Source organism: Papilio polytes, unplaced genomic scaffold, assembly GCF_000836215.1.
Source record: "Papilio polytes unplaced genomic scaffold, Ppol_1.0 DF823980.1, whole genome shotgun sequence".
NCBI classification, from domain to species: Eukaryota; Metazoa; Arthropoda; class Insecta; order Lepidoptera; family Papilionidae; genus Papilio; species Papilio polytes.
This window is the reverse complement of record NW_013525224.1, coordinates 3,186,929-3,324,408: the sequence shown is the minus strand read 5'-3', so window position 1 is coordinate 3,324,408 and position 137,480 is coordinate 3,186,929. Positions and strand designations below refer to the sequence as shown.

Genomic DNA, 137,480 nt, shown 5'->3' with positions numbered 1-137,480 from the left:
GAACACCTATCTCGTGGGCGTAAAAAGTCTGCTGACCTTGAACTTTACCGCGGCGTACAAAGTCTGCCCGTGCGAACGCACGCTAAGTGTGTCAATTCCATGTCATATTGAAGTTATATTATTTATACAACATGAAAACATTGGCTTCATTGAAATTGTGTTGTTTTAATTGGGAGATCAAAACAAATGAACAGCTACATAAACTTTCTCACAGCGAATGAAGCATTCGAAAGGAAAATATTGTGACAACAGCGACATAACTTTAACATTCAATGTAAACATTGAATTCTTAGAATCAAAGCCATCAAGCGAGTAATAGAGTTTGCTCAGTAAAGAGCAAATAAAACAACAAGCGAGCTATTGTAGACGCTACGTCCCCAGTGATCCTACATCGAGCCGCGCTTGTTCTACTGCCTAACCGTTTTATTCCTTGTTTCTTTCCTAGCACTCTACTTACGCCTGCATTGTGTTTACGATAGCTCGTATCGAATTTTATGCTGCTACTAATAAAATTAACTGTCTCACTATAAACCAAGATCGCATAAAACTCCAATCTAAAAACATGTGTTAAAAGTTATTCGATTAACTTCGTTAACATTTTTAGTATTAACGATTAAACACAAGTTCAGTCAACGAATATAAAAACTAAGTTAATAAACCTATTTTTAGTTTACTTTTAATATGTTTTTTTTATGTATTATTAGCTGTTGACCGCGATTTCGTTCATGCAATATTAAAATATTTTTATTTTAATATTGCATGAACGAAATCTAGTCGTAGTCTATAATATGCCCGTCTATGCCAGCTATCCTTCAGTGAAAGTCCGGTCGAAATCGGCCCAGCCGTTTCGAAATTGACAAAGGCAGCTTGCGGACAGACAGACAGACAAACAATTGTTAAATGCGATTTCGTTATCAGCAACACAAATACATCATCTTCCCGAAATCTGGAATTTTCCTTTTGATTATACAAACAGAAACTCCAATTTTTTGTATGTATAGATAGATGACAGAGTTCGCAGTAAAGTAAACAAGAGTCAAATGAAGAACTTTATCTCAATGGTATCACACTTCCTCGTAATTTTTTCAATTGTATAAAAGAAATAATCATACGTATGCGAAAATAAGCGTTGAAATAGATATATTTTTAAGCAAAGCGCTTAAACTCTACATTTACGACTCATTAGTGCTTGATTTAGCCGAGTATCTGTTCTGAATAATGTTATTACCGAGGGTCATGTTCAATGAAACGGAAAATGCTTATGGACGACAATACTTGGAAAGAGCTCGGAAATCGAAAACAAATATGGCGGAGATGGTTGATCGTACAGTAAAGCCGTGATTACACGATATCGACTTCTGCTAACTCCAAGTGAAAGAACTTGTAATTGTATTATACTGCCAGAGGCGACGCGTCTCACTTTGCTACTATTTATATGAACTACTAACTTTCGCCGCGACTCCGTCCGCGTGGGATTTAAAAAATACAAAAGTAAGTAGCTTATATGCACATTATGCTCTACATCTATGCCCAATTTCATTGAGTTTCGTTCAGTATTTAGGTTACAAACTCTAACAAACATCCAAACTCTTTATTACCGCTTTTTATCTAAACTTCCGTATTAACGAGAATTAAGTAAGAATATTAGAAAGCATGTTATGATTACAGTATTTCAGTTATTCTAACTAAGATATTAAATGTACTAAAAGGTTTACTTTGTAGACTATTTTTATTACGGCTGTTGCACCACAACCCTACTAAAGCTTAATTTCCAGTCATTAATCCATCAAATTTGTAACAATCGGGCAAATACGCATGTTTTGACACTCACGCATAGGGCAGTGAGTCATGTGTTGGTTGCATGATGTTTCCCCGTGCAGTGAACAGGACAAGCTTGTCACGACGTCACCCTGTCATCGAGCGTGCAATGCTGTCACGCGAAATTTGAATACAATTTATAGGCGTTACGCTTTGTTACATTTAAGACATGACAAAAACCATCGTACAATGGGACTTGTTACTATCTGTTGATATTTCATCATATACAACACCTACAATTTAAAATATTGTGGTGATGAAATATCGATTTTTTAAGTGTTACATTTTGCACAAGTGCTGAAGGTTCAGATACTTTTGTTTCATTTTTGGTGTACTCTTTTTTCTGGTTTTAAATAAATTTAAAATAGGTACAAACTTACGACTTTTCTTTTCCTAAATCATTAATTGCCACGCAATAAAACGTTGGACTATTTAAATAATGAAGCGTGGCAATAAAGACACCGTAACCCGAATTAAATCGGGCTTCGGAAAAACAATAAATGTACAGTCGGGGAAATTAGCGACGTTTGACTTTCATCATTTTAACATTTTAAAACGAGACCCGGAACAAAAACCAATACAAAGCAGCTTATAAATGTATCTGTAGGAAAAAAAGTTAGTAATGACACCTGGCTAGTTTCGTTTTATTATTATCCCTTCGTTTGCACTACTCACTGCTGGCTAATTAGCTATTTGGCAATTTTTCATGAAATAACCCACCGCAAATTTCCGCAACTGTACCAGATAGATGAGTCAATGCTTACGTAATCTGGTACGTTAATGATAATTTTATGCATGGCCAAATATTATCGGATCCATTTTAATTGCAAATTGCTTGCTTTCTTAATATCATGTATATTTGAATATTCACTAAAGACACCTGTATAAAATGGACACGAGCAACAATTTATATGATTTACGAGGCCGTATTTTTTAATAAACAATTAATCAAACGCCGTCTCAACAGAGTCATAGCTGTAATTTTCATAACAACAACAATTACTTCAGCGGTTAGACTAAATTAATATGCTTACATAATCACAGGTTATGACGATACCAATTTCTCATCACTCGTCTTAGATGGAAATTAAAAAAAAAGATATTTCTACTAGAATTTATGAGTTTTCTGCAAACTATAAAGGAATGAAAAATAAAAAAGCCTTTTATTCCATGCAAATTAAAGAGATTTTCAAAACTGGATATAAATTGTATGATAATTAGTATTCCTAGTAGAAAACGTAAGTTAAAATATCAAAATAAAGTCAATTCGGCCATAAAGTTAAAACGATTTTAATTAATAATCGATTATGTACTAAATACTATGTTTTATTATTTACTAGCTTCCGCCCGAGACTCCGTTCGCATGGAATAAAAAAAAATACAAAAGTGAGTAGCAGATGTGTTCTTCCAGACTATCCCTATATCTGTACCAAATTTCATCTAAATATCAGCCGTTTAGGCTACAAACATCCATCCAAACTTTTACATGTATAATATTAGTAAGAAGGAAGATGAATTATCAATATTAATTAAATTCAATTTGTTATTTAAATGTTTTTTTTTTAAAGTCGTATTTATTAAACGTTACATGACTAATATCTAGAGATATTTTACCTACACTTTTGAATTAAAAAATTTAACTTTACCTATACATATCAACAAGTTCTCCAAAACATTTCTTTTCTTTTTAAAAGTAAAATCAAACACGTCAACGCTTTTTGAACCAAATAATTCCCTAAGATTTAAGACATCATAAAATCACATCTAACGCTAGTTGAAAGCGTTATAAACGTTACAACTTAAATTTTATTGACGTTCTAATCAACAACCTAATAAAAAGTTGTGGTTACGCATAGTTGAAGGTAAATAAATAAAGTTTGATGTTTGAGGCGAGGTAGTTTTTTTTACGACAGTATAATTACATATGGGTGACAACGTACATGACAGTATAAATACGATTTCAAAAGTAATTGTTAAAATTTAATATTTCTAATTTAAACTTTGGCTAAAAGAAAACAGTCACTACGTTCGGTCGGGAAGAATGATAGGTCAGTCTACTGACCTAATAATAAATGAAAAATGACATGGAAAATGTTCTAATAAAGGGAGATGCTTCAGAACTGCGAGAAAATTCATAATCTCTGCCTACAGCCTTTTCCTACAGCCTTCTTTTAATTATATGTGTATTTTTAACGTTGTTTTATTTTCGTCTGTACATAGCTCGGAGCTATAGAATTAAAAATAAAATCATAGAAGCGTAACAAAGGTAGAGATAACAATAATTATATCTATTAGGTAGCGCACAAGTAGCCGAAGGGCTTTCGCTTCGATCGCTGTCTTACGTCCCTCCGAGGTACCGCGCTGATTTAATTATGTAAACGTTATTAAACTATTATACATCTTTATACCTAAAATATATAACTCGAATTTAATGATAACGAAGTAAAATATAATATAATTTACTCTCTTGATCATCATATTTTATCAATTTAAAACGTTTTTTCGTAGTGGAAACTTTTTAGTGTAAATCTGTAATTGATTATTATAAGACTAAGAAGTTTTACGTGTAATATATTCACAAAATGTTAATACAGTTATGCTTAGTTGTTGAAGTCATTTGTCTTATCATTATTTTGTGAGTCATTAGTGTTCTTTCTTGTTTTGGTGCTTGTCTTGGTCTACTAACGTAGGTTGGCAATCATTACAGCAACTTGAAGCGTGGACACAGCAGCTCTAAATGCAGAATGCGTACTTTTGTTGTGCCACTGGCGAAGATTTTAAAACCACGACGTTCTTCTCCTTCCTGGACTTCTTTCTCCTAGAATCTTAGAATAGTGTTAGGTTGACCTAAATTTTAAAGTACAACTCAAGTTACGTAGCTCGGAATCGCATCGCATAAACTTATTGAAAAATACTAAGGAATGGTTTAATGTAACTGTTAATCGGCCATTAGTCCGTTATTTTGTAATCAATGAAAATAAAACTTCTTGTTATTACGAGTAGAAGTAATTTCTAACATAAAAAATGTTAACCTTACTCCAGTCTCAGACAGGCGCAATATCGATTTAACGGATTAAATTTAAGTCTACGAGTGGTGTTTACTGCACCAGGTGGTTTAGTCGGGCCCGACCCGCGTCCACAGTTCTACGCCACCATTACTATGGATTATGACATAAATATTTATTAGTGCAATAAATAGACGAGAAATTCTCTCTAGTTTTGGTATTATCCCTTACTTTATACTACTGGGCTGTAAGGTTATGGCCTCAGTATGTTAATGATTCAGTTATTTTGTATAACAGTCTACATGTTTGCAAATATTTTCCCAACTTAATCGTTTTCTATGTCGATGAAATCCAAATATGGTTATACGATTTGCGGTTTTATCGAATCTCTGAGCCGGGAACTTTCGATGCTATTTAGTTTCGCAGCCATGCAGAATATTGCCAAAGTAGAGGGAGTTAGATTGGAATACGTGGAAATTCAAATTAAATTTTGTACAATTCATATCTAATTTTGCTACATAATGTTACATAGGATTAATAAAGTTTTAAAAAGAAGCAAAAGTTGAACGTAATATATAATGTAAATTACCTTAATTCAATAGATTAGTGTATTAACTGGTCTACCTTCTTTGATTACTTTAGCGTCCACTTTTAAATACTGGGTACTCTTCTGCAATGCTTAAACCATTTATAAACACTTACAGATATTAATATCAGTGTTACATGACAGTTTGAACTGAACAAATCGAATGTAACAGACTCGCTACAAACAGAGCTTGAATTATTAGTATTATTACACTAAGGCGACATTTTACCCGCAACTAAACTTTCACATTAATATTTCATCAGTATTAAAAGCTAAATACCTCAAAACGGCCGTAATATAAGGTTCAAAGAATAAATTTCTAACGCATAACAAACAGCCATTAATCCAGTTTAGACACTAATAACGTACCAGCCGAAGATTAATCGTGCAGGCGCAAGTAATAGAATATTCTGTCACACACGCAACCTGCAAGTTATTATAAAATTGAAGCACGCTTTGATAAATTAGCCTTATCCATCACGATTGGTCACGGAAGTGCGCTGCTGCGGTGTGAGCCTCACCTGTAATACCCATTTACAACGGGATCCTCAATAGCGGGGCGTAGTTACCCATTACCGGCATAACAAATGAGCTGGATTTTTTGTTTTGGAATTATTACTCCAGCCCTACGACAACTGGAATAGGCAGAGGGAATATATTTGTTTTATAACGTAGACAACATTACAAGGAACAAGACCATTTTCAAATAGGCTTCTGGTTAATCCCAAGATGCCCTAAGTTACTTATTTAAAATCTATATCTCATATTATTATATCAATTTAAAAATTTGAAGGATTGTTACTATGTATCCAAATTGGCTCAACATACCTGAAACTTGAATGAAAAAGATGAATGGATTGCATGAAAGGAGACATAATCAAAAGGGAGTGATGACTGAGATGACGTATGATAGAGTTATTTGGAGGACAAAAAACCCGTTTCGCCTACCTTACGGGAGTAGGATAAGGAGGACGATGATGATGAGACGCGAAACTTGGATTTGAAAATAGATAGAACATAGTTTAGAAGAAAACATAGTCTACGTATTATTTTTTACTTTCGCTCCGACAGTCTCTAAAGCTCATTCCATTATGATTACTTAATACCCTTTACTATTGTATAATATACCTTGATAAATAACAAAAACACTGATTCTAAAAGCATCATAAACTACATAAAGAGTAAAAAAATACTACAATAGTATCGTATCTCTGTCACAATACAACTTCTCGTTTATGCAGTACGAAAAAAATATCACGACAGATACAAAGAGTTTTACAAATGATGTGTGCTATCGCCGAAACTCGACTGACGCCCGCGTGTAGCGCTATAATGGTTTCCTGCTTCCTTAAACCTCGGCACAATAGCACGAGACGAAAATTATAAATACTTCATACAAAACGTGCTTTCCCCGAAAAAATATAACGAGACAGTCGCTGAGCTGCGATTTGCATCACTTTTTTGCTCTTTTTCAACTTAAGCTGTTCAGAACTTACAGTATTTACCTTGTTGAGTTATTAAACCATGACAATATGCATATAACTATTTTATAAGGTAATCGGCAACATTTTAGAACCTAGCATCCAAATAAAAAAAGATACCTCCTTAAAAAGTAGATAGATTTATCTTATTCAGTCTAATCATACGAATATTATAAATGACAGTTTGAAAAAACAGAAAAATGGGCTGTTTTTTTTATTTAGCGTGGACGAAGTAGTGGGGATAAGCTAGTTAATACATATGTAGTACTAAACAGTGATTACCTAACTAATCACTGTAAAGGATGACTATGACGTCAATGGTTTTTAATTTTATGAATCAAGGAAACACATTTTTATGTATTAATCTTTTTAAAAATTAACTGTGAAGAATTAACTCATGATTTCAAATTTAAATAAGCGATCACAAATAACGAATGACCGCCATCCGTCCCACGCGGCGGGTATTTGTTTCTCGCAGGGGGTCAGTATAGGAGCACGTTCCCGACATTCTTTCCCAAATAACACCCCTTCATGTGTTCCGAGTAACATCCTCGATTAATCTTCACACTTTCGACATCTAACGAAATTTTTAACTGAAGTGAGTTATTTTTTGTGACACCTCACTTAAAAGTTGCTCATTTACATCAAACATGTTACCCTTATCTTTTTAATCATAACATTATAATTGACAAAGTTTGGATGGGATGTATGGGTGTTTGTACGTATCTACTACTCGTAAATGGCTCAACGGACCTCGATGGAATTTGGCACAGAATATAATAGAGCAGTAGAACTTAGACTTTTTTAGTTCCGTGGTTCCGAAATCAATAGTCAAAAGCTAATAAATAAAATCATTGGGTTGTATATAAATCGTTTGTTAAGATCAGAGATTTTGACACAAATATAAATTGCCTATATTGGTTTAACTTATTTATTTTAATTACTTCTGTACATTTAATCAAAACAATATTATTAAGGACAATCTTATATTCTTATTTATATTAATATCATACTGATCATACTTCATACTGTTATAAATGCGAAAGATTAGATGGATGGATGGATGTTTGTTAGAGTTTGTAGCCTAAACGGCTGAAGGGATATCGATGAAATTTGTCATAGACGTAGTCTGGAAGAACATATAGGCTGCTCGGTTTTGTTTAATTCCACGCGGACGGAGTCGCGGGCGAAAGCTATAAAATAAAAGACGCCTACGACCCACGTATAACAGTTCTATAATCTTTAAATCTGCCGGGAGTCTAATGTATTCTTATTTTTTAATCCCCCAACCTGTTACGTTACCGGTCACGTCTGGAACAGCTGGCTTAGTCGCGACCAAATTGAGCATTGTTCGCTTTACTTTCCACAATGTTACTAGTTGGTACTCGCCTTTTATTTCGACGTCAATCCATTTCTTTCACTACAACGTAACGAACGTGACTAAACTCCGCGTCACTAATTTCAAATGTATTTTAGCAGAAATGTTGCGACTTTTACGTTAAAAAACGTCGACTGAAAGCGGAATGTAGTACATAATGATTTCATTTCGAAATCTCTTTGTTAAAATAAGAAATTACTTACCGATACTGCAGAATATATGTATATTTACTATGTCATAAAGAGGAAAGATTTGTATTTTTGTATGTATTGAAATAACTCAAAACTACTCATCCGATTTCAAAAATACATTTACCGTTAAAAAGCTACGTTATCAATAAGTAACATAGGCTGTTTTTTTTTTAACTCACGGAGTGAAATCGCGAGCAATAGCTATTACATAATAATTTGCTTACTTTGTATAGCATCTACTAAATATGCCATCAGTGAATTCATCAAAATCGAAATTAGCCACAAAATTATATCTTTCTAATGCGGATATCAAAAAACTATATGATGATAGCAACTTTATTAAATTAAAATAATAATATAGCAACTGCGGAAGTGACGCAGAGAGATTGTAATCAAAAACAAAAAAGCATGAACATTCGTATCATCGCAAATAATGAAGGTATAGAAATGATCTCGTAACCGAAATTCTTGAGCTTAGCTATTATGAACTAATCCACAAATAGAATATAATTGACCCATAGCTATGAAAGCCAAAAATAGCTTCATCTAAATTCTTGATTGAATTATCGATTTTATCGAATTCTTCTCAACTAGTAAATTTTTTATTGTAGAACTTATTTCGGCTAACATTTTAATGAACAACACTTTTTTTTTAATAAATAGGTACTATTGCATTATATAAATCTTATATGTGTTGAATAAATAAGAAAGGATACAGAAACGTTTCAAAAATAATACGAGCTTCATTTGTTTCGTAACCCAATCCTTACTTTAGCAGTAAACTTAATAGTACAGCCAAAATGATTTTATATAGTAGCATTTTATTATAAGCCAGTAGTAAATGAACACAGCGAATCCATTGCTACTATACAGATAACAATAATTAGTGGTAATGAGTTCATCGTCGGCCGAGTCGCGGCGTTCGTTTTTTCTTCGGAGTGGTGTGGGCGGCTCGGCGGCTCGCCGATCAGAAGATAGTGCGTCCATCAAATCATATGATAATCGGGCGCGGTTAATTCCATTACCAATAATAAATGCACGCATTAAATTAGACCTGTCGGATGAGTCGACGGAACGCAGTCGCGATCGCTCCCATCACTCGGATTATGATATGAATAATTTATCACAAAAAAATGTAGACCTCGCCTTATTATTGTTTCGAATTTGGAACGTCGAGGTGACGTGTCGAGCGTTTCTGATCGTAGATACGATTACGTCTGCTTGGAGAATTAAATTAATTACGATTAGAAAGACACGGGGCTATTACGAAGCTTTACGTGGGAATATTGTAGTCTAGATATATTAAATTAAGCTGATGAAAGTTTTAATTTTATTTATTTAACATCTATAAAGAGCCGTAGAGCTGGACCTGCGCGAGCTAGAGTCGTTGGACTGGCAGGCGACAACGCACGACAGACGACGCTGGCGCTCTCTCGTATCGGAGGCCAAGACCCACTTTGGGTCGCTGCGGCCAACGCAGTAAGTAACATCTATAAAACTTAGCAGTACTCAACTACAGTTTTGTAACACTTATTCGCAAACATACTTCATATTTAAGTATTATCTTCTGTTTTCAAACCATTCCAAAATGAATTATATAGGTACATATTCTTACTGTTTGAAAGGTTTCATAAACCTTGTAAAATATTTACATGAGAATTGAATTATTGTAGTAAACAATGGAGAGTTTGAAACAATCCCAAGATACGATTACAATTTACGATTATATGAGGTCGTAAAACATAGGAGCTTCTTGAGGGTGTTTATTATCCCGTTTGTCTTAGTCTAGACGCCTACGTGCGGGGACAAAGAGCAATCTACTGTTTGTATAACTATCTTTTTGATAACAATATATGTAATTTATTTTGGAAATGTTGTCATTTTACACTTGCCTTTTCATTCTGGTAATAGATTGTAGTGGAAAATAATCCAAAAAAAAATTGCAACCAAAAATTTAATATCTCTGCTAACTTCTTTTTGGTAAAATTAAAATCTTTTAGATACGAAAAAAGAAACTTTGGTGCGATTTAAAAACACAGTATTATAACATAATGGTACAGTTAAGAAACCAAAGTCAATGTGTGAATATACTGTTTGTTTAAGGTGTTAATAAAAAAAATATCTGGTTTTTGCCAGTTCAATCCAAATTGTGACCCCTTTAAGGGAGATCTTGAAACTGCTTGTTCCAGTAATGGTATACGTAATATTTTATGTATTTATGTGGACCTTAAGAAAAACAAGGACAAGCTTTTAATATCGAAGCAATGTATCAAAGCAATGTAAACGTATCATCCCAAATATTTATAATTTAATACTTTTAATGTGTGAAGGGTTCTGTATTTAAAATTGCAAGTGTGTAGTGCAATTTGTGGTTAACTATACTTTCAGTTTTTTTTAACAATTTTTTATGTATTTTTCTCAAACCACCACAAAGTTTTTTAACTACTGGAAACTACAATAATTTTGATGGCCGCTTGCTTGTTTACTAAATTATTACTTAAAAATAACTCTCCTTGTTTTATTGTTTGAAACTAAAAATTAAACGTTATATGTTTCGATATTAATTTCCGAATCCCCTTCAAGGGAACTCTGAAAGTGATCCATCACACAATAAATAATTTATATTTCGACTGTTATCTCAAGATGTGGAAACGTATACGGTAATGTAAACACTTGAAAAATCAATACTTTCCGGTTTTCTTTTTTGCAATATCGGTCAATACATGTATTGGCAATTTCTTCAACTAATTACATATTCTTTAATTAATTCGATAAATTAATGGAATAAATTAAAAACAAACTAATTGAATTACCATTTCGCGTAGAATTTGTATTATAAAAACAAAATAAACTCGTGAAATCTCATGGATGCTGCATTTAATTTAACTTCGAGTGATAAAATGAACTAAAAATAGAAAACAAATTGAATAGACCACTCATAACTAGCGCTAAACGTTATGGAACATTAAAGCAACGTCATCGTGATGGGCATTTGAATATTTGAACTTGTTTGCAGACTAATTAAATGGTTAACAAGTGGCGTTGAGTTAATAAGATAATTAATATTGATAAAAGTGCCTTTTAAGGGTTGTCTACACTAAAATATATAGGAGAGCATTTAAAGGAGGTAAAATGAGCTAGATTTTATCCTTCCTTCATTTAAGCATTTAATACAACACTTTTGCTAGCTTTATTATAAAATTGAGACATCAAATTTTCCTAATTACACAAAAAACATAATAATTTTTGAGCTCAAATTAAATAATTTTACAATAATACCTGAGTTTTTTTTTCAGGTCATTAATAGCATATTATTAGAGATGTTTTGTTATTGCGTAAAACAATTTGTAAAGAAATGAATGAACACTAAGTCGGTAATTAAACACGAAGACAAACTGCAAACAAAGTGTCGAGCAGTTGCAACTCGACAGGTGCGCCCCTTAGATAACAGCAGAGAAGTATGACGTAGCAAGAAAACCCTATATTCATTGGCATTAACTACCGGCTTAAGGACGTATTTTACTCATACTTTCTTTAGAAATTACCTCATTTCTTTTCTGATGTTAATTAAAGGTTTTTAAAGCAATACTTTTTGTGATCAAATTAGTTAGAATGAATGTTGAGTCGGTTATCGTTTTCTTAAAACATTGAGTCATGTAAATTAAAGTTAAAGGGGCAATTTTGCGTGTCGCCGGACATTGCGCACTACATTGAGACCAGGTAATACGCTTGTTTTGATCGACATTTCAAGATATCGATTGTATTTACGAGTAAATGTAAATGAAAGACAGTTTTATGCAACGAAATATTTACATTAATTTAAACTAACTATAAAATAATCGAGCCTTTTCTAAGTAACAGATAGGTTTTTATCTTCGATTATAATTGGAAATACAATTTGTTTCAATACGATATTTTGAGCGGTAAAAGCTTCATTTATGCCAATAGGATATATTTTTGCAACATTCGAAATTCATGTTGTTTATAATAGTGTGTAAATTAAATTATAATCATTATCATAAAAGTAGATTAAGACATATTTTTTTTCGGTCAAATTAAACACAAGTTTTGAAATGTATAAAGAAAAATCTTGATAACTAAACGAACAGGACCTCGAAAAAAAAACTCGAAACAGGGACGTAATTAGAGCGCAAAGTGTTGTTCTTTAAATTAACTTCGCGTACCTAAATGTAAACGAACGAACAAGGTAGGTTGGCGAGCCTTTAAGTCAGCACTTAATTTATTGCCAATTAACTTGGTGTTAAGTTAAATAAAGTAACACCGAGATATCTACGCCGCGGACTGCTTTGATAATTCTAAGGTCAGCTTCAAGTTGAACATTAAATAACAAACTAAGGAAGACTTCGTAAACATAACATCGTGTTTGTGAAGTCTTTGTGAAGTTCAGAAATTAAATTTCTACTAGCTGTTGCTCGCGACTCCGTCCGCATGGAATTAAAAGAAGTAGCCTATGTGTTCTTCCAGACTATCCTTCACAGTTATGCCAAATTTCATTGAGATACGTTCAATTATTTAGGCTACAAACTCTAACAAACATCCATCCATTTAAACATTCACATTTATAATATTAGTAATATTACGTCTGTGAAACAAATTATTTTCAAAGATGGAAACTTGTTAAATTTTTAGTGCTATAAGACATAACATAATATGCGCTATTATTTCAGAGTCTTCTATTATTTAAGATGGACTCCGAACAAAAAGTAATAAAACATAGTATTTTTTTAATCATATACCTAGATACAAAATTTAATAAGTGAACTGTATTTAACTTGTTTGAGACACCAACTATTAAACACGTCATATACTTGTTTCACAATATTAATAATATCGGTATCAGATCTAAGCAACGTTAGATTGAAGTGCGGATAGCGTTTATCGATGTTTCGGATCACTTGGGAATTAATTAACGCAGCTTCAAGAAACTGTAACACGTTAAGAGACCCTTTGAAGTTCCTTCAAGTTTACTATAACGGTAACTTTAACCATCACCGAGCCTCTATAATATTCTCACCTTCAATATCACATGTGTAGTATTAATTATATAATATGTAAATTAATTTTTATACTTTAGTAGTTATAACTAGTAATATTACCCTAAAGCACAGTAATATATACCACGGGCGTGTCCAACCCACGATTTGGCGAAGTCTAGTAGGCAACTGCAGCCCCCTATTCCCTTCAGGTGACATACATGACCTATGCGATTTTTAGTGTTGTCAAATAATTTAATAAGCGTTCGATGTATTCTTATGATTACAGAATAACTAGTTTTCGCCCGCGAGTCCGTTTTCCAGACTATCCTCTACATCCATGCCAAATTTCACCGAAATCGGTTCAGCCATTTTGGCTACAACCTCTTACAAACATCTATCCATCTAAACTTTCGCATTTATAATATTAGTATAAGTATATGATAGTATGATTACTAAAAATGACTTATTAACATCATCCAAATCTCATCTTTGTATGATACTAAAATTGTATCTGAATGAAGATAAATCGTGTAAAAGTTAGTTTTTTTATATAATTAAGCATACTAATTAAAGAATTAAAATATGGGCCATTTGACAAGAAACATGTACCATTAGGCGCAATCAAGCAACCAAATAGCCTCAAGGTCTAAATAATAATGTAGTTTATTTGTATTAAACACTATTAATAATGAACGCAATACTATTTACATAACCGGTAAAACCATTCCAATGATCGCTACGAATCGAAATCGGTCCGGTCTGTATGCGTATACGCATTCTAGCTTTAATCATAAAGAACCTCTCAGCCTGATTACAACGACCTCGGGCGAGCGAAATACAATTATATCTATTTTGATTTATTATGTTTGCTTTTAATATCTACCTAAGACATTCGTTTGTTTAGTTAAATAGTAGATTTCGTGTTCATTAAACTATGTAAATAAATTTCTTTAATATTGAACCGAGTAACCCTTCGTTTGTACTCAAGATGTTAAATATGAGGGTCTTTCAACAATAAGCTGTACAATGCGAAGGGCAAAATGCGCTTGGGGCTGTAAGGCGGACCAGATACGGATTAGCCTTAAATTAGAGTGAATGGGATAAAAGAGAGCTACCACTAATTAAAAAAGCAATTTGCCCGGAACATCGGGACCTTTTTAAAACATTTTTAATGAATTATATCTGGAATATCTTTGATTAAAGAGGTACGATAGTCGAGTGGCCGGGCGGTCCACGTCCTAATTCCGATCCGAAACATTTTTATATGGTAACCCGAACAATACTCATAAACGATATTGTATTCAATGAAAGTTAATCTAAAAATTTTCGATAAGTTTCTAAATAAACTTAAAATTCAGTGAAATTTATATTCGTAAAGGATTTTGTGTAATTCCTTGGTCTTTTCTAAGAAAAGCATCTACTTTGGATCAAAGAAATAGTATTTAACTAGACGTAAAGAAATGTTAACATTTTATGATAATGAAAGTTTTTGTTCATTGAACTACAAAGATCAAAGCAACGAAGGAAAAGATGCTAAGACTTTTATGTAGAAGCTTTGTGAAAATGTTATCAGTTTTAATACTTTATTACGGTACGCCACGTTTTGTATGATCTTAAAAGAATTTTATAAATAGTTAAGCATTGTTGGCACAATAAATTAATTCACGACTAAATTTCATAATCATAAGGATGTGAGTTGTTTGAACGTATTTGTTGATAATATTTAATAGAAAGCCACATAATTTTATCGATTTAACAAAAGATAGGCCTAATTTAAGTCCCTTTCTCTTTAGCACCCTTTTCTTATAAAGAGAGGAAGGGAACGGGAAGTGGATTTGACGGTAGAGGAGATGCATAGAAAGGCGAAATATCCTCTTTATGTGCGTCTCCTCCTCTGTCAGATAAGGGTAGGCAACGCATCTGCAATTGCGGATGTCTATGGGCAGCGGTCGCTTCGCCATTTTGGCTGATTCAGGTGGTCGCTTGCTCGTTTGCCACCTTATGTTGTAAAAAAAAGATAAGTTAATCGTTTCATCCGTCGAAAGAGAATGATTTCAACAACATATTAATAGAAAACTTGTTTTAAACTTAATGTAGATTTGTTTTACTCCATACAAACAGTAAGCATCGTGTGCCGACAGAACCAAACTGAATGTCGTATAAAGCCATGTCATGTTTCCCTTGTGTTTCACTTCGGTTCTGGTTTAGCAGGATTGTACAAGCGTTAATTAAAGCTAAAAAGTACCCGTCAATTGACTATTAGACACGAGATAGAATCGGTGATGTAGAGACAATAACTATCCGCGGGGCGTCTTGTTATTGTTTGTCCTGTCTCTCGCACAGCTGGTCGCCGTTCGCCGCCGCTTGCCGCCATTCGCCGACAAGATATGACAAATTGACGAAAATATTACCATTTACCGTTCACTTTAGGTTCATTTATACAAACAATGTGTTGTATCATTTGTCTGTTAATATTGCTACAAAGTATAAAGTTTCAAATTTAATAATTGTATACTTTGAAATCAATATTTTAATATCTCTGTTACAGATAGCTCGTCAAATGTTATTGTTAGAAATTGGTTTAATTCTTACCAAGTCAATGTATACTTTGCGTTGAGCAAACTAAATCGAATTGAATACAAACCTCTCACCTGTAAACTGACCTCAAATTGTCCGCCTCTAAATACCATTAGCTTTTAGCAAATCATTCAAACATTTGTGTTAAATAAAACAAGACATTAATAAAGAAGTCATTTTTAATCTTATAGATATTTTCTACAGACACCACAATAAAAGTGAAGTTTATTTTGAATCACATCTTATTTGTTCAGAAATTGTGCTGTTTTAAGCATCGAGTTTCAAATCATACTAATACGTGTGAACATAATAGGCAAAACAACATCTAACGCATGGTATAGCTTGCCCCAAATAACTCATTGTGGGCTATAATTAGTTTTCGTCACTTCACATTGACAAATCCCATTCAGGACTTGGTAGGATTGCGTGGACCCCATCACTTACGAGCACCAAACCGGCTCTTATCAAAGAGAATATTATTTCAAACGCCCCTGTCAACCCCGATGGGCTTTTCGAACCCCAAATCCAGTTTGTTATGAATGAAATTACAGAAATCGAATAAGGTAAACACAACTGAGAGCCAACAAAAGCTTGCTCGAAAAAAAAACCTAAATTGAATTCAAATTGGTTTCGTCGGGTATTAGGGACAGCCGGGGGAGGTTTTCAAGACGTGTATAGGAACGTGTAGCCCGGCAATAATTTAAAGTAGCTTTTTTGTTGCAAGGCGACAGTCCGTTGAACCGGATAAACCTGAAGGTGATTCCAAAAGGATGTAAGCTCTACAATTGAGTTTGAAAGCAAAAAGCAGTTATCGAACATGTTAAGCAAAAGGGTGCAGAAATATTATTATATGAGTTATGAGATTCAATTGTTTTCTTATAATTTGCGCTCTTAACAGTTATTTAGTTGAAACGAGTTTTTTTTTCATAATCAATTGTTAAATTGTTATAACTAAAATGTAATTGTCATCTTATCAAATGAAGTGTATTTAGCTCAGTCCCAGAGAATTTACATAAAATATTGTGTAATGTAGTAAAATTAATTTACAAGACTGATTTCAATTTTAGTGTAATATAGTGAAGTTTGTTCAAAAACAGTTTTGTTTCCAAATGTATTTTAAATAGAGCTATAGTTCGCTCAACAGGTTTTGACATGGTGTGTCTAAATGTTCACTGGCGTTGCATTATTGGAAATATTGAAGGATTGCAAGCAACAACTCGGAGCGTAAACTTTCAAATGCACGGTTTAGCTGACAGACAGCGAGCGTTGCGGCTAACCGCGCAAAACGATTTCACTTTGTTGCCTCCAGCTTATTTTATAACGGTTTGTTGAATTGAATTTTGCGGTTATTTATTTAACTTGATGTAAGGATGAGATGACGCGATCCAATTCTGTCGATTCCATTGAGAACGTTTTTCAACCACTAGAAATAACTTGAGTTATTTTATAAATTGTGTTTGTAAATTCTAAATAAAATGTAGCAATGTAATAAATGTTATTATCTCTTATAGACCGGAGCTACCTACGTTGATTTTCATATTCTAAGTAAAAACTCTTTCTATCCGAAAACAGTTTATTTTTTCTACGCAATATATGGCGATGAATTTTATACGGCCTACTACTATAAAATGTTTTCCTTTTCTCTTTGAGTAAAACTAAACAATCGCACAAATGTTGTGTGATTGTCGATTGTTTCGCAGCCAATTCAACTGATTAGTTGGATAATAAAAATCGAGCAGTGTGCGCCCCTCCATATAAGCTCATAGGAATCAAAGCGAGACCAAACAGTTATGCGTTAGTTTTCAGGTGTGAAAACGCTCTTATTCTTTCTCTAAAAAAATAAAAAATCTTATAAATTGCATTAAAAAGATTACGCTTTTAAAATAAATTACATTGAAAGTAATAAATAAAACATTACATTAAGACCATAATGAGTAAATGAGCGGTTAAATTTCAAAGACGCATTCAATTCGCATGGGATCCTCGGCGGAGTAACCGAGTGAGGGCCACGTCTTAATGGTCATAAATTAAATCGTATCTCTTTTATAGTCGATTCCGAAAGCTGAAATAACGTTAAAATGTTGGTTCCATTAACGTAATCATTCGGGAGCCATAACGTCATACAAACATGCAAGCGAAGTGACCCCACCAACTACCAACAATTTATGGCCGTATTACGTTGAAAAAGAATTACTTTACACCAACGCTTCTAACTTTAGCACCAAACGCATGGTAGGTCCTTATTTTGTCGGGTACGTGGTATACGATTCTTCTCAAATGGAATGCAGTGTTGATTTTGAAAAAAGAATTGATTGTCGATTGTGGATTGTTTTACAGCCAATTCAACTGTCAAATTGTGCGCTCCCTCCTATTAAACTATTATAACTTGCTTCTTTATCTATCATTGCTTTTATTTGTTCCTCATAATCGATATTGTTATTATGTATCGATTTTGTAATAAGTATAGTTTGTGATAGTAAATAGTTCTTATTGGTTTACATTAGCGATTTACCGAATGGCAGCTGCAGTGTAGTGTACGTGACGTCACGTCGGCGGCGCATCGCTCGTCCGCAACTGACATGCGTCCGATACAAACCATTTTCATTTAAACGGTCTTCAATACAATTACACTAGCTTTCGCCCGCGACTCCGACTGTGTGGATTTATAAAAACAAGAGTAAGTCGCCCATTTGTATGTAGACTATCCACTACATCTATGCCAAATTTCATAAAGATCCGTCCAGCCGTTTAGGCTACAAACTTTAACAAACATCCAGCCAAACTTTCGCATTTATAATATTCGAAAATTCATACTACATCTAGCTAAATTATTTAACACGTCGAACAGTTTACAAAACCTTATTACATTTCCAATTAATTTATCTTTGCAACATTATATTACGGCCCTTTCAGGACTAGATCTCAAAATACTAAGAAGCATTGATTACTTGTGTAAGCGATATTCCGTTATTTATAAAGTTAATATTGCCTAAGGAATTTTAATAATAAATTTTTGTTTCCAAATAATGGAATTTAAAACAAAGTTAAAAGGCAATTTCGTATAAAAATGATTTTAAATGGAATAACTTTCAATCTTCTTATGCTCCAAATAAAGGTCGAAAGTCCAACGGAGATTAATTCTGTGTTCTTGATAAACAATTCTCATTTGCTCTCAGTAAGCAGAGTTGAATTAAATTTTGGAAAAGTATTATGTTAATAAATTTTAATCGCCAGCACTTTAGAGGCTCAGGCCATTAAAGTAGCTCGCTTAAGCTTTAAGTCTTAAGTTTCATTGAATCATAAAATTTTCTATTTACTTTGAAATAACTTTGTCATTAAGCTATAATTGCCCTGACTTTAACGAGGCAATGTGAGCTTTCTTAATGAAGAAATTGGATACATAAATTTTGTGAAAACAGTTATTAATGTTCAACACAAGGCGCAATAAATTGGCCGTTATATATTTTCAAACTTTCAAACATTAATTAACTTTAAATTGCTTCCAAATTTATAATAAAAGGCATAGAAATCTACACCGTCAATCAAATAAAGAAGTAAACTTACATATTCAATTAAAATGATTGTAAAGAATAGCATATTATTGTAATGGACATAATAAGGACGTTCATTTTATTGTTTCTAAACTAAGAGCCTGTCCCACCAAATTATACATTGTCGGAAAAAAATCCAACATGTAAAATATGTGATGAAAATATGGGATTTTGTTCCCTTATCTGACAGTGACGTCATTTTTAATCTGAGCCTCTATCTGGCAACGATGGGACAGGCCCTAACTATTTTTTTAATTACTGCGATATTAAAGGAACTTCTGAAACTTGGACCAGTGATAGATGAGAGGAGCATTATATGGACAAGTTATCATTTACATCAAAATAATAATGGGAATTGATGTTGAAAGTACAAAGTTGTAATATAATAATTTAACAATGTTAAAAATATTAAAATTATTGTCTACTACTAAATTAATAAGAGGATATCTCAAAATTCACAATTAAATTAAGGTTTTTGGAAAAAAAAATCAATATACACATAAAGTATGTGAAAAAATTCAACACGTGAACGTACATTTGTAAATTCAGTTAGAAAGCAAATTGTAATCGTTTCCTCGACTATTTCGCTACATTTGTAAATGCGAGTTCCAGAAATACGTGAGCGAAATCGAGCTGATATCTTCATAAATAACATCCGATTGATTCCATTCCAAGAAAATGTACATCTATTTTCCTTTGTCGGGTTTCCACCTAATTTACAGCAATTAGTACATTTAACATTTCAGCTCAAGATAAACGTTTTCCACACAAATTGTACGAATTTAAATCAATTTTCCTACATTTTGTCGAAATCAGTTTACAAAACACAATATGTTTCCACTTTGAAAAAAGTTTAAAAACTGTTCTAAAATGTTTATCCTAACAAAAACATATTTTTAAGTTTATACGATAAATTAAGAATAATTGATACCTAAGTAATAAGAATTCTATGTTTATTAGTAAATCCATAGATTAGCTTACTAATGGTCAAAGAATTATTTTTTACTAGCTGTTGCTCGCGACTTTGCCCGTGTGAAATTAAAAAAATAATACAAAACATAACCTACGTAACTCACTGAAAACGTAGCTTTTATGGTGAAATTTTTTTGAAATCGGCACAGTTTCCTCTTTATAACATTAGTACAGATAACAAATAACATAGATGGCTTTAAAAAAATCACGATACTAACATTGGCGGTGACATTGTTTTAAATATCAATTGTTACAATGGATTTCCAAATGGATAATAGCATTGGTTTGTCATTTTCACATGTGCGGTTATCAAATACAACGTGGCGAATGTTGAATTTAAATGTTTCGTTATTATTATTTTTATTAACGGTTATATAAGGTATAGACAATATTTCAAATACAATATCGTTTAAAAATGCATCAAGTATCGCACAAATGCTTAATCGCGCTTTGATTCCTTTAAGCTTATTTGGAGGTGCACACTTTACTCGTTTTTCAGTTGTACAACTAAATAGTTGAATTGGCTGCGAAACAATCGACAATCACTAACAGTTGTTTTATAGTCAAAGGTGTTGGCCAGCTCTTATTTTGCATATTTGCTTGATCAATAAACATTATTGCACTAAAATATAATCACATTTATGTGCATAACATCAATCAGCAGTCGTCAAAGAATTAAAACGCCTGTTTAACTAAACAGTGTCTAGTGCTGAGTTGCAGTTTCCATTTATTTTATCATTACCTACTGACTCATTAATTTTAGATTGACCTAAGTTCCAATAGTGAACACTAGTTACGTAGTTCAGAAACGAATTTCATGAAGTCATCGAACCAAAAACACTAACTAATGGTTGAATATAGCCAAGAAACCGGTCATTGGTATCTTTTTGGTGTAATGAGGTTTATCGTTAAATATTATTATGAAACAGTTAATAAATGCCAGTGTATTACGCTTTGCAGACGGAGAAGATATTAAAAATAAATATTTAATGGAGTGTAATATCGCGATGACACATTTATTTACAAATAGATGTGATTGCGTTGGAATGTACTCGCGATATATTAAAATATTTTCTTTCAAGATACCTGGCGAGGTCATCACGTTGGCAAACGGCCAGTATTTCCAGTAATGCAGTTCTTGGTTGCAAGGTAACTATGATAGGAATGAACGTCAGAATGTGGATGTTATGTCATATATACCATTACGTTACGTAATACCAAAATTGATACGTAACAGTTGATTTACACTGCTTTGACACTTGCATTGATAGCAGCTTTAGCCCGCGACTCCGTCCGCGCGGAAATAAAAAAAAAAACAACAGTTAGTAGCCTATGTTTTCTTTCTGACTATCATCTACATTTCTGGCAAATTTCATTGATATCCGTTCAGCAGCTTAGGCTACAAACTCTGTCAAACATCCATCCATCTAAACTTTTGCATTTATTATAATAAATGTTAGGATAAAATGTTGTATGTGATTTTTTTAAAATTAAGACGTTTACCAAATTGGATTGAAATTCGATACCCACAGTAGCTCTGGACACTATTAAAAAACAAATTATTTATTTATCATTCTATGAAGCAATTCTTATAAAGCGTTATTACAAATGTACTAACATTATAGCTTCAGATATAAAAGTCATTTAATAGCGATTAACTAAGTGCATTACAACTCTGCGTGGGATTCATTATAAAAGAATTAAAGCTAGCACTTATCTTTAAATGTATAAAATACACGATAGTTTTAAATATTCTGTATAATAAAATTTAAATACATTTGATTAGACAATCTGCATCTACGAGTATATTTCATCCAATGCAACATAAAATAGTTCCAAGATATCAATATTTCTAATATTTCAATATCCTTCATAATGTCCTTTTTATTTATCACTAGCTTTCGCCCCCGACTCCGTCCGCGTGGAATTAAAGAAAATAGCCTATGTGTTCTTCTAGACTATACTAAAAATCTGTCCTAAATTTCATCCACCCATAAACGGAATAAATTCACCAATTTTCAGCCATATCAGTAAAGCCGTTCTTTAGTTATAAATAGTGTAACTAACACGATTTTCTTTTATATATGTAGATTCTGTTGTAATCTATTGGCGTTTTCCTATCGATTTTCTAATGAAACATTTTACGCCACAGCAGAACTTCAATATTATTTCATGAAAATAAATCAACAAATTTAATTTAATTTAATGCATTCTTATTAGATCTTTAAGGTCCCATCAAGATATTCACACGAAGTGTTTGTAAATGCATAGTTTGTTCTCATTGTTATCACATGTATACTTTGTTCAGATGTACGTAACATCTGAACAAAGCATTCCATTCATCCCGCATCGGTTAACCGCAGTGATGAGGTCGACATGCATATAAATGTGTATGCTAAGAATTTAGCAATATTATGATGGGCTGAGGCGATCTGCATAAACTGCTTGCCATCTATCGTAAACGTAATCTTAAAGATTCTATGTGCATTTTATATAGTGGGAACTGATATTTGTATCAGAACAATGTATGTTCCATAAAATAGAATGAGTAATATACGAATATATTCTTAATATAATAAAGCGTAAACCTTTGTGGCATAGGATGTCAGGAATCACAGCATATTTTTAAATATTTCTTTCTGTTACTAAAAGCCTTAGGCTTTAGGCTGCATATTATCACTTTCATGTGGGAAAGGCACCATAAATCTTAAGCTATTCAAGAAGCAAAGCAAGCAAAATTTTGAAATTTACAGTTGAAAATTTGACAAATGTAAACAACGAAATAAAGTTTTTTGTAATTTCATATGGATAAAGCCGCACGGAAACAGCTAATACCTACTTTGTAATTCTCGCATAACTTTTTGATTTTTCACTTAACATAAGCGTAAAGTTATACAGAAAACGCTAAATAACTTTTATTAACCACGTTCTATAGTTTTGTGTTCGTAATTATCGGACGATTTTTGTTCAACTAACAGAGAAATAATGTTGAGACTAAATGAACGTATTAACGAAGTTCTTTCTTCCAAATTTGATTCAGATCGGCTAACAAGGCCTTCCCAGCTACGTGACCGTGATCAGCGGACGAGTAATGAGATTTTCTCCAAATTCCAGAGTTGAATTTTTACAGTAAATAACATTTCCAAGAATTCTAACGGAATAGCAAAAAAATAACTTAAGGATCTTCTCCGAAGTTAATCGAATGCCCTAAAATCGTTATTTGTATTTTTATTTACGAAACTCAACATTTTCCAATAAACGTATAAGGTTTTTCTTGTTTGATAAAACAAAATGATTCTTAGAACACGTTCCCATGGTTTGATATTATACGAGTACATAATGTACCTTCTTTTCCGTAGCCTATATTAAGTAGATTGAACAACAAAACTAATTTTCTAACTCCATTTGTAAATAGTGAAATTATTTAGCTTCTCCCAATTTTAAAGAGACTAGAGACGAAATAATTAATTCAAATTATGTCGTAACAATTAAGTCAATAGGAATATCGTGTTATTCTGTTAATTGTGTTCTTTATTAAAATTATTATAAAGACGGCGACACTAAAGAGAATTAACAATAAATGCGAATACAAAGCAGTCCGTAGCCTTCGCTCAGGCGAATAGAGTACAGACTTAGAGCCAATAATAATATAAATAAATTACCTCGTTTTCTGTAATTGAAGGTCTTTGCGGAGGACAGAAGGTTTAGAGCTGTCCATATCTGTGTTTATTTTGTAATTTACATAGCAAATTGTATGAACAAATGGCCCCTTATCTTAAATAACGTTCGTTATGGCCCCTCTCTGTAAAGAGCTATCGCCTCTGGAAGTTCCTCAAATAACATACTTTAGAAATTTACATTCAGTTTAATTTTTATAAATTATACGTAAAATAATTTATGCTCTATTTTTTTACTTCTTTTCTATGTCTAATAATTACGCGTGAAAAAGAGAATATAGAAAAAATGTTGAAGTTAAAAAACACTTATTTCGTGACTAAAAGTTTATAAGCTTTTAGGGTTTTTAAAGGCAATTCATTGACAGGTATAGTTATGTCTAATGTTTCCCATATTGATTATCAGGTTTTATTTCATTTTATTCTTATAATTTTAATGCTGTTTGAAATAAAGTTATCTAAGAATATGTCTGCCACATCTATAAATGTCGACTCCGTGTTGCACAACAAAGCGCGACATGGCGTCCACACATTACCATTATCATTTGCTTCACAATGAAAAGCTCGTCCTGATCCGATTCACAAGAGACATTTCGACATTTCGTCCCAATAAAGTTAGACATAAAGAAACAGCGGGGCGTACCACTGTCACCCTTTCATATGAGATCGCTTGTGATCAATGTATCTGATATTAAATCTATCGAGGGCTCGGTGTTTTATAATTTGACGTTGTAGTCACCAAACGAATGTGAACTTCGTTGTTTCAAAATCTTACTAGAAGTGTTATAAATTGTCAAAAAAGTAATAAATCGAACGTAAGCTGACATTGTTTACAATCTTACGGTAACATGAAGCTTTTTTTGAGTTTTTGTACTCGTAAAATTTAATAAACCATGATTATGATTAAATTTCCTCTTCCTCGATACAATCTTTATTTCTTTACGGGTTTTATCTGATTTATGTAATTCAGTGATTATCATTTTTATACTAAATTATACATTTTTGCTGATTTACTTCATCAAGGTATAAAATTCGTTGAAAACAGAATTTATTGTTTTGGATTTCTAAAAGTTTCTTAAGTTTTTTTTAAATTCTTTTCGCTTAAAAGAGAAACAATCTTTAATTATAAAGTCTAAGAAATGTCAGTCGTTATGTTTTATTAATGAAGCGACAAAACGAAATACGAATTAAGTTACATAATAATCACGAATACACAAAATTGTTTAGTTCATTCGTGTTTATTGAATTAGCGAGCTGTTCACAAATACCTAAAATTAGATATGCCCAAAATTATACAATCCAAAGGGACAGTGGACTCGGTTGAAATTCTGAAATTCAAATTAGTTAGAAGCTTACTTGTAAATACCACCGCATATTTACAACGAACAAACTTTGTATACAAAGACGTCGTCTTTAAAAATTTATCACTCAATCTTACTAATATTATAAATGCAAAAGCTTAGATGGATGGATGTTTGTTAGACTTTGTAGCCTAAATGGTTGAACGGATCTCGATGAAATTTGGTATAGATGTAGACATTAGTTTGGAAGAACACATATGATACACGGTTTTTTTTAATCCCATGCGGATAGTCGCGGGCGAAAGCTAGTTGTAAATAAATAATGTAATGTGCATCTATTGAATACATTATTTCAGATGATTTTGAATAAGAATCAACAAGATTCTTTCAGCATATAGCTATATAGCTTTATGGTTATGAAAATAAAGGAGTTGTATTTGTTATTTATTTTAAAATACTTGATTACCAAAATGTGTCAAAGCACTTAAACGGCAAATAGTAATATTAACATTGTCTGTTATATTAACAAGACACCTTTTTCGTAGTTTTTTTTTTTCGATTAAGCATTCAAGTCTTGATGTCCATTTAACATAATTGATACAAAATGCGCAGTATCAATTATATGAGCTCCTGGTACAGGTAAACGTAATAGTGGAACCAGTAACAACATTTTTGAATATAAAATGATGTTACTAAAGGACTTAACAATTATGCAAAAGCTCGAGGCAGTATCGGTCGAAACTTGATCAATAACCACTTATTAAGATATCGAAGTCACATCGACCATTACGCACTGGAAGGGGCCGGCGGTAATTTCTTCGCGCCTTAATGGCCGGCTTCAAATTCACCGTGACAATCGCCATTATAATTTCGCCCCTTTCCTCGACCTTGTACAAGAACATTATAATAACCTTAATTATAATAGAAACTTTAAGCAAGATTTGGGTAATACGAAAATGAAAAATTTTTGTTTTAATAATTTTAAAACATGTTTTAAAATGAGTACAAATTTTGCGCTAGTAATTAATTAGTTGTGTATAAAATTTTATATCTCTCTTATATGTATTGAATTTTAGATTAGTTACGTAATCTACAGTTTGTAAAGCCACTACTGGTTCATAAATATTTTTCATAAAATAAACAATTTACAATTATTTTCATTTTCGCTCTTTTTTTAAAAAAAAACTCCGTGCCATTAATCACGCCAGAATTAAACTATAGTTAGGTAACAATTTCATAGTTGACATGTTGCGTGGCTGCCGTCCGCTTCGGTCAATTTACATCAAATTACATCAAGCATCATTAACGGTCTTCAACAAACTCATATTACGATTGCCCGAATGTATAATGTTCTTTATTCTCTACATAATAAAATCCAAATTAAACCGAACCATGTTCCGAAGCTGACGCGATATCTGGGAATGATGCACACCAAAAACTGCAGCAAAAACCTGATCACACGAAAATGGACATCGCAGATGACACCGAGGTGGCTTTAATGACAATTTAATAGCACAGCCCTCCGCTCGCCGGGGACCGGTAATAAGCGAAATGATAACGCCTTCGTGCACCAACTTCTTAGTTTTTGTTAATATAACAGATTGAAGTTCTTAGAATTTTCATCCGGCTTATAATGGTATAAAATATTATTAACCACCTGTCCTTCATTATTCAATCTATAAGAACTTTAGTTGGAACACTCAAAAATAAATTCAACGTTTCTTTGCAAAGATAAAACCGTTAAGAGGTTTTTTTGGAGTCTTACGTCATTTACGTGCCGCATCATTTTTATGCCTTAAGAGGTCTGATAAAGGATTTTAGAATAGATACCGGACGCTTTATATTCACTGCGAGTCTTACTTACCATGCACAAGATATCTCTTTAGTATGCGGCCCCCGCGACGACACTTATTAGTCTCAAAAATTCCTCGAATCTCCCTACTTTTGGATCTCGAGAGGTTTCAAAGTAAAACGTCCTCGCTCCGGTCGCATTTAAAAGTTAGGTGGGTATCTAATGTTTAATACATAGACGATATTGCTCTTGATAAAGCGATTTAAGCGAATCTAAAATTTAAAGCGCGATCGAATAATGCTTCAATGTTTTGTTTGTACAACGGTCATAAATATTAACTTAAACAGTGGTCCAGGCGAAAATTTATTTAAGTTTATTCAAGGAACACCGATTTAATATTCCAGATAGCAATGAGTGCATTGTTACAACTTACAACTCTTAACCATACCAGATAAAATTCACAATAAAACACGTGAATGTTCGTATCGAATCAGAACAAATTATTCACATCGTACTCATTGTTCTATCATGACTTATCATTTTTAAACACGTCAATAGCCATGTTATTTATACGAGAACGTCCGAAGTTAATCAATCTTGTCACATTGTTGTACTATTTTTGAATCGAATGATAAAACCTTTATTATGTCTGCATTTTTTATTTATTTTCAAACGGAAACCAACAAGTCAAATGGTGCTTGTAAACTTGTTTAAAACGTTTCGTAGTTTGAATTGATTGCAGCGCCTACGAACTCTTGAATCCCTCATCAATTATACTAAGTTTGTCTTAAATGTCGAACGTGCTATTTCTGTAACAATCGTTTCTTGGCAGCCAGGGTTTAGCCAGAAATTACTGGCAGCAACACGTCTGTTCTTTTATAATAATTTTAGCCGATAATGCGAAAAATACGTGCCGTTCGCCGTCTTGATCCTACGTGAGTGGGACTTTATTGCGGCTTATTGCTTTCGAATGATGCGAAATTATAATCTTAACGTCGGATTGTTTCTTTTCATTTCTTTATGCGAAAACGATACCTCAGAAAATAACCGGATTAAACGAAAAATGGAGTCGCAGGAACTACTAAAGTTTAATGCTTTTTTTACTAACTCTTGGAACTATGCACCTGGGTACTAATGAAGTAAATGTTATTTAGTTAACGATAGTAATGTATTTTATAATAAAAATAACCGGATCCGAAACTTAATTTTGTATTAGAAAAATGATTGCTTAATGCACTAGTCTGAATAAAGCCTATAAAAAATTGAATCGATCACTGTCTGTATTTCAGATTAGCTCATACATTATCGTGAATCTGATAGATTTTTTGCATATGTAATTCTTTATAGAGTTTCTATAAGCTACGGTGTAATCAGTTAAAGATTTAAACCGTAGATTCAATCAAGTTTGAAAAGTATGCGTCGTGAGATTGACTTCCCCGACCGACACGCAGAAGCGTCGACCTAGCGATATATCAATGATAAATGATGACTACGATAAGCTACTCACAAAGAACTTACTGCAGAGGCACGGGAAATATCATATTTCAATCATATCTACTGCAACTTTATTCCATATATTGACATGTATGCAACCATTGCTGCTCATAAATAATTTCTTGTCACATGTACAAACAAGTACACCAAGGAATCAGAATAATATTAAATGCTCGTTATAACATGTCTGATAATTTCTAAAAGGAATAGACTACTTCTAAATAAAGCTACACGTGATCTTAAATGTCAACAGGACGGAAGTTCATTTGACAGAGGGTTCATGTATAAAAAGAATTCGTAAAAATTTGTCAACTATCCATCTACTTTGGTTAAAGTTATCGAACTTAAAGTGTTACTATTTTTAGACATTAATACAATTGTAACAGCGTCATTAACGTTGACTCTGAGACCACTAACTCCCGCCAGAATGGCGCGCTATTCTAATGCGTATGAATGACATTGACAGATGTCAGATATGGATGGGTATATGCCAATGCTCTAGTGTTGCGCCGATCCTCTAACGTAGTACTGATACTGATTTTCTTCTTAACACTATATGCGTCAACTGTTGTTGCTAATGCAAGCAATATGCATATTTAATTAAGACACTGCAATCTTAAAAATGTAATTTTATTTAATGATTAACTGATTATAGAATTACCAAATTAAATTGTAATATTAATGTATGTACTAATCTACATTGAAATAACTTTAGCGACATAATACGAGTGCGCATCCAATATTCCTTATGCATAAAATATGAGTCGTATCTCTGAATTTGTCATATCGTATAAAATGATAGCGGTCGATCCTGCATCAGGACGTTACACCTATTTCTATTTTTACAAAGTTGCTCCCTCGTATCTAGTTATTACTTTTCAATGGTTATGACAAGCCAACTCTGTGGAATGCACATCATGTTTTATTATATCTTCAACTTGAACAACTGAATTAATGAAGCTTTGTTCAGCTGTATATATTACATTGATTGGTTGGTGCAATGCTGGTTATGCGTTCAATTAAATATTGAGGATCTTGAAAATTATTGCGAGGCTACGTTTTTAAGTACGCTGCGATGATTCTCATGGCATAAATATATTGCAAATAATGACATCGATCTGTGAGAAGGGAATTAAGAAACTGTTATTATCTAAAGTTATTGCAATTAAACATTAATTCGCGATGACTTGATGCACTTTCCCAAGAACAGTGTGCTGTAAGTAATTTATTTATTAAGTATTAAATGTATCGTTCATCATCATCATCATCATCAGCAGCTTTTATTTGCCCGATGTCGTCCATCACACAATTGTAATTACAGTTATGATTATAAAATCAATTGGAATGTCATAACCCGATTGAACCTATAAGTTTGCTGATTCATTGCACGCGGGAATTGAATATCCGATGGTAATGACCTTCGTTTGTGCATATCGCCACGTCCGAAAGCGGCTGCCGTCTGGCTTCTTATTGCGTAAAATGTGACACACTGCACCAGAGATTGCATAAATATGTGTTAGTAATATCGCTAAAAGTATACTACTAAAGCCTATGAAATTACATATTTTTAAAGTTTTGATAAATCTTTAATTTAAACTATCACAATTAAATAGGCAAGACGAAACAAACGTATTGTGGTTTGTTTCCAAAATGAATCTAATTCAGCTATTGCTTGTCATTATAATAAAACAATAAACAGATTTAGGATACGGAATGTTTATAGTATCTTGTAAAATTTTTATTATTATTAATCCTGTAGCGTATAAGGTCTTATGAAATACAATAATTTTCCAACTTCAGAAACAAAAGTAAAATTTTATATTATTTTTACTATTTCAAATGGAGCTGTTATTTGAACGTTGAAGCAGTGTGTCTCAAGTATAAGTTTAGTGGAGTTTCACGCATCGATTACTATCCAATTTCGAGCTCACCGAATACCTGCCGCCCAATCTTTTGTCGTCCCGTCACGTGCTCTGGAGCGAACCAACTTCTTTACATATACCACTATGTTGTGTGCTTAAACTAAAAGCCAGGGAAATATATTTTTTCTCTACATTTCTCTATGTGTACAGTGTCATGCTTTTATAAAATATAGATTAATTCTAAACACTTTCAAAAACATTCCTAAATAAAAACATCAACTAAAATTTTAATATGCTATTCATAGTTCACGATGGAAGCTTTTAAAGCCTACAATTAAGCTGTTCTGCAATACCCATTCGGCATGCCAGCTCCGGCGAAATCCCCACTAACTTCGCCGGACTGACCCTAATCCGCTAGCTGTATCTAAAATGTTGTGTACAACCAAATAGTTTCCAACTTGGATGAGTTTCCCCTCAACGCTGACAAATTCATGCATTCGTTATAGAATTATTTTAATTTAAGCTTCGTTTGAAATATTATTAGTATTTCTCGTTGCATCTACATTTTTTTATTTTCTAATAGATAACGAAAGAATTAATAGTCTATCTCAGTGTCTAGTAATTTTATCATTTACTTGTCATTTTCAAAACTATAAAGTGTAAGTAAAAACAAAACACAATTACATTTAAGTATAAAATGTTAGTAGAAAACCGGTTGGATATAACAAATTAAAAGCGGCAAGTAATAGTGCGGCCGTCAATCTGAGTGAATCTAGATCAGATCATGTTAGTGATAAAGCCGGTCCAGGAGTCCTCGTCAATGCATAGATAGGCATAGCCATTTAATTCGATTAGAATTTCATGCGGAGGATAAAGTCACACGTCAATCAGCTTAATAAGCAATTCAAATTCTGTTAATCCTATCGAAGCGATGCATAATGAACAGTTTGTAATAGTTAAGCTCACCGATGGATTGCATTTACAGTAAATACATGAGCTATAAACATAATTATTTAACATTTACATTTATATTAAAGCGTAATACCGTAAACGTATGCTTGATTTCTAATCATAGAATTTGCGATATTGAGTTATGCAAGATTGAATACTGTGGAATATTACCGCTCTATAAATTGTGATCAAATATGAATTATATATCTCTAATTTAGTAGATTTAATATTAATTATGATTATTTTTAAATACTTCCATCTACTTCAGTTGTTTTTGGATTAAAATGTGCATTTAAAATAAAAAATATTCTATGTATCAATACTAACATTCTTGTGTAGCCGTAGTGTGTTTTAATTTTTATCTCAAATTTTATCGCTTGAGAATCTAAATGTCTGATATAAAGATATTGATTCGTGTGTTAAGAAATAAAATTCAAGAAGCTAAAAACAAGATAAACATGTACCCGAGACTTAAGACCACAATAAAATACGTTATACACGTAGTTTAAAATCTTGATAATATTATCTGAAGATAAATTTTACGTTCTGTAATTTAATGTGAGATAATAAAGATATTCTCATTTGATTCTTTCGAATCTTTAAAATCAACTTACCTAAAATGATAAACCGTTAACAACACTTTTAACTAACAGATAAATTTACTTTATTGCTCTCTGGATCGATGAATAACTAACTATAGGCAATAAAATTATATTATTAATAACTAGTCGTTATTGTTTTAGTCATATTTCATTCTTGATTTGTAATATCAACAGTAGAATAAGCACGAAAAATGGAAACTAACTTGGTCTTTAAATATGTTTACCATCGCCATAGTTTCATTGTTGCAGATTTTTAACAACGATAAGTAATATTATACCAATTTATATCATGTATCTTCATCTAAACATAAGTTCGTAATCAAAATTCAAGCGATGGTATTATCCAAATTGGAAATCCACAAGGACTCGCATATGCAATATAACTATGCATTTCCGCCTGAACGGTTTCAAATCGATTACAAACCTATTCCAGAACGTCATTCTGACAGAGCAGACGATATTACACAGGACTATACACCCTCGTTGTTTGAAACAAAATTACCTTTATTACCGGTGCGCGAGACAAGGCGGAATGTTAGCCAGGACGATGGCCACGTCCTATAAATCACTGGCGGTCGCAACTGATTCAGATTGCCGCCACACTGAACTGGGAAGCGGGACTTCGGACTATGGTATTTTAATTTTCTATCCCTTTAATAAAAAAAAGTCCGCTCTGAATATGCTTTATCTTATCCTTTGATGGTTTTACTTTGTCACTGAGCCAGTTTATTAAGATTTATAAGTGTAGTTTATTTGGCATCAGTAACTCATGAATACTTATAAAATCCCTGTAGATATGTACAATACAGGGATACTAAGGTTGCATGATGGTGTCATTGGAAAGTTAAAAAATAGTCCATTTTATGTTGTCCAAGACGAGGCCAATCAAGATTGATTGCGCTATACAAGTAAAAGGTATAAAGCGATGGAACGACCAGACTAGCAAGTGCCTGAGGCAAAATCCGATAGAAAATTATTAAGAAAATTAAATGATCTACTACACTTCGGTTCATAGATATGCCAATTATTGATAGCATCTAAACGGCCAGTGCTAGTGAAAAATGTGTGGGTAGCAAGTTGCGTGTTGCGATTTACTTATGCGTTTTATCAGTTTCCCATCAGCTTTACAACTAATGGTAATTGATTTTGTGTTTCAGTTTAAGTAATTTCTGTTTGCAACAAAGAAACTCGATACAAATTGTAGGATTGTGGTTTTAAAGGTACAAGATTCAGATTGTTGACCGGTTTAACTCGTGCTTTGCATTACGAGAGGTTAATTGAGATGTGGGAAAAAGCTTACATAAACGTTTATATTTCAAACATTTAAAGTTTAACTACTTTCTATTCAGAGGAGAACTCCAAACAAATGGTAACACTCGACTCTGCAGTTTTAAATAAAATCAAATAACTCGTCACGTACACTATAAAACTAACAACATCACCACGAAAGGTAGTTAACATAAAAACTTGAGTACGAGAGCCCGCAAGAGAATTAGAATAATACTCTGCCTTTTGTTTGCCGACACACAGAAGATATTATTGCTATTGTTGCTTACGCTTTCAAGTTACTTACGGGTTTAAGACAGGTATGTTTTTGCTGTACATTGAGCGCCCTTTCATCACGTTGTGTTGTTAATTAAACTCGGCTGAAGTTTTCTTTTAGTACCTTTTTACTGTATACAATTTACTTAAGTAATAATGAGAAGCAATTATATTTATCTTAATCCTTGTTTTCATCCATTTATCCCTGCTTGTATAAAAATTATCCCCAAAACCATTGAAATTTACGGGTGGATATTACCAAAGAATGTGTAGGATAACAGTGATATTATCCTTTTAGTAATGGTTAGTAGTTAGGTTTTCTTTACAAAAAGTATTACTCGTAAGCTTGTATCTTACTGGTTTATACAATCAATGAAACCCTACTATAATGCAGAGCCACGTTGGGTAATAAATTACGTATTTTATTTGTATCCGCATTTGAATCAATAGACAATAAATATCAATAATGTTTACTATTAAATAATTACTCTGTTTCCTAAAACGTGTCCGTCAAACATAAAAATGCATGAAAGCGTCTCCAGAGCATGGGCAAGAGTCACGCGCAGCGCTCGCACGAACAGCGCACGCGCACCGCAATCTAAGTGGACTTTTATAAGTTGTTGACCGATTTAAAGTTTTTTTTTTGTTTACTTTTGTACCGCTATTACTGCTATCGAGAGATACATTAGACACGTTATCCGCTACGCGTTGCCAAACTGATGTATCAAGACGATAAGACTATTCAATTAATCGAGCTTACCCAGTAGATGTATGAAGAAATAAGCCCAATTTTTGGGATAATCAAGGTCAAACCATTTTTTTTGTTATTCTTTTCATTGCATACATTTGCTATTAAACGTGTTTCGGAGGCTTTAGTTTAAGTCTGTTTATTAAATTTATTTCTCAAATATCTTTCTTTTGTTTTAGAAATGTTGAATGTGAGTCGATGTGTTTCATCATTCTGAACTCTTAGAGTTGGCACACACCTTTGACTCAACTATCGCACAAATGTTTTCGCAGCCCATTCAACTGTTTAGTTACACAACTAAAATTCGAGTAGTGTGTGCACCTCCATGTAAGCTCATAGGAATCGAAGTGCGACTAAACAGTTGTACGAAAGCTTAGTCAAAAATGTGTACTGTCTTACTTCCCTCTTAATGGTTTTTCATCCTATTAGCTTCTTAAAAATTCGCGTTTATTTCTTTCAGAGTTTTACGTTACTTGATGTAAGCGTTTTATAATTGGAGTCCATATATTCTCGTATAAAGCCTTAATAAAGGAGACCGACTTAAAGCTATTCATGACGATATTCACGCGTTAAATTAAACATGAGTTGGCATCGCCGAAAAGCGACCACGCCTTGTTTCGGGACGACTCGTGTACCGCCCACTACGCCCATTACTAATTATTATAACCGGTTGTTTGTAACCGTTGGTAATTAGTCACCGATTTGCGGCGCCACCTGTTGACTAAACTGAGGTGCTTTGGAATCGCTTTGAAATAGCACTTGAACGTTGAAGACAGCCAGCTGAAAACGTAATTAACAAGGATTTGAATATTAACAGTTGTCCGACATAAATTCCTTGAATACCAGACAATTAATGTTGTAAGTACTTAGTCACTGGGAGTTCGTTTTAAATCCTAGGAATCTAAATTGGTACATTTGTAGAACTAATTGTAGGATTATTATCTGTTTGGTCATAATTGCACGACATAAAATTTCAAACCATGTAATTTTTTACGCAAAAAATTAAACGGTTAGTTGTTTCGACAAAGATCCCAAAATAAGGATAACATATGGATATCGATTACCTTATACATATGTAAACAAAATTAGTACTTTAGTAAATTCTTCGTACTGTTAATTGCAACAAAAAAGAATGTTACAAAATGAAAGATTTATGTCATAAAATCGATACGTATGAGTACACAAAACAGGAATTTCCCGTAACATCGTAATTATTCGGTAGGTGAAGCAACCTCACAAATGTAATTACTTGCCTACACCCATATCTGATCTCTATCGCATATATAATTTCATATCGATTATAAACAACCATGTATTTTAAGATAATGTTTTGCTTCCGAGAATTATTGATTGATTGGTGTTGTCGATCGAGTAAGCCTGCATTCAATAAACCTAAGTGTTTATTCATAAGCTCTATAAATACTGTGTACACTTCAATAAAATTGTAAAGCTTATCGATAAAAAATACATTTTTATAGTGTATACTATTATGTGTACTTATCGATATAAATTCTAATTTTTATCGATAAGTATACATTGACTTTAGATATCAATAAATACATGATTCCATTGTTTTTTGTATTAGCAACATCGGTTGGCAAAATAATAACTTTCCAGTCCATGAATTGTGAGTTAATTCAAGAAAAACATATCCCCGTTCTCTTGATAATAAACGGTTGACCCACATTATGCTTCGATTAAGAAATGGGTCAATTATGCTTAAAATTCCAGTGACGTGAAAATACTTCAAGATACGTTTTCATGTCCACACATAACCAATTAATTTTTTTACCTTTCTTCCTTTTGTATTGTCTTATTGGGTACCACATTTTTTTTTAAATTTTCGCTTGTGTAAAAAACTTATTAACTTTAAGCGTTTATTAAGTTATTAACGACTCAAAATTTTCATTATTAAATCACCTGTAATTTCTAAAAGCTTTTAATCTATTTTATCCTTGCACTAAACTAGTATTAAAATGCATAACGGGTAAAGCAGTACTTCCTCTTAGGACCTAAGTGTACCTTGTCTATTTCTATGCGGGAAACGAGTACGATAATTGTTGCGAAGACAAATATTTGCCGGTATTTACAAGGTAATGTTTAGCGGATCGCCCACGCTGACAGCCGCCTATTAGTGTCTACGAGCGCCGGACTCCCTGAGGTTTAGGCCCTTTCAGACTGGCATTAACCAAGACTGGCTCTTTCATACCGGTACGCTGCCACTCGCTGTAGCTTTGGCCCTCAACACTGCCCCGGGTTATGACAGCCCACTTGATCAAAGCTGACAACTGGCGTTTAATGAAAGTCATTAGATGAAGACGTTGCTCTAATCTTTTGATAATTACGGTCAGGTTGAGTTTTGTCAGTCCAATGAACTGAGTTAACACTTGCTTTCGCCCGCGACTCTGTCGTGTAATGAAAAAAAAAAAACAAAAGCTAGTAACCTACGTGTATTTCCAGACTATTCTGTTATATATTAAGTTTCACTGAGAACTGTAGAGCAGTTTCAGTTACAAACTCTAAGATTCATCTACCTACACTTTCGGACTTGTAATATGTATTAGTAAGACTAGTAAGACATAATCTTCAAGTATGACTTGTTTTTTTTTTTTTTAAGTTATTGTTTTCAAAACAAACCAACAATACTACTACTATTAATATAGTACAGTAAATGTATTTCATTTTAGGTTTATCTTATTTTTGGTTTCTTTGTCTTTATTATAATAGTACCTTGGTCTATTTCTCGCAGTAATGACTTCTTATTATTTCAAAATCGGAATTACCGGTATCTGAATTTATCGCTGCTCTCGATTGCTTACCGCGCAATTTAATATCTAATAAATTCAACATTGAATGCTAACATGCCAGTTCAGGTATTTCGCTCAGTTCGTTGGCTTAATGTTGTTTTTGAAACTTTAGTATGCTGTATTAATCTTAGTGAATTTCTGTAGTTTAGATATTTTTACGCAATAATAATTAGTCATTAAAGCGAATTAAAAAAACAAATACAAACAAAAAGACATCTAAATTTAAGGGAGCGTCGGTAACATAGGCACATAAGGAATAAGTAATGCGCTCAAGTTCTGTAATAAATCTTAAAAGAATGCTCTGGCCGCTCCCAAAAGGATACTCGTAGAAGCGTTCACCTTCTATTTTCCTGTTATTTATGAGCCTATGCTTTATACTAGGACCGCGAGCCAAGAATAAAGTGGGTAACTAAAATAAATGACTGAACGTTACCATAATCATACATTTCTTTGCCCTATCAAACTTTACTCTTAATGAAAATAAATGAGCATAGTAAGTAAAATACTAAATCGAGGTATCGTATACATGAAGCAATAAGATGCTATTAAAATGATTTAAAATAAACAGATCTTTGTTGTATTTATTCTATATTTCTTAACTAGATTTATAAGCAGAAATTAGAATTAAAAACCATCAATTACAGCTCAAAGTTTAGTTTTATCCATCGTTCATCGTAATGAACACATACCCTAAATTTGCAGATAAGAAAGAGCATTTCATAATTATCACATCATTGTCCTCTTGAATTTAATAGGTTAAAAGCGACTTAAAATTAAAATAAAATTTCAATCTGTAACAATTAAGAGAAATAAAAATTAATTGTATTTGTTTTTAGCTTTACCCAAGAAATATTTATGTTTTATTGTTTACAATGGACTTATGTAAAATACGGTGATTAAAAAAAGGTTAAGCTTTTAAGCTGTCGGGATGGGAATAACGGTTAAAATGAAGGGTTCCTTAGGGTTATGTGACGCGCAAATCTTTTTGTTTGATCAGGCGCTTGTTGACAACAAATTCGTTGACGTTAATCCCTAGACAATGGTACCGTTCCATGGGACAAGTCAGATGACTGCTCGACCACCGACGCGTCGCTTTAAGTAATGCTAAATCTCTGTGTTAATATTTATATAAATGCTTTTCCTCGAAATTATTGCTTTGATGAAAGTTATTCATGCACATAATCCTAAAGAGGTCTTCGTATTCTTTTGAGTGTTTTATGAGGCAGTGTTTTTGAATCTTTATACTAACAGTTTTTTTTTAATCAAAATGTATTGTTATTAAATATCTTTAAAACATGTATTATTTTAGTTCTTTTATCGATAAAACATTACTGATTTTGGGTTGAAAATGAGGTTGTAATATTTTATTCTTCTTTTAACATAATTGAGAAATCTAAATTCAATTTCATTAACTTACCAATTAATTTCGATTTCGTAGTCAATTAATTTTAATGAAGTCATTAAAACACGACATAATTTGGCAGACATGTTTATTCATACTTGTTAAAATTCAGCTTTATCAATCAAAGCAAGTAAATTTTATTTACAAATCCGAGTGAAAGACGAAATTATACAAAAAATAAATAATTACAACATAAATGCTTACATTAATTAATGATAAATTTGGTCATTAAAACCAAACGAGAAAAACATCTAGAGTTGGAAAATTTTGGTTTCCACGAACTTTCGTGTAGATTTATAAGGATTTTTAAAGCTAAATTATAAATCAATTTAAATGCACTATATTACAATAATGATGCAATTTTTAAACACATTGATTACATTTTCATTACATTCAAGTATATGAAATTAAGATATTCATCCGCTTATAATTTTTCTTAACATATTAATACCGTTAATCCACCCATAACATTTAGAAATATTAATGTTGATCGAGAAAAATATAATTACTCTGTTTTTTTTTTTACAATAAATGCTTCGAATATTTACACATACGTACATCTTTTTATTGCTGAAGAAATTCAAAGTTACTAAACGTTATAATTTGAATAAAGTATGTCTATTAACTATTAACTAAATGTTAATAAGGACTAGGCTGTAAAAATAGTTCTAATTGTTAGTTTAATTTACCACACTTTTACAGTAGATAATAGAAATTCAATGTGAATAGTTCCAAAACAAAATGATAGTGAAAGGTTCAAATATGAGTCACACTAATGAAAGTATTCATCTTTAAGCATAATGTACACATTGCTTGTTAAATACTTCAAATAACACCTACATATGTAATATTTACAGCATACACGATTTAATTTAAAATTAAAAATATTTTATCTTTAAACGATTCTTAACATATTTACATCGCTAAGTTGTCTGGTGTTTACCTTACTGTGTTTCATAAATATATTTTATAAGTACAATTTACAATTTCCCTAACACTACGTACGAATCGATAATATGTCACGCAATCATAGCGAACGATGAGCAGAAGTGTCTATCAAAAGGAAAATAACTTAAATTAAATCACAAAAGAAACCATCTCACAAAATACAATATTTATTTACCTTTCCGCATACACTCATCAGTATCACATAATAATCAGTTCATCCACTTTAATACGAAGAAACGTTTGTATCTTTTCACGATTTTGTTCTAATGTTTAGGAACTCAAAGCACGTTCATCGACGGACAGCATATCGAAGCTGTGACGTCACACGATGACGTCATTCACGGAATTTTCGTTAGACGCAATAGCCGGTGTTAGCACGGGCTGGAAACAATGCGACGAAGGAGTAAAATCCTCGACCAACTTCCGCTTCAGAACAGATGATGATCCCACATACACGTTGGTCCCAGGGAAGGTGCCCCGCCGTCTCCTTCTCCATACAATAGCAGCAAGCGCGGCCAAACCAAACGCTATCATAGCTGACAGACAGCCAAGAACTAACTCAGAATCTGGGGCCCGTTCGGGTACGCGCTCCCCTCTCATGGAACTTACTAATACTGACATTAAACGGTCCCCTTCACTAACCTCAACATCTTGTACGCTCTCTGTCGAAACACGTTGAGCTCGACTCGTATCAATGGTCATTGTCTCTGACTTTTCGTTATCTACACCCGGCGTCCGAGAGACCAGTTCCACTTGAATGTGATAGATTGTATCTGGCCAAAGCGATAAAGTAACACGTGTGGAATCAGTAAAAAGGTTTCCTTTCAGCCCTCCGCCGTCGACTTCCCACGTTACAAGATAAACGCCACGCGCGATCCTCGGTTCCCAGGCGATTTCACCGATCACAAGGACTTTCTGATGGATGAGAGAAATTTCTTTTAGAATCCATTTGTGTTCGTCATGGCTAGAAGAGTTTGTGTCGCGAGCCAGCCACATTTCATCAGGACTGTAAATGGTGACGAGGCCTTGAGGGTCTACGACAAGCACTCGAAGAAGTGCGCCTTCATTATTCGGCGGTACTCTGGTAGCGAGGGCCTGGGTCTGTATGATTTGTCGCCAAGGTCCTTCTGCTGCTCGGCGCATGACCACGTAGACGAATGGGGCAGGTTTTGTGGAGGCGCGTGGTGCCGGCGGAGGCCAGCGGGCGAGAGCGCCGCTGACTCGCATCACGCCTTCGCCCTTGGTGTGTATGACAGGCTGTGTTTGCGATGCCCTTGCCGCTTCTGTGTGGAACTCACACGCTACCTTACAACCTGGGAACTGTAAACAATATTTGCTCTAATTAACACTTGAGTTATAGAGTAGTTCTTACTTCGGTTTCTGTAGTTATTTGGATTCCCTTTTCATTTGTAGTTATTAGGACAAAAAAAAACAGTGTATTTATATGTAACATGTAAATTAGTGTAGAAGACGTTATAACAAATGAATTATACTTACGCATATATCTTTTTCATCGCAAACTGCACCCCATACTTGATAGTTCGACTGAAGTAGTTCACAATTCTCCCAGCACTGCAACAATAAGAGCGTTGCTTTAATGATGTGTGTAAAATTTAAATGAAAGACGCCAACACTTAATTGGACATCATTGGCACGGATTGTCACGAAGGGACAGTCTTTGATCTCTTGCAATGATAAATGGAAATTGTAACTAGTTAGCTCTAGCGCTATGAATTAGTGGAATGCTATTCACAATACGTGCACAGAAACTTAAGACTGTGTAAGTGCAATGACGACATAACAGCGATCTTATGCTGCTTACTAAAAAATACCTCGTAATAGAATATTTTTTTTATTTTTGAAAATTATATCACCATAACATTAAGAGTCAATTAAGCCCTCCTTATTTTTTTTAAAAACATATTTAAACTTTTTGTCGAAGTTTTAAGATAATACAGATAATTATTTGTTTAAGCTGGCCACGTCTGTTCGGATTTAAGGTTGGCGTTCGATACAAATCCAGCATTTGTCATGGGCCACTCATTAGTCGGAGCTGACGTTAACTTGACGCCGAGTCTCGCTTCGCTAAGGTTTAATAATTTATAAGAAGCAACGCCAACGTCGGTTATTAATTACTGATATTGACAAAACGTCCTGTCGCCTGGATGCCCGAGAACGTTTGAAGTGGAGATGTTATTGATTTTACAGACTAGTCACCATTAATTTGCATTTCTATATCGTGTATCTTATCTTGGAATATCGGTATTTAATTTATCACTAATTAAACGAATTCGTGCCATGCTGTAGCCTAGGTTATAATTATAATACTAAGTAATTTGAAAATGTTATTAAATGGATTCAAAATAAACTAAAAATGTTTTACTTTACACCACTTCGCCTATTTGAAATAGTGAAATTGAAATTAAAGAATTACAAAAAAGAATACGATCATTAATCTTTTCTTAAAACAACATGAAACTAATAAATAACGTTTTATATGAATAATTTTTTTCAGCCAAAGTGTTTCTTTGAATTAAAACGTGGATACTTACCATAAAACAGTCGGGGCCTTGCAAACACGATGACTCCCCGCCGGGTCGAGGCGCCGCGAACTGCGAACAAACACACAAAATGTCAATCATTCACCAATTTATCGAAATACACAACAAAAAAATAATGAAAACAACATAATGATACAGAACGAAATCAATGATTCATTGTCAAATGATTTTACTGGACATTACATGTAACAGGGATATGACCCTTGAATTATTTAATTCATTTACCTTGTAATACTTTATTGATTAGTTTAAAAATTTATAGATTTGGTAATGCAGATACGTACATTGGTACGAAGATTTAAACTCCCTGTGCCATAACATTTTTTTAAACTGATCTTTCAAACTTTTTAAGCCATTGTAACAAAGTTACAAAAAAATAGTTGAATTTATCACATAAAATTTATCACATGTCTTAAAACGGGTCACGTCAAAACATCAAAATCGTTACCACTAACCGGTCCACACAGGACGACCTTATCAGAACGTTTCTCTAACATGATATATCTCAAAATTCTTAATTAGCACTTTAACATTGCGTTCAAATCCTAAAGAGGCTACATAAAAAGGGACATTTAATTATACGAAAGGACACCAATACATTACACGTTATCTGAATTCGAAGTGGGTTTTATATTCGAGAGGATAAAAAGAAGAGAATAAATGTTCGATTCGAGCAGCGAGTTTAATGTATTTGATAAAAGTGACATGCATCTGCTTACCGTCGGCTGGTCGTTTTAATTGCCTGATATGCCAATGGGCGCAGTTGCAGGCCCAGGCCAGTACTTACGGTGGCTCGGATACGTCAATGCTCTCACGACTTACTTGATAAAGTGATTTTTAACTTTCTAAATGGACTCTTTCAAAGGTCACGATTGTGAATTTTATTAAAAACATGACTCAGTTTTATTGCGATGTTACTCTATTGTATTTTATTTTCTACGACATTTATAATATTAAATTTCGTACAAAGGAACTTATCTAAAGCTGTTCTCAATACTATTCATTCTGTTATTTCTTTACTATGAGTATGCACGATAAAGAACTGAAAGTAAATTTAAACGTTGTAGCTCCATGCAATCTATCAACTTGACGCGGTAAGCCATAAAATTGTATTTTTACACCAAAGAAGAATGTCATTTTTCCTTACTTTTTGTGTAAAGTTAAACGTACAACGTTAAAGGTATGACAGCTTTTCAAACGAATAAAATATTGCAATGCAATTTCATTGACTTTTAAATCCCAACATTGGAAACAATTCATCAGAGACAATGTAATATCATATTCGAGTCAACGCGGCGTCATAAAAAGCTTATCCGTTGAAAATAAATGTTAAATCCTAACCTCAATAATACAAAGCAATTCAAATAGGTAATATCAAGCGGTAGCGAAGAAAAAGAAATTACACTATTAGGTCACTATCATTCCCGCTAATGACGCCAATCTCTAGCAAGAGCCATCAGGCCACTCCGGCCGCCCGTTATTAGATGTAATCATCGTAATTTTTCACACAATTTATTTTTTTTTTGGATCACGATACAACGCCACAGAAGTGTTATTTCACGTCGGCTAATGACAACAAAAAATGTGGTCGAGAGCGTTGCACTGGTAGCTGAGAGAGGCGCGTCGAATGTAATACGTCTATATTGGAGTTTTATGCTTTGTTTATCAAGTGTTAGACTCGGTACAAAGTTTACTTATTTATTTAGGTAAATAATAAGTTACGAATAATATTGGTCAATGGTCATTAGTCTGTCCTAAATTAGTCATGCGATTTTATAGCCCTTTGGGTGATTGATGGCAACTTATCCTATTGCTATATTTATGGTTCTCAGTTAAGCTTAGGCTGTTATAATTGGTGCCTTACAAAAATGAGATAAAAATAAACAAACGAGACAATCTTGTAACTTTCTCTGCTTATTGAAGTTGATTACAAACAGCAAATCATTTATCATCACTATTACAATAACTTAAAGCCAGCGCTTGAACAATCAGCTACTAAGATGAATTGGACGTGTTATCAATTAGAATAAATTATATTTCCTTCTAACTGTACCGAATTCTACTTTCGCCATTCCGTATGCGCCACAAAGAACGTTTAACCAATTCAATTACAAAGTATTGTATCGCACGACGCCGTCTCGAAGAGTTTGAAATATGAAAGTTAAACAAAACAAAACGGACGAATGTACTTCGCCGACTGCAAAGGGAAGTGAGTGAATAATGAACGACGGTGATTGAAAACAGCTCTCCGAGTGGGCCCGTGTTTGTGTAAGATGCCGCCACAGATTACTCTTTTGTTAATCAAACAGCGCTTATTGAATATTATTTAATTAATCTTTACTATTTGACTTTATGCTGTTGAAAGCGATGAAGAAACATGAATGAATTTAAAAGTTCAAAAGTCGATTATGAATTCTGATAATCAAGAATAAATTCTTCTGGTGAAATATGTCTCCAATCTATACTTTGACTCCATGAAGTATGTAAATTGTATCAGGATTTAAGTCAGTTTTTTAGTCAGATCATGAATACCTACGTTGAAATTCATCGAAGTTAAATGTTGCTCCACTCGGTACCAATCTTGCATTGTTCATAGGACTTATGGCAACAAAGATTAAAAAAAGACATAAAAAAGATCATCCTATTTTAAACAAGCCTGGATCTCCATACATAGGTAAAAAAGTAACAAAAGCTATTAAATATAATCGTTCATGATCCCAGCCCGAGGCTGCGCAGGCATCGACTAATCGATTGATAGACACACACACGGCCGTTTACAATCAATCCATCAGCGTTTATGTAAGGCGTAACTACCGATGATCTTCATTTATCATTTTGTTTTGTGAGTAGCGGCCGGACCACGCTCGCGGGTCAAATCAAGAGTTCATACAAAACAAATATACTTTTAAACTTACGATGTCCGCCATTATCAATTTAAAGTGTTGTTTTTTATCCGTTTTATCAATTTATCATTTAAACAATGAAACTAAATCAAGACTTACCAATGATCTAAAGTATGTATCATGCTTGAGATCTTTAAGAGTCTTAAGATAACTAATCTGTATGTCCCTTTTCATCTTAACAACAATGTATGTAAGAAAGAGTTCGATGCGATTGTATTAGAGTATATATTCTAGTAAAAGCAGAATTTTGCCAACAAATAATAGCCTTGTCACCAAATATATTACGAAGTGAAAGATGGACAAACATAGCAAAAATATCAAACACCACACAATGTTTTTCATCGAGACAAGCAAAAACAGTATGAATTATGATTTCTCATAAAGATAAAATACAATCTAAGCCAGCGCGCCAAATGGAGAAGAAAAAAATGTAATATTCTGCAGGGAACAGATACCACGACTCGTAACAAGAACTCGGATCGCAGTGTACCTGTATTTGATACGAGATGATATTAAAAAGCACCGAGCTAAGTCCATTTCGACGAGGATTGGCGACATTAAATGATTTACTTGCTCATTATGTTGTCAATTTAAGACTTCTTTTCACTTATCTACTTAAAGTTATCTTTTACTTCGGATTCTTTGACAACGATACAAAAATGGAGCCAACTACGTAGGTTATTTCTAAAATTATTGCCAGTATTATTTGTAACTAAAACACAATGTAATTTAAAGACATCAGGAATCTAGGACGAAAATTTGTATCATCGACAAAAATAATATTAGATTTGTGCAGCATTTATCGGGCGTAAAGTACATAGGCAAATCTAATACAAATTTTGTAGACATTACGTAAACTTTCTCAAAAATTTCCGTGTTAGATCCCAAGGATTCCTCAGTCTAGATTTCTAATACCAAATTCAGATTAAGAAACTAATAGGTCATCAAATAACTCAGAATGTCTCAGAAATAATACTCGATTATTGTGAACGAAGAACAAACTAATAGCTAGTTTTATTAAAAAGATAATAGCAAAAATAAATAAATACATGAAGCGGCAAATGTGTGCGTCCACACTCCTCCGTACGTTAGTTGTTATTTCATTTGATGTAGAGAAGGTAAACTCTATTACCGGTCCGTTTTTACAAGTAGAAATTCAATTTCAGCTTCCGCCCTGTTCTTAGTGAAAAGTAGGTTACTGGATACGGAGAGACATAAATAAAATGAAATGAAGTAGTGCTTACCTTTTAAGAGCGGTGCAGTCTCGAGTTATACCACGCATCGGTAATTTCAAGTTTATTTTGACAATGTTATAACACTAATGTAATACATTGCGACTCTTTGGTATAAATTCGAATTGACTTAACAAATTTTGAATATCTGTTACTAATGCAACTGTTTTTTCTTTTATATTTAAAGGTTGAGAATTAAGAACGTGTCATGATTTAAAATAAAAGATCGCTGAGAGATAATTCCCCGATGGCAATAAAAGATCGGCTCTACATCATTAGGTCTCGGTCACAACATGAATTTTTCATGAAATATGGACTCGTATAGCCCCACCTTTATTTTAAAAGTACAACCTTCAACAGTATCGGCATTATTATCTTCGCCGATACTTCTCCTTTCGGACTTTTTGCGACAAACCACGCTGTTTTATCTCGGCTTTTGAACAAGGCTATAAAATTTCTCTCAATAGTAGGAAGCGTGAGGTAGAATTCATTAGACACCTTTCGAAGTAAAATAGAAAATAAAAGTCAAGTCTGTTGTGAACAAAATTGCAATTCTTTCGATTCGATTTTTATTGAAGTATTGAAGCTAAAAATAAATGTATGGAACCCAGTTGTTTATGTATGCAAGGCAATCGACGCTGCCCCATTTAAGTATTATGGACATCCTGTCAATTTACGTTATTGATGTTATATTATAGCGTCATTAAGTTTTTATAAACTCTACCTTTTCCTTTACACCGCCTATGATTATGAAATTACGTGATAATCCTTAAACTGTCTTTAAATTATACGTCAAAAACTGAAGAAATTTCTCTTATAGTGAAAAAAATAGATTTGGAATAGGTTTTTAATAATGACCACGCTATTTTAAGTTTACCTTCGGTTTTAAACGATTAACTAAATTCAAAAACTTATTGAAATACAGTTACTATATCGACATAATAAAATGTTGAATGTATTTATTCGCATCCATCCTTTAATCATGATAATTGCCGCGCTGGTCGGCTCTCTGCATTCAATTCCAGAGGTGAATTTAAATAAAATAGCGACAGCGTCGACCGTTTCGGTGCGAGAGGAGACATGTAAAGCTGAATTAAATCAGGCCGCTACAATGATATAAATGGTCACAAACACGTACCAAATTTGATCATGCTGCGAATAAATTAAATAGGAACACAATCAAGGATTAAATTACTGCTCGAGGCTGACTCCTGCCTTCTGCCGCCCACGCTGTCGACACACGCGCGACATCTCGCGCGCCCCGCGTTATGTATGTAGGTGCCCTAACATATAATATTGTGGCACATTGTGCTCTGCGACCGCATATAAATGCTCCGAGAGCAAATAAAACGGTGCTATAATTTCAAATCATACGGACAGAGAATGGGTGTGGACGGCGCTCTCATTGTGTGGAAATGATGTAACCGCTATTAAAAGTGTGGGCCGTATCCCTTGAATATTTCTTGCAACGAAGACGTCGTAGGGTCATATCGGTATTTTATATCTCAGAGGAGACAATAGCACACATTTCGAACAAGAAACTGGCTCCGTACGTTAAGTGGTTATGGACCTGTATTTTAATGACGTCCGACATACATTTCCTGAACATTTTAGCGCTTTTCGTACATCTAGTATTTCCATAATAGTATTTTCGATATTCACACAATTATGTACAAAATCTTAAAGTAAAGGCAGTAAAGGAGCTATAATGTAAATAGAGAAATTCAAGGATACACGTTCACAAAATGTTCCTATAATGTACGATTCGTGGGAATTTTCCGTTAAATCTCGCTACAAATATAAATTTCCTTTTACGTCAGCGTTGAATAAAGGATTATCAGAAACTACTTCTAATAGTTTCCGAGAAACTTCCCAATTATAAACTGGGTACTATCTTTATTTATTGATTTGTGTATAAGGAAACTGGTGAAGTTAGAATAATATTTAAACGACATATACCTGTTCCTATATAAAAAATGTCCTTTTATTGTTTTGAAATTATGATCAGTACTATAAAATATGTTAAAACCTTGTCCCTTACTACACCTTTATGAATTGTAAACTTAACAAATTCCTCTGAAATTCATCGAAGTTGAAAGAGAGTCGTGTCTCTGCTAGGGATGAATTTATTTAGCACCATCTCTCTCTCTCAGCATCAATTTTCAATATCTTCGTCTCCCTCTAACACGGCTCGTCGGTTTTTGTAAGTCTCAGAAGTTACGTGGAGCATGCGACAGATGTGCGCATGGATGCGGTTGCTAACGAAGCGTGTTTGAATTGGGATAATCAATCAAATCTATGATTCGTTGACCGTGAGCGGCTCTATGATTTCAAATCTAGTTACTACAAAAAGAAAGCAATTCTTCTTGGATACAAATCCAGCGTAATATTTTTTATAAGTTGACGAAATCAATCAAAATTACTTTATCTTCAACATCAGTCGAATGGTTTCCCTATGAATCACCAGAAAAATTTGTCGCCCAAGTGCGTTTTGTCTTCTAATCTATATAATCTACGAACACAATGTGGTCGAGAATATTGCGAATACCTTTTAAAAAATTCCAGTTTATGAAAACATTTTTATGAATGAACATTTAAATATAAACATAATCTAATGCTCAATTCTGCACAGTGCTGTGAATAGGGACATCAGAATAACAGTCAATTTATCTAAATATTTACTGAATGGACAACTCCATTTAGGGATAAATGCAAATATAGATAACACTAGTTGTATCAGAGTAGATTTAAATTGACGGAGAACTAGTAGAATGCAATTCCGATACACAAAGAGACCGTTACAAAGCGTTATCGACACCGAATACGATAGACGCAATGCGAAAATTATCCGCAACCACTAACATGCAATTGTAGGAACAACGAAGGCGTAAGGAGGACATCCCAATGGTTATGTTTGCCATGTATCTGATTCAAGTTTTGACGTGTCGTTTATTCCGCTTACTATATGCCGCAGATGCGATCATTTTATTTGTGTACGCGCATTGGAATATTGGCTTTAACATTTGATTGTACGTTGTCTAGCACTGCAAGTGGTAAATGCTCGTAATAAATAGTTATCACATTTGAATATTACATTTATTGTTCAAGGTGGATCAAGACAACCAGTTTGAATTCCGGCTTTTGATGTATCATATATTTTTTGTAATTTCAAAGTAGCAAAGACTTATTTTACTGTTAAGATAGCCACAAAATAAAATGAAACTGATTTTAAAATCGCACAGTTTGATCGAAAATTTTCATATCTAAAAGGTCCCGTTCTCAGAAATCAATCAGGAATCTCATCTGAGATACGAAGTACGACTTTTGCTCGGATGTATCGATTCAAAACGTGAACAATGCGGGTATGATTAGTTCAAATGTACAGTTAGTTGGAGCTCAGTGGCTGAGTCTAGAGGCATTTCCTTTGATCTCTATTGACGATGAAGATATTACGATAGAGCCGCAAACCCCGCATCAAATCGAGACGCATAATTCATGTTAAGATGAGGGCTTATCGTTCAACACTAATATCTATTAAACTAATCTGGAACAGAAGAGTTTTTACGACTTTATTTACGACTGCGGCGAGACTAATTTCGACTGAGAAAATTTAGAAGTTATAAAGTACGAAGAGCAATTAAGGGTTCCGAAGGCGTGGAAGTGAATGGACGAATATTTTAACAAATATTTACACAGGCGGGCATACAAACGGTAGCGTTAAAAGCGAAGACATGGGTTTAATCCAAGGCAAACAGGCTGAAAGAATTACAGCAGCGGGACACAAACACCATAAATGCTCGTCGTTCCCTCGGGGCGAGGCTCACAGGAGCATCGCGCGTCAAGTGAGGTAATCCTTCCTAGCGTACGGTTTACACTAGTCTTGTTAAGGCGGCGCACCTCGATTCAAAATGTAAATGACTCGCTTAGAAATTCTCAACTGGATTAAGGTGTAATCTGCATATGTATGATATACTTACGAAGAGATGATACTATATTTTAAGAAAGGAATGTACTCTTATTTTACGTTAAAATGCTATTAAAACAAGTGCTGTATTGTAAACGATAACCGTAAATATCGAACAAAGTTAACGTCGCAATAAGTTCAAATAAAAATACATTGGCTCCATCGATTTCAATTGGACTTGTTTAGATTATGATCTTAGAAACTGGCACGTTTAAGTGTCGTGGAACGGTATTTAGAAGTCGACTGCCGTTACGATGTACGGGAGCTGAATCGTTACTGAGAATAGCGAGTACATAATATTTAATGCCTATTATTTACCTCGCAGTATTTAAACCACACGCAATCATCCACATTTAGTTAGAAGCAATTTGGTTTGAAATTAACTTAGACGCTTATTTTCATATCGTATTAAAATGAGTATTATAATTGGTGTGTAAAATAATCGTTTTATTTAAGTTGTTATTATGGTGTAGATGTTGAAAGATTTAAGAAGACATAAACGAGAGAGAGTTGCTCTTGGTAATAACATTTTTACTACAAATTAAAATGAAAAAAGGAAATGATAAAACTACTATCGAATTAAAAAAAGTTTTCTATAGTATAAAACACGTATTCCCCTTAACTATTTTACCCACCCTAAGAACCGTAAGTGGGCATATATCACGAACTCTTTTTGCTTCATCTCCGCTGCTAATTACCACTCCACCGTGCTGTTGACTAAAGCTTGGAAACATGGAAACGGACAATAAACAAATACAAAAAAAGAATGATTTACATTGTTTTGCTGGAGTACAAAGTCTAGGATGATAAAGTTTTTTTTCCTGTATGTCGAATAATCCTTCATAGATTTTCTATAAAATGTTTCTAGAAAATACTGAAAATATGTTTATTTTTTGCTCAAATAGAAATAACTCAAAGGTAAATCTTGTTGACTTACTTGCTCATTTTATTATTGATTAATGATTACCTACATATCATTAGCTATAATATAATCATCGTCTTCGTTATCCTACTCCTGTAAGGTCGGCGCAACAGGTTTTTGTCCTCCACGTAACTCTATCATACATCATCTCAGTCATCACTCCCTTCTTGATCATGTCACCTTTCACTCACTCCATCCATCTCTTTTTAGGTCTACCTCTACCGGTGTACCTTTCTACACTCAAAACTAACATTCTCCATTAGCTATAATTATAATAAAGCGTAAACACACACTTCTTTGTTGCCTAAGATGTCAGCAATTACAGCATATTTTTGAATAATACTTTTTTGAATAAAAAGCCCTACATCTTCGTCACGCTTTGGGCTATATATTTTCACCTCAATAAACTTAGGGGGTAAATGTTTTGGATACAACCCTAATGTGGGAAAGACACCATGAGCTACGAGCTGCCAACATCAAGGAACTAAGGTAGTCATTTATTATGAATTTGACTTTGACTATTCACAAATGTAAACAATGAAATAAAGTTTATATAATTTCACGCGGATAAAGCCGCATGGGAACAGCTAGTTAGCTATAATATCTAATATTAAATAAAATGTTGCGACGTGAACAGCATGAGATAGGAAGTCAAATAATTATAGAATGATAATTAGTTAGTGTGCTTTATCGCCTTGTCAAACAGATGCGGTGGAGTAACTGTTGATTATCATAATATCATAATTCATTCTTTCGATACAAGCTAGATGAATATCATTGATACTCATAACTGTGCGTTTGATAAATTATTATTAATAAGCTTCCGCTAAAATGTAAAAGAAGTTGTTTTTTTTTTACTTTATGTCGCAACCTAATTGGTTTAACGCACATTTTAAATTTGAAGTGTTGATTTCCGCCGCCAAAATTCATATATAACATTTGTCTGTAAAAATTCATAATTCTTGCTTCAATGTGAAGAGATACTACAGTAATTCGAATTAAAAAATACTCGAATCAGTTCCCCTGTTTACTTTAAGTACCAAAAATGTTGAAAAGTAAAGGGCAATATAAATTCATTAAATAGTAAACATCATTATCCCGGTCGGCGTGTAGCTAACAGATCTACAAGAGGAAGCGTATCGTAAAGGCAAGAACTGGTCGACTTGCCTCAACTGAATTTATGGCCAATTAAGACGGTGTTAGCCAAAGCAACTGACATCAAGCGCAAATTCTAATAAAGCTGCAATCGATTATATGCTTCGGAAATATTTTATACTAACGAACGTACTTTATAGCCTTTTAAAATGTTTTTTTTTATTCAATTTATATTCTGACATTATTACAGATAAATAATATATTTAATATTGCAATTTTAGAAAATATCCTAAAGAATCGGCTTAGAAGACCATGTTTCCTATGAAATTAGAAGAACTTTTAGTAAATTCAAATAAAAATGTATATATAAAGTAATAAAATAAAACTTATAAACAATCTTCCGTATACAAGTTATCGCAAAGACGTTAGCTAACTTTTCTTAAACATAATTTTAGGCGGAAAGTTTAAAATAACAAAGTTGTGGAAAACGGCAAGTAAAAAGTGAACTAAAGAAGCCAGATGCCGCAGACAGTTGGGAACAACTGGCCCCGAGTTGCTTTATAAAAAGTTAGCTTTTAAAATCCCCCCGCTATAAATCAATAGGCAAGAGTTCAGAGGAAGTGGAAGGCGCGAGACGGATATTTACTGTGATGGTGCACCCGCGCTAGCTACGCGATAAATCTCAGAACCACTCTTTGTATTTAATGCTAGTTTCACACGAAGGTACCCCAGTGACGTAGTACAGTAAGGCATTGTAGTACTGCTATTACGCACCCACCAGAACAGCCTTCCTAGATAAAGTCAGAAACGTATGTGTCTAACAGCAACTTTTACTTGTATATCTCGTGTTATTTTTATTTAATTGCACGATTACACTATGTCCAATAAGTGAGGGTCCAAAGAATATTAGCTCTATATTGTCTACTACTACCCTCGTGATAAACTCGCCTTAACACCAGACTTTATGAGAACAGTAATCACTTATATAACATGACAAAACGCTTCCAGGACTTACTTTATAAGAACTAATAGAGCGGAAACTTTGTATTTTACGCTAGGTTTCCTTTAAACTCGACAGTCCGTAAAGAACCGTATTAGTGGAATAACTAGTTTAGTGGACAGCTTTTTATTCTACGAACCCTCGTTATAAACTTGCAGGAAACGTAACACTGTTTTAAAAAGAACGAAAACTAAATTACTAAAAACTTACTTCAAACATTATGTAATAGATAATTATAAAGTAGAAATATAAAAACATTATTTGTGGGTTTAAATAAAAATTATTAACATTGCATTTTTAATTTTTGTTTTTATGATGGTCAAGTGAATGTACACATAAATTTCCTGTGGGTTAATATTGGTACTCATTGCAATGGGTAACAGTAATGTTAAAATTTACGGTTCGCACACTCGCAATAGGCACTTGCAGCATCTCTGTCCTAGTAACCTTAAAGGTAATCTAACCACCAGGCTGTACTGAGGAGTGCCCCGTCTACTTTCTAACATGTATTAGACGCATCTAAATATTGAATTATCTGTAAGATGCTAGAAGATTATACAAAAGACGTATACATTAATATTTTCAAGAAGTTTTTATTGTTTTTTAATTAATTTCGGTGAAATATTCTCGAGTAAAACAAAAATGGAACAAACCAAAGCTTTGTCAAAGAATAACGTTAAATTACTAAAAGGAAGAGAAGGGTTAGAACAATTTTTTGGTGTCAGAAAGTGTCACGGTTCGATCGTCATCCAATTTACTCGGTGAGACCGTTCGGGACTACTCTTTGTTGCTCGGTCACGCCCGCATCTCAAATCCCATCCATAATACTTTGTATTTGTACAATTTCTAATTAAAAGATGCTTCTAAATATCTTAATGAATATATGAGTAAATTATATAGAGAATGGGACCTTTAACTCCAATAGATGTCAAATGAACTGATAGAATGACTAACGGTGCATCCTAGCGAACAAGGACGGGAAATCTAAGTTTGTCAAAAGATGTATAAAAACGTACTGTGAGTTGATTTATATACGTTTACATAAATTTAAAAATTATTGTTAAAATCAGTATTACTATAATACTGATTTTCGGCCGCGACTTTGTCCGCGTGGAATTAAAACAAAACTTATGTGTTTTTCCAGACTATCCTCTACATCTATGCCAAAGTTCATCGAAATCCGTTTGGCAGTTTAGGCTTCAAACTAACAAATGTCCATCCATGTAAACTTTCGCATTTATAATATTAGTAAGATAAAATTTGTGCCTCATATCTTGCGAGACTTCGACTTCCATCTTTATGTGATATGTCTGTAAGTAAACTAGAAAAGGGAGGTCTTAAGACGAGACATCGTAGTTCATCTGCAACTTATCTTTACAGAGTTAAAAAGTACAAATGCAAATACCACAAGAGAATCAACAACAAGAACAAGACTTAAGCCGGAGGTGGTAAGAAACATTATTGTTATCTACTTGCATAGTTTGAGTACCCACTTAGAGCATAAATGCTACTTAATTCAGCAAAAACAAAAGCGGCAAAGTAAACGCTTTCTACCGACGCCAACATTGTACCTACATAATGTACCTACTCGACTACTTATCTAGGTTAATAGCAAATACGTACACTAAGCTAGCTTCCCAGTGAAGTTTGCGCAAATATATTTCTATACGGACTACGCATTGCGACGAAGCTTTGTAAATACATTTATATCTCAAAACTTACTAAGACGTGGGAAGGTCTTTGAACAAATAATCGTAAATAAGATCATGTTTATGAACTAACATTACATGATACATTTTGTTAGCAGTCATAAAAAATAAGCTACGAATTTGCAGAGTTATGAACCATTTACAAAAGTTTGGTTTAGCTTATTTTTTTAGAAATCAACTGCAATTGATAGCATTGTTCAGTGTTCTTATAACGATTAAGCAATTTGTATTTACATATGAATAAAACGATATCAATCTAGGGAAACAAAGTATCCAACGATATAACGTAACGAGAGTTATACATTCAGCCGCGACAGGGTTCGACCCGGTACCATTTATATTACAACCAATAAATCCATAGAGGCACAACGTTGCAGCTCCAAGCCATATCGAGTCGGGTTATTCAGTTTGATACGATACGGGACTAAAGCCAGCTTTCTTAGATAAGGCGGGTTCAATGCAGTGTCGGCTCAGCCTGACAAATGGCCGCATCTCTGACGTCACCTCACAATAAATGCTATGAGCTTATAATATGCAAGGAAGATGTAACGGGAATAACAAATCGGATAATTTACTTGGTTTAAAATCACTGCAACTATAAAAAAATACATAGATTTTTCAGCAATATCAAAGGTAAATATTGTTAAAGATGAAATCATTCATCTAATTCTATCCCCCTGTATTCATTGTTTTTAAAAATATATTTGCATTTCATTTGAATACAAAAACAAAGGTCAACAAATAAGAAAGCACTAACATGGTACAAGTTATTGAAAAGACACGACAGCTAATGGTTCTAGGAAAGTGTTACTTACACTTCCATTGTTCTCGGCGCTAGTCCTGCAACTTACAAAGTACCCACCGTTACATATTCAACAGTGCTCTTGACATTGTTAAAGCTTACGTATTACGTGTTCGGGATACAAATTACAATATTTTTTAATAAAACTCGCAAACCGTAATAAAAACCTAATAAACGGTTTAACGTCTCGCCCACGAAGCGATCTGCAAGACGATGGTAAAAAGTCTACCAATGTAACTTGAACGATCAGCTTCTAGTATTTACTACAGTGGGATTATAAAAGACGGTTCATCTTATAGAAGTTAGTTCGAGTGATCCTGTTTTAGTATCAGATGCAGATAAGAATAAAGATACGTCGATCACATGTTTATTAAATTGCGCAGTAATTAATGGGCTTGATATACGAGTACATATAAGGAATAAATGTTTTTAAATATTAAAAATGTAACAATAATCTTTCACATTTAGAAGTATGACATATTTTTTCGGACCAAAAATATATGTAAAAAGAAATTTACATTACTTAGGCCTAGGTTTCGGTTCACCTAATTATAACAAAGGCATAACTAATAAAATAATGGAGTGTGTTAAAATTGCTTTTCATTTGTAATTAACAGTAATAAAACAATCAGCGGATGTAAGAAAACAAAGTCCAAATTGACAATAGAATTGAATTTTAAAACTTTTTCTACGAAATTTACTAATTGGTAAGAAATGTCCATTATTGGAATATTAAAAAAAAATCCCTTATTTATATTTTTTCAAATACTCTTTTGTATATTGAATGATATGTGATATTGTTTATTAATGTTCCAAACTGTTTCCCTAATTTTTTTTTTTCATTATAAGTCAACAAAGACAGTTATGTTTACTCCGAGGGAAATTAAAATGGGAAATACTAGCTGAGCATTAACAGCGCTAATTTGAAGTGTTCAACTTCCTCCCTTGAAATTTCAGTAGGGCTCTCATCGCGCGAGATTCGACTCGCACTAGACTGCTTTTAATTACTTTTAAAATTGAAACGTCAGTTTTGAGCACTTATCGAAACAAAAATTAAATTATTGCCAAATATCGACAATCGATACAGGAAACACAACTTTTATTTAACGCAGACATTAAAAAATAAAAGTTAAATATCGTAATAAACATCAAAATTCTACAGCAATAAACCAAATTTTTTCTCAATATGGTTAATGAAAAAACTTCATCTACAATTTTATGCTTGAGTTTCTTTACTAGTTCACTTAAGATAATTTTGTACCAGGAAAACAATAACCGCTATATCGTAATCTTCTATCGCATTATCTTACGCGAAATAAAAACGAATGGGTTCCCATTATTCCGGTCGTAATGTTGATATGCAGAAGGTAGCAAATTGAATAACCTAAAAGGGATCTTTGTATGCGCGGCCACTAATCCAGGCGTCAGTATCACGCCATTATAGCCTTGTGGATGCCATCTAATGTCGCTATAATCGTTTAGCTTTAATATTCAATCGTGTAAAAAGTCAATTAAAAAGATACAACAGCTCGCGCCACACAATGGCGTAGCGGGCAGCGGGCATCGGGCACCGGTCTCGTTCCATTCTAACCGTACAATGCACAAATTATAAACAGTCCACTTGCTTCAATACCCCGCTCACACTTCCTGTGCCACCCATTGTCAGTTTTCAATACAATAACTTTTATTGAAATGATCCTAGGACATGCTCGTTGGCAATAGAATAGAAATTGTCCTCCGTTAACATTTTATTTGTGGGTTCGGCTGACATTGTTACATATACGTAGCCAATTTCAATTACGACGATTTCCGCTCCGTATCAATAGAACGGGTACGGATGTTCACGAAATGTTTGCAAAATGGTTTTCGGGATACTTTCGTAACAAAGTCGCTTTCCTTCAATAAGTTGCCGCTAAATTTATGTCACATGGAAATAATGGATACTATTGTATTTGAATTTGACAGTTGTTAAGCCATGAAATGTAACATAACAGATTTTTTTTTAATATTACTTAAATAATATTTTGAATACTACTATTACTAATTAGTTGTAATATTTAAATATAATTATGTAACCTTTTTAAAGGGAAAATAAAGCTATCTTTATCTTCTCATACATTGTAACTTGGAAATAAAACAATCGTATAGGTTTAAGTAATTAGTATGTTAGTAACGTCCCTACTTAGGAAGTCGTTACAGACGGTAACTTAGTCGATCGGGTCGTTCGATTATTACACATATGTAATGAGTATTGCTGCTCATTCACGGCACCGATCGAGCCGACCGGGGTTCATTGACCCCCGCAACCGTTATGTTAGATCGGGGAGACAGACAATGTTATAATCACAGAAGTGGAGTAATTAGAAAGTTTCGAAAGGGCACGGGTGAAGTTAAATGATAGGAGAGGGGTCTGCTGTACGATGCATAAAGAATGTATGTCGAGCTATCTTTCCCTTGTTGGAATGAACAGATTATCTAGAGAATTTACTTCGCTTGTGGATAAAATCTTGTTCGTTGGTTTTAATTGCTTCATAGACTCGATTTATCTATTGAGGTTCTTCTATATTAAAGAGGATAGATGGACAATGATTTAATATCTGTTTATTTGTTATTGTGTTTTTATAAGTTTCCAGATATGAGGAAAGAAAAATTAACTAACTGTAACTGTCCTAGAATAAATCTTATCAAATACTTACAGATAAGTTATCTATAGAAAATGTTTTAAAAACCAATAAATAAAGATAATTCAACAGTCGACCGTATGAATTATCACAGGCGACAACAAGAACTTAATTACAAAGAATTATTACGCTGCGAGAGGTTGATTTGTTAGCGGTGCGCGTTCTGACCGAGCTTCGGACGCGTGACGAAGTTGACTTATGTGCGCCGCTGCCTAACCTGACTTACACATGACTTCCTGTGCATATCTAGTAATGCACAGCTTCTAGTTATGGATTTAGATATATGACGCAATTGATCAAACGTAAAAAAAAATTTAAACTTTTAACACAATAAGGGCGGATTACTGAAACGTAGGCTAAATATCTAACAGCGTCTTAAGTGATGAGGCCAAGTTTAAGCTTCAAATTTCTTCCACACTTTGACGTCTGTCAGATAGTAACGCCTCTTGGGAAGAGAACTATTTAAGATTCGTTTCAGTATTTCACTGTTGATTTAGTAATATTCATTCTACATAATTGGTATCGAATATTGGACTAACATAAACTTGCAATAAACGTACCATAATATAGAATACTTTTTATATACTTTATTCGATTAAAGGATTCATAAATAAAACAAATGCAATTTCATTTTCGTGACAAACGTGGTCACAATCGTTTTAATGTTAAGTGAATCTAAATTGCGGTCGTTGATCATCCTCATTATATAAAAGAACAAAACAACAAGTGACCACGAGTACAATAAAGCCCTCGTGCAAAGTTAATTTATGCGACGTTGCGTAAACGGACCCAGGAACAATAAGGACGCCTCATTCCGAACTTAACGTCACATAAAGTCGTGGGCGAGGAAGACAGCTCGAATAAAAACAGAATCTTTTTTTAATTTAAGGCGAACGGACAATGAGCAAACACAGCTGTCGGAATGCAAAACGAAACCGAGCAAAGATAGGAGCCACCAGCGCATCGCCTCAGTGTCGGTAGTGGAGCGCTCGTGTAATTTATGTTGAAACAAAGTGTCCAAGATGAAAGAATTCTGTACTAATGTATTACAAAGGACCTAGATAAAGAAAAGAATGATTCAGCGTTCTAGATAAAGGTCTATTGTTTTTTTAGCTAATAGATATCTAAAAACAGGACAACGGATGTCTGCCTGTAGCAGATATCAGCGATACTACTTACGACATCAGATAAACCTCGGCAGCCCCGACTCCGAGAAAGGAAACGCGATCGAGATGTATTATTGTTGTGACTCGCTTACCATAAACATTGCTTGGGAAGTATTTAATTAACAGCGGGAAGTTTTTCTGAGAGCTCGTAATCGGATGTGGTTTTAGAAAATGGTGAACGATAACCATTAACGGGAATGTAAACGAGAGAGAAGGAGATCTGTATACCAATAAATACATCCGAATTAGAATCGGAACAGAAATAACGATATTTAAGAGGCGATTAGAAATAAACACGCTGGGACTGGCGGTGTGGCTCGCGTAAAGAACGCATGATGGTCGTTTAGATGGCAACATTAGCAGCAGGACGCCGACCAGAGCACGGCATTCGCTGCAGGCGACTTAGATACCAAACATGTTTATGACGCTCTTGTTTGTTTTGATCTCAATCAAAATGATCAAGGGGTACGGCAAATTAAAGCCACCTTATTTAATACAATTCACACTAACATCGACAAAGGATGACTTATAATTCTGGAACACGAATACGGTAAGGAAGCTAAACTGTTTAAAAGAGTCAAATTAATTTATAAAAAGATCAACAGTTATACCTTTGAATAAATTCTACCAGACTTAAATCTAGCGTAACGTGAAAATCGAAGGTTTATTTTATAGAAAACGTTCCGTATCCGATGAAACAAATGATACTCTCACAATGAAAAATGTCAACAGATTACAGGAACGAAGAAAGTTCAAATAAAAAGATTTCACGGACCATTGTGTTATCTGATATCGTACGACTTACGAAGCCATACAAGCTCGCCGATGCGATGCAGCCGAGTGACATTCCAAAACAACAAACAAAACATTAAATCCAACTTACCCAATTGTTATTACTTTGTTTTTTATATCGATACTTATTCATACCGTAAAAGGTAAAGTGCGAGTGGAATTTCCTTGAATCAGTGTAATAGTGTGGTAAAGTGAAGATGGACAAGCCGCTTGATGCGAGTATTTATGTAGAGTTAAGTCAGAAATTGCAAAACCCAAGAGTGTTCTTCAATTCTTAAAAGTGACTCATAAAAAAATAATTTCAAAAATAGCCACTAAATATTTAAAAAGATGTACAGCACTTGGGTTAGTTATTAAAAAAAAAGAGACTTATTTTATTCAATTGGTTACAAATCAAGTACCTTTACTACTTTGACAATGTTCGGAGTTGTCTAATATACATAAATAAATATCCTCTCGGAGAAATCGTTGTAGCCGCTCAAAAGAAGTGTCAAGTCGTCAAGCGGAGCCTCCCTTCACAGACTTTACTCGAACACGTCAATTTGTTTACGAATTACGCATAAATTCGTCCCCGAAGACAAGACATCTCGTGCGGCGATCGCTGTTGCGACATTTCAATAAAATTTACGATTGTGACTTAAATGGCGTGTCGGATGAACAAAAAATGCTCCGACATGTTCCGCTTTTATTTTAGACGTATCTTGAGTTCGTTAAAATATCTGGTCGAAGATAATAAACCTGTCCGTTCTTTGTGCAACTAAACGGCAATGAAATTGAATAAATTATTATCGATATAACCACGGATAATTAAATGTTTGAATAATGGTTGTAAAGTTTTAATTTATGAAATAATAAAACACTAGTTTCGCCATGGGCTTAGCTTGTTTAAACGCTGTCATAAATAATAATGACCTTATCTTTACTTTATCTGTTCAGTAGAAACTTTTATCAAGATTACAGTAATTAATTCATTTTATCGAGGAGCGGTTTTTTTGCTTTAATATCGAACATTCTTCTCCAGCCTTTAATTGGAATACCGTCTTCTTACTAATAGCTTCTATAACATTTTCAATCTTGGTCACATACATATTTAAATACAAAATAATTTTCTATTTCTTAGACGGTATTATAATTTGAGTTAATATTATGATATTTTTAACATATTCAGATAATTCGCAGTTCACAGATTATTGCAAAATTAAGCGACTTGCGTGACAAGTCAGTAATTTTTTTTTCATTTTTTCACTAGGTTCAAGATACGCCATCATCGTATTGCAGAGTAGACGCGTTTGTTATTTTGGCATACTTCTGCGGGCATTTAAAGAAAACATCACTATTGTTTAGAATGCTGAGCCAAATAGATAATCAACTTTCTAATTAATTGTGAATGTTCTCGGTAGTATTCGACCGGTTACATTTGTCGTTGAAGCAAAGCTGTTCTGTGTTTGATTAATTATTTCAGTCAAAGAACAATGTATCCACAGCTAGTGTTCTAAAATAGTATATTTAGAGTGGCGTGGCCAAATGCACGCTACATTGATATGTGTTATTGGGCATGACATGCGAGCCGTCCGTTGGAGACAGATCGTTCGGCACCCTATTGGTATTTTTGTCAACGTTCCTACCACTGCTTGTTCGCAACGTGTTTACTCACATGACTCGTGGTGACTTTAAAATTAGATTAGAAACCATTATCTTAATAAGAATAGGACATTCCGGAAATAGTTCCTTAGTTTTATTTATTTCGTCGTATCGAGGTTTTCAACCCGGACTTTCTAACGAGACTTTGTTAAATGTTTTAACATACTAATGATTTGACTGTGTAGCGAGTGTCTATACAAAAGCGTGTTACTTTTAATACCTACTAAATGTTGGTTATTATTAATTAAATAACTTGTTTCTTAGTTTCTATTCTATAATCAGTCTCCACCAGGGTGGTGGGTGATAGGGGAATAAGATTAGGCCTCTACCCCGAACACTAATCATAAAAAACGCGGATTTTTTTCATTTCACATCTGTCTTCTGTGTGGTGATAAGGAGAAGTTCATGTCGTTCTTTTCCATTTAGATTTCAGTTTCAAAATGACATAAGTTTGTCTCGCCTAATATTTTGCATTTGTGGATATATTTTGCGGGAGGTCTGTTCATTACTGAGGATTATCATTGTGAATATAATTAGAAGCTTTTTAAATATTTCATATAAATTTCCAACACTGATATTTCAAATCGAGTGATATTCAATTTAAAATAAAAACACGGACGCTACTTCGATCTCAAATTTTATTACACGCCGCGGGTTGTTCGTTATAAATACAACACTTAAAACTCTCAACGTTTTACATAAAAAGCGTTATAAACAGGCATATTTCATTATTTTTTTCCTCTAAAACAACGGGGTGCCTCATGCTTTTTTTGTAAGAGGAATACCAACTGCGCGGCCCACGCGAGGCCCATGATCGGTTCACACTTTAAGTGGTTGTACAGTAGTGATATACGTACTTGAGTTATTATTAGAACTTCCCAGAAGGCATAGATAGAACAAAAAACTGTAAAGGAATCTCTTTGTTCTCAAATCATAAAACTTTTTGTTATTTCACTAAAATTGTACGAAACATATACCTAAATGTTTATTAGACTTAGAAATTAGACTAAATAAAAATTTAGTATCTCTTCATATTAGTAGTACTATTAATATGCAAATAACAGGTAATAAAGTTTTTTTTTCTTTATCGCATTATTAATAAGAAACCATGAAGTTTATTATGAGGCAAAAATAATTCAGATTTTTGATCCGCGTATCGACACCTCAAAGAATTTTGATCGCCGCAAGTAGATTTGAGTCTTAGATAAGTGACGGTCTCTCCATCAATTTCGTACAAAATATTTGGTGAGATCCAAAGATTCGTTTTTATGGGTTTTAAAAGATTAATGCGCAGATAAAGAGATTTGGGCCGGCTGCGACCGAGCGGAATTTTAGGGGCACAATAAATTTTGACACCTTATTTGCTGTTGAATAAAACAAAACTGCATCGTAGGAGAGTGATTTGTGTTTTCTAATTAGGAACTTTGTGAAGGAAATGTTTTAATTAAAAGCAAAATTAATCCTTCCCCACTTTCGTCGATCCCCACTCTTTTTAAATTTCTTCAAAGTCTGTTGCGTTTACGCAGTGCGTGGCATTGGCTCCGCCCATAATGGGGCATCCTACTGTGCTTTGTTTAAGCCGAATAAGCGATGCGTGAAGTGGGCTCACTATACTCCTTTATTGCTTGCTGTAGGAACGTAATATGTAACAATTTTATACACATACAAACACGTTTATAGCACATCCAGTAACTCTATATACTAACACTTTAATAATGCATCATCAATTTAAATTTTTAATGTCAAATTTCCTTTTGAGATATTTTTGTCGTTTAGCAGTCATAGTTTTTTTTTTTTTTATAAAAGTGTATGGATTTATGATTAATATTAGCTTTATCGGAACAGATTATAAAACAGTTTTTTCTTTAATTTGATGTGATTACTCACAAAATATCTGCTTTCTAAACGGAATGTCGATTAAATTTTGTTTAAACTTTGGCTAAATCTATTAAAACCGATTAGTCGATTGAGCGTTAGTTTCGGTACGAAATTTACGAGCATTAAAACTATCTCCATTCCATCGCACAGTGCAGGGCTTAGTGAACGCCTTTACCGAGACCAGCTGGTTCTAATCGAATACCAATCAAGTAGGAATGATGTAGAATGGTTTACAAGTGTATTGAATACGTAATCAAAATGACTGCCTGAACTCACACAAAACGAAAAAGTTACATCATAATCTCTAATCATTCCGATCGTTACCTTGAATATTTTAATTTACTCATAGTTCACATGTATCAGATGTAAAAGCTTTTTGATTTAATTTACCGATGTCAAGTGAGGCTAACGGCCGTTTATCTTTTCGATTCTAAATTTGAAAATTCAAAAATTACGTTAATGGACCAATATAAATTCTTTTCTATTAACATTTTTATGAATATCTTAACGGAACAGTTACTTTTACTTTATGATTTTTGTGACTGTGGCGGTTGAAAAAAGATCCTGGTACGTTATTCTCCGCTGTGAGGTATTTTTTTTTTAATTTCTAGTGTTTATTTCAGAAAAATATCTACATTCGGTTGTTAAAATAATTCAATCTTCACATCGTCACCAAACCTTTGTGTGAAATGAAATAACATTTTAGAAAGAAATAACTTAGAACTGATATCAAATTACCCTAGAACTCTTTTGATAAACACATGGGACTATTTCAGTGAAATTAGTCGTACGTCACTTGGTCGAGGATTGATTTTAAACGGAGATAAAGTTGAGGGCGCCATTAATTTACAAAAAACCAACGTAGGTGTCTGCGGAGGAAACGGTTACTGTCAAATATCAGACGGGACACAATGGTCGTTTGAGGATTAAAAGCGAACCGTTGTAGTAGCGAGCACATCATTTATCAGGAGCGAGGCGTATCTCGCGTTCACTTTAACGTCACAGAATTCAACCCGTAAGGGATATTTAATTGTTCTACTGCCACCAACAATGGCCGGCTCGTATTGTTACATTTAGTGGAACATACTACTTGTAGAATGTTAGCGACGTGTGAAGTTTTTAGTCACTTAAAAGTTGTTACTTAAACTGTTTCTGTTTGGTGAAATTCAACATATTCAACCTCTTTGGTTAGTCAAGGAGTTTCTATAATACTAAATAGTAATGGCCACTATAGAATTGTTGCATGTTGATAAAAAAAAAAGAAAAGTAAGTAAAGAAGAGTAGAACGTCAGAATTGTGCGAGAACGAAAACAATGCAAATTATTTATATTGTAGAGTCGTTGTTGATATCTTTGGCTGATATCCTGTTTCTTCTGTATTTCTTAAAGTGCACCATCATTATCATCAGCCTTTATCTGCCCATTATTAGACACAAACCTAAACCTCTTACATTACACAGTTACTAAGTGAACCTATTAAAACGATAGAAGATTTTACATTTGTAACAATGTCCAACATAGTAAAGTTTGGCCGTCCGAACGCATCGCGTGACTAGAGTCCCTTTATCATCAGCGGGCTAAAGCGACATCATGTAATTTCTACTTACTATGTTTCTATTATTGTCAGAAGGCGTCGAACTATTTCAGCTCGTATATGGGTAATGGCACATTCCTGTGTCGCGTTCGAAATGAATTATGGTTTAATTATGCTTATAATGAAGCATTGTGATATTTGAGCACAGTTTACGCGCGCTAAATTACTTTTTATTACGAAAGTACTCGAATACCTTTATGTTTTTGTTCAACATTTGTAAAGACTTTTAATAAATTTGACTTTGATAAAATTACATTGATTAATGTAAATTATTTATTCCCGCTTTTTTTTTATTGAATTCCGATTGGACCTTACCTTTTTCTAAATATACCTGCCAGTAATTGTTGATCCTGTCTGTAAGGCGCCGATTAGTTCATCGTTTATTTTAGGTTTAATTATATTTTAAAAAATAAATCTGCATTTTTATTGGTTACGTGAAGTAATCATGACGGTGTTCTCGTAAGTTACTTTATTTACACGCTGACCTTGGCTTGGCCACTCGAGTGAATATCTACGAATTATAAACATACAAAAAAGAATCCGAAAGGTAGTATAAAGTCCCATCGACTCAGAAATTCCAGATTCAATCTCGATAGCTTTGTCTTGACTATTAATACAGGTGGTCCATATAAATTTTCGTAGGTTGCTTTTGACAACAAAAGCTATGTTTACTTTATTATTTACAACCAGTGTTTTTACATTTGTCGGTAGGCCACCCATGATTTCTTTTATAGATCATAAATGATTTCTTATAACTGACTCCAAAGATGTTATTATATTCCACCGAGATAACATCAAGCGTTACCGTATAACGTTCAGAAGAAAAAACGAACACTCGAAAATGAAACATATCAATTTATAAAATGTTAAAGCTCCGCTCGATTGTAACATAGGCTTATTACCTCTAAGCAAATAAATACCGTCACCTTTCCTTATCTAGGATCTTTAAGAGAAATCCGAAACCGTAAACATGCGCGTTGAGCATACTATGTTAACTATTCATTCGGTGTCTCCGGAGAATATATTGAACAAAAGACGGGCTCAGCATCCGAGCACACTATTTCTCACTACATCGGCGCGATGTAATCAGAGAAGACGACGTGTCGCGCTTATTTATGTATGAAGAGGGCGCGGGCGCGGGCGAGGGTGGGCCAACGCGCGAGCTACAAACAGAATAATATTGATGACACTGCGCTGCGAAGGGTCATGAATCATTAATCGCCCGCTCTCCTACGGCTCTATTACGACTGCCTTGCTGGATAAGCCACCCTTCACGAGCTGAGCTCCTGCGACCTCTTCCCGCTGTCTCCCGATTCTCGCGTTCGTCTTTTCCCTCACCTCACGGGTAATGCACTCTTAATACAAGAAATAACCATAAGTTAATAAAACATTCAGGCACTTTTATTTAAAATTTAACTGCGCTTTGTGCAAACAATAAAACAATTTCTTTAGATTTCGAAACATAACTTATTCGACTTAAGGAAAAACCCAAATTGCAAATACACGGCAAAATTTTTTTTCATTATTGTGTGTAAATATCGAACTACAATCAACGTAAGTGAGAATCGATGTAACAATACTAAACGCAAAGAAAACAAATAGCTCTTCGTATCGTAATGAATAGGCAAAAGATGCAAATCACAAAAGCAAAATACAAAAAATTTTAAAACAAAGAACAAAAAACACTGGAGGCAATTTAAGTTAATTCAGTAAGCAACGGACATGGCTACTTCCAAATGAACTCAAACGTAACAAAAACGAAAACAAACCATGGACAAAAACGCAGGTCATTTCGGCTGGGTCTTTCTCGTTTATTTTTTCTAAACGCTCCGTGGCCCGAGGACGTGCATCCGAAACCTTGACTTTTTTTTCTCTCTCACTTTTGTTTCCATCAGAATGTCTACCGTACCTCTTATGTAAGGTTAAACTATAAAATAATACAGCTGGATCGAAACCAGACCGATGCGAAAAGGGTCCGTGGCAGGAAGAGGGAACGTTCCTAAATTTCTAATTGAGATTTTATTTCGCGATCAAGCGAATAGTTTATTTTTTGCAATACTCAACCCATTTAAAGCGGCTGTTAGTCTTACTCTACAAACTTACATTATAGTTTTTTGAATTGCTTTACAAACCAAAGTCCAAAGTTGATTTAAATCAATATCGTTCTCCTAAAGATATCGAAATAAGACCTTAATATTTAATCAATACAAAAGCGCATTTCTAACTTTGTTGTTTTTCCGGGATATAGTATGCGTTAAACAAAAGAACCAAAGCCAAAAGTATTGAAAAGTGTTGAAGTATTGTCAAAAGTGATGAAAAAATAAAGTTACGAGCTTACGAACACGTGGTTCACGTTCTTACATAGTCATAAGCATATCTTGGCACTTACTTCAGAGACTTTTTAAAATTCATCACATGTCTCCAAAGTCCGCGTCGACATCGAGGGAGGCACGCTTTTAACAAAAAAAAAAAACTTTAAAAAGTATAAGAAATAGAAAAACATGGGTCGATGTTTGAAAAGGACCATGTTGCAATGAGATACAATAGAAGAAATAGTTTCTGGCGGCAGCGTAAGGCGTTACAATGCGCCCGTCTACTTTTTTTAAATAAAATCTTTTGTATGACTCCTTAAATGAGTTCTTTCAGTCCAGTGCCAGCAGGTCTGTTTGTTTAAAAAGCAACCCGAATTTACATTTCTTTCGACGCGTTAAGCCTACAAAACAAATTGTTTCGTTTAGTTGTTTTTATACTTGGGAACTAATGGTAATATTTTTCAAAAATTTACTTGGTAAACGTAGTTTTGAAACATATTTCTAGATAGTTCAAATTTGTTTTATTAAGTACTAGAAATGAGAAATATGCTGGTTAACCAAATATTTTTTTAGATGTTGGTTAATACTTTAACCATATTTTGTAATTTTATAACAAACACAATATCTATGGTCTTTAATCTTCTTACAACGGAAGCTAACATACATCATAAAGAGTAGTGTACAATGTTTTCTTTGTGTGATCGTAAATTATCTAATGGTATCCTAATAATCCGGACAAAGAATTCAAGGCTGTCTATCCTTCCGTCCTTACAAACGTCACGCACATCCTTCCCTAAGCGAGCGGAGAAAAAAAATGAGCATTGAACAGCGCATTGTCGGAGCCCTTAGTCGCAGGTAGACTGAACAAAAAAAAGATTCCACTAAATGCGAAGGATTGCACAAAAAATTCTCCGACACGTGATTACAGCGAACGGCTCAGATTATCGGCAGATGTCAATTTTTGAAATGTTTAACTAATGCATGATATGGGTACTATAATATTAATAAAAAAATACCCAACAATGAAAAATCCAAAACAATTCAACGGCCGATTAGCTTTGTATAACGATACCTCTACCTGACAGCTTCACTATAGTCACGTACAATTGAGTGGTTGTGTTCTGACTTCTCATCAGAAGCCAAAGGGTCCAATAAAATAAGATAGGAAAAATTGATTTTAAATTAGCATCAGAAAATTTTAAATTATAGGTACCGCAATGGTGTTACATTTCACAATTACACCTCCTACGAATGTTATAAATGCGTAAGTTTGGATGGATGGGTAATTATTAGAGTTTGCCGCTTTAACGGCTGAACGGATATCGATGAAATTTAGCATAGAATAGTCTTGCAGAACACTTAGGCCATTTACTTTTGTTTTACGGAGTCTGGAGCGAAAGCTAGTGTCGCATAAAAAAACAACATAGGTACTGATAAGAATGTGTCAGAAGAAAATGCGGATTTGAATATCTTTAACACGTCTGTAAAACCATTCTTACATTATTGGTTACATAAATAGCAATTTTGATTTCCAATAAAGGGTATAGAAAATTGAAATGCAAATGTTGAAAAAAGCATGAAACGGACAATAAAATTTTATTACATCCTTGCTTAATGGCTGTGCAGAGTTGAAACAAATAGGTTTATTCCGATTTAAAGAGGATAGTCGATACAAATTACGTTTATGGACGCATATTCCCGATAGCGATAACAGCGGCAACCTGTTTCGAATGGTTCAAATAAATAACATAACCTGTTTAGATAAAATTCAATCCGTAAATATTGAACAATTCGTTGTATCGGATTAGCATTGCACGGACCTGTGAAAATACATCAAATGGAATTAACATAGGCTTTCCATGATAACAATGTTCTTGAAAAGTTTAATCTCATCTTATGTATCACCTCGCATTGGTATCCAAACTGATTTATAAGAAGACACTCCTCATTCTCCTCGCTATAAGCTAAAAGGTCTCTAACTATGGTAACTGTTATTATTATTATGCAGTCTTTATTTTTTTACTACTGTTCACGTGCAAGCAAAATAATGGAAGGTTGAAGGAAATCAATTGTTTAAATTTTTCACTTTTATTAATCATTCTTAATGTTACATTATCTTAACTAAATGGTTTAATAGTAGAAAAATGTATGGTACAATAGTAAAAGTAGGCATAAAGGGCTACAAAAAATCAGAACCAATGATCAAGGTACAGTCAACCAAAGAAGAAGTAAAAGAACATTAAATAATTCAATAAAGAGTTGTTAATCATCTGTGTTATTATTTTTTTATTAATTGAGTTTAAATATGAACCACATCAATAAGATGATTCTCTCAAAAACATAGGAAAAGAATCTTACGTCATAACTTAATACTTGAGTCAGGGAAATAACACGAAGGAATTTGTAACTTCTACCTATTCTGTTGTCAGGAGAGCGCTTTTATGTTTGTGGGTAGTGTAAATATTTGATGTAAAGGTCTAACTACTGCACCGCGGTGATTGCGGTTCGTTAGCGTCGCCGACCAATAAATGGCGAGGATAATGAAATAAATTCAAGTTGTAACCTCAATGAGGCTTTTGCAAACATTGACCAAAGCTACTCCACGTGTCTGTGTAGTTTATAATACTGTAATGTTTTTATTCACGTTTGCGCATATTTTGAGAAAAAATTGTATTGTTCTTATTAAAAATTAATCAATATGCATTTCTAAAAATACGTTTTGCAAACTGTATCATAATTTAATTGTTCATTGCTTGCTGTTTCGTTAACATTTCGTTAACTAAGTTCTTTCAATAAACAGTAACGAAAATCTAAAATAATATTAAAGTTGAATTATTTCTTTAACACTGGATACAGTTAATTTTATAATGTGTTAATATTAACTTCTGACAGGGTTACGAGGGAGTTATAAGAAATGTTCCCGTCTTTTATGTTAAGTCATCTTTTAATATTACGGAATACTTCATTAGGTTCGTGACGAATTTAATGTTCAGTCTGTACGTGGAGCGGCCGCTGACGGCCTAACGGGCAGCCTCGGTGTGATTGATTGAGGGACAAATGAATAGAATTAATATAGCACCGACTATACATGAATACGAATATAAATTGAACCAGTAAAATAATTGATTAACGTTACATAAATGAGTAAAATAAATTAAATAATAAGGGATTTATTCACTAAACAAATGGGAAATAAATTAGCACGTGTTAAAGGTAAAAAAAGGTTGAAGTCTACAATGAAATATAATCATACCTTTTGCAAACAGGTCGCTCTACATTGCGCTACCCGCAAAGGAGATGAAACTTCCTCTTCGGCGAACACTCCAATCCATAACATTACAATAGGCAACAGCGAACTATACAACATTTTGGCACACATTTTCTTTGGTATCTCTAATTAAAGTCAAGTCCGGGTCAATGTTTTTGCTCTATCATACCCGGCACACGAATTCCGTGAGAATAGTTATCATAATAACTAAAACAAACTGAAAATTATAACTTCGCTAATCTTACTGAAAAGCTTTCGCCACGAAAAACATTATAAATCGGATATCTGAGTTGTTTCGAAGAAGATAACTTAAATCGTTGACAGAAATATGTTAACAAAATGATATATTAACATAAAGTAACACAAATTGTAAATAATACTACGTCGCACTAGAAAAATGTTTTCACAACTTCAATCGTTCGCTTAGATATTCGACGAGAGCCGACGCGAACTGTAGCGCGGTCGACTGCGGACTAACCACCCCGCTTGAAGAAGCTCTGTTCCTCTCCCCTCTGATGGTTAATTTTGTCAACTTTCTCGCTCGCACAAGAGGGTAACCCTCCTCTCGCTCACTCCGAACACGAAACGTACGAGCGTACTATTACATATAGCGCTCTCTCTGTCGACTCTACTAGTGCATATATTTTATTCTATCTCGTTTCATCTCGGGTGGTTTTACGTTGTTTTTCCTTGATGCAGTTTAACGGATGGGAATGTAGTGGTTATCGTTAGACAAAGACGGTTGTAGTAGAAATTTTAGGGTCGTTCAAAAGGGGTGACAAAGAATCGAGCTAATTCAGGGCTTGCGTTTTTATGAGACCTCGAGTGGTAAAAAGTATCCCGCCTCTCTCGTTTGTTCAACTTTATGGCCCACGCTTCGTGATGCCATATTAATATTATTAATGGCCGCTACATCAAATACAATACAAATTTCCTATTATTAAAAGGGGTTTTATGATTTTTTAATTTTATAGTCACCCTATTTATATTAAAAGCTTGTGTTTAAGAGAAAATTATTTTTGTTCTATTAAAAATTTGATTCTCATACCCGAGGTTGTAATTCACATTTGCTACTTGCGCGTTTATTTCGTATAACATTCATTATTTGTATCTCGGAAACATTATTTTGCAGAAGGCAAAGACTCGTTCACAAAACCCTCGCAGCAAAAAGATTAAATAAGAATACAGTGTACGTGACAGCGCCCAAGCCTTTCTACGTAAAGGCATTTTTCGTTTTCTTTCTTGAGCAACTCTGGGCCCGTTCTATTCATCCTCGCTGTCTTTAATCTCCAGTCTCTCTCCAGACTTTGTCTAGACAAGTCCGCAGCCGTGAGCCGAATGCACACAATTCCGATACAACCGCGGACGTCTGCCCCCAACAGATCTGTAGATATCGATCTCGTAAAACGACCTAAAGCAATTTCTCATCTAATTGTTGGACATGAAAGTATTTTAGCGAGAAGAAAATTTTTCATGGCAAAAACCACACAGAAAACGTAACTTTTGTTGGGAAATGTTATATGTTGACTTACGAATTTGTTAAGCGGATAATTTTGTTCTAAAACATGATAAGAATCATGAAAACCTTAAATGTAATCCTTATCATCAAATCTGATTTCACGCATTTGTTTTCATAAAAATGTCTTAAAGCTAATGCAAGCATGCAATAGAAATGACCCGGTTGTAGAAATGGCTTCAATTCTCTGTAAAAATCCCGTATATGTCTTACAAAAGGAAACAATTCTAGATTTCCATCTATAAATTTTCACATGAAAAGGAGTTACCATAAAGGAGAATAAAGGAATAAACCCTTATTTGTTGGCGTTATTCCTTTTTCAGAAGGCACGGGACTTTATATTGTTGGCAAACGCGATCCGTCTGTCGACAGTTTATGGCCAGCCGATGACAGCCACGCGAACGTAGACAATACTGAAGGGTTCAATGCGGTCTCGTAAAATGAATCTGCTTTCAAAGGTCAAGGTCCGCAAGCGACGATTGAAAATTGTCAAACCTGTAAATGGGATCTACCATTTGTTGAGATAGACAAAGATTCGGTGTATCGAAATATAACTTAGATTTGTTTTGTTTTCTTATCTGCTATGTTATGTACTTTTTTCATAACACTTCTAAGTGATGTAGCTATTTGAAATAAAACGCATACCTAAAAGTAAAATAAAAAAAACCTAACTTAGTTTTTGAAAATAATGTTATAGCAAGAGTTAAGGTCGTGTAATATATAATTACAACGAAACATTATTAGGATATATCTCACAGATAATAATAATATTAAGAAACATGAGTGACAATGTATTTAAAATGTTTCACTAGGACTAGGCATATATTAAAAAAATGACTTAAATTATGCAAATTGTTGCTAAAAGCTATTCGATATAGCATTATTATAGATAATTTATAGTCTTGTACTCGTCTCTTTAATAATTGTTGACAACAAATGCTTGATTTGTTGATTTCAATAAAATTTAAGTTACGATAACCGTATTTCGAAAAGAGCGTTTTAATCATACTAATATTATAAATGCGAAAGTTTAGATGGATGGATGGATGGATGTTTGTTAGTTTGTAGCCTATACGGCTGAACGGATTTCGATGAAATTTGGTATAGATGTAGAGGATAGTCAGGAAGAACACATAGGCTACTCACTTTTGTTTTTTTTAATTCCACGCGGACGGAGTCGCGGGCGAAAGCTAGTTTTATTATAATTTGAATTTTCGTTTAAATTGTTAAATTGTTTTAATTTCTGGTCGTAAATAGCCTTACGATATTCATAACATTTGATTTTTAATAATACTGCATAAAAAACATCTTGTGTGTGTATTTTAATTTATTTTGTGTGGTTTGTAGATGGCAGATGTTATTACCTTTTTATGTTAACAAAATTGTCAATGAATCATTTTATTTGAAAAATATTTAGCTCTACAGTGCTATAGTTCTTTTGCTTATTCCTATGCAGTTGTACAAGTTTACGATATACATTCTGCAATACTAAGCACATAACTCGGAAGTGTTACTCCGGACACTTCTAATTAGGTCTCTTGTTGAAACAAAAAGCTCTGAGATAGCAACTGTGTACGTTGCGCTTTTGTTTCGTATTACTTTTGTATGATAATAGTATAAATTAATGTTTCCTTCTGAATTCATCTTACTTTTTACTATCATATTAATATTATAAAGGCGATTTAGATGGACGGATGGATGTTTGTTATGTAGTCTTAACGGCTGAACGAATTTCGATGACATTTGGTATATACTTAGAGGATAGTCTGGAAGAACACATAGGCTACTCACTTTTGTTTTTTTTAAATTCCACGCGGACGAAGTCTGGGGCGAAAGTTAGTATTATTATAAATGCGAAAGTTGAGATGGATGGATGGATTTAAGAGTTTGTAGCCTAAACAGCTGAACGGATCTCGTTGAAATTTGGTATAGAAATGAACCATAGTCTGTAAACACACAGGCTACTTACTTTTTTTAATACCCCGCGAACGGAGTCGCGGGCGAAAGCTAGTGTTATCATAATCTTGGTTGCTTAAGCTTGGAAACAAAAAGAAAAAAAACCGACTGGATACTAAGTGATTGTGAAATTTTATATTGCGTGTTAGAAGGTGTGTCACATGGTAGATAATTATATTCAATGGTAATTATGGTAAAGATAAAAAATGACAAGTTGTTTAAAAAGTTCTCTCGTACTGGTCGAGTAGAGATATCCTTTGATATAAAAACCATTGTAAAATAAGCCGTTTACACGTGGATTATGCTTATCTTCTCGTTCGAGGGAAGAGCTTGGTTTAAAATTCCATTATTGAAGCGGAATTTTCAAAAGCAATTTATTCTCGTTCACTGATTTTTTTTAAATTATACACTCATAATACTTTAAGTGTTAATCTTAAAATTCGTTGTAATAATAATCAACTTACATGTTTCACATAAACTATTTGCTTTCCACTGGCAGGCAAGAATCGTTTTTTTTTTTTGTTTTAATTTTTTAATGAATTTCAATAGCGGCAATTTACCAAACTTAATACCCAAGAGAAATATCTTGAACAGTCCTATTCGAAATTATAATAATGCATACTTTCGTTTATTTCTTCTTGACTCGGCATTTTTATTTCATTCATTTTGTTCCTCGTACTATTACACAGAGTCATAAACTTCAGAGGCTTATTATCGACAAAAACAATCGCTTTTTCGATTTTATATCTGTTTTGAACTGCGCCATTCGTAATTTAAATTATTTAAAAGCATAAAATAACCATTATTACTTTTGCTAAATTCATTCAGTTTACGTTCACAAAATGATCTTTAGTAATTTCTGAAATGGGCCTAAACACGGTAGTTCTTAAAATTACACAGGAAACATATTAAAGGATATTAAAAATTGATTTAAAATATTGTTTATGACAGTGTTTTATCACTTTTTGTTTGTTAAAATTCCTTAAATATTTAAGAATTGTAATATGCACATAACTAAGTACATATCCTTATTGTGACAACCTAAGGAAATAAAGAATAATAAAAATTGAGTTATACATTTGTTTTAAGTTTTAGGATAATTTTTATTTGAATAAATCTTATTTGATGCATTACTCTGTGCACAGAGCCGTACAGTTAAGAAGATGGAACTATAACACCGCTGTAAGAACAGCCATCTCTCCTTATTTAACATTTTTCATATTATTTTTGCTGAAATGAGTTTTACATTTTTCGCATTCATAGAATATAAACAAAACAGCTAGCATTTTGCATTTTTGATTGTAAAGGGTAAACTTTACGCAAATACTGGCGGGTGAATTTTATATTTCTTTTTTAAGCTTGTTTAATGTTACTGTTGTTGGTAAAATAATTTTGATGTGGTTTTTGAAATAAACATTTGATTTAATTTTAGAATAAATATTAGACTATTTTCTGGGTATTTCATAAACAATTTTAACAGTTAAACAATTAATTTCCAAACGTACTATCGGAACGAAATATGCCTTAAATTATAATTTTACACAAACTTTAGCATCGTATTAAATTTGTAAAATGTCAAGAAATATTGAACAAAGAAAATTACAAAATGTTAATAGTAAGAGACCGTAATAAAATTCAAAGAGAAACGCAATAGAAAGTTCTCGATTAATGTATTTGTACTGAAATAATGGAAGCCGTTACAGAATACGTTGAACTTTGATCTTTTAGAGCATCTACGTTGTATCACAAGTGTTGAGTACGCCGGTAGCTGCCAGGTCCAGTGTTACTTGGTCTCTATCTTGGGCTAACTTTAATGAAGTTTCCTTTTATTACTACGGAGCTGGCCCCAAGGATCTTTGTGTTTATGATCCTGTTATAACTTTAAAGGGATTGCAACGCCGTAATACTTCCTTGTTAATTTTTTACCTTCTCTAGAATGTATTTCTCTTCAGCGTCAAAGTTTAATAAGTTAGTCATGGTTTATTTACTAAACAAGTTTCTCTTACATTTTAAATTGCATTTAGATTTTACTCTGAAGTAAGCATACAATTACAATTTTATATTAGGAATGGTTTTCTACGAACGTAATTAAACGAAAGACTAAATTTATCTTCAAAATGTGCTAAACGAATTGTTGATATTTAACAAAAATGTTATAAAAAGTGCATTGTAACCAATAGTATAAAAGAAAACGTTTTTTCCCAACTTAGAATTCACCCTCTTGTCGGACATAATGTGGAAATGCAATTTCCATAAATTTTACACACTGTGAGCACAGTTCCCATCCGAAAAGATTGGACGTGGCCGCGTCATTATGATGGAGATTACGACGTCCACTTGACAAAATTCATGATATTTTGTACTATCATAATGTTGCTATAATCAGTTACTTCATACATTTCTTTGTAGGAAATGGCTTAAATTCATAATCACGATAAAAACTCGTGTTTTCTTTCAAGCTATCGAAAAATATGACAAGTGTCAGCATAACATTAAAGAAAACCCCATTTAAAAATCCTTCAAAAACAAGATTTTCCATTATTTCTTCATATATACAAAATTGAAATAACTTAGTTACTGTTATATTGACGAAAAAAGAATAGTTTTGTATCTTATTTAGCTAGCTTACCCAAGAATGTATTATTTAATCCAAGGGCTAGCTAGTATTACATTCACGACAACAGAAGGGACGTGCGGCCGTAACAAATCAAATAAATTATAAAAAGAGATCTTGGGAGGACATGGCTTTCCTTGGGACAAGTCGTAAATTTAACGGTCGAGGTAATCCTTATTTTCCTTGGTTATTCACATGGACGCGTTAGCAAAACAATTCTTCTTTATGAGAAGCAATAAAATCTTGTTGCAAACAACACTTTATAGAAGTTTTCTTGCTCTTCTAAAAATTTCAATATAGTTTTACTAGCCTTGTTCTTTTTTACGGCATTACCGTTTAAGACTATTTCGGAATCTACATCCTGTTTTTATTCTTCTTCTAAAGCCAGCTTTTTTCGATGGTAAGTTATCAGTGGACCAACTTGCACTCTTGAACCCGTAGCTTTGATACGCGAACGTCTCCTGACAGGTGATGTTTTTTTTCTGATAGTTTCGTATGTACGTGGTCGTAGGGTTACATTTTGGTCCGTTTCTATTTTTCGACCATAAAAAAATCCCTAATGAAGGCAGCCTATTTCCCATTCGCCTCAGAAATTGCTCCTTTTGTACAAAATTTGTAACGTAGTAAAATTTTTCGACCGAAACAGAATTATAAGTATAATTTAATTAAGACATAACAGCACCTTTAATGCCAATTAGTCACACAATCCGTAGTTTGGGCGTTGTGGGTAATTTGATATCTTAATGGGTTTAGTGTGGCTTTCAATGTACCTCCTACATACAGCTGACCAATCACGGTCTAAAATTCTTTCTATACTTTCATGGCTTCACTGATTCATCGAAATTAAGTCTTTCTATGATTTCGTAATGGCTTAACACCATTTGTTTATAACATAAGCACATATGTTTCACTAAACTTGGAACACCGTTATTTCAAACGTTTAGAATTTTTGTACTTCATGAATTTATTCCTGTTGAATAGTCTAGACCTCACTTTGATTGTTTTAGCGTCAATTCTTGCTCAAAATTTCTTGTTCTCAGTCTCAATTGATTGTTCTTAGGGTGACGTACTTTTAAATTACAAGAACCTGCTGTTTTGTGCCTACCTTCCTCAATATGTTTAAAGAAAAGTTACTAATGAAATACCTATTTTTCTATTTTTTTTGAGTGGAAAGCAAAGTATCGTTTGGACGTCTCGACAGGCGTGCTAATAAGCTTCTTGTGTCAGTTGACTCGAGAGTTGTATTATTTTTCTTAAAGATAGCTTTGCGGAATTTTCAATGTAATTGCCCCGCTTCCTTCAACAGCTTGACAGTTCAAAGGCCAGCCACTGACAAGCTTATTGTCGGCCTCCCAACATTTACCTTATTCAAAGTATTTGATTTCTTTTCATAATAAAAAATCGGTTCGTTAATATTTAGCAAACAATATTATGCGTTTAAAAATAATTAAGCGTAAAAGAAATTAGTTTGAAAAAATTCAATGTGTTGGAATAATTAATTAATCAAATTCAACATTAGAAAACTGTGCAACAAAATAATGTAATTATTAAACTGTTAACAATTAATAATTTAATTAGAAATTTTGGAGATTGTGTTTATTCATTTAATTTATAGTTCGTCTATAAAAGCTATTAGATTGGTGATTAGAAAATTATGCTGTTACAAGTCGACTTAATTTTGGCTATCGTTCTTTATTACTCAGGATTATAGTCCACTATAATCATTACTTTACAATCCGTCGGAGCCGTGTGTTTCAGTTCACCAATAGCAAATGTTCCAATAGCAATAAAACCAAATTGCCGCCGTAAAAGATCATAATTAGTGAAACTAATTCCAGTTATTGACTTCCATATAGAGATCAAAAATCATAAAATGTTTTAGAAAGCAATAATTTTAAAAATCAAATTAATCCGTATTAGAGGCTAATGCTAAATTGATGATTTACGATCACAAAAAAGGTACGCAGAATGCGATGTTATCAATGCCCATAAATATGGGATTGCTTTTGAAATCGAAAGACAAAGATTATAAAAAGAAAACAAGAGTGAGTCCGCTCAGAGGTAACCCGATATTGCTCATTCGGTTGTTTTCTGGTTGTTTGGGTATAAGATTACAAGCAATTTATTTCAATATGCCAATCGAATTTACGGACTGAACATGAATTGTTTAAGCAGACCATTTTATAGTCCATAATATATTTGGCTTACAATAAACTAACGTCGAGCTATAAATTGATATATGAGAGATTTCAAATTGCTTCAAAGTCAATAAACTAAGAGAAAAGGTAAATAAATGTTGTATTGTTTCGTAAACCATATGTCCGAATACCGCTATAACAAAACTATTAGACATTTAATACTTTAGTTGTAAAATAGTTTTAAAGTTAATATGTGTGACTATGATTTTTACCATGTGTTGCCACTAATAATTTTAAATATCATCCTCTGTTTAGGGGGTTGTCCTTTAAAAAATTGCAACAGCTGTACAATTTAGTAAATATCTTTATGCAATGTGTACCCACGGGTACAATTTTTCGACATTGAACGTTTTAAGTAATACAAAACATAGGTTTTTTGTACGTGCCCACATTACCATAGTCGGGATATCAGCACCCCACGTCCACGTTTGACATTGCATTCGAATTTTGCCTCCGATTGTATCGATCTGTCGACCCAACGGATAAAGACCTAACAGTCGAATACTTTTTACCTCGTTTAAGTCCACGATTAGCATATTAAAAATGTGATTAACTTATTTCTATTCTAATATAAGTTATGGAAAAAAATAATGAAACAACATAAGCATTTTTAAATTTTTGAGTAATCTAAAGCAATCTCATCATGACATTACACCAGAAAAAGAAAATGGAATTATTAAAATTGTAATAAAAATTCATTTTATAAACTAACTAGCTTTTACCCGCGTGTGCGCGTAGAATTAGAAAATAAAAACAAAAGTAAGTAGCCTATGTGTTCTTCCAGACTATGTTCTACATCTATGCCAAATTAAACCCAGATACATTCAGCCCTTGAAGCAACAAACTCTAAAAGATTCATTTATTTAATTTCGAATTTATAATATTACTATGAAGTATGATGTATTTACAAAGAAACAACATATTGCACAGAAGCTCGGATACATCTTCGTTATTAATAGTAACATGTTGTAGAGTTTGATAGAAATTTTATTACAGGTTTCTAAGCGTCCTAAATATTTTTCAATCTCGTAGCAAGGATGCGGATATCGGTACAATTATCGATAGCAAGCAGTCGCGGACGCCGAGATTGCAATCTCCCGATAGGTTAGTTTAATCCACAGATTTATGGAGCGAGCTACCATACTTTAATCCGTTCACTTAGAAAAATCAACCTATAAAATAGTGGAAATCGTACTTACTAATATTATAAATGTACACGTTTGGATGGATATTTGTTAGAGTTTGCCGCTTAAACAACTGAACCGATCTTGATAAAATTTGGCTACATATAGAGTATGGTCTGGAATAACACAGGGGCGTATTATTCCACGCCAACGGAGTCGCGAGCAAAAGCTAGTAGAAATATAAATCGAGGTTAATTTTACATGTATACTGTTTTGAGATTAATTACCTTTAATAATGTTTATGCCGTAAGGTGAAACATGAAATTACATTTAAACTTTATACAAACATATTTTACGTCGACATGTCTTATTATTCTCTCCTATATTATCTTTAAATGTCTGGCAACTAAAAGAAAAAGTAATTTTGTCTCAACCAAAGGGTTGTTATTTTATTACTAACAGTTGCTCGCGTCTTCGTCTGCGCGGATAAAAAAAACCTATGTTACTCAGTGATAACGTAGTTATTTATTGGTTAAAGATTTTTTTAAATCTGCCTAGTAGTTTTTAAGTTATATCAATATGTACAAAAATACCAAGCTTCCCTCTTTAATATATTTGTATAGATTAGTATAGAATATTTGCTTTTTATCTACATTACTATTTACTGTTATATTATAAAGAGGTAAGATTTGAATTATTGAATTTTTGTATGTATTCGATTCACGTAAAAACTACTGGGCCGATTTCAAAAATTCTTTCACTAATATAAAGGTAATTTATCTGTAAGTAACATAGGCTATATTTTTTTAATTTTACGCGGGCGAAGTCGCGAGCAACAGCTAGTAATTTAATATTTTATTTTATATGTTTCTTTTGCACATGATGAAAGTTTTGTTTATGTATAATGCCGCGAGGCAACATGACATCTGCTCAGAAACTGATACAGTCTAAACAAAGTTGGAGCGTCTGTCAGCTGCAAAAAACCTCCCCAACTCATTAGATGGATCAGATTACATACAAAATATGACTTGGCCAAGAAAATCACAAACAAAAGTAATTTAGAGACGAACCATTATAGTCTGTTATTATTTAAATTATGTTTAACCAAGTAACTATCGTATTGTAATAAATATTTTATATACGTACAATTAGATGTTTAAGTTATAGAATTTAACCGTTATTTGATATATGAGAAGACTAAGAGCTCTTTACTTAAATCTAACTTAAGTATGCCATTGCCGATTTCGCCAAAATACGATTAAAAATATCAAGCTTTACACAAATCACGTTAAAATAATAAAAAAAAAAACAAAGAATAGTTATTGTTATTCTTACTGAGTTTTTTTTTATACGAAGCAACTATTCAATATTAATAATTAGAATTTAATAACGTAACTGAAATATTTTGAATCATTGTATAAAATAAGAATAATGAAATTTGTTCTTCATAACAAAAGATTACGATGAATTGAAAATAGTATAATAATGAATATTAAATTCTTATTTGATGTAAAATACAATGATTCATCTATTCTTTATATGATTTTGATAAAACTGAATGAAACAAAGCCTTAAGTGTTTGAACTAACACATATTCAATATTTATTATACCATTCTATTCCACATAATAAAAACTCGTATGTGCAATGAAATGGAGAGATATTAAGTATTAAAGAATTCTATTAAATAAAATTCTTTCGTAACCTAACATTTTGTTTATAAATCATTTAATTCAGATATTTGCAGAAAAATTTTTCGACTATAAATAAATAAATAAATAAAAAAAAAATAAAAAAGCCTTTTATTTCCAGCAACTTAATTATATACATTTCAATAGATACATTACAATGTTTCTTTTAAATGGCTACTTAGACATTTCAAATTTTTTTTAAAAACAGGGTGTATATATTTTTTTTTCGACTATAAGGATGATCAATTATTAAAAATCACTTCCGATTTTATTCCTCTCTTGAAGAATGTTCTATTCAAAGTGTAAATTATTTTCTTCCACTTAAATTGTTCTGAACAAAGACGAAATTAATGATTACTACTTCTGATCAGCCTAAAACGTTCCTTCGTAAATTCACAGACATTTAAAATAATAAGACTTTATAGTCTACAATTATCTATTAACGGTCTTAGAACACAATTAGTTCTTAAAATTATGTAAAGTCTGTTTTAAATTATTTGGACAAAAACATTTATTGTAGGGTTTATATTTATGCTAAGAAAGGTTCAAGCTAGGAAAAACGCGAATAGACCTGTAAAATTATGTTTGTCATACCGTATTTTTGTTCGCGCCGTAATTTCTCTAAAAATATTTGCTCTTCTTTTTTCGTACTACTACTACTTACTAAAACTTGAACACGTATAGTAATTTCGGCGTCTTGTTCAAGAGCAGAGTGGCGCAGTGGAAGCGTGCTGGGCCCATAACCCAGAGGTCCGTGGATCGAAACCACGCTCTGCTAGTAATCTTTTTGTGTTATTCATTTCACAAAAAAAGAGAAATTGTCTAAAAAATATTTTTGGAGCATTAAAACATAAACAATGGTAATAAACTTCGACATTTACTACCTATATAATTTTACAATCAAAGAAAGATCTCAAGTATAAAGCATTCAACCCCAAATATGATAGTGGTTCGTCAAAAATATCTCCATAAAACAAACGTAATTTTCCCATAAATATTTTGGTTACCTGATCGCACCGCTTTTAGTGAGGTCGGCGAGTTTATTAGAGCAGGCTAATAATCTTTTACTACTTCGTATTTCTATTGTGTCGGGATTACGTAATGAATTTCACGGAAGTACAGGTCTAAGAATATGATTGTATTTGTCTTTGACTTGTATATATTACACCGAATTCCCGCAATTCATTTTTTTATGTCTGTTTTGTAAAGAGCGGCCACATTACGTCAGAGAGCCCGTCATTATTGAAATGTCTGAGTGGAGACCACCCGCGACATACAGTTTTGTAGTATAAAAAGCCCTGATTTTTTTCCCTTCGGACTCATACTTACATGAAAGTGGATCGACTAACAAGCTGGGCGCTTAACATGTCGAACGATGTCCGTTATGGCGTTGGCGTACTATTATGGCTCATTCTTATAAGCATTGGCGAATTGTTACCATGACGAGCTTGATAAATATGGCTCAATTTAATAGCCGGGTGTTTTACATTGCCGCGTTTTATGCTTCAGTCCACGACGTGAAGACATGTGATTAACTTTTTTCATATGTTTCCATTACACAGTGCATGCTTTTAACTTTATGGTTAACAATTAGTTCACGTGTTTACTTTGTTGTTTAAAGCATTCGTACAAAAAGCTGTTGAAATAATTTAATTGGAAAAGTTTTTCTACTACATTGTTTTGCTAAAAAAAACACAAATTACATAATTAAAAATGTTCTACATAAAATTATGCAGTTGCAGTTACTTGTTTTCTTTAAACGACGAAAACTGTTTTAATTTCGTTAAATAAAACAAGCAAGATACAAATACGATGTCCATCTACATTAAGTTTAACAGAAAAAGATTATTTCTCGAAAGCTCTAAACAGCTTTTAAAGTCCATAAACGATATAATACTCCCTGGGATTGTTCGCTAAAAAAGGTTATTGATTGCGAAACATGTTCGCCGGCCGCGGGGGCCGTGTTTCTTTGGAGATTCGTTGGTGGCCGCCGACTGTTCTATTCCAAATATTTTACAAATTGCAAGATCTTGGAAGCGACGCGACAGCACGACGCGCCGACTAATGTCGAAGCATGGGGAGCCATAGATCGATTTCTTGGTAGGTCTATTATTCGAGAGTGCGACCGCGAATACAAAATAGCGATATTTACATTATGTGCATTAAAATTTAACCAACGTATTTGACAAATCTTGTTGGAAACTGAGAACGGTGAAGTGTAAATTTTGTTTTTTATAAAAAAAAAATTACGCCTATATATTTTTTTTTATTAAAAATCTTACTGCGTTTTATATACAGCTAATAGAATTTATTTCTTTACATTTGCTGATGTGTTTTAGTTTAATTGCCTGTACTAGAGTAAGTATAAACATCCTTGAATTATTAATTGAATACGGTAACTCACACATCAATTTGGACATTGTATTACAGACTCAGACAAGGTCATTGGCCGTTCAGCAATGTCAAACAAAGGTGAGAGGGATTCTGCATTAATTAGTTAAAATAAAAACACTTTGAAGTAAATCTTATTAAGATTGTGTTAAAAAAAATAATTGGTTGTTTTATTGTGTGTTGTATGATGAAGTTCGGTTAATTAAGAAGTTTATAAACACAGAAGTAATATTTTAAAAATGTTTAATTAAAATATTCCATAGTCTTTGCTAATATTATAAAGAGGAAAGATTTGTATTTTTGTATGTATTGAAATAACTCAAAAACTACTGGGCCGAGTTCAAAAATTCTTTCACCATTAGGAAGGTAATTTATCTGTGAGTAACATAGGCTATTTTTTTTAATTTAACGCCATGGAAGTCGCGAGCAACACTTAATATTATTTAAAATACTGTTGTAAAGGTCATAAGCACTACCTCGTTCAGGGTTTATGCCCTAGGTTACATTAGGCCAAATCAATCATGTTTACAAACGTGATCAGACGACCTAGGTCGTACTTGCTTCTAACCACATCATTATGTCGTGCGGTCATAAGGTCTCCGAATTGATGTCTATCGTGTAATCAATACATACTTATAAGTATAGATAACTAAGATATGTTAAGAAAATATTGTTTTGTAAATATAAATATGGAGTCAAATCATAAAGGCAAATTTCGGCATGTATATTATTCAAGACAAATAAATAAAGGTAAATTTACATAAAATGTGTTAAAACAACGACCAGTAAATTGTAATTTAATTTAAAAACAAATTGAATTACTTCAACGAAAACGATTCCACTTTAAAACTTGAGACTACGGTGATTAAAAAAGCAATTAAGTTACTCGTACGCGGCGGCAAGATGATTACTATTAATAAAGGATCCCTGATGCAAGTTTTCAATAGTCTGAGCTCGGAATAAATCAAATAACTCCGCAGGATCCCCTGTCGTTGGCAAATGTGTCTTCATTCATGTTGGCGCATAGAAGAACAGTAGAACTATAGAGTTGTGTGTATTATAAAATAATTATCTATTCATTAAAAAGAAAAAAAAACTTATTAAAAATGTAAAAGTAGTTTTCATATATGTTTAATATCAATGTGAGTTCCATTTCTTTTACAAAACGCGATTCGTTTATTTGGAATTTTGCAACAAATTAAGTTTGATTAATTTTAATTTTAATTTTTTTTTTTTGTTTGAATTCACGAGAACCTGTCCTTATTTTGTGATACATTGCTAAAAGTATGGGTAATTAAACGAACATTTGTAACGCACTGGTTCAGAAGAACAATGGTAGCTATCTGCATGTTGTCTTAAAAATGTAAACGTTTGTAAGAAGAATTTAACGAATAATAATTTTAGCAAGTTATAAAACCAATTGATCATATTTTCATTTTATAGCAATACAATTTTTATTATTAATTCTATGTATAGACATATCTTTTGCAATTCCACAGATTACCACCCTGAGTGTTTTTTAAGTTAATCATTACTTAAGTTTAAAATTTATTTTAAAAAAAAAGATAGATGGGTAACAAAAATCTTTAAGTAACAATAGCGTCTCTTCTACACCCTGTTCTCTGACAGACGCCGACAGGTTTTGAACAAAAATAGTCTTCAGCGTGATCGCTGCGAGCTGACGGACAATGCATTCATTATTGAGATACAGTGGCACCCGACATAGCTGCCATACATATACTGCAAGTGAAGTGACGCAACAATATAAATCTAAATAGTCTTTAAATTGTCAATATCAGCTTTTAGTCCATTTATAGAATACGAGCTGTTGCCCGCGATTTCGTACGCGTGGTGTTAGAAAACATACAAACTATAAAAAATACAAAAAGCTACATATCCCTCGGGAACCGGACATGGGGATGAAGGATGAAGAAGGACATGGAGGAAGGGATGAACCGGGGAGGAAGCTTATCCCATGTGTATTCCAGACTTTGTTTTATATCTGTGCCAAATTTCAATAAGATATGTTGAATCGTTGCAGAATGATCGAGTAAACATTAAAAAACTAAATTAACGAATCCCACGGGAACCGTAACTATTCCAGGGATAAAAAGTAGCCTATGTGTTCTTCCAGACTATGTTTTAAACCTGTGCCAAATTTCATGGAGATCCGTTCAGCCGTTTAAACTACAAACGCTAACAAACATCCATCCATCCATCTAAACTTTCGCATTTATAATATTAGTAAGATGCAATGCAAATGCGCATCTAATTATTGTTGTCCAGAGCCATGGAATTCAGTAAATTCATCGAGTAAACTTGACAAAAACAAAAGAAGAAATTGTAGTAGTTTTTCTTTTAAAATTATGCAAATATTGATTTTACTAGATATAGGTTCTGCATAATTTCTAGGTATTTTGATAGTCAACTTTTTAATATAAAATTTGTAGTATTTGTAACAAACAATATGAAAAGTTTTAAACGAAACATAAATCTTGGCTTCGTTACATTGAAGATATTGAAACAATTCCCTTTATGTCTCCGCGCCTACATTGAACCATTCTATCCGCTAGCGATCTGACAACGAAACAAAACAAAAGCCAAAGATCAGCATTCGAGACCGAAATAGTATTGGACTGTATTCAAAACTCTTTGGAATTACTACACTATTTGTTGCCATCGTCCATTCAGTAACTCAACGCCTCATCGTAATCCGTTGCCGGTGGAATTCGACAGTTATAAAACGACTGCATTCAGCTACACCGTTATAAAAACGCAAACAGCTTTGGTATCAATCAACAAGGCTCTTTTGTGGTAGTTTTTATTTTGAAATCTACGAGGACTTTTATGTTCTTTCAATTTTAACTTTTGCCAGGAAATCTGAACAGGTGTTTTAGTAAAGACAAGCTAAATGTTATTTAAAGATTAAATCATATTCTTAAGGGATCAACAAAAGCATGACGCCTATAACTTTCTAATTCTTCTAGGTTGAGGTTAGTAGCTTGTGCAGTTTCTTCTCTTTTACCTCGTTTAGCGTTCATTTTTGTACATCCGCGGCGTATCTAAAATCTCTTATAGAGAATAATTTAAACAATAAAATTTGTATGATAGTTTGCCCAAATAAATGACTTACCCTTTTGTTCCCACGTGTCTCCAGCTTTAAGTAAACGCGAGGAATGGGATTTGCCATTAACTAACCTTTAGCGTGGCATCGCCCGTGAATCTTGTTCCAATGCCTCCCTCGGGCACATCCCAAACTCGACTGGCTTAGCAGCTTCCGTTGTAAATCCGTACCAATTGTGTTCAAACGATTTTAGACTCTAATTCTATGTAGTAGCTTACAATGCATGGTGACTTTTTGATAAAAATGTAATTTTTTATTGAATAAATTGTAAAGACAGACTTGAAGAAACTCAATTTGTTGAAGTCTGATACGTCTTTATAAAATTGAAAATCGGACGAAAGGTGGTCAATATAAATTGTGATAAAAGCAAACCATAGAAACGATATAAGGATATCGCAATAAATATTGTAACAGTGCGCTTTGAGTCACCGGCCGGCGGTCGGTGAGCTATAGGGTGTGGGTGCGGTACTTACAGCAGACATCAATTACGACCAAGAGTAATGCCGTGAACGTTAAACAAAAGGCAATACACCTTCCACTTAATCTGATTCGTATTATTGGAGTCGTAACACAACATTCCGTAGGATTTATTACAAAAGAGCTGTTAAGAAAGTACTTCGCTGGGGACCGGCATCTTATAGCCTGATCGGGAAAATGAAGCGTTAGAATGTTTTAAACGAATAATGATTTATCGGGTCGGCTTCGAGTTTGAGAGCCGTCTCGAAGCTGCGCTAAGAGTTCGTGCAAAATGGAATTCTAGTTTCACACGCAACAAATGCACTCGTTATCTGATGAACTTACCGAGGCGAAGCCGTAAAGGTACAGACTAATCAACTTTACAGAGCCTCATTACAATCATATCGATACGCCGCCGCACGCCACTTTACCACACAAACAAAGGTATTCAACTAAATATTTAAATATGCTGTAATAATAATTTATCTGAACACCGTGATATGTTTATTAAGAGAGCGCGCACCTTTGACTAAAATATCGCACAACTGATATGGAGGAGCGCAAACTACTAGATTTTTAGTTGAGCAACTAAACAGTTGAATTGGCTGTGAAACAAACGAAAATCGACAAACACACGACAGTTGTGCGATAGTTTAATCAGAGTTGTGAGTGCGCTCTAAAGACATTAGTTATGGATTGGTACATGGTATTTATTCATCAAAATTTTTGTCCAAAAACATTACTTTGATGAAAATCCGAAGTATTGTACACACACAGATACAGAGGAATGCATTTTACATAACAGGTAAAAACTCTGACTGCTTTTCTTCTAGGCAAGAATTAAAAATGGATCCTTTTGAAATATTGAAGCCTCCTTTTTGTTTTATATTTTTCTGCAGTAAGTAATGAGAAAGTCTATGGAGATGCAGCTTGAAAAAAATTTATTCTCTTTTTACATCGCTACGTTTTCATATTCTTACTTGTCGCTAATTTCTCCGAGTGCCTCGATGCTCGTTTGTTTTTGCACATTACCCTTTAACAGATTTATTGTAGAGTGCAGTTAAATCTTTTAATTTATTGGTCGGTATATTTGAGATTATAAGATGAAAAATATTCAATCGCTAAATTGTGAAAAATCGGGTTTAACTCACCAAACTTAAAGCACCTAGGTTTGAGTAAAATTATCAGAACCAAAAATAAGTTAACAAAAAAAGTTTTAACACTCACAAAGACCTTGTAGGAATCTACCTAGAATTGAATAAAAATACTATTGGACGCTAATGGAACGATTTTTAATAAACCACCAAAAGTAATCACATAAAATTACATTATTCAAAGAATAGATAAAAACAACAGTAGAAATAAAATATCCACGAAACAGAATCAAAATAAGCTTAAGTTATTCAAACATAACAATCAATATCTAAAATGTAACGGCTGAAATAGATATCCACATATCTTCCGCACTCCGACCAAACATTTTAGCAGCTCGTTTTGTAATTACCTAACAATAATTCTTGCTACCATTGCTTCCTAATTTAACCACACTGACAAATGTTTCCAACACCTGTCTCAGACTATCACTGGGATACGACGGGCCCATTATGATCTATAACAATTTATTTGTACGTACAAAAGGATCAAATATTATTTTAATTGAGTGTTGCTATTAATATAAAATAAACAAAATTAAAAAAAGAGACTTTTTGTGTTTTATCAGTTTCAAAATACGAAAATATTTAGCACTTAAATTTAAAAAACAAAAATTCACTTCTCAAATTAAATTAAACCAAATACATTGAAATATATGTACAGATTTTAATCTTCTTGAATTGAAATCAATGTAAGGCACTGGAACTTGTAATCTCAATAACCGACTAGTTAACAAGCGGACTTCGGTATGGCTTCAATGCAATCATTTATTGAAGCCGTGAAGAGATAATTTCTTTACGCGCACAATCATGTTAATTAATTGAATCATTCAAGACCAGACCTAATAAGGCATCGCGTATAATAAAATTATCTTACGCCACACACGCTACGTGTTTGACGGACAAGTGTCTTACAAAACTGTAGAACTTGTAAACTTGGAGGTCTTCAATTTTCTTATGTTAAATTATTTGCACGATTATTGTATTTTATACGTTTGTTTTTTTTTTAATGTTAACATCTCTCACAAATGCACTAGATTTATTTTAAATTCTGAGGGAGAAAATCGCAGGCAATAATAAGTTTCTTGTAATTTTAAAGACAAGATTGAAACCAAAGTGAATTAAATAAAGCCCTATAAGTTACTACTTAGGCATAGAACTTCCAAGTTTCACTTATCAGTAACTAAGTAAGGCTCGTTATTTCATTTTTTTTTTCGTTTTTAATTTTGATTGATAAACCTTTTTACTTTTCTTTGTGTAAATTGTAAGGTTGTTTACAATGTGCAGGCTATACACGGTATTAAGCACTTTATGTACAAATATTACACGCTGTATTTAAGATTTTATTTAGAAAGATTTAGATTAAATATAAATAATAATTACAAAAACCGTTACCATGTACAATGCTCGAGGCTAGATGAAATTAGATCGAAGATGAATTTCTGAAAACTCATAATAACGTGAAATCGAGTGGAACATGCTCTTCTTATGGAAATTATGCCGAATTACGTAAATTAGGGCAAATTATCGTGAAACTTGGTTACCGCAAACGCTGCCCATCGTCAGTGAAAGGCCCGGGGCGCGCGCCTTGCGTGACAGACGGAAAACATTATTAGTCCCTGAATTCTAAATTGTTTACTTATTTTTATTTGAACTTAATTGTACAAAAGTACTTAAAGCGCACGTAATATATACACGTTCTCTACTAAAGATAACGAAGAGAGAACTTAGAAAGAAGAAGAGAGACAATGTTTAAAAAATAAACTAACATCAAGTGCATGTCTACATTAAGTTTAAAAAGAAGTTAGTGAACTTAAGCTAATGCAAAAAGTGACTATTTGACTAATATTCAAAGATTGAGCGAAATCGCGTAAATGGGAACTAGTTAACAAATTTAATACAAAAAGCAGTACAACAATAAATATACAATGAAAAGTACGTGTAACATTGTTCAGTAAAGTACCAAAGTAATCCACGAAGTCAAATGGTTTAATCCGCAATGTTTGCCCTTTTTCTGCGAAGTAAACAAAAACCGCAGAACAACCTGACCGAGACTAAAATAAAACCGATGTAATTTGACCCGTGACTCATTCGTGTGTCGCCTAAGTACATTTTATTGTCTGAGTATATTTTTAATTTGTAATTTACGAACAAAATTGTAAACTCTCCTAATATTTCTAAGAAAAGAGCGTCATTAAACGAGTTTTAGAGGATTTTATTGTCCAATCAATTTTCTTGTCTATTATACCTAAACCTTTGTAAACGGCAACACGTTTGTAACTTTTTTTATGATGTCATTGGGTTATTTTTTCGTGGCGAAACTAGTTGCAATTCAAGATTCACAAAATGCTTTTCTATAATAAAAAGATTATATCTATAATAACAAGATTCACAAAATGTTAAAAATAAATTATTAACTAGCAAACTTTCAAAATAAGTTCTTTTTTATTTTCCGTTTGAATTTCATTAGAAATCTGTGATATTTATTAGTATGTTACAATACATTCTTTTAGAACACCCAGAAGCTAAGCAGGAAACAGGAAACCGGAGATATTTTGTAATGTTAAGCTCTTATCCAATGATAATTCTCTACCTGTTGGTTATCTAACGTTTAATACGATACAAAATATTTATACATGTGTGGTCTTGGTTGACGAAGATATAGTCACAAACGCTGGCCGCGACGGGGATTATGAACCCATCTCAGGTTTTAAAAGAGAAAAAGTTTAATGTAAAGATCACTGACAAATTTGTAACAGAACAATGAATCGGATATTAAAGTATCGTCTTTCTTGACACGGGCGAGCGGATGGCAGATAAGGTATCGGACATGGTGGCGGAAATGCGATGGTTCAGATACGAATAATTCATCCTTCAAAGTCAGAATTGCATTTATATTTGAGTTAGCGGAATACAGAAGTTACACATTAATCATTTTAAGTGAAAAATAAACTACTGACATTTAAACTTAACGAAAATTATTATTACCAGTACAAAGTAATATGTGACCCCTGTACGCTTTTCGTTAAGAGATTTTATATCTTAACTAGCTGTTGCCAGCGACTTCGTCAGCTAGCTTTCAGTGAAAATTCGGTCGAAATCGTCCTAGCCGTTTTGGAGATTACCCGGGACAAACGTGATTTGTGGACATACAGACAAAAAAATTTTAAATGCAATTTTCGTTATCAACATCGCAAAAACATCATCTTTCCGAAATCGGGAATGTTTTTTTGGCATTACAAACAGACCCTCCAATTTTTTTATATATAAAAGATATTCAGGTAGATCTCTGTTTCAAATGTAGTATAGTACAGAAATATCTGGTTATAAAAAAGCAGTTTTCATTTGTTGCACAAAACAGTTGCATGGTGAGCATCAGTAACAATTCTATTACAAGACTATAAACTGTGTAGGACGTTGTGGGATCAGGCACGAGCGCAAAGTGCGTGACGTGTAGTAGTCTTAAGTCAGATTAGGACCGCGACAGTATACTTACGTGTGCCGAACGTCCTTCGGGCTCGCCGCATCGCTCATCGCTTCGCTTAATGCTGTATACTCACGCGACATCGACCGCTTGCGAACCTCTCCGCGGTGTTAAATGTATCCGCTTGTATCAGGTTACCGTACCAAAGGCGTGGGCATTGACGTGTCTGACTTGTTTTGTTTTGTTCACTCGACCATCGCAAAGGTTGACTTTCTACGAGCATCGAGGTGACGTTGCCGCCCGGTTGAGTTACATTAAACTCTGTAGAGATGCCTGTCAATGTCGACTGCTCGGTGCATCCAGGCGTGTCGAGAGTGAACTGGTGACAAATAACTAATGTCTATAGGTTTTATAGTATTTCATATTTTTGCAAAAAGAATTTTATTTCATTTCTTAAATTGAATTTATTTCCCCGATGATTGTTTTTTTAGCATCGGAGTATAAGTTTTTAATTATACTACCGAAACAGGTAAACAGAAGTGTGTCGAATCCGATATTTTACAGGTGTTACGGCAGAAAATATCTCCGTAAAACTTATATACTTGTATGCTTGCTTTATAAGAATTACGTACGAATAAAATTTTATTTACGTTAATAATATCAAACCTGTTGTTATTCATTTTATGTTTCATGTAAATATTTGACTGACAATTGTGGTTTTAATTTATTATTTGTATATTAACAATTCCAAGAATCTTATACAACGATTGTACCGTTCTATTCGTTGAATAAAATATTTATTCGCACATTAAGAGACTTGTAATCATTAATTCTGAACAAGCAGGTCCGCACCAACCAGCTCAGTTGTCACGTCGAAAAATAATTACGAAGTGTTGGGAATACGTCATGCTGAGCTGACACGGCCACTCATCGGGGTTATTAAGATGTTAGAGTGTGGCGCAGTTAACGAGTTGTCTCTCATTGTTGTGCGGACCAAGATAATGCCGGCAGATAATCGCAACAACTGAAGTTGGGACGGGCGACTCATTTAACGCTTGTCTCTTTGCATAAGTTCAACAGCGGTACAATCGTGATTATTATTTCGAATACGTTTTATGCTTATTCATGCGACCGCTTTGTGATGTAGGATAGGATGCTTTGAATAATAAATAATCTACGTCTATGATTTTATTGCTCTTGTTCACGTAATTTTCAGAGAGCAATTAATTTGCATGAATATTTTTTCTTCATCTTCGGACTTTAGATGCAAAGAATCCTATTTTAATTTCCCTTCGTTAAAAATAATAGTGCTTTTAGTTTTAACGAAGGGAATATTCTTCTGAATAAGTTTTAATTTCTCATTTATTAATTTTTCCTTTCTATTTCTCCTAATGTTATGAATAAAATGGCTAAAAATTTACAAAATTATCACAATAACAATTCCAATCCTAAGACATTTTTTTAATGCTCCGGAAGTACATATGTAAATTATAAATTTTCAAATCTAAGCGCATATGCTCGTACATGAGAATGCATCGTGATTACAAATCTAGCATTTGTTTCTATTTTCTGCAATATTTATTAGGAATATTAAAATTTCACGAGGCAACACGAAAAGCAATAGCATCGCCGATGTAGTTGTTAAAATCCGCCACCACGCGGCGCCACATTGCGAACGTGAGACTGTTCTAACCATTTCACTAACTAGTGTTTACACTTAAAATAGACTTTACCATAATTGAATAGAGTTTAAATTTGATCGAACACAGACCCTAATACAAATTGTAAACCAAAGTTGAACTAAGCACTGCAGCGGAATACATATTCAGTTATTATGTTGATAAATATGTCGCAACTTGGTTAAAACGCAACGCGTCGAGGAATATAATAATATAAAACACCGTTATTTATTTTATGAATCTATTAGCCATATAGATATTTATATCAATTTCATTTAGCTTACAAATCACTATTTTCTGATGTCACGATGCATACATTAAATGAACTTGAAAAGCTTATTTTATAAAATGCGATTTTATTATAATCAAACTTTAACTTTACCACGAATATTCCTGGTATTGCTTAAATTCTGTATTTAGAAAAAAGTTGCAGGAAATAAAAAAAGCTACATTAATTAATTGGAATATCAGCATCTAAAAATATTTTGAATCACACTCATCACCATCATGACGAAAATTATTTCTCACCCAATTTTAGTGTTTTAACATAAAAATATATCTAATAATAAAGTACTACAATATTTTAGACATGCATACGTATATACTGGTTACTTCACTACAAAACTCTGCTTGTTTATTCAAAAAGCGTTTAGTGTGGGAACGAAATATAACCCACATTGTTCCAAAGCAACCACAGACCTTCACCAGGATGCACTCTGTAACTTTATAGACGACAAGCATTCGCCGCGTAAAATAAAAATATAGCGTATGTTATTCACTGATAACGTTTCTTTTTATTAGTGAAAGAATTTTCGAAATCGGTTCAGTAGTTTTTGAGTCATTTAGTACATAAAAAATACAATTTTTTCCTCAACAAACAGCAGCAGATTTCGGACAAACTGACAGTTCCAAATATTTCCAATATAATTTTACTATTCCATGCGTAAACATGAAAAACAAAAAGAAGTCAACTTTCACTTGTCACATCAACATATTTTTGCTTCAAAAATAAAATAAAGCAAGTCGAAACGTAGAAGTCACTTCCGAAGATAAATACGACGCGGCGCTAAACCACTATAAGCAGGTAAAGGACGTATTACATCTAAATTTTACAATACGACTGGCTTTCACAAACAAATTCTACCTATTCGCGGAACAATTTCACGCTCTATTTTACTCCTACGTATTTTCACAATTGAAAATCGTCCGTAAAAGCGTCAAGGCTTTTGTACGTTGAATTTTTATAACCCACTATTTTAGTTTCCTTGTGATAAATGATACCAATTCTTTATTAAAATTTCTCTTTTGATGTCACGCCCACTGATGTAGTACGGAGAAGTGTATTTTCCGTTTACTTGAAGCGAAATAATAAATATCATTTATGTTATCAAAACTTCCATATTAATCTTCATCATCATAACAACATGTACATAGATAATTAAATCAAGAAAATGAAATCAATTAGAGAAGTAAAAGAATTACCATAAATATAGACAAAGATTTAAACAAAATAATTGCTAGAAAATAATAACATCGTACAATTTGTTCAAGCGAAAGAAAAAAACATAGCTACAGAAAAATGAATTATTTACAACAGAACGAACAAACGAAACTAACTGAAAGGAACAAAACTTCTTTGCTTCGAGTCGGCGAGTTTCACTAACAAGCTTAAGACGTCACTTGCAAATTGTAACTGTCAGCTTTATTATTTTTTTGAATGGAACGAAGTTACAGAAACAAAATGTGTTAATCTCATCTCTAAGACGCAATTCCAACGAACAAGTTCCTTAATAAGTTATTTTAAGTGTTTAAGCACAAGTATCTGTTCCGTCATAATGAACTTTAGATCGAATAAGTCTAGCTTTGTCTTTACATTGTTAGGCAGCTACAGATTTTGTATATTCACAATGGAGGTAATCACTTATCTTGAGTGCTTCTAGGTTAATTTTATTTCTACCGTGTATATGAGCAGTGGATGTTCACCACAGGACGCCACTGTGGAGCTAAGTGATTTTATTTGTGTCCACATTCCAATGTGTATCAAATTACGTGGCCTCGTGACCAGCTGTTTGATCGATAGTCCACGCCGCTGCTAAAAGACCAGCATTCAGTAAAATAATTATCCGCCTTGGAAAGAAAGAACAACGCAGTGCAAGATACCCGTATAAAGGTTAAATAAATTGCGCTCAAATAGCTTTATAATTTATAAGTCGGTTCTGAAGTACAAATGCCGTTAATATTAAATGCATAGCAGCACAAAGGATCAAAGCTTCTATAATATTAAACAAAAAAATAAAAAGTCTTTTGAAATTCTTTAAGAAGGCAAAGAGATGAACTGTTTAACAGAAAATTACAAAATTAAAAAAAAAACAGTTCTAGAAACAAATGTTGGATTTAAAAATAATTAAAAAAATCATATCAACAAGCTATATGTATTCACACTAGATGGAATAATCTAAAACTATACTTGTTTGTCTTGCGTTCCTTTATGCAAATCTGGAAGCGACGCGGCGTGTAAACCTTATCCAGGAGTGTCACTCTCAGCTGCGGAATCGATTTGGAAGTTTATTCAGGCTGACAACGCGTGAAGCAAGCGCGGGCTTCAAGTTTATTCCATTTTATCAATATGTAGATAAGATTGAACGCTCTGTTTGGATTTATTATTGGAATAACATTAATTTTATTTGCACGTATTCGATAATTCAATTATTTGTTAGTGTAGTATTATTTGATATCACCCCTTAAAGCTTATTCGAGACAACCGCGATTTTCCAATTATCGGTTAATAATGATAGAGTGTAAAAGCCTAATCAAGTTTTCGACGTCTGCTAGTATAACGGAAAAACAAATAAAGCAGAACAGAATAAATAATAAAAAGAAAATAAAGCAATGTTTAATATTATGCAGTTGTTCAAAGTTACCGTGTTGTTATGATTGTTTTAAAGCCACAATAAAATTTTATTAAACTGAAAACGTAAAAGGCGAATATTTACAAATGTACTGTAGAGAATAAAATTTAAATAAATTAGTAGAAATGTTCGAGAAGCATCTACACGGATTGTAGGTTATGAGCGGGTGTAACGACGTGGAAAGTAGTAACGTCTCAACTTTCAAACACTTTTCACAGAATTGGAGTGCAAATGCTTGTATCGGAATCGATAAACTTTAAATATGATCAAATTTAACCTTTTAGAATACTGCATAGCTATTATAAACACTTTGGCCCCATTATTTGTCATATACCAAATCTTAAGAATTTCTCTATTATGAAATTTGTATTTTCCTACCTCGCCCCTGTCTTCTAGTTTGCCTAACATTGCCCAATGTCCATTATTAAAGTTTTAATTGACTAAATACAATAAATTAAAGTTATAATTCAATAATGTAAACACTTGTATGGTCTATGATACATTCGAAGTGGCTTCTTACTCCAAAACCTTCTTTTGTCCCATTAGCCATTGGTCTGGATGAACGACTTTCCTAAAATGACCTCTCGATTATTTTGAAACGTTTCTTATAATAATGTGATCCCGTAAGTAGGAGCATTTATATTCTCTAAAATAGTTCAGATTCCAGTTAAGCTTATGTTTGCAAAATTTAAAAAATCCTTTTTCGGAACAAAACTTAAGTGGAATACGACTAGAAAAACTGAATTAGCTGGTTTGTGATACTGTGAAATTGTCTTGCATCTCATTCTTCGTTTTCTAGATAGTTTATTCAATCCACAATGAACTCCGACAAGAACAACGTGTGTTTGAGTCTCGGGTCTCGCATACGCCACGTGCGTCTACAAAGCTTCCCCCATTCCGTATGAGCATTTCACCTCGCCCCTGATTGGCGGAGTTAGCGCGCCGTTCTTTCTGTATAGGGTTTCAGTACGCAATGTTTGAGTCTCAGTGTTATTTGTATAGTAGAGCTCAGATTCTATGTCGATATCACAATAGCAAGCTATAGTGTTAAATTTAAAAATTCTGGATTTCTCTACATTGTTTTTCTTTTATGCCTTGTGTTAAAAAACTTTAAGAATATTAAATGTCAAAATTGTTGTTTTATTATAAAAGCATTAGAAACTCACTAATTTATTGGAGGTTCGAAATATTTTAACGTGATAGCAAGCAATATCTGTTACCGTAAGTGACTGGGTGATCCCAATATTTACTTTAATTATTATTTACTGCAAAATATGAAACTACACGTGAATTATTATGCTTTATGTCTCTTACGTGTTTATCTGGCGTCAGGAACACATTTACAACCTGATCAAAAAACACGAACAATAAAGCTGAGGCCCCGTGGCCCGAAGTCGGTCGTATCTTCGGCAAAGTTCGTAACCTTATAGCCAATTGACATCCAGACACGAATACCGCATTGGGTCGTGATCGAAAGAAAGAAAGATCCTCGTTATTTGCGAGCCGGCGTTGGGCCATAAACGTTATCACTAACTAGCGATCGGGGCGGATCGATCCCTTGATTCGCCTCGCGAAATTAAGGAAATCGCTCATGGGGATATTATTCTCCGCGTAACAGATAACATCTGCTCTCGATATTAGATATTTTCGTTGTACATTTGCGAGTTTTTCTTTCGAGCTTTCTCTTTAATTAAGTAAACGAATACTTTGTGTTAAACAAAGTTTGAGCTTGGCAATATGACGACTATACACATAGTTGACAAGGCAGTCAAAAGTTATTAGAACGTTCTAGAGCGGGTAATTCCTTTTGTAAAATAACCCTTGTATAATTACATAAGTTAAGAATCCTCATTAAGACTTTTGTAGGTAAAAGTTTGAAAGCGAATTCGTAACTTATTTTCGCAAACCATACCGTATTGATACTTTTAGTTTTTATTCTCTGTAGATTTTATTGCTTCATGGACGATCGTTTCGATTTGGCATTTTCGCTAACTCGCCTTCTGTCACCATTAAAACTTTTGCGCAAAAACAAGTACGAAACACACTCTGGTTATCAGTTTGTAAAGTCAAATCGTGAGCATTTGGTCCTTTTTTAAAAAGATAAGATTTGGCCTGTCAGTTTTTTTTAACACCGGTAACAAATTGGTCCAACCTTTAAAAACCAATCTGTCGGCGTCCATAGTTTTGACAGGTTTAGTTGTGGGTGGTCCCTAATTACTCTCTGTCGACCGCTTTCGTTGACAAATCAAGAGCACTTCAGAGAAATAACGCTTTTATCAGTGAACTATTAGATTTTTTCTCCTTTGAGAGTAAAGATTTATCCTAACATAAAGACCTGAAAACTTCAAGGGTTTTTTTAACTTTTCCTATCAGTTCATTTGGGTAATTCAGTTGATTTTGAAGACAATTTTCAAGATTGGATGTACATATTTTTTTGATGTTACTGACGTAAAAATCTTCCAAAAAAGGATCCGATGGTCACAAATCTGTAATTGGTTTGGTTTTAATTTTTTTTTTTACTACTAGCTAAATGATGAAGTAAAAAAATAAAATAAATAGTCCGCGTGTATTCATGCTTGAGAAACTTATTATTAAATGTATCTTACATCATATTCTTCGATTCAAACGTCTATATCGAGATAAAGACAAGATACGTTCAGATAAATGTATAGCAAGCTAATGAATCATAAATTGAAGAGCGTCGCCCCGTCCTACACCGTCGTCTCTGTCCATACGCATCGCCGACAATTATTTCTGTCCGACATTACGACACTAAGGGGTGAACTCTTCGACGAACAGATACTGATCGTGACTTTAATTGTATGTGGCGCTAACGTAACGTTTCATCTACAAGTGTTCTTAAGCTGGGTTTACACGGGCAGTAACATAAATTATTTACTTTAGTGGTGTAATACTGAAAATTGTCAATGTATATTAAAGCATGCTTCGGATGCAGTTTAGCAACAAAGAATAAAGTAAATACAGTATTTTGTTGTGATTCAAACTAATGTAAAATTATGAAAATTAGATGTTTAAGATAATATCATTTTTATGAAAAAATTGGAAAAAAACCCTTAAAAAAGTTGCCATTTACAGCCTATCTTCTCAAACTAGGGACTCTTTATACCAACTTTAAGTACAAAAACAAACAACTACTAAACAAGTAAAAAAACTAAAATTATCACGTCTTAAAAAACGTAATGTGACATATAAATAAAAAAGTATATGTATAAATTTGTTTGTAAGCAAGTCTCAAGAGTGGGATGTTAAAAAAATCCCTTATTTTTTCAACGTTTTTTCATTAAGATTTACTGTTAATGTTTATCAAATTTTTCCCATTCCCCCAACATAATTCAATCCTTTACTCCAATGAAGATAAATGCTGCTAAACGCGTATAAAGTTTTCGTAACAACAGTTTTACTGGCTCCAGTCACGGGTGATTTAACAGAGGAAGTTATTGAAAAGAGGGTGTAGGTCGTTATCAAATCAATTTAGAACATCATTAACGTTGTTTATTGTGTTAAAATTGTTTCTAGGAAATAAGGCCTAATTTATAAATCGAACAGGGAAAGGGTTGTTAAATTTATTGTCCTATCAGAATGCTATTTGGATCACATTTACTTTACAATTTCAAATTAGTCAATTAAATACCTTGTTTAAATATTTTATTTGGATAATACTTTACTGTTTATCTTTTGTTTATTCTTAGTTAACTTATAAATGTATATAACGTAATGTTACGACTACTTAAAGTTTCTGGTGAACTTCGAATTAAGCGATCATCCATGCTATTCATATTATCATACTTCATACTAATATTATAAAAGTTTGGATGGATGGGTAGGGTAGATGGATAGATGGTTTGTAAGAGTTTGTAGCCTAAACGGCTGAAAGTATTTAGATGAAATTTGGTTTAGGTGTAAAGTAAAGTCTGAACACATAGGCTACTCACTTTTGTTTTTTATAATTCACGCAGACGGAGTTGAGAGCGAAAGCTTATATTCAAATAATACAAAACAATTTGTAAAAAGATAGATTAAAATGAAAAAAATAGAAACAAAAGACACTTATAAATTCTAGATCGCGTTGGTCGTACTCATAATATGACATCAAATAAACTACAATACGTTCATAGTAAACAGATATAAAAAAGAAATATCGCCCGTGCTTTCTATAAAATACAATGTTATTTATTCAAAGAACAGCAAAAATATTTTTGTGTACAAAAACTAACGCTACCATATTTGTAGTCATATAAACCTGACGCGACTGCTGCTTCTAATTTGGGCCAAGTTGATTTCGTCGTTTTCTCATTATACAGAATGCCCGGGTGGCCGTCGCTTGACAGGAGGAAATTGTCCTGAGGGATAAATAAAATTTGACTCAGTCGAAATTGGCCCATATTAATATTGTTTATGAGTCGCACTTAATATTATATGGGACGTTCTTTGGAAGTTAACATGGGATATTTGTAGATATCGTTTCATTTAACCTCTTTGTGCAAACCTTTTAATTAACAATATATCACAACCTTCACTTGAAAGAGAATACACTTCAATTTCATATTATATTATTCCAAGAAAAGTCATCTTTAAATTATTATTAGCAATTAAAAGCTGAAAATAGTTATATCGAGTACAAACTATTCATAAGGGTATAACAGTGGTAGAGCCCGCTTTAACATCTTCGCCCGAATGGGCCGGCTCGCCCGGTGTAATACCACGACCACACAGAAAACAGGCGTGAAGTGAAAGCAATTCCGCGTTTCGTTTGATGAGTGTGGTGCCGGAGGCCTAATTTTAGTCCCTTTCCCTTTCCACGATTTTCTTAAGAAGAAAGTGGATTTGACAGAGGAGGAGACGCATAGGAAGGGAAAATGTCCTCTTTATGTGCGTCTCCTCCTCCGTCAATCAAGGGTAGGCAACGCATCTGCAATTGCGGATGTCTATGGGCAGCGGTCGCTTTCCATTTCGGTGGATTCAGGTGGGCGCTTGCTCGTTTGCCACATTGTATTATAAAAAAAAATGAAAAATATTTGCGATTAATTTCCACGACTCATTATCCGTTAATTTTAAATTGACCAACGTGCCGTTTTGTAGAATATCAGTAGATTTTTGTTTATTTACTAATATTTCCTTTAACCATTCCAACTAAGCTCTAGGCTAGGATATGGTTTACGACAATAGTCGAGTAATTGTAGGATTCGAACCCCCGACCGCAAGATCGGTAGTCCGTACCACAAACCATTAGCATATTTGCGATTTTGCTTCATGTTTGTTTGTTACTGTAACTTGAAAAAACGTTCATCTAATAATTTCTTTGTCATACTTCATATTAATACTATAAAATTGATAGTTTGCATGGATGAATGGATGTTTGATAGAGTTTGTAGCCTAAATATCTGAACGGATCTCGATGAAATTTGGCCATAGTCGGGAAAAACAATTGGCTACTAACGTTTTTTTATTTTTTAATGTCATGCGGACGAAGTCGCAGGCGAAAAGTAGTTTATTAATAACATCTATTTCATTACAATGGTTTGGTACGCCTTGAAATTATAAATAGCAAACATTCTGCTTACATTTTTCTGTGGATCATAATTTTTGTACTATTAAATAAAGATATAACTTTCACAGAGTTAATAGAAAAAACAGGGACGTATTCACAATTTTAACAAAAAAAAAAGTTAAACGCGGCGAATGCAGCGAGCGGACGTAGGAGTAATTACCCCGCGCTTCCCCCAACAAATTGGACCACTTATTTATGGTTAATGAAATTCAGATTTTATAATAACGACCCGAGTTTAACGTACTCGTTTACGCGTTTGTCCTACAAGTCCATTAATGCTTAAAAACCTGTTCGGACGTCCTAACAGAATACGTCCTTTTTTAATATTTTATGTTGTGTTATGAACATTTAAAATATGACAATCACTTGTATAGCCACAGGTGGCTAATGAAAATGCGGTTATTAAAAAATAATTTATACGATAATGAAACTTTGCTGGTTTGGTGAATTAAATAAAAGCTTATACAAAACATTAAATTATTTGCTTAAGGGTATTTATTTTTCAGATTTAAAAATTGTTAAAAACCAATTAATTCACGAATAATTAAATTGTAATATTACATTAAGGACGTCGGTGGCTCAGTGGAGAGCGTCGGTGGCTCAGTGGTTTAAGCACTTGACTTGTAATCTACAGGTCTTGGGTTCGAATACCACCAATTTGATTTTCGATTTTTCGAATTTTCATACGTACATAATTTACCCGACGTCCTTATGGTGAAGGAAAACATCGTGATGCAACCTGCACATATCGGCGAGGAAATTCAAAGATATGTGTGAAGTCAACCAACCGGCAGTGGGCCACCGTGGTTGACTATGGCCTAGTCACCCCTGATTAAGGTAGGCTCCGAGCCCCTCGGTGGGCACGTATAGTAAGCTGGTGATGATGATGATGAATATTACACTGTTAATATCTATTTAAATGGTATAATGACTTCTTAACACCATTTTTTTCTTATGATCTATTATCACAATAAACTATCAATCATTCTTAGTTCTTTTTGTCAGAAATTCGACGGAATAAAAGCAATTAAAGACATAATTAAATCGAAGATTTTCATCGAAAGACTAAGTAACTTCACCCTTTTAAATTAGAGGAGGGTGAAGATTTTACCTTCAAAAAGTTTCATCAAAAGGGTAATTAAGATGAATTTTAACGATCACAATGTGCTTTTACAGAGAAACGTGATTTGTGAATGACTTAGAAAGGCTCCTTTACTGTAATTGGCTCCCACAGTACAATTTTTCACATTAAATTATGAAACGCAAGTTCACTCAATGTCTAATTCCTTAGGACAATAGACTAACATTACAAACAAAAGATATTTTTAATTCCATCTTTGTTTCGAGTCGTCGGAGCAGAAAATTATAATTATTTGAAAAAAATCAAGCCGAACCTCGCTAGATAATATCTGAAACAGCTGAACTGTTGCCTACAAATTGATCATTTTGCTTTGTTCTTCTGAATCAGTTATAATCATTACAAGTGATTATATTTTCCTTTCATTGTTATTATTTGTTTAACTAGCTGTTGCTCGCGATTTTGTCTGCACGAAACTACAAAACAGCCTATATTACTTATAACAAGCTTTTTAATGGTAGACGAATTTTTAATATCGCCCTTGTAGTTTTTGAGTCATTCATAATTTCAATTCAATACAAAAAAAAAATACAAATCTTTCATTATAATGTTAGTATAATTGTATCGAATTTGTTTCAAATTAAAAATAATTTGTGTTATTACATATTTTTAACGAACTTGTGTCGTTAGTGAAGTATAATAAGATTCAGTCATAAATTTACTTAGCGCACCTTTTGACACATTTTTTTCGTATCTTTCATTAAAATATATAGACCTGGTTTTCCTTTCGTATAGTGAAAAGCCATGTATCCTTAATTAAAGTAGCACAATGAATGTAACACGTGTGCCGACCCGAGGGTCACGTGCGTGAGAAGATACTTTTGACAAGCACAAGCGACCAACGAAACGTGACCCCTGACAGTTCATAACATTATTTTATTTGGGATCCGACAAAGTTTAATATTATTATGTAAAATACGATATTGTTAATATAAAACTTTGTAATGTTAGAACTATCAAATACAATTAAGGGATGACCCTAATTAACAAGTTACTAAATTGAAAATTAAAATATAATGGTTAATTGTATTGTAAAATCTGTTGAACGTACATAAATACGTGAAATTCATTTGACATATGACTCACAGTCCATAGAAAACGTTTTAGTAGACAACCGCCATTTTATTAAATTATCTTCCATTAATATCTCGTCTACGAACCCTATAATGTCTCGTTAAATTCTAAATCCTACTATATTTTAATTAAACACAAAATTGAATAAAACAGTAATAAAGAAAACAAAACACCAAAGTAAAGACTTCCATTCGAATTGAAATACGAACTAAGCCGTGGGATTTGGTCAAATCAAAAAGAAAGGTGTGCTGAGAGGTCGCAATTCTCTGGTCGACTCTTATCTGCGCCGCCACCGCGCGTCGCTCGTTATTCAATAAAACGTCGCCAGCGCGCCGTTAGGATCCGCCTTTATTTCTGAACATTAGTCCGAAAATCCTCCGCGGCCATCCGAAGAAGAAATACGTTGAATTGGACGCGCTAAAACGACCAACGTCGTATCACCCTAGCGTTCTACCTCCACTTTTATTGCACGGACTGACCATTACTATTTAACAAACCATTAAACTTTACTTATTGTACTTAAAGTACGTGCTCAGTTTATTTTAGTAAAGTTTGAAAGTTCTAACGAGAAATAAAAGCTGTAATAAAAAGGCTTAAGAAAATTAAAACTTAACAAGACTTTGCACAACATTTTCTATCGGACAACGTCGTTGCTAATAATTGAAAGCCAATTACGTATTTATTATTTCGAAGTGTACTTTCTTTATTAACTTCTTGGCGCAATAACATAATTAACCGTATATTATTAATAGAACAAATCTTAAACCGTACTTTCTTGTATTGTCCACATTACATTATGTTAGCTCTGGTGGAATTTTCTACCTTATTATTTTAATTCCTGTTAAGTTCTATGGACTATCATATCTTTCTTCAACATCTCGTTCAATCCAAGATCCTTGAAATTCAATCACAAAATGGGACATAAAAATTTCGAAGGAGCATTAAGAAGGACAATTCGGGACCATTTCGACTTTAGCGATCGTTACATTTGAATCTTTTAATTTATCCGTTCCTATTTCCTTTGATCGTGAGGAATGAATAAAACGAATTATTTTCTACAAGGTTCTTCGGGACCCGAGTAATATCTAATGACGAGACACATAATCCGTCCTCCATCTCCGCTTATTGAGACGGAATTTTCGATTAGTTGTGATTGATTGAAGCGACTTGTCTTCAAGACGTGCATTTTATGATCAGTTCTACTTCTTCAATAATATAGTAAATGCAAAAGTGAGATGCAACATCTGCCGATTCTAGACTAAAATTTTATAAATTGTTAACTGAATATGAATCCCGTCGCGTCTCGAGCAGATGTAAACGACATGAACAGCCGACAAAGAGGAGGAGTAGGAGAGGAGGAAAACGAGGAGAAAGTACTTGTGTTTGTTAAAATGGCAATTTTTTTTAGTAGCATTGCTTACTTAAAACTTTGTATGAACAAAATAATTCATAACATCTTATTGAATCAATATGATTTATTTTACATTAAAAATAAAAAATATAAGCGATTCTATAGAAATTGGATCTAATTTCAAAGGGAATAATGGCATATTCGAGAGTTTACTGTAGGATTTCCACGGTGGGGCTTAATGCAATTTGCGGTAATGCAGCCGCGCGGTCCGGCCCGCGCCACGTTCGCCGTGCCCGTTGCACACGTCACTACAATTTCCTTACTTGTCGATTCCATTGCGTAACTATTACATATCATACACATTTTGCTGGAGATAGCAGTCGTATAGAAATGTTGGTGCATGAAAATCTATCTCAAAAAATAATCATTCGAAAAAAATGACAGGCGTTTTATTCAATTTCATTAGAGTGTAAAAAAGAACCTACGGTAGATATCTATTTTAACGTAAAATAAAAAAAATCTAACTTGTACTTGGATAGAGTTAAGGTTTCTTGTGGAAGTGCAAGCTGGTACTAAATTTGTCGGAGGTGAACCTTCGGTCTTTTTCTCCGGTGCGCTAATATAATTCTCTCACAAGGTGAAAGCAATACCCTATTTCATTTCCTAAGCGCACAAGCCGTTAGTTGAAATCTTTATGACTCCATGCATCGAACAATGTGGAAGTTTTAAAAAAGGTTTTTAAAGCTCTCTCCATACTTTTTTCTATTCCCTAGCGTCGAAGCGAATATACTGTTATATAGGAACGATATGTTTCGCCGGATATAATTAAAGGTACCTATTTACACTTACAATTTACTATAGCTTCAGTTTATTGTAATTGCTTAATGTAAACATTATAACTAAAAATACTCGTAGAGTCAGATGTTATAAATGCGATTGTTGAATAGATGAATGGATGTTTCTTAGAGTTTTTAGCATAAATCGCTGAATGGATCTCATTGAAATTTGGCCCAGATGTAGAACAAAGTGTGGAAGAACACAAAGGCTACTAACTTTTGTTTTTTTTATTCGTCGCGGGTGGAGTCGCGGGCGAAAGCTAGTTTATAAAGGAAAGCCCAGCATCACAATTTCTTAATAAACGAAATTTTTCATCAAAAGTTAATTCTTAATAAAGAAATGAAGTCTTCATAGATCTCAATAAAACGTCTCCAATAAATACACACATAGATTTATCCGACGAGCGCAGTTACTTAATTATTCAATGAGCTAGCTCCAAATATCTTACATCTGTTTCCCTTTGATTCGGTGTCGTCCAGACTTTATTTATGTGGTGGGGGCATTTTTCCACAAAAGCACGCGAGGTCAGCTTAAGAGGGAGGAAACGACTTTGGCCTAATCCGCTGACTTTTATTTATTCAGTGAATTAATCTCGGCATGGCCGTGGGGGAGGGATAAGGGAGGAGGTACACGGGCCCTTATTTCCTGTCGTCTCTGCGATACCAACCGTTCTCGACTGCACACGCCGATAAACCTCTCCAGCCCGCGGTTCCTTGACAAATCAAAATTTATAGCTGTCTAGCTCTTCTGTACCCTTAATAGTATTTTTACTAACTTATAAAGTTATAAGATATACTTACCTATAGATTGTTTTTGTTACAAACACTTGAATAGTTTTTTTTATTACTTTTTACAGGGAGTTTATCGCGACGACACTAACGCCCCAGTCTAAAACTAACAGAAATAAATTATCTAACTTCTTTCTTAAACCAATAGTTGTACCTTTTTAAATAAATGGGAAGTTAAAGGGTGATAATGAATTAAAATTATATGCTTCTTTTTACTTTAAAACGGTCTCCTACTTTACGGACACAAAATAAGTAATAAGTATCATAAAAGCAATCGTCTGGAGTATCCGTAATCAAAGTGCATCGAATTTAATACACTCCCATTAAAACGAACATCATTTAAAATTTATTCATCAATATTTTAAAATGTTGTCGTGAGATAAAAAGCCAATGGTTGTATTGTTCTGACAGCAATCACATTTAGCTAGAGGACGTTAAAAAGCATAACAGAAGCAAAGAGATCGCGTGGGCTTAGCGGATTGAAATTCCATTCTTTATCCACGCCACACTATATTTATGACGTTGCTCACTAACACGTTTGAAATACGAAAAGCTTATTTCTGAAACATAATAATTGGCCGCGCAATCCTTAGGTTTTGTAATAATGTTTTAGAAAGCGAATTAATGTTTTATTCATGGCCCTTGACAAAACAAGATTAGGGTTTTAGAGGGTTTATCACGAATAAAAGTGAGAACGTTTTCGTAACTTTATCGAAAAAATTATATTAGGTTTGTGCAGCGCCTCTACCGGCCGTAAATCAAAAATTAATCTTAGACAAATTTTGTCGATGACGTTACGAATACTTACTCAGAATTGTCACGCAAATATTCGAGATAGGCCTTCACATCGTTATTTTTTCGTATGCAGCGATAATGGAAGGTGTAATATCGCTTTTATAAAGTGGCTTTGACATTTCTGGTTGTGCTTGTATAAATTTTAAATTAACCAGCAAAAACATACGTTAACAACAATTTACATTAAAAGGATTTGATTAATTAAAAAAATTACGGAAATATTAATGCACGGAAAGTGTCCGCTACGTGGTAATAAAAGTAAATCGTTCATTTTAATCGAAAATCCATGGATACGTTCGCAACACAATTGCATATAGATTCGTTGATTTCCGTCGAATTTAATTTCGTAAACTGGGTTAATGTTAAAAATAAAAGTTCGTTGAATTGGGCTGTTAAAACGAACGAATTGTTAACCGTTGATATGTTTATTATCACTACGGTAACACATGATTCGGACGCGGCTTCCCCTGAAAACGGAAATTTTATAGATGCCCATTTATTTTGGGCTGCCTTTGATCGTGTGTGGTCTTGGTATTCCGAACCTTATGCTGTTACACGAGGACAGAGCAATAAGACAGAGCAGTAGGCTAATACGGTATATCCAAATCTTCTTACCGCAGATTGGACGCAACCAAATATTGGCGTGAAAACAGAATGTTACTATACTTTTTTGACCGTGAATAGTGACAATCAGATTAACTGTACCTACTAGTATTGTTTGAACTACAAGACATGTCACTTTCGACATTAAGTGTACGTTAAAATTAATGAAGGACGGTTCTATCCTACTTCTCTGTACTACCCTCGTGTGAAACTACTATTAAACTTCAACAAAATGTATACAGCAGATATGCAAAATGTTTTTTTTTTATGAACCCGATCATTTTATAGGCTTTGAATTTAATTACTTATTTAAACAAAACACAAGCTTTATTTTTTTTTTCAAAATTAGGGTATTTATTTACGTTATCTACACTTTTACGACACTGATTTTGTGTCTCATCGTTTTACTGCTTTATAGTTGGAACAACAGGTTTTGGTCCTTATAATCGTTTTAGAAAAAACATGGTTAAACACATAATTCGTATGAAACATGTTCATTAGCATAATATAATTTTAAATTACTATAAATAACATATTTTGTTTACCTTAAAAAATATTTAAATAAAAATAATTGCAGTTGCTTTGTAAACGTACATCCGTGCTATCATTTCCGTTTTCCTTTGACTTTTGACAGATGTCTTTTGAACTTTTGAGCAGTGTATGCAATCCCATTTCTCCGCAAAAAGCACGATAGTCATTACGAAGTTCTTTTCATCAGTAGTCTAATTACTAAGACGGAGCTCGTATACACAAATTGGGAACTTCGCAAAAGGATGCATTACCCGAAATCGTGATACCAAGTGGAGTTTCTGTCAAAAAAACCGCTAGATGGCAGCTATTATGGTTTGACTATATTGAAAAAGCGGTAGTAAAGACTTATTATAAGACTTAAATTAAGTTTTTATTAATTAATCCAAGTTCGGTCTGTAAAAGTTATAGTAGAAGTCAAATCAATCAATTTGAACAACTAAACCAAAGGAGTTTTAGAGTACCTACGTTTTATTAAAGCTATAGTTAGTTGTAAAGTGCGTAAATACCCTAATAAAAACACTAACCGAGTACCTATTGGCATTCAATTATTATAAAAACAAAGGTGACCGCGCCGCGACGCTAAGTGGAATTATTTGTACGGAACCCGCATACAGGAAGCTCTTAGCTTTGTTTTAATGTCACGCGGAGGTATTAAAGAAAATATAAAAACAAATGACGGTCGGCCCCACAATAGGGGAAAAGTACGTCCCCGCTTTTATCCTTGGGCGTGGGGTGATTATGGTTTCGGTTATTTTCCGTGCAATGTAACGAAATTTATTTGGAGGAAAATTTTCAAATTTCCTCATCTCATTGTTACAACGAAATAACAGAGATGTCTCAAAAGATCCGTTGCGGTACCTGTTCAAGGAAATATTTAACATATTTGTAACGAAATAAGGTGTAAACATAATTAATACCATTTTTTATAACATACTAATCCGACGTCTATGGACATTAAAAAAACAGGGGAACCTTAGATGCTACACCAGCCTTCAAGGGATAAGTAGGTACATTTTTCAAGGTTCATAAGTCGTAACTGCTTGGAAAATAGCTAAGCAGTGTGTGAAATTTTGTGACGTAATAATTGTACAATCGATAAAAGTTTTCTTCCTGTTTGTGCCTATTTTGTCGTTAGATGATTCAGGTAAAACCTTTGTAAAGAGTTATTTTCGTTACAGGCAAAATTGTTGTTTATTGCCAGTTTACAAGAGGGGCGCTAAAATCTATTGTTTCACTTAAGATATACAGATTTGCATATCAAAGGCTCTCAAGGAATGTCTAATAGAAGTTTTTGCATTCGTAACGAACCGCGAGAATCAATAAGTATTAAATGAAGCGAGCCCAAACCCTCGGCTCCACGGCTCGACGGCTCGCCTACCAATTTACCCACTTCAATTTAACCAAGTAAATTAATGTTGTTCTATTTCCATTTCTTTGAATATGTAATTCAACTTTATTTTCATTAGTTTGTTTACCGTTTACAGTATTAGTTGAAATTTAAATTCAGATATTACATCGCTTAATATTTATGTTGGTACAATTCTAAACATAGTATGAAAAAAATTAGTAAGACAGTTGTAGAATAAAATTAGTTAAAAAGTACTTGTGGAGTACTGAACATAGAAAGAGAATACGGATGCAATTTCAAGAGGGAAAGTACTCATGGGTGGAAGGAATAGTTGCTGAGACTGGCATAAAAATTACAAATCGCAAGTAGATCTAGTGCATAATGTAATTACTACAAATGCCTTTAAGTAATTATTATTTAAATATTGAAAATAACTCTTGGTACGATACTTAACGTAAGCTTGCCACGAAGAAAAGGAACGAGGCTAATTTGGTAATAATCATAGGATTTAACCATCAAACAATTAAATTTCAATTACATATAGGTCATTTGGCGGAGATGAATTCCGTTTATGAGTGTACTGTTCCAAAATATGCTATGGTAGCCAACTAAAATTTAATAAACACTGAATAATTTAATTTAATACCACTCGTGCATGGATGATGGCCAATAAAAGCGATTTTATGGCGTTTTTATTATGATGCATAAACGTGAATCACCTATAATGGGCTCGTGGCATAAGAAAAATTACGCTCGACGGCTGTCGATAAACATCATATTTCTAAATACTTTTGTAAAAATAAAAACTGGTCAAGTTAAGGCTCACGCCAGAGGTTTGCTCGCGACTAAAATAAAATAAGATCCCGTCTGCAATTTTATGGTGCAAACAAAGTTCTTGATAAATATCAACACGCTCGGGACGCCTTCTACTATTTATATTTTATATGAATCCTATAAAATCTAGATAGTATTAATTGCTTCCCTACATTTTGTTATTTTATTTGTAGATAGTATAATATATCATGTAAAGTTTATTTTTATAATAAATACAAAATGGTCAAAGAATGTTGTCCCGATCATTTACGGTTTGTTTAATCAACTGTTCTTGTCAAAGCTGAACATTATTTGTACGTTTTAATACTATTGTAATTGGTTACTTGTTAGAACACAAAATGGAGGCAATATCCAAACAAATAAACGAATAACAATACCAAATATAGCCCGGAGCGGGGTCGACTTACCAGAATTCAATTTCTAATACAAGACATACTTTAGGTAGGGAATTGCGTTCAATAGAGCCGAACAACGGAACGCAATGTTCGTAGGAGTTGAATGGTATTCACCTGCATTATTTATCGGTTAACATTATTAACTGCATATCGTTGGTAGATGGCTATCGCCGTTACACGCCGCGCTGCCACGCCGCTCCGCCACGCCACCACCGCGCCGAGCACACGCGCTTTGCACTGCGAAGATACGAATCGTTTTGTTAAGTTCCCTTGTACAACGACACGGTTTCCGATTTGTTATCCTATTGTATCCACGATACGTTAAATAACCCAGAGTTAAATGTTACTCACTTCATCAGTAATTCAATTTTAATTTGCCATTTTTAAAAACTACTAAGGGACGTAAGTATTTAGCAAATTAATAAATCAAGAAGCGAGCCTACAATTTTCTGCACGCATCTGCAGTTCCTCTGATGTTGCGTGATGCTCCGTGAGCGTCGTTGACCACCTCTGCGTTCCTGCCGGTCGTTTGTCCCCTTCTCTTATAAAAAAAATTAAGATAGAAGATTACTCTTATAATTAAATTTCTTGAATTGTGATTGTTATACTTTAATTATTATTTATTTTTTTAAATTAATTGATGATATGTTTTGTTCTAAAAAAATACAATGGATACTTGTATCTGAGAACAAGCACATAATTCTTTTGTCTCAACAATTATACTTAAAAATATTGATTTCATCTTTTCTTGAAAACACTATTTCTTACACTTTATAGTGTAGTGTTTTTTTTTTTTTAAACTTTAGATACTGTACAAGACTTTAACTTTGTTAAACACGATGTTCGATTGTGTACGCATTTAAAGGAATTTAAAATTTATTAAGTGTTTTTTTTTACAATAATGTTTGATCTTCTATCTTCTATGCCTTAATTAAATGAACAATTAAAACATATTGTAAATAAATCTTAAACTTATTTATATTTAAACTATAACAAATACATGAAAACAAAGTGATGCACAAAACAATTTCATACAGATATAAAAACGTATTCAAATATGAAATTCAAATGAGGAGAAACAATTTTTTCAAACATTCACACTTTCGTAAAACTTTGTTTGAAACATATCGAACAAATCAAAGTTTTCTCTTCATCACAACTTTGGCAAAGCGATATGAAACAGAGTACGACGCCTCGGGAGTCGCCCTTCGCAAAAAAGTTAAAAAAAAATAACTCGACAAAGTTATTTTAGCGATATCCCGTAATGTAGTCACGTAATCCTTCTTCAGTCATCTCTTATTGCGATTGAATTTTCAATCGGACTGTGATTGATTGGAACGAGTGCTCCGAGACCGGATTGATTTTTAAGAAGACCCCAAAGATAGAAAGAACCTTAATAAATTGAGCAACATTCGATACAGCCGGATGAAATCCTATTTACTGAGGATTTTGACAGAACGTGGATTAACGATGGCAATGCTTTTATTTCGTTTTTTTTTTTTATATCGGTCCTTTCATTAAAGTGAGACACTTTAACAAACAAAGTAATAGATATATCTTATCTTACATCAGGATACTCAAGCTATTACGACCACTTACGTAATTTTATTTAACAACGACACAGCGGTGCGATATTCTGAACCAATTAATTATTTGTCAATTTACGGAATTAAAAATGTATCATTTCTTTTAACATAAATATTGATATCGTCTATATTAAAATTATAAAGACATAAAATTTGGTTTGTTTGCATTTATTAGTGTATTACAAAGCTACATTATCACTGATATTTTTAATTCCGCGCGGACGAAGTCGCTTGCAACTACTAGTTAAATATAAAGCGATGGATAATTACAAGAAACGTAGAGAAGAATAAGAGGGGAAATAAGTACACGTTTAAAATCAGAACAAGAAGAATTGTTGATAGAATTTAATTTGACTCATTGTTAAAAAGAATTAACCTCTCTTACCTTACAAATAAAAAAGAAAATAAAAAAGTATCGTCGTCTATTATTAGTAATGTATTTTATATTATAGTTTACTTAAGTTTTATCAACATTTACCTCATGCTCTGCGCGGCACGACATACTCCACAGATAAGATCCATTAGCCCAATGATCCTTTCAATGTATATCAGTTTAAGACATTAGATACAACAGACTGCTACTTAAGACTGGTTTTTATAAGATCTCTTACGTCTTTACAACTTTTGTTTTAATGATTGGAGTCTGGTATTTATTATTACTTTATTTTCTGTATATTGTAACTCTAAATTACAACATTCAGAGACTTTAATTAGTTTCTTAGGCTACTTAAAGAATTAAAATTTTAAAATTACTTCCTTTGTTAAAATATTACTTTTAGGAAGGCAGTATTTGATTTTAATATACTTGTTGTGATGTTAAATTTGACGTTATAACTTATTACTTCACATAATAAGTTTTAACGTCAAATTAATACAAAGGTTCAAATTAACAATACCGTAATTTAGGAAAATATAAACTTTGTTGGATCCCAAACAAAATATTATAAACTGTGAAGGGTCATATTACGATGGTCGCTTGTGCTTGTCAAAAGTATCTAACGCACCTGACCCTCAGGTCGGCGCACGTGTTACATTCATTGTACTAGTTTAATTAAAGAGACATGGCTTTTCACTATACGATAGGAATAACACGTCTGTTATTGTAATAAAAGATACGAAATGTTATTTTGGTAAAGAATTTCCTAACAAATATGTTATACCGACGTTTATCACGTAAATGGATTATTGTCCTTGATTGAATAAAGCAGGAATGGGAAAAGAAATTTCTTATAATGAAAAGTAACATTCCTGATTATTTATATTAACACCATCTAGTTTATGAAACGAAAAACATTCTTTAATAATAACTTGTTATTATATAAACTTGGTAATTATATAAAGATTTTTGGTGTTAATAAAATTCACAAACTTCAATAACTAATGTAATTTACAAAATAAACAAAATATCAGAATTGTAAAAGTATTTTGACTGAAATCATACTACATACTAATATTGTAAATGCGAAAGTTTAGATGGATGGATAGATGTTTGTTAGAGTTTGTAGCCTAAACGGCTAAACGGATTTGGATGAAATTTGCCAAAGATGTAGAACATTCTGGAAGAACACATACTCTGTAAACTTTTTTTTTTATTCTCTGCGGACAAAAGTTAGTTAAGTAATGTTTTATGGTGTTAGAAAATTATTAAATTTTAATTATGCAATTTGAAAAAGAAAACAGAGTATTAGAAATGTAAAAAAGTAAATGACTGAAATATCTCATAAGATGACGTTATAACTTTCTACTTCAATCGCGTTGTAGTAAAAAGTTCACCAATTCTCTTAGCTCCGAAGTCAGGTGGTACGTTTTTAAAACTTCAGACTGTATTTAATTAAAAGTTTCATTTTTAATTAAAATATCCTATTGTTTTAATGTATAACTGTGTTACAATTTTCTTTCAGATAAGTTTTATATAGATTTATTATTCGAATAGGATTTAAGATTTTGTTATTAAATTGTATGGAAAAAATTAAAACTCCTTATTTATAAGCAGAGTGATACTCTGAAGGCCGTATACTGAAACGATTCTTCAACATTTCTTCGTAAGCGCTGCTTACAATCTAACAGTGGTCAGAATTCCAATGTAATTTTAAACTGAATTGAATGTTGTTTCACTCTTCGGTCAGAATTATGAAAAGGTTTGTTTAAATTATTAAGTTCTGTATAATCTAAAGTATTTAAAAATTGAGTTTTTTTGTCAATAAATATTATTTCAACAACAAAAACAAAACGGTTCAAAAACATTGGACCATCTAGTTTAAAAAAAGTCTACCACCACAAACGCGGTCGGTATGCATCGGGTCCCAAAGCCGTAATTACGCATACACATTCTCTCGGCCGCAATGTGAACAAAACCGCACACATTCGCATATGTAAATAAAGGGGATCACGCTTGAAACAAAGTTTTTATTTTTTGTAATCAAAATTGAAAGGAATGTTAAAAGAAGTCAAGAATGAAGTCAAGATTGAAATGTGTTTTTAACAATACATTTCAATCCTGACTGGCTGGTTAATTATTTTCCTTATTATTTAAATAGATGGCGCTGTTGTCAATCTTAACAAGGATACAAAGTTTACTTTTTCTCGTTTTTAACAAATGTAAACATTAATAATAACATATTACATGAGCATAAAATATAAGTACATGTCTAACAATAAATAATTGCTTAACTAACCAGTTTTACGTAAGTAATAATTAAGTATTAATAGAAGAATAGGTAAGTTTCTGAAGTAAGGGTTCTTGTACACTTTACCAGTTACCTTAAACAAATCTTTGTGTTTTGAACAGTTCGGGTAAATGCAAACAATCAACTTGATAGTGGTCGAGAAATGTTTACAACGTGAACAAACAAGCATAAGATTTTAACGTTGTGCTAATCAATACACAAGAGCGAATTGAACTGTAATATTGCAATCGAAATAACCATTGGAAAAATTACTCCACCTATCTATCCATTAACAGACAACAACAGACAGCAAAAAGATTCAATAACAACCATTAGTGTGATACAACGAGGTCTTAAATGCAACTAAACTGTCCTTAACCCAGACCAGACTTTACTAAATCAACCTATTTCTTCTAATACAACTATCATACTAATATTATAAATGCGAAAGTTTAGATGGATGGATAGATGTCTATTAGTGTTTGTAGCCTAAACGGCTAAACGGATTTCGATGAAACTTGGTGCAGGTGTAGAAGATAGTCTGGAAGAACACATAGGCTAATCACTTTAGTTTTTTGTTAATTTCACGCGGACGGAGTCGTAGGCGAAAGCTAGTTAATAAATAATTTACAAGTAATTACGAATCAAGATATTTATCAAGGTGCGGCTGTAAGACGTTCTACCATCTAAATATTTAACAAGGGTCTACAAATTATTTATTCACACTATATGTAAGGTAAACAGCCGCAGGAGTTGTAAACTAACCGCCACAATCTAAACAAAACATCCGATATACCAACAATGATTTGCACAACACGCCGTGCGAGGGCGCCTCTTCCCAAAGATTGTGTTTAATTTAAACAAATGATAAATATCAAATATCCCGGAGGTATAACATAATTTATGTAAACAACGTTTAAACCACTAGACGTATCCAAATTTTGAGCAACCCATCTTAGTAAAAAAAAATGTATTTTCATTAGTAGAAGGTTTTAAACGCGTAAATAGCCACCCTATTTCACTAAGTCAATTCTTTACAGATGCCTGGCCTTTATTGGACAAAGGAGGAGACTTGCAGTAAGTGGATATTCTTTTTCCTAAATTCTCCCACAAAATCATAGATAAGGTCATAAAAAATATAAACTGTGGTATATTTAAACCCCAACAAAATACGACCCCATAAATAAAATCATAGCAACGTTTGGACAAGCCCGAACATCAGTCACGTGCGAGTTAAATGATGTGAAACGGGAAGTAATAAACCCATTGCTTACACTATTGCGTTATACTTTATCAATATTTACGATCTCCGATACTATTGTAAACACTGGTGCAGTGGATAGGGTATTTTTCACAGAGGAAACCATTAATATGCAGTATCCTAGATACGATTAATTTAATATAGTTGATCGGAATAAAAAAGACACGATAATTCGTCCTTACTAAAGACTCAAACTTGAATCCTAGTCTGCCCAATACAACTTGAGACTTAATTTGGTCAATCTTCGATGATATTACAAATGACGATGTTTTTTATTTTATAAAATCTAAGATTATAAAATTCTCTTTTTTTTCTTTACTGTGATTATTTTTTTTAATTTAGTCGTTTGGTATTCGTCACCTTTATTAGCATTTAATTTTACATAGTCCTTTAAATATGTTTGTATATAGTCCTTTCATTGTGCAGGCATGTATCTAGTCATATACAAAAAAATATAGAGAGGGCTTAAAATTTTCGATCGGCTTTTCAAGGCTCTCATTGGCCAGCAGCCGAAGAATGGCTTCAACCCCTTTGCTGTGGTGTCGGGTTGCAGACATGGAGCCTGAGTATCAATTAACCAAAATGGCCGCCGATATGAATCATATTCATTAACTAGCTCTCGCCCGCGACTCCGCTCGTGTCGAATTACAAAAAAAAAGTATTTTGAACACATATTCTTTTAGACTATCCTCTATATCCATGATAAATTTCATCGAGATCCTTACAGCCGGCTACAAACTCTAACAAACATCCATCCATCCAAACAATTACTATCCCAATTTTTATACGATAGTTCACATTTGAAGCATGAAGTCTTACTACGAAATCCTTGAATCGGCGCGAAATAAATAACTGCCTACCACAGTAATGTCATATGTATGAACTACAGGTTATCATTTCAACCTTGTACACTCAAAGCAAATAAAAATCCTTCCATTAACAGCGGTGTCTGACATTAGTAGATAAACGTAGGTAAATACCTGAACAATGATATCTCAGTGGGGGAGGCTAGACTCTTGCTAAACAATGCGGTGTGTTTGCGAGGGTCTCTACGGCCAATCAGCGAATGTCAGGGCCCGAGCTGCTCCGTGCTGTAGTTTGTTTTAATAGCACTAGTCTGGATTAGTTTTTAAGTATTGCTCTAACAATGCTGCCGCTTTACAAAGGGGAGGCAACTGGGAAGCCATTTTTACTCGAAGTGCACTTAAAATTAAAACTGCTTTGTCGCGTCTCTATTGCTTCTATGTATCAAATATAACATTTTGGTAAATAATTTTAAAGAAATTCAAAACACTAGAGTATAATCATACTAATATTATAAACTCTAAAGTTTAGATGGATGGATGTTTGTTAGAGTTTGTAGCCTGAACGGTTTAACGGATTCCGAAGAAATTTGCTACAGATGTAGAGGATTGTCTGGAAGAACACATAGGCTATTCACTATATCTTTGTTTAAATAACACTGGGACGGAGTTGCGGGAAAAGCTTATTAATTAATAAAATGCAATTATAATAATGTAACCTGAAAGGGGTAGACAGTAATCTCGAATTTCGTAAGGAGCAGTACATAGCAATTTTGCGCGTCTATTTTTATTTGATATTTCAAATAGAAATAAAAATACTACACTACGTTTGGTTGTTTGAATGCAGATATTTCGATGAACTTTTATATTGATTTATGGAGAGTTTATTTTTAACCAATACTAGACGTTAAATGAAACTTTGTTTTTTTCTCTTTTCTACTATACCTTATTTAATATCTGATGCTTTAACAGTTCATTGTTACAACTATTTAACTTTGTTCATCATCAACATCTCCCCTGCCTTATCCTACTCCCGTCGATGCACCGGGTTTTCGTCCTCCAAACAACTCTATCATCCGTCATCTCAGTAATTTTAGATTGTTGTATTTAGTAAATATTTCTGATTAAAGCATTTCACTAAAAGAGTATCTGTGTATACTTTAAAAAAGTAATATATTTATTATTTATTAATAAACGCAATATAATATTATCTGTAGTAGCGACCGCCATTGAACATCGTAGTACCGTTAAAATATTTGCATCGCTGCGTTATGCGGTATCCATAAATTACTCACAACGGATTAAAATAACTTTTTCAGTATATTTTCGTGATGTTACGCTCGCGTTATACAAGGATTACATTCGTATACAGCGCGGAACGGACGTATCCTCTTGTACCGTCAGAAATTTCAAAGTATTCGTATATTGAAATTAAAACATTTTGATTGTAGGGTAAAACCGGAATTTTATATGTACATTATAACCATTATCGTAACAACAAAAATAAGTTATTTTAAAAAAACATTCATAAAAACGTACGCAACATGAGCGTATTCAAAATTATACGATAACTTTGCTAATTTGAACGAATTTATATAATGTTGTGTAGTTTGTATGAATAATATTGTGTTTTGTTTTGTGAAAAAGGTACATACATACAGCGGTCGCGAGAGTATTTTAAATAACAATGAGTTGGAAGAGAGCCAGATAAAAATGAAACTCACCTGACATAGTAAATGTAGGCAAAGATTTGAACAGTAAACCTGAGTTTATAGCATTCGGATTTTAAATTATGACGGTTTTAAATAATTGTATTAACATACTAGCTGTTCCCATGCGACTTCATCCGCAAAAAATTATAAAAATTTCATTTTATTGTTCACGTTTGTCAAATTATCAACTGCAAATGTCAAAATGACATGACATGATGTCAAACCATGCCAACCTTGCTTCCTCGATGTTGGCAGCAACTTATGGTCTCTTTCCCATATTAGGGTTTTTATCTAAAATATTTACCCTAAATTTAACGGCCTGAAAATGTATAGCCTAAAGCGTGACCTAAGTGTAGGGCTTTTTATAAAAAAAAGAGTTATTCGAAAATATGCTGTGATTGCCGACATCTTAGGCAACAAAGAAGTGTGTGTTTACGCTTTATTATATTAGTATAGATGAAATACAAAAAATACTGGCACAACATACGATTGATCATCCTTTTCACTAACGTATACAGTCAACAGTTTTTGTCGTAGACGTTGTAGACGGTTGTAGACGTTTACAAGTTAATTTACAGTCGTAAAATATGTTGACCGTTTACTTCGTGCTAAGTATCAATGAAATATTGTTACGTACTACAGCGAAATAGGCACCTACTTTGTAAATTCGGGCTGTAATCGTTGTACAAACAGGCAGGTGCTAGATATAAGATTAACAGCTTCTTTCTTTGCTTATTAACACAATCGTTTATTTTGTAGATACAAACCTTACCTTTCACACCTGCTATTTTATATTTTTCTATTGTTATCACACGAACGTATCCAGCTGCGACACATGCTAATTAAAATGTGTTAGAAATGACACACGGGAACGGCGCGCGAGGTTTTTTATTTTCGGTCTTCGACCGCAAAAAATAGCGTTGCCTAAAACAATCGTAGAAAAAGTCACGTCTGCGATTATAATCTTTGTGGACTGGAATGAATTTGTCGTCAACTGTAAGAGTATTTGATCAAAAGATTAAAAAGCTATGGAGAGTCGCGAGTGGTGCATTTTAAACTAAGAAGTTGCAAAGTTTTGCAAGAACATTACGTTGCACTCGCGTACCTGAGCAAAGTGCAAGATTTCAAACATTCTATTATTAAACTGTCTTTTATAATGTAAGCGTGAATAGAATTCAGGTTACGGGACCGAAGTTGGCTAGATTTAAAAGATAAAATTTTATGTACGCGTTTCCTGAATATTTTATGGTAGAATTAACTTTCAATATTCTCTTTAGAAGCTTTAAGAACAGGTAAAATTTCACATTATTTACAAAGTAATTTAGATTTAAGTATATATGTGTCTCTTATATAAATATCGATTGAAATTGAAATTAAATAGATGGACAAAGTTTTGTAAAATACTAGTGATCCAACCCAACTTCGTCTAGATGGCAAAAAATATTTGCCTATGAAATTTTCCGTCGTACCTTTACTATTTTGTTCAGTTATTCGGAGCCTATTCCATACAAACAAACAAATCTTTCCTCTTTACAAAATAAGTATAAACATGAATATAAACAGCTTTCCTTCATCAACATTCTGCGTTTTTAAACCCGTAATTTTAAAGTAAAACAGAATAAAATATCTTATTAAAACATACCTTATTACTTTCCTTTATTCCCAAACTTAATAAGCCGATCGATGCTTATTTTATTGCATTTAATGTTAGTCCAGCAAGAGCCGATACTGTAAGCCACATCAAAGGTTTCAAATTAGCATGAGTGAACACGTTTGAGGGATAATAAAGTAGTGGTAGTTGTCGACTAGTGTACCTTAGGGGCTAATTTTGCTTGGCGAGTAATGATTATGAGTCTGACGCCGGCCGCAGTATGCAAATGACCATAGCCCTCAGCATGCCACAGAGGCGGACCAGCTGCCGCTTCTGTGCAATATTATTTTCGTAAATACTAAGTTTCGAACTTAAAATGCAATACACGAACGCATTAAAAAATTGGGTTCTTTAAACAGTAACTATAATTTGCAATCCATTCTAAATAAATTAAATTAGTATTTATTAGTTAAGAAAGATTAAAATAATATTAATTTATTTTTGCGTTATTGTACTCACATTGTTTTATTGAAGTAAAAGCGAATATATTTAATTTATTAAAAGACTAATTTATGTTGAACGTAAAATATATCTTTCAGAAAGATTAACTAAGAATAGAAAGCTTCTTTCAGACGTTAATCGCCTTTTCTTAATAAGCGCTCCTCTGAGATCCAACAAAGGAATGACAAATAATTCGTTTATTCTAGCTTTTGTAATTGGCTTTTAAGGCAATGTAAATAGGAAATTTTTAATTGAATTTTCGTTTCATTAAGATATAAAATAAGAATTAACGTACAATTTCAGAAATGACATTGTTTGTTGCGTTTCAAATTTAAAAAAAAGTAATTAAAATCCGTCAAGATATTTTAGGCATTCAAATACTCTTTGATGTACTTTGTAATCTGTAGATTTGGACTTAAATTGAACTCAATTACTGGAAAGAGGACTTACAGCCTGATTCTGAAACGTTTTTTTTTAAAACTTGGCTGCGTAAGCGCCACTCACAATCTGTCAGAAGTTAGAATGTTATTGGAATTCGGAGTTCAACGGTGACTTTATCATTTATGAAGTTGTTGCATACGTAATTAAATGTAGTTTCAATGTTTTGCTATTGTTAAGTGAAATAGAAGCGGGTTCCAGGATCTCTAAAGAACACACAAAAACCCTCGGCACTAAAACTTCCCAGAAATAACAATACCAGGGCCCTTCTATAAAACTGTCTTGCCAGAAGCATTCTTTCTGATAGGCAATCAAGGAACTTTATGTAGTTATGAGATAAGATAATGTCTATATAATAGATTTTAATATGTGGGAATGTTCTACAAACTACGTAAGAGCCAAAACAAATAACAAAAAACAATAACACAGACAATTATTTAAATTTGAACATAATGGGATTCGCCGCCTCAAAATTCTTATCTTAATTGAATATGCTCTAATGTAATGAAACGCATTACATACAACATTAAGCAGGTACATGCAAACATAATTTCGGTCAGCACGGGCGTGGCAATCGCCGTGCCAGCCATGATTTAAGTGACCATTTTACATTTACGGCTTTTATCACAATTTTGTTGTATAAATTGAGACATTTCGCTGTATTTTTACCGATTGTACGCTAAGTTTTCGACGACTTCATTACTTTCAGACAGTTTTGAATTAACTGCACTTTAACACGATTGTATAACTTTGAAATGTATAAATTAAAGATTTTTGAAGGCATAAATCCTCTCTACTTGTAGTTGCCTATAGTTACTGACGGTCACAAAAAGCTTAATCACGAAAAGAGATATAATTATTAGAAAGATGGATTTAATTTTGCATCGAAAAATTTTCTTAAATTCTTGACTCCGATCCTTCAATAATACGAAGCAACTATACTAAGAGTTTCTGCAGACTAGATTTTGAATCGGATATTTGTCGAATTGGGCTGTTAAGTCAAAATCATATGAAACCAATTCGTTGTATTGTGCGCACTATATATGCTTACAGCTGATTAAAAGTTTGTAATGTGCCGGGAAACTAAATATACGTTTGCAATAATGTTGCCTTAACAATACTCATAGTCGCAAGCAACGCAAACCGAAATGAAACGTTTCTCAACTAATTAATTGAATTATCCAAATTACTCAAACAATTCCAGGTATACGATGAAACAAAACAAAATCCATTGGGGAATCGCCACAGAGCGTGAAATTGCCAAAAAACTTCGAAATCCATCACGAATCAAATGACACTTTGAAATTGTAAAGCTAACTGAAGAACGAATTGGATGGACTGGGAAAACAATTAACGGGAGCAAGCGATGCGAAAAATTGGAATAATCAACGGATGCCGTGTTGAATAACGTTTCAAATTTAATAAATGTAATTTTTCAAAAGCGCCCCACTTTATGGCACTCCAGCGGAGCTTGCCCGTACTTTCGCTTTAAAAACGGACCTGCCTGTAAACAATTTGTGTTCGCCAAAATAAACGATTGAGTGATCCAATCATTTTACACGGTTTTTTTTACCTTTAAAGCTTCCATTCAAACTGACATTTTCAGAACATAAATAGAATTCCATTTATTTGTGTATCAGTGATTTTGTGTATACATTGAAATAGATACACTTACGGTTGAATACTAAAACGAAACTTAAACAATTTGCGTCCTAAGGGAGGGGTCAAAATTTTAATGGAACTTAGAGTTCGCTTGAGCGTTGTATAATACGCTGTTACAATTTGTAAAAACCCTTTTAGACGATTGAAGTACCAAAAATAAACATTTGTTAATGCCTACCAAGAAAAACATACTCTAGACATTTCCAAAAGTATATTCCATGGCTCAAATTTACAATCAATAAATTTGAATTTCGTATCAAAGCTAAGTATTTAAAACTTACGCAATTAACTTCCATCGAATACTTACACCGAGCGATTAACATTTTAAAGGACAAAGTTACCGATAGCTATTCGCTGAAAGCCCGGAAATTGAGCATAACGCGCCCATTAATATTTCAACAACTTCCTAACGATTAAAATCGTAAAACGTTCCGGACGAATGTATATCTTAATAGGAAACCGTATAGTCTAAATTTCAAAAAGAAGATATCACGCTTTGAAAACCAATGTAACGAATTGCAAACAGGTAAAGCTACGAGTATAACGATTCATACAATAGACCTGTTAGTAAGCCAGTACAGAATATAATTCCGCATTTCTTTGACGATTTCATTCATTATTTTACATTCTCTAACATGCTTGAAATTCGAATGGTGAATGTGTTGGAGTCTGTGACTGGTTTATTTTTAACTAGCTGTTGCTGGCCACTTTGTCTGCATGAAATTAAAAAAATAGCCTTTGTTACTCATAGATAACTTGCCTTTCTAACAGTGTGAGAATTTTTTAAATCGTCCCAGTAGTTTTAGAGTTATTTCAGTACATGCAAAAATAAAAATCTTTACTCTTTGTAACATTAGTTAATAGATAACAGATAATTGTGATGAGAAATGTCTTCCCAAAGTAATGATTATCAAATAGGGCATTTACGGCTGCTTTTAATTAAAACGCTGTAAGCATTTCGATTGTGGAATTTTATGTTTTTATGGGATTTTTAAGAATACAATAACAAAATGGGTGCATCTACAACCCATGATAATATCTACAACACCAATCGGTAAAAAAACGCGAGAAGTCGTAAACAAAGGGATGTTTTACATCCCTATTCTTTGTAGTCGAGGTCTCATTCTAATTGGCTTACAAAAGAAACAATAAAATTAATTACTCACAAGGAATTGTTCACTTCGTTATTTAATCAAATAGATTTATATGTTTATAACATTGCAGCTTCATTAAAATAACATTAAGGAACATTTAAAGATTTAAAAAAACTATGTTAAAATGCATTTTTATATAAGTTGAACACAAAGACATCAATTACAACGCCATCTGTTCTGGAAAGGCGAGCCAGCACTATAAAATATGCGTAAATATTATTTATTTTATTATGTACTGGTAAATAATGAATCCATTAAATCATTATAAAAAAATTAAACATGTGGTTAGATGTTATGTTTGAAATATTAAGCGCTAAATCGATAAAAATATTGCAATAAATATTTTCCTATTAATGCTTATTAGATTTCGTCAATATTCTATCTTGTGTGAAGATATCTATATCAATATTATAAAGAGGAAAGATTTGTATTTTTGTATGAATTCTATTCACCGATTTTAAACATTCTATCACCATTAGGAAGGTAATTTATCTGTGAGTAACATAAGCTATATTTGATTATTACTTATATTTAGGAACCAATGATAAAGAGCGTATTTCTGGCGGATTTCACCACGCGGACGCAGTCGTGGGCAACAGCCAGTTATTAATAAATACGTAAGTGAATTCGTTGACAAAATCTTGTTAGATTAATTTTATCAGTCTTCGTCAAAATTTAATCTTGACATGTAGGATATATACGTAGAAACATACAATTTTCTCTGCAGTGACCGTAACTGGAAAACGAAAAATTTCACCCTCCCAAACGAGACCGTAAAAAGACGCGTCGAGAAAATGTATAAAAAGAGTTGAATTGAAGAAGAATAAGTAAAAGAAATTGATATAGACTGACCCTTAGTAACAAAAGAAAATCGCAACTAATTAGAATCCCAAGTAAGAGAATAAAGCCGCAAACGGAATAGCGTCAATCGCTTCAACATCCACTAATTGAATATTTATTAATTTATCAAGCACTTAGTGAGTAATTAAAGCGGGTGTACACAAACAAAGAAAGTTCCCGGGAGAGACTACATCGAAGTCAACTACGACTTGACCCCAAGTTTAATTATAAACTGAACGATCAAGTTCCGAGGACAATCGCAAACTTGGAATCACGATGCTGGTGTCAGTCTGCATAGTTTTCGAGATACGTCTGTATTTATTGATGTTTTGGGTATTTTAACATGGAAAGTTTAAATATCTTGAGGCTTAAGTCGTAGTATCATTGCTTTTAAATGTCTTAATTTCTCCTTCTTTTATACTTTATTTTAGCAATACTTTACTCGAGCCTTTGTTACATTATTAATAAGTAAAATTACTAAAACTGAACTAATATGAACAAAATACTCTTGACATTGTAGTCAAAAATCTGATCTACAGTGGTTTGTTTAAAATGTGTAAAATATACTAAACTGTTAAATTAGTAAATAATAGTAAACAAATAAACTACTAACCTACCTAAGCTTCCAAAAATAGTAGAAGATATAGAAAATATAGTTATGTGACGCCTGTGGCAATACGATGCTTCGATTTTTTTCTTTCTAGCGAATCTTTTCGTAAATCCAAAAATTGAGGTTTTAGTAGAAGGTAATAGAATATTTATTTTTGGCAACTTTCAGATTTTATACCAACATTTTTGTAATAATATCAAAAACTTAAATTCAGATTAATATTTAATGTAAATCAAGGACGGTGTAAAACTTTTTAACTGCTAATTAGATAGCTGTAGGGAACAGTAAACCGTTGTAATTTTAAGATTTTTTTGTTACAACTCTTAAAATACTACGATATAATTTCAGTGATGTTTAGATAGGGCGGACATTTTAATTTTACTATCAGATAAGGAATTTTAATTAAAACAGCGCTATTGTTAGAGCAGGGACACTATAAAAATCATAACGTAACACGACAGGAAATGTTTTAAATGAAAACTCATTTTCTTACAAATAAAGAGCATGCGCACAACTGTGACTAAGCTATCTTACAACTGTTGTGTGATTGTCGATTGTTTCGCGGCTAATTCAACTGTTTAGTTGTGCAACTAAAAATCGAGTAGTGTTCGCAACTCCATAGAAGCTTACAAGACTCAAAACAAGACTAAACAGTTCTACGATAGTTTAGTTTCAAGTGTGCGCACGCTCTAATATTTTACCTTAAAAACTAAGAAAAATCATTTTGAAATTGCACGTTTTTTAATCTTCGGCATATAGTCTTTGACACAATATTAAAAATACTGTTGCAACAATGGATTTATTCACAAAAGGGGACCTTTGTCCTGCAGTGGCCTATATACAAGCGGCTATCATCGCGTTTTTATTAGAACCGTAGTACTCGATTGTTATTCCCTGCCAACAACGGTCTAAAGCGGAACTCATCTAGGTATTGTGTTGCATGGCCTATAATAAAAATTCCCGGTCTAGCAGTGAACAGGGAACAACGTGTTTAAAGCTTAAAATGCAGACGACCTAAATCCGACACAATGGGCCGATGTTTTCGGGAACACAATGCTCCACCATCGCTCACTCCCGGCGCAGTTTGTTCAGGTGTTCGCGACTTTTGAGCTGCGAAAATTCTAGTTTAAAAATTTCAGTTCGAGACCCTCCGGCTTTTGTGTGATAAGAATAAGTTCATAAACCTAAAGCGCTTTCTTCCATCATTTTATGGCTCGCTACACGAAATTCCATATTTCTTTTTAACTTTAACCCATTGTGAACCGACCCAGCTAAGTCCACACCTATCTCTTTTGTAAAGAACTTTATATTTTTCATATTTCATACTCCTATTCTGTAGTAATTTTATCTCGAAATCTAAAAGTCCCACGTCATTTTAACTTCTTTATCTGAAAAGCAATTTTATAAATACAAATTAAATTAAAAGAGATCTGTAATAGTTCATTACGTCGAAATAGAAAAGCTTATACGTTCTCGTAAGAAACATTTGGAAAAGTGCATAGTGTACGTATCTTTTCAATTTATCTTAAGTATAGAGTTCCGTTCAATTTCTGCCTCTAACAAAGACTTTGTAGACAACAGTAATAGTAAATAGACAGAAATGTGGAGGAGAATGTATCCGCTTTTATTGAAGCTAACCTTAAAATTTGCTTTTAATGTCTTTGTCAATGGTTGTTGTATCTTTTGTTTTGGGTTCGTTTATGTTTATATTTTAATTATAAATTTCCATCACAGTTAATGTATATTACAATTTCGGAAAGTTTTCTGTCGTAATAATTCTAAACAATGTTTTTTTTTTACAATTTTTCTTTAAATTTTGATTTTAAATTCTTTTTGTGATTATAATCGCTTTTAATAAATTAACATTGAATCCGGTAAAACCAGTGGACCGACGTTTACATCACATCGCTCAAATTAAAACACGTAATTTCATGATACGATCTAAAGTTAAAATTTTAGTTTAATGTCTAAATTATGTTTCAGATTGTAATTTACTTACACCTTAAGGGGTCAAGAAATATAGAAAATGTATAATAAAGTTTGTATAAGAATAAGATCGCGCACACACTTAAAATTAAACTATCGCACAACTGTTTAGTCGGTCTTTGATTCCTATGAGCTTATATGGAGGTTAGCACACTACTCGATTTTTAGTTGAGCAACTAAACAGTTGAATTTGCTGCGAAACAATCGACAATCGAACAACAGTTGTGCGATAGTTTACTCAAAGGCTTGTTCTAAATCTCCCGATTTTCCACGTGAAAGATTTCATGTCGGGTACATATTTTCCAGCGTGTAAGATCTTAATTTAGTATATTCACTTACCCCGTAAGGCAACGAGACGACGTGTATTCGCATTATTCAACAAGCTTTTGTCGAGACAGCCGACATATTAATATCTAGATTCGCATAGTAATTCAGTGGTTAAAGCGATTATCTGTCGCTAAGCGCGAATTCCCGACAGAATAGTTCGTGTTAATGAAGTTCTACGTAACAGGTGTTACGTGCTTTGCAATGATAAACTCCCGATGAAGTCCTCTTATTTAGAATCAAATGTGCGAATGGAAATTGAACTGTGAATACAAAATCGTAATCAAAACTTGTGATAGTTGAATATAACTGAAACTATTAATTACGAGCTTTCGCCCGCGACTACGTCCGCGTGGAATTAAATAAAAAAGGGAGTAGCCTATGTGTTCTTCCAGACCATCCTTTACAACCAAATTTTATCGAAATCCGTTCAACCGTTTAGGCTACAAACTCTAACAAACATCCATCCATTCAATATAAGTATAGATATACAAAGATGTATATGTATAAGTGTAGTATATAGGCACATATGTAATATTGAACAGTGGGGTTGTTCGGAGTGCTCTCAAAACTTGAGAGCCGGTCATTTGGTCGTCAAAAGCACCGCCGGACGCAATGGCCTTACGGCATGCGCAAGTGGTTCGTTTGAATATACTATTTTAAGGGAATAAAATACGCTTCCATTTTACGGCACGGTAAAGATTTTTTCTTCCTATAATATTACTGTCTACGTTTAAATTGATATCTGTTCAAGGAACTTCTAGTTTTTGTATATTTTTTTTTTAAACTCTGGATTTTGATTTTTATTGCTATTTGATGGCAGTAGTTCCTAGTATGTCTGTGTAAAGAAACACCGATATAATGTGTATTGTGAGTAACAATTGCATTGTGAGTATTGTAAATAATAAATCGATTATTTCAACGGTATTTAAACGAATGGTCGGTTAATATATGTTCAGTTGTATTGACTTAAGTAGACACCGATATTTCCTCTATAAATCAAGACAAAAGACAATCAAGAGGCCGAGTTCGATACAATTGTGTAAATAAGAGTTATAACAAGGAATGAGGGACTCCCTCTCTGGGGAACTAAAAGGATAGAACAACTTGTAGCAACGCGTGTAAAAGTAACGAAGAAAAATGTAACTATATAAAGCGTTTTAAGTGTTTTTGAAAGTAAATCTTTAGTACTTGAAGAGTGAAAAATAAAACTTTAACGAGGCGAAACGTTTGTAAATTTGTAAACGATTAAAGTTACTGGCAACTAATAATTTTGAGTACTGTCTGAATGTGCATCGTGCGTAATGTCAAGACGACAATAAAATGACTGATGACAGTTGTCTTTGAATGGAGGAATGATGCTTTTTGTTGTTATAAAATCATTTTGTTAATATCTCTGTAAATGCGATTCGATTATAGTGTGTTGTGAATTTATCAATTAGGATGGTGGTCAACTAAGAATAGTGTTTCTGCTGTTACGCAATTGTTATTTCATTGCCTCCGACATACGCCCACAATAGAAGATCGTTGATTGATTAAAATTTGATTAAAAACGTATTAAATTACGGATTTAACACACATTACAAAATAAAAAACACGTTAATATTCTTTATATTAATCATGTTATAAAAAATAAACTAATTAATTTTAATAACCGACGAAATTTTATTTTGTATTTTACGAACAGTAACAGTATTTCCTCCGCCTTTTATAATAAAACAACTTAAAAAGGTTTACATTCTACACGATTGAAAAATTCTACGATTTAACGGGCAGGTCTCCCCTCTATTCTATCACCCTCTTCACAATATGCTAATGGACATAAATTTAGTAATTAGTCTAGCTGAAACAACGTTTGTGTACCTTGACCAGACAAAATCAATGAATGAAGGGAAATTCTTCTGTAAATATGTGCAGCTTTATTTAAAAGAAAACAAAATAAACAAACTTTAGGCACTCCCGACATTTTAAAATGAAATGTTGTAAAAGTGTACACCAAACATTAAAAAACACAATTTTCACAGCATTTTCTATTGGAATATAAAGCTTCGTACATCACGTCAGTAAGCATCGGAACAATATTACGTTGTGTATTAATTTCGTTATCCAGGGCCAGGGGTAGTGACAGAGTCATTTATTGGCTCCTACATCGGGCATCGAGTGTACCCGTGACGTATAAAGCGTCGCTGAAAAATTTCATTAGGCAGCTACAACAGAGAAACAACGACCCTTTGTCCTATATATTGACTGAGATTGATTGTCAGTCGGCATGTGCTAAACGAGTTGCACGACGAAATAAAAGCAAATGTTCGCAACCCCTGTCGCCGTCCGTCACGGACACAAATCGTTTTATTGAACTCCGCTTCGACCATATTAACTCTAAGTGACACGAATTTATTTGGCTCCACGTTAACTCTTTCAACGAAATTTTAAGAGCGGGCGTACACCTTGACTAACTATAGCACAACTGTTGTGCGATTGTCGATTGTTTCGTAGCAAATCCAACTGTTTAATCACACTAAAAATCAAGTAATGTTCGCACCTCCATATAAGCTCAAAGGGATCAAGGCCAAACAGTTGTGCGATAGTTTAGTTTACTGTGCGCACGCTCTAAGAGAACGATTGATTGTACAGCCATATATTATTTTATATTGGTACGTTATGGTATTTAGCTACATAAGAAATATGAACCTATAGTGATTCAAGTTATGTTTATCATAGAATACGGATTAAAACATTATATTTCTTAAAACAAACAAAACTGACCTTTCCCATTGGGCCGATCGAATCCGTAAAACCTTATGTTGTAAAACCATGTCATGAACATGTAATATTTCTAAAGCAACATAATTGTTTGATTGAATACGTGACTACTAATAAAACTGAACGAAGTACTTAATATTTAATTTATTCTTTGTTTTGCAATATTTTAAGAGTAATGGCAAAGACTTCATTAAAAAATAATTTTAGCTAAAAATATTAAACATTTCGTAAGATCGTAAAATAAGCAAACATTAAAAGAAGACATAAAAAGAAGCTAAGGTTATTCTTCAGAGACGAGATCTGGAATTAAAATGAATATTTAAACAAATGAAGTAGATCTCTGAATACCAAAAAATATCTAGCAACGAATTTAGAAACATTTTCAACGTATTCAGATGTTCGAGTCCGTCCCTGGGCCCCTCGAGTGCTACAAGTCCGCATTTTCAACGGAATACAAGCTCATATTTATTTAAAACGATATCATTAGGTATGTTCTTAGCTTACTTCTAAGATAACAAGCATTGTTGAAAGTCTCTTGAGCTCCCGACCCTTTCTCACTTTGACAAGTCACCCGTGAAGATTGCTTAGATCCCCAGCGACTGGTCCTTAACTTGAAACAGCCTTATCGCCGAGATAGGATTAATTGCGGAAATACCGGAGATAACGGCAGAGTTATAACTACCTAGCACTGAGCTTTGCCGGTATCCTTCAAATAACGAACCTTTATTGTAATTTGGTCGGTAGTCGTTCTCACTATCTCAATAGCTGTTATAACCCATCACAATTAACATTTTTAAAGAAACCAAATCTGTATTCGAGTTAGTTCAACCTACATTAGAAGAATCGACTATTTATCTAAGTTATGAGTGTAATATAAATGTCTTATAATAGTTTTGAATAGTTCAAAAACAAAGTGGATGAATAAAATAAAGTCTCTTTTATGACCTGTATTTAAGTAGCTAATGAATATAATTAAAAAGTTTGATTTTAATAATAAAGAATTTAATTGATTTTAATAATTATTTTAATAAGTAATTAAAGATATATGGGGATAATAATTTTAATATTAAAATTTATACCGTCTAAAGTTTTAACTTGGAACTTTGTTTACAATGCATATCATTTTAGACGTCGAATTGTGACAACAATGTAAAATGCAATTCTGTTTATTCGATACCATACAATGTATAGTAAAGGCCCCGAATATGCTCATATCGTGTAATCACACACAATTTGTGAATGATTTTTGGTTATTAAGTAATAGTAGCGAATTAAGTTGTATATTTTGTCCAATTTCAATTCGATATATCTCGTTTTTAGCACAATGTTGTGTTTTTTCAATCATTTAATTTAAAACAATAAAATACATTGTAACTTACTGGGAACAAAATGTGTTTTTTTAAACTCCCTAAAGGTAAATCAAAATGCATTTTTAGCAATTTTTTGAGGTGGTTGCAACAACCGTTGTTTTCGATCACAGCAACAAAAAACACCATGAACAAAATTTACGTTTTACTGTAAAATAACACTAGAAATATGTGGTATAAGCAACATTTGCTATTCCCAACACAAACATTTGTGAAAACGCATCAAGTTAAAACGAGGCAGGTCAACTACACAGATAGAATCGAGTCCTCTTGCAACATTTCTTAACAGTATCATACTGCGGGTTGCATACTCTGTGCAAATGTTAACGTCGCTAATAAAATTAACTCCGCAAACGGCATTAACACGCCACTTCATTTCGTGTTATGTTCAGTGTTACTGCGCTTAGTAGCTGGTAAGTTGAACTACATGTAGAGTATAACCAAGAAAATAAACCAGGTCGGGGATGCATTATTCTATTAATAATAAAATACTGCGGGCCAATACGACCAATTGCGACTTTCTACAACTCTTTCGACATCGAAACATCTGTCCTAAAGCAACACACGCGATGAATTGCAAAGAGTGAAAATGCACGAATGAGCACGGCAGAAAAAGAATACCTTCCTTCCCCAAGGAGCGGCTAATGCGTCCCGCAAAATTCCATTCGCAGTAAAGTCTCGGAAATGACGGCAGAGAATTTGCATGGCTGATTGCCGTCCGCTGCTCAATCAAGGACATTTAACAAAATTAACTAATTGAGTGAACGTTCCGTCCCCTCGCCCGCTACAACTTGCCGACGATAAATTGACTCAACAACAGCGACGGCGCCGTGTATCGGGAGAATCTAATAAGCGATAATAAGGTGATTCCGTGCGGTTCGCTATGTTTTAATTTTGTTTACTGCGGTTCATTTTGGAGAAATTTATGATAATAATTTCAGCTACATTGTTTAATATGATCCTTTTAATGGAACTAAACGTCATAATAATAAAGACTACTTTCAAGATTCAATAACGGTGTTTAAATGAAATTTAAGACAGCTGGTGTACACCCTTTTAAGAACGAGATGAGTAATTCTTTGTTGCAATCCTTCAAACACGTTCGAATTTTAAATGCAACTAAACTGTTGAATGGGCTGCGAAGCAATCGACAATTGACAATGTACAACAGTTGTGCGATAGTTTAGTCTATGGTGTGTGCCCGCTCTATATATTTGTTACAATTATAATTATACATTCAAAAATGTTATTATATTTTATTTATCCTTGACAAGAGAAGACGTAAGATACTAGTTATTGTATAGTATAATAAACGAATCGACGCCTACAAGTTAAAAGCAATCACAAAAGCTTTGACATAATGGCGTGAGAAGTTTCCAAGAGTAGAATGAATTTGTAACTCAATCGGCTAATTAGAGTTTGTTTTGTAACAAGCGGGGAGAGTCGGGTAATTAATAGACTTGCTTGCGAGAATGCTTTATACGGAATTGGATATAAGTATTATCACTTGTCTTGGACTTTGTTAGAAAATCCTTTTACAATCTGTCTGAATACTTTTAACAACACTTCTTTTGATTATTTTGAGTGTTATTTACTAAATACCAAGTCAACCAATAGTCTAATTATCTAATTAAATAAAATTATACCTCAAGCGAACTAGCAGCATGTAAAGAAATACAATTATAGTTGTTAAAAGATTTTTAAAAGAACTTAAATAAATAAATCTAATTGATGTTGTAAACTTCAATCAGTCCAAAATATTTTAAAGAAAACTAAACTTTAATTGCATTGAGGAAAGATATAAAATCATGTTCCTCCACTTACAGGAACAATTTACAGGCCTTGTTCGCTCGTAAGGATGTCAAGACCATTATTGATAGATTCCAGATGATCGTCTTTCTTTTTGTAGTGGTTCACTTGACCCGTGGAAGCAAAAAGTGGAATCACAAGGCTCGACCTTTTGTCGGTAAATCGTAGTAAAAGATTTATTTTCTTAAAGCGAGATTGCTATGTCCAAGATAAATGTCGTCGCGATATTGAAAATGATATTAAACCACTTTTCTTTTGATTTTACCAAGAAAGCACTATGAAGTATAAATGCAAATTCTGATCGTTTTGTATCAAAATTATTGTACTTTTTTGTTATTGTATAATATAGTTATTCAAACGGTGAACCGTTGTACACGTAAAACAGAGTCTTAATAACGCTTCGTTAACATTTGCCAAGAAAATTATTCACCAGTTAACATCAAAGAAGTGTTATTTAATTACAGCCCGAGTCTTTGAGTGGTATTGTTGACACGTGGCTTTTGATCTTAACCGAAATTACGACAACCTTAATTATAATTAAGTACCTATTTAATTTTAGTAATTTAATTATACCTCGACAAGTCTCTAAATTTATTTATATACTTCAGAAAAATGGTCCATCAGTTCATTACGTTTAGTGTTCTATGAAGATTTTCTGCGTTTTCCAATATTTTCGGAAATTATAATTGAATAAGCAGGGTTTATTGAATATAAATTTAAATATAAAAGCCTTTTTGGTAATCACTTTTTCAACACTATGTTAATTAGTCGTAGTATTACAGGATTCAAACTAAGCGGCGCACGTTGCGATGCACGAAATGCAAATCTCCGGCTAGAAAGTTCGGAAATAATCTCTGTTATCCGGGCCTCGGAATCTCAATAAAGGCGCAGTGTGACGGGCGGACAGACGACACGTTTTGTTCCTATTTCCCACGCGCCTCTTAACAAAACGGCTAGCTTAGTGACTTTCGAGTATTACCATGATACTAATTTACGTTCACAAATATAGTAGTAGGGGAATATTTTACTTGAATTTTGGATCACACTAGATAGCTGAACTCATTAAATAACGTAAGATATTTCGTATATCATTAAAAGCTTCATGAAATCCAAGTAATATTTAAAATGTTTTGTTAGTTATACGTTAAAACAACCTGAATGTAAGCCCATTACCGCTGTAGAGGGTCTAGCAATTCATTTCAATGAGAGTAATCATCGAGAAGTTTCAATAAATCGAATTATTCGAGTAGCGTGCGGCACGGGGCGGCACGGCGTGGCACGGAGAGACTCGGGGCGCGGGCCGGGGGCACTCGGCACAGGAAACCGTTTTATTTGCTCCGCGAAGCATTTTGATGACATTTTTCTTTTCGTTTTAATGTGTTTCGCATCCGAGACGTTCCATGTCCGTCCGGACGCATTCAATGATCGATTGATGCATTCAGTTTGAAACGAATCGAATCCTGTTTATAGGTTTCGAATTCAATCCTACTTGCAGACAAAATAGTGTCATTTTACGATACCTACACGTTAACTATCGTTGAGTTTTAGTTTTCTAGATTGTACTTTGACCTTTGGTATAATATTAAGCAACCCTCAGTTGTAATTCAATTTGATTGTTCTTATAACTTTATCTTACCACCTTAAAAAGTTCTTCTATCAGTAGTAGTTACTTACGTATACTTATTTTTAACATGAATAAAATAAGCATTAATTA

General features: G+C 33.3%; 2 protein-coding genes and 1 non-coding gene across 3 annotated transcripts in view; 2 read left to right on the top strand and 1 right to left on the bottom strand.

Annotated features, from left to right (window-relative positions):
* Positions 1-38,994: 38,994 nt before the first annotated feature.
* On the bottom strand, positions 38,995-71,673 carry LOC106101598. Its single transcript, XM_013280884.1, has 4 exons — positions 71,184-71,673; positions 42,232-42,291; positions 41,177-41,251; positions 38,995-40,999 (listed from the first exon to the last, which is right to left on the bottom strand). Exons 1-4 carry the CDS (start codon positions 71,307-71,309, stop codon positions 40,001-40,003), a joined length of 1,260 nt encoding a protein of 419 aa, XP_013136338.1. The 5' UTR covers positions 71,310-71,673; the 3' UTR covers positions 38,995-40,000.
* Positions 71,674-83,002: 11,329 nt separating this feature from the next.
* Trnam-cau lies at positions 83,003-83,074 on the top strand. The gene has a single exon. It is a non-coding gene; the product is annotated as a tRNA-Met (tRNA).
* Positions 83,075-117,990: 34,916 nt separating this feature from the next.
* Positions 117,991-137,480, top strand: part of LOC106101543 — a 52,044-nt gene continuing 32,554 nt past the window's right edge. The window contains exon 1 of the mRNA XM_013280792.1: positions 117,991-118,022. The gene's annotated coding sequence lies outside the window, so the exon portion shown is untranslated. The remainder of the gene's footprint in view (positions 118,023-137,480) is intronic.

Excerpts from the sequence above, each read along its gene's own strand:
- LOC106101598 (XM_013280884.1), bottom strand. The coding sequence starts at position 71,309 with ATGTGTGCCAAAATGTTGTATAGTTCGCTGTTGCCTATTGTAATGTTA. Across the intron at positions 42,292-71,183 it reads GAGCGACCTGTTTGCAAAAG|TTCGCGGCGCCTCGACCCGG; the intron begins GTATGATTATAT and ends GTTTGTTCGCAG. Across the intron at positions 41,000-41,176 it reads GCGATGAAAAAGATATATGC|TTCCCAGGTTGTAAGGTAGC; the intron begins GTAAGTATAATT and ends TATTGTTTACAG.